The sequence below is a fragment of the Ostrinia nubilalis genome, chromosome 8 (genome assembly GCF_963855985.1).
Source record: "Ostrinia nubilalis chromosome 8, ilOstNubi1.1, whole genome shotgun sequence".
NCBI classification, from domain to species: Eukaryota; Metazoa; Arthropoda; class Insecta; order Lepidoptera; family Crambidae; genus Ostrinia; species Ostrinia nubilalis.
The window spans coordinates 9,174,281-9,318,459 of NC_087095.1; the positions used below are offsets into that span (position 1 = coordinate 9,174,281).

General features: G+C 35.7%; 3 protein-coding genes and 1 long non-coding RNA gene across 4 annotated transcripts; 2 read left to right on the forward strand and 2 right to left on the reverse strand.

Moving 5' to 3' along the window:
• Positions 1-3,151: 3,151 nt before the first annotated feature.
• LOC135073881 (fasciclin-1) lies at positions 3,152-64,338 on the forward strand. The gene is made up of 13 exons (XM_063968109.1): positions 3,152-3,348; positions 55,568-55,706; positions 56,017-56,195; positions 56,484-56,623; positions 57,043-57,139; positions 57,219-57,396; positions 57,510-57,670; positions 59,352-59,509; positions 59,621-59,711; positions 60,363-60,583; positions 60,963-61,125; positions 61,432-61,579; positions 61,674-64,338. The coding sequence occupies exons 1-13, from the start codon at positions 3,244-3,246 to the stop codon at positions 61,877-61,879; spliced, it is 1,986 nt and encodes a 661-aa protein (XP_063824179.1). The 5' UTR covers positions 3,152-3,243; the 3' UTR covers positions 61,880-64,338.
• Positions 64,339-72,212: 7,874 nt separating this feature from the next.
• Positions 72,213-81,379, forward strand: LOC135074186 (venom allergen 5 2-like). The gene is made up of 6 exons (XM_063968487.1): positions 72,213-72,310; positions 76,060-76,178; positions 77,192-77,273; positions 77,960-78,138; positions 78,795-78,892; positions 81,055-81,379. The coding sequence occupies exons 1-6, from the start codon at positions 72,250-72,252 to the stop codon at positions 81,155-81,157; spliced, it is 642 nt and encodes a 213-aa protein (XP_063824557.1). The 5' UTR covers positions 72,213-72,249; the 3' UTR covers positions 81,158-81,379.
• Positions 81,380-130,427: 49,048 nt separating this feature from the next.
• On the reverse strand, positions 130,428-131,832 carry LOC135073871 (aquaporin-like). Its single transcript, XM_063968095.1, has one exon. It carries the CDS (start codon positions 131,644-131,646, stop codon positions 130,891-130,893), a length of 756 nt encoding a protein of 251 aa, XP_063824165.1. The 5' UTR covers positions 131,647-131,832; the 3' UTR covers positions 130,428-130,890.
• An 8,746-nt stretch (positions 131,833-140,578) lies between these two features.
• LOC135074187 (uncharacterized) lies at positions 140,579-141,711 on the reverse strand. Its single transcript, XR_010257768.1, has 2 exons — positions 141,655-141,711; positions 140,579-141,496 (listed from the first exon to the last, which is right to left on the reverse strand). It is a non-coding gene; the product is annotated as an uncharacterized LOC135074187 (long non-coding RNA).
• Between the last annotated feature and the right edge of the window lie 2,468 nt (positions 141,712-144,179).

The window sequence follows — 144,179 nt, forward strand, 5'->3', positions numbered from 1 at the left end:
TAAATTTATCTAGTGACGTTTCTGTCATATAATCAGATATTTCGGAAAAATATGCGACCGTAAGTTTCAAAGTGTTCCGAGCGCATGGGACTTTTGTTGGAATTGGTTCATCTTAAAACACCTCCATATTCGATAGCTGTTTATTTTCAGGATCATTATGCATAGATCCTTAATTCGTCAACTGTCACAATTTTAAAAACGGCTTTTAAAGCTTTTTGAACGTCTTTATCAAACCTTTCCAAGGACTAAACGACACAAGCGTCCTATTGAGCGTTTGAAAAATTGTGTGACATCCAGCGAGAAAAAACGGGTGTCATACTTGCTATCGAACGTTGAAGTATCTATTGTCTAGATATCGACAACTATGCATCAACGGGTCGCTACATCTACGGTACTCCATATTAAAGGTCATGAAATCAACGGGTCGCTACATCTACGGTACTCCATATTAAAAGTCATGAAATCAATCGGTTGTTTAATCAGTGTCATGACATCAAAAGTCGCGGTGGGTAAATAACGAACTTCTCAGGGTGGGTATGTAATATTTTCCTACCAAATTTTGTACTAAAAGGTAAAGTATTAAGAAAAAACAATTTTTTAATCATACATAATTGTGTATTTAAATAATGAAATAAGGAGTCCCAGGAAAGGACATAGGATAGTTTTTATCCCGGTTTTTGAAACAGGGACGTGCGCGATAAAGTTTTTCTGTGACAGACAAGATTCCACGCGGGCGAAGCCGCGGGCGGAAAGCTAGTACAAAAGTAAATAAATGAAAGGACAATGTTCGTTCTCCATACATTGTTTGCCCCAGAGCAACAGTGCTGAAAATATACTTTCTAGGTTCGAAATCATACAACTATGTAAGAACAAGTTATTCCAGGCGAACAAATCCACGTGACTTACTAAACTATCTCCATGGTTACCGTCGTAGTCTATGCAGAACTATATAGGGATTGAACAACTTTTAATTGAATTATTAAATGCCAATTTATTATTAACAGTTCTCGATAATTTATCGATTGAAAAATATTCGGTATTTGAATCGAAAGGTATATTCAATTTTATCAATATCAAAATATTCAATTTTAATGATAAAATAATTATTATTTACTACCACCTATTTAACTTGCATTCTTATTTAAAATTATTCATGGAAAACATTGGTTTTAGGCTTTACTTGCTAACATTATCAAGTAATGAGTGCCATTACTGTGGCAGTACTAAATGTATGGAAGCTAGTAACATTGAATTTTCGGATATTATCCAGTCTGTAACCTATTACTAATATTGTTTGAAAGAGCTCGTGAAGCACTTTCAGGATCAGTAATCAATTTTTCGGTATCTTGTGTAGTTTAGAAATAATCGAGTTAGATCACATATCGTTTCCATCCTGTATAACTTTACATTTCTCTCACTTTAAGCGGCATTGGATTTTTAATCGGATTTTGAAACTGTTACAGATATATTAAAGATGATCCCATATTGCTGTCAACGGAACGGGGCAACAACGACTAGGCGCTGCGGAGACATTTGAGTACATACGCGTGCGTGTGTGTGACGAAGTCCTTGCGAGCAAATCCGTGGGTTGCGGGCGTACGTTAAAAACCCATGCCAAAGCGGGAATACAAAAATAGATACAGCAACATTCATTGTAACGTACCTACTAATTATTATGGAGTACTGTAGATGTAGCGACCCGTTGATGCATAGTTGTCGATATCTAGACAATAAATACATCGACGTTCGATAACAAAACATTCATTGTAACGTACTAATTAATATAGAGTACCGTAGATGTAGCGACCCGTTGATGCATAGTTGTCAATATCTAGACAATAGATACTTCGACGTTCGATAGCAAGTATGACACCCAGAAAAAACGTATTAACCATAATATGGTCATACAATATTTTGTTACTGCTAGTGGAATTAATGCCTATGATTATCTCAATCCTACGATATATCACATGACGAGGTTTCTCTTCCAGTTTTCTGACAACATCAATGTTTTCCGCCACTATTAGTAATTTTGGACGACTTTCGCAAAGTTCACTGGTGAGCCAATGACATACAATATTATACTTCTTAAACTAGCGTTTTACAATGGTAAAGGACAGATCTTTATCACCAAAAGTGAAATTTAGCTGACCGCTTCAGTTTTGTATTGATTAACCACGTCGAAAGTCATAATAAATCTTCGCGCGAAAATTTCCGCAAGTCAATTCCAGGTTTTTGTAGTCAAGATAATTTTCAATTCAATGTTAATAATACAAAACGTGCTCAAATGATAAAAAGTTTTGAATAAGGTTGTAGTCAAAAATGTCAAACTTTTCATTAAAAGTATTAGATGTCGTCTAACAACACGTTATGTTGTCGAGGCTCACAACTTAAATAGTGCCCTAGTAGCAAACAATACAACGTGTTGTCACGGCATAGGTCCCCTGATAACTATTTTCTTGTGCTAAGTGGTAAGTGCTTTAAAATGAGGTGGCTAAATGCCCTCAATTACCTGAAATGAATGAATATGCTCGTCAATCGTTAGCACGCTTACAATGGTTGGGTGTGGGTTGGTTTGCAAATAAATTCCTATAGGTTCCTGTTTGACATGAGTGATTGTGCCTGATTAATACGACTCTACTGTGTATCTACAGTAGTAGCCTTTATTGACCCGTTTGATGCTTGTAAGATTGAAATCTAATCGTTGTTTCGTCATTCCATTTCGAATAAGAAATTCTATTACTCATAGTAGTGTAGTGATATAACTTTTTTATCCTATTTTGAAGTAAGTAGTAATAAGCAATACTTATATGAATGTTGTATATTTCTTGATACTAACTGCAATGCAGTATGCAGAGTATTGTGCATATTAATCAACGTTCTCTGAAGTCCATTATAATGCCTCTCACAATTCGAGAGCGTCCGATTGAAGCGCACGCAATACATTCCTTCCAGATAACATCTCGAATCCTTTTGTGATTATTGTGTTACTAATGCATCGTTATGTCACTTTTGCTTTTTGAACGGCAACGGCGGTTTTTACGGTGGAGTAGGATGACCAGTTTTTGTTAACGGCCGCGGGACGCACGCAGTGGAAGGGTCGGGTGATCGGGTCGGGCGGGCCCGCCATCCGGCATTCGACGCCGCGCGTTCCTCCGTTCCACGCGTGTGATCGCCCTCCGCCGATGAGGCCCGCGAGTGTTGTGAACAACTTGTGACATTCACGGATTACTTGTGCTCATCATGGGTGGACTAGTGTGGTTCTTAGTGATGTGCGCCGGCATAGTCGCCGCCGACAGGAAAATGACCATCGCCGAGAAACTTAGAGAAGACGCAGACTTGTCACAGGTATTTGAAACTTTCGAACGCTCGGAGTTAATTTGTTTACAGTTTCAACGCTCTTGGCACTCTTTGCTCTACTTTTGATTCTGTTGTTTATAGTTGGATTATTTAAAGTAACTGTCAAAACTGCATGATTTTTTCCAAGCAAGTCAAAATAGTAAAGTTAATCAAAGTGCTAATTCACTCCCGGTTTTCGCATACCAAACTAAGTAACAGTTTCACAGTTTTGTATTCAAAGTCTCCGCATAGCTTCGAGTGACTATTTCCAGTACTCATATAAATAAATTACTCATGCAAGACTAACCTATAATCGACTCTACCGGCTCTACGTCTAGTTACGCAAGTTTCTGAGGCTTTTCGCATTATCGCACAAACTTGACCGCGAGTTAAACAACGCTGTTATAATAATATGAGTTACTACTTCATTGTTTAGATTTGCATAACTTAATGAAAGCAGGTGTGTTTAATTATTGCAAAAGAGATTAGTAATCCCTGGCCATCTGGCGCTGGACAGTGAGTCACTTGTTACCGTGCACTTTATAGGCAGGAGGGGCCAAACCTTAGGTACTGCCAAACGGGTCCCTTCTACTTTTCCCCATGATTAATACGCATAATTTTCACTGATTTTGCATTCATATTTGCATGTTACTTAGATTGCCATATTAATGTACAAAAAGTAATGAATGACAAGAAAATAAGATAAAAGGGATTTTCAAACCGGTTTTTCTTATAGGATGATGCCAATTTTCGTAACCCGAAGTGAGTTAGGTAATATATAGATTCCTAGAGGTATTTATGTGAACTGCTTAGTGTTTCGTAGATACAAATTCCAAATCCTTCGCTGTTTAATAATGTGCTTTGATATTCTTATTAGACTTTCCTACGAATTGTATCGAGGAGAGTCTTTTGGGATTTCTTACATTTCTAGTAGGCATTGGTCTTTAAATCCTCGTCAAAAACTGGGTCGATTGATTGGATATCGGTAAGATTCTATGTAAATTTCTCTTCGTCTTTTTAAGTGGAGATCAGTGTTTGAAGAACAATTTTCTGTAGCTATAACGATAAAGTACCCTTAGCACACCGTCTCAAAATTCCATCATCAGTTTTATTCAAATTGACTTTTGAGTTAGTTTCTAACAAGACGGCTAATCATCAGTTCTTGTTACATATTTTTTCATTTTTCTAAAGGCGTATGAGTAAATCTTTTTGGAACGGGTACCAGACTCTATAGGTATAAAGTATAAAGATAATAAGGGGTACTTTCATTCATCGTTAATAAGAGACCGACTACTCTCGACGTTTAAACGAGGCTTATTTCGCTGATTTGCTAACTGCTGAAGTTAATAGAACAGCTGAAGCTGCAGCGAAAGAGATCATAAATCTATCAAAAAACTATTGGCCATTATCGTGCATTTACTAAGGCTGGGATGCACCATCTTACTTTAACTTTAACAAACGTCAAAAATCTGTCAACCTCCATACAAAAACACGTGTTATCGTTAAAATTACGGTTAAAGTTAGATGGTGCAACTCAGCCTTAGTGCAGGTACAGCAAGAATAACTTTATTCAATGGCCAATTGAAATCTCTATAACGGCCATTTTGTTCTCTAAGCTCGATTTAAGCTCGTCAGAAATTCGTAGTCCGAAAGCAGGGCTGTATCTTACTTAGACTAAGTAATTGGCTAGGAAGATTATACGAGGAAGCTAGAGGTCCGGATAATATCATACTATATATAGGTCTATAAACTTATGTGGGCAATGAATTCTTAATAACTACGAGTATATCCTTCTACTGACTAATACATCCTCCAACTGTATCCTCTTAAACTGACTGATAGAGAATATCACATTCAAACTTTACATGAAAAAATTCATGTAAAGTTAGAATACATACACGCGATTTAATAGATAAATAATGAATTCTAAAAATAAATAAATGATTTGTGTATGTATTGTATTGAGTGCTACCATACAAGCTTTAAAGTCTCATAGGAGTGGGATTTTAATAAAAGCTTGTTTAAAAACCAAGCTTTCAATGAATTCACCGTAAAGTAGGCCAAAGCTCAGAGATTTGATATCATAAAATATTAATAAACTTTGTAGGTGTACCTGCTAACTTCTTAATTGAAACTCTAATGCTGGTTTTAAATTATCTTGATTCTTTAATTTACAAATTCAAATTCTTCTTGCAAAAATTATAACTTAAATCTTTTTATTTTTTTGCTATTACGGGGTAAGTTAATTACTTATTTTTAATTTGAGAAAGAAGGTTATTATTTAATTTTATCTTGATTGAGGTGCTGAAATAAAATGAAACAAAATATTTTAAGTATTTTTTTTTATTCTTTTTTTTATCTACAGCGAGGAAGCTCTTGGCCTGTATCTCACTCAAGAAATATATGGTAGGTAATATTGTTCCTTGAGTAATAAATAGTAACTATTTATCTTCCACAAAGATCAATCACAGAGCTATTTTCAGTATATTTTTATTTTATTTTATTTATTTATTTAATACATGATACCAAATAAGTTATATTATTATGATACCAATAAGTGCCACTTGTGGTCTAAACTGAATAAATATTTTTGATTTTTTTTTTATATTTTCAAATACCAATGATACCTTTAAAACCTATGTGAAAAACCTTTGTAACAGGACCTTGTGTACGTACACGAGGTGCATACAGCATACATATAAAATATTGTTTCTGGAGGAGCTTAATAATGAGGAAACACACTTTAGTTTTTCTTATTAAATAAGGAAAGGCTTATGAAGCCTTTTTGCTGCTGTCGCATATCATCTCAGCAGGATTCGTTCCCGACTATTATTTATCTCCTGACGTTCATTAAGACTCAGATTAAGTGCGGACAATTTTCTTAATATAAGAAACCAAGAGATGAAACCTTGTTTATGCCACTCGACTCATTTTTTGCACACTGAATCTTTTCCTAGAGCGATATCTATTTTTTGTGCAATAATAAGAGCGTGCATAAACGGGAATAAATGACCACTATTTTCTTCTGTGCCGTGATTTGATGGGATTTGTGGTACTTTGTCTTGAGGTACCCTATTAACATCAAATGTAGGGCACATAGCATCATGTTTGCTTAGTTACTTAGGCGTTTTGACCTCAACTTGGCTTAACCCACATCGGGATAATGCGGGTCCCAGGACGGACGTGTTTGTACTTGTACTTTGTTTTCTTACAACGGTGTTACATTAATTTTCTCGTTTTATATTTGTATAACGTAATCTTATGGCCTGTGACAAAAAGGAAGGAATAAAAACAAACGGACATGAAAGGTAGAGTTTTATTTGATTTTTTCCTGTGACACTTATTACTTTGTTGGGAATGCTGCAGCACTACTTTGTAGTGACGTTTATTGTTATTTTGTTTTGTATTAAACTGGGATCACTCGTCACCAATGAAATAAATTAATTCGTGGTGAAGTGCTAAAAGAGTGAGGCTCTCTCGACTACATAAAGTTCTAAGCTCAATTCTCTGGTAGGTAGGACAATACACAATATAAATAGATGTTTATGTAGCTACCGTATGACTAAGTCTGTATGCAATGTTTTCTAAATGCTATCATCATTGCACAAGCTTTACGTTTCTTAAATTGTTCGACTAAAATTAAAGGGATCACTGCAGGTGTATTACATAATATTCGTCAGTTGTTTATTTGTAAATGATGGGTAGGTTGGACCCATTTGAATTTAAAAAATGTCGGGGTTCCGTACGATGACTGTTGGCAATAAACGGAACAATTTTAAAAACGGCCTTTGTTTTAAAATGAGATGTTATGAACCCGTGGGTGTGAATCGCGGTCACCAGCGGTCGGGCACGATTAACCTTGATCACTGTAAGTGTGACTGATTGCCTGGGTCCAATCTGAGCCCGAAGCCCGACAAATTATGAATCAAATGTTGGATCGAGAGCAAAATTATTACCTATTACAACGTTAATTGGATAGAGAGTAATGGAAACCTCTAATTTGCAGGCCGTTAGTCATTTTGCTATCGAGGGTCGGAATCGAGTTTGGTACGAGTAGCATTAATCCCACTGGTTCGTTTCTTAGTTTGCGGGACCCTACTAGATATAGGCGGGTCCGGCTTTGAACACCTGCCGTACTAGAGACGCGTCCAGTAGACGAACGCGTAATTAGTGTTAAGTATCGAAAAACTCGAAAAGTTTTTTTACTTTAACATAATAAAATGAAATACGTCATAAATAATGCATAAGATGACACCTCTTCGAACTTGTATAAGTTCGAAGAGGTCATCTTATACTGCTTGGGTGTATACCGAACCAGCCAACTATGTAGTTTAGCTATCTTTTCTAGATACAACCAGATTGTGTATGTGGGCGTCTGTCTTTGAGAGCCCCGAATTGTTTATTATATTCCAATATACCTGAAAATAATGTGGATATCATTGTCACACGGTAGTTTCAAGCTAAAGTTAATCTAGAAACTTTACCGATGCTGTTATACGCTGTCAAATAATCGAACATAGTCAACCATAGAAGGAATCAAAGTTGATTGCGATAAATAAAATATTTACTTACATCTCCTTCATCTCCTACATCTGTGGAACGACTTGTCGCGCAGTGGAAGGCACAAGAGCACGTGGTCGCCATGCGTCGCACTGATCAGGTCAAGGTCAAAAATGGTCTATTCCACGCATAGAGCATGAAATCGCCGTGCCGGAGCTGGCGGCGATTCCATGCTCTGTGATTCCACGAATGTACAAGAAAGGATGCAATACGGGAGGAATGGCGACGGATTGTGAAGCTTGCCATCAAACCAGGTGTGACGACCACTCACTCACTCTATCAAGAGTGTAGCGAAGAAGGAAAACCATCCGTACTCAAGTTCGTGGGCAGTGCCTTATTTCATACATGGACTAGGGGAAACCGAAGAGAGCTGTAACAGAGGAGAGCCAGTTGTGACATTGTCGATATTTCGGAACTTATTTACTCCTAGGGAGCTCGTAACATTGTGCGTTTTAGTTCAAGTCTTGAGCTAACAAATATGCGCTGTTGCGAGCTCGCTGATTGCTAATAGGTTTCCAAAAATTAACAATGTCACAATTCTCCTCGGTGTTCCCTACTGGATATGCCTCCATTGTGCACTCCCCCTGACAGGCCAGAGCGTCGTCTATCCTCCGGACTCGAGTGCCTGTAATTACTCTCTTCTTACTCCTCCGAGCGGAACACAAATTAAAGATTTGCTGTAAGAATAAATAGAAATAAAATAAATAAGGAGATGGCTTGACAAAAAACAATTAGAGGGTGTATAAAAATAGTTGATGGTCTACCTAAAGATACCATTATTATATACCACGGTTAATTCAGAATTGAATCTAGAACATAAGTTTTTTCCTGTAAAATACTATACTTTTTTACAGTATGAATACTGTTTGAGCTAGAAACCTGACTTAAAATTTTACTAATGTCAAAATTATGATTTTTAAGTTCAACGGATTTTCATTTGTTTCATTGCATGAGAAAATAATAAATGTACCTAATGGTTAACAAATCTGTACAGTAAGTAATTAGATTAGAGCATATTTATTTTACGTATCTACAACGTACAAAGATAAATAATTTTATGTTGGCTTTCTTTATTTTAAAAACAAACGGCTTATCTCTACAGTTTACTGTCTTGTCATTGACCATACTTATAACTACGTTATTAGTTTTTTTTATTAATAATATCTACTTAATACAAATATCATGTATCTATATGCATTATTCTTAGTTAAAAAATACCAATTTGATAGCTTTTTGTGGACTTAACTATCTTTCATTTACATAATTTGAGATGTACAAATATTAATTGTAGTTTTAAGAGCAATTTTTATGATTAGTTATTATATTAATCATTATTGATTCCGTTGACCTTCGAGCCGTGATAAGAGAACAATGTATGATTTACTACGGGCCAAAGAATGTCAATAGAAAGAAAGAATAATATCAGATACAGAGGTAGGTACAGACGTACCTTGGGGACATTACTATACAAAAGCCTATTATTCTCCACGTTTGTGTATGTGCATAATAAATATTGCTTTTTGTTTGCGACATACTGACTCGCATTTTGTTCAGACAACAGTAAACCAAGCTTAACACTTGGCATCTTATGTGGAGGTGATAGATGCTATTTTCCAACAAAAATGAGTAGCATGACCTGCAGAGTACCTGACCTGGTTCGTTTTGAAATATTAATCTATATCTGTAACATCCAAAACAGGAAGTTTTGACAATGGAATTGTTTCGTCACTTACTGATACAATAATTCATAATAATACAAATAGATGGTTAACGGCGCAATGAACCAGTTGTTAAAGAGTTAAGCTGAGTTGCACCAATTTACTTTTACCGTAACTATAACGATAACCAGTGTGTTTTGTATGGAATTTGACAGATTTTTGACGTTTGGTATATTTAAAGTAAGATGGTGCAACCCAGCCTTAGACTCTCTCGATAGCACACTTAGTTTAACTTATAGAAAGCAGGCTTAAATGAACCATAAGTCTTACTATTATATTAATATTTTAATGTAAAGTAAAATATTAACGTAAAGTTAGAAAGCACGTTAAGCCATTTCAGACGTAGGTCAGACGTGGCGTGATAGTTCAGAATTAAAAATTAGTTTACAACCCACACGATAGTTGCAAGATGTTAGGTATAGTCAGGTATTTGATTATCCTACATGTTATTAAATGAAGAGGCTGTTACTGTAGATGAATTCGGTAGAGACGTAGGCAAAGTTATTTTCGTATATTTATTTTTAGGCTCACAGGGAAGTACGCATTGCATGCTCCAAGGACCTTTTTGACCCAGTAGATATTTATAACACATAAAAACTCGCAAGCACATAAAAATGGGGTCAGATTGCTACTTTCCCTTTTTATCAATTCATGTTGTCCGTTTGTAGAGGGACCGTGACAAAATAAATTTAATTTGTGATCACATTCGCTGTTCTTTTGTTTTTTTCCATCAATATGATACGGAAATTCTTTGGATATAGTCAGTTATTATTTAGGGCTTGTTGAAGAGAAAAAACTGTAACTTACGCACAATATTTTCAACTAATACTTAATATCTTTTATTTACATAGGTAATAAAACTTTACATTAAAATGTAAAAGGTGATGAGGGTTGAAGTGTGTGATAAACAGTCCAAATTGGTTGCTAGTGTGCCTATCTAAAATAAAGTATTTTTAATGAGTAACGATAATGTCTCATGATTAGCTATCAAAAAAATAATCTTTCCCCGAAAAAAATATTTAGGTATAAGCCTAATGACTTATTCGAAGAATTATCTTATTCTATTTTGTCCAAGCAGCTTTTACTTCTTTGAAGTTTATAGGTCGATACTTTTCGGAAACGTTTAATTTACATTTAAGAATTGTTTTAAGTATCAAAGTGATTTATTAACAAACAAATTATATGTCCCCCCATATAAAATTCTATCAAGAATCCATTTAATTTTATATTTACTCGGGTAGTAGCACACCTAAGTTGTTATAATCCTGTCTCTAACACACTTCACTTCGTTTCTGTCGCATTCTCTATTAGGTTTATCCGCTTTGGAGACTCGAGAAAGTGTCGACTTAGTTTTATATTTTATATCTTAATAAAATAACTAATATAATTTATCAACGTCGTATTTATGGTGAGTGCAATAAAGTTTTCATTTTATAGCAGTTTACCAACCAAGATGGGCTATCAAATTGCAAAATGAAACTGATTAAAAGTAGAGACTGGAACTTTGTAATTTTGCAAATTGGGGTGACTTTAAATCTTAAATGTACAAAGTCACCATCAAATAAGTAAGCAGAAGCATACCATATAAATATTTAAGTAATCTAAGTTAGTTATTATGTAACGAAATATATAACGTTAGTCCAGTCAATAAATGCTTTAACGCGATGTAGAGAGAAATCCCTGGAACACAATTTCTGACCTCGGGACTTTATTTAGACTAGTTAGGAGGAGAACATAGTAAAAGTCCCCGCCCTTAGCCCTTGAGCCGGCGGGTAGAGGGGGGTTTAAAGGTACCACTTTTCGGTTTTTCGCTTAATCCTCGGAAACTATGCGTCCTAGTGACATGGCTACTATGAACCAAAAAAAGCTTATTCAATTTGCTACAGGTGAGACAGTCAAGTTTTTCTATATCTTGTATAGTTTTCGCGGCATCTGCTCTAGAAGGTCTGTAATATTGGAAATTGTAATTTTGTCTTACATGTTCCCATCAGGAGAAAATCGACTAAATCAACATTAAGCAAACATTATAGACATGGGGGAGCATGTTAAGCCTAGTTCCAGGGAGGGGACTGCATCGTGCGTATATTTAGACGAACTAATTAGAGCCACTTTTGACTACTCATCACTCAAAAAGCACTGTGCATTAACACTTCAAATTAGGCTCATGTGTTGAGACTTGCAAGATAAACATTAGCTTCAAATTTCATAAATATACCTCAAACTGTTATTTAGATATTGACGTTCAAAAATCGACATTTAGGACACTAAAATCTATCTATCACCTGTGAAATGTTAAAATTTACTGGTTTTTTATTTGTTCCTTTGTATTTACACAACTACCTATCTGGATGTTAAATTTGAACCTTCAAGGTCATCTGGAAGTGGTTAGAATTTGGTCTTATAGGTCAGCCATGTAGATTTTTAGACGTCAATACCTAAAGAACCGTATGAGGTATATTTATGAAATTTGAAGCTGATGTTAATCTTGCAAGTCTCAACACATGAGCCAAATTTGAAGTGTTAATGCACAGTACTTTATGAGTGATGAGGAGTCAAAAGTGGCTCCAATTAGTTCGTCTAAATGTACGCACGATGCAGTCCCCTCCCTGGAACTAGGCTTAACATGCTCCCGCATGTCTATAATGTTTGCTTAATGTTGATTTAGTCGATTTTCTCTTGATGGGAACATGTAAGACAAAATTAAAATTTCCAATATTACAGACCTTCTAGAGCAGATGCCGCGAAAACTATACAAGATATAGAAAAACTTGACTGTCTCACCTATAACAAATTGAATAAGCTTTTTTTGGTTCATAGTAGCCATGTCACTAGGACGCATAGTTTCCGAGGATTAAGCGAAAAACCGAAAAGTGGTACCTTTAAACCCCCCTCTACCCGCCGGCTCAAGGGCTAAGGGCGGGGACTTTTGCTATGTTCACCTCCTAACTAGTCTAAACAAAGTCCCGAAGTCAAATTTGTGTTCCACGGATTTCTATCTATAATTTTTTATTGACTGGACTACGTGCGGATTAAATGAAACGCAAATCAATGACTTGGGTGGATCATAACTCACGGTCATGTCATGAACGTTAAACTTGAAACCCGGCAAACAAAGTGACCTCTATTGCCAATAACGGCAGACGACTGCAAATTAAAAGGAAAGAAACAAGTCGTTACATAAGAGCAGTCGGTCTTAAATGATTGCATCCGCTTGCCTCCATCATGGCAGTTTTGTGGCCCAATTGCATCTCATGCGTTCTTGAGAACCAGCTATTTTTAGATCAGAAACCAGTTTTGACTCTATGCAAATATTTACCTTACTGATCTAGACTACTATAACAGACTATAGCAAACTCTACGAAGCTTTCAACTACACGGTACCCTATGAATCCCATAAGATGGAGTAAGTGGATCTTTGCACGCTCAGTCTTGATCACTGAACAGATTACTGAGTTTGTTGCGGCGATTATTCTAACTAGTTCAATGATTGTCTTTAGCTCTTTAGGAAATTAAAGGAGCCGCTCTACAATTACTTCATTTGCCGATTTATAACAACTTTATAGATTTTTTCATAAGTACTTTGAATTAATCTTTTGCGTGGATTCCAATTGGATGCATGAAGAAATGAAAGGAAGGCATCCCACGAGAATGCGTCACCCAGCACGCAATTCCAGTTTATTTCTTTCTATGTCTGTCTTCAAAATCCGCTCTTATCTACTCAAGGGGATTACCCCTCGCTTTTTACTGAGCATCTTGTGGTACTTTTCCGATAAGACTACTTTTAAGTCGTAAGTAACTCACAACGATTCTGTTGATAATTTATTAAAACTGATAAAGGAAAAGAATGAAACAAAAAATCTTGTACCATGCATCATGATCATCTTACCCGCTTCCTCCGAGGTAATTATTGTGGACAACGGGTCCCTTCGTCAATCAACGGACAGTTTAATTCCATTTGAGCTTCCTCTCAACGGCAATGATTTGAGCTTGGTGTTGGATTACATGATGTGGGACATCCAATGATTGTTACTACCCATTTGTGACGTAGGTATGTCACTTATGTAGGTATGAAGCGGCCTAAATTGTTATATTTGTCAAGCATCATCATAGTAATCAGTGTTATTTTTTAAGTGGTAGCTTTGTGAAACGCTAAATAAACTTCAAAATATTTTACATCACATAGAAGTTTAAATAAAAAGGGCGCTTTGTAAATATTTGCGTATTTCTTGCTCACTCATGCCTAACATATTTGGGTAAGCTTAAAATAGATTTTGTCCTAAACTAACCAACGGTATATTAACTCTTTCTTAAGTGTCCCAAAAGTACTTACACAAATAATATTACGGTCTTAAAGGAAAAACAGTTGTTATTAAAAACATGTGACGTTTTATTACAACATCAAACAGCGCCGCATAACATGTGAATTCTTGTAATTGGAAGATAAATGTTTAATGAAAATTGTTGCGTGTGTTGTCATGAGGCAGATGGAATCCTGGTGCCGGCGCCGGTTGAACCAGATCTAAAGAATTTCAATAACTCCTGCTGTCGCCTGGGAACAGCAGACAGACCCGCTTCCCTAAAATACGGATTTAAGTGATAAGAACCGAACTTGGAGCGACGACTCGCTGAATACTTTCGCGCATTGTCTAAATTCAACTCTCTGAAGACGGAAACCTTAGTATACCGACTCAATTTAACATCCAATTATTTTAGAAGGATCACAATGATAACTATGCGAGCATTCAAAGCTTTTTGAACAATAAACTCTGTGTTCATTTATCGAGTACCTAGTACAATTACGCCATTGACGCGAATCGCGCGTGATTATTCGCATTCACTGCACCAATATCGGCCACTGTCATACCTCGGATTCCAATCTAACACAGTATTGCTTTATTATAGGACTGGCCTGCCTAATAATAATTCCAGGCTGCATTCATAGGTTTCAATGCGGGCTAGTTATTTATTGGTTCATACGTATGAACCTGAATAGGTACTATCAAAATTATCGATGCGTTATCTTCTGGATCTAATTTAAATTATTTATTAACATTGCAATGTACTCCGACAATTATTTACATGGATGTACATTTTATGCCCAATTTATAGTAGCTATACTGAATCTGTTTTCAAATTAGTTGGTTCAGAATGATTATTTGTACCTAAGTTAAAATTAAATACAGCATAATTATAAGGTTCCGTCGTTTCCTTAATCACCGCAGCAAGATTATTGATGTCGTTATCAAAAGAAAGGGCAATAATGTTACTAACACCTTCGCGTCTATTCGCGCATATCCCTAAAAGCTTGCACCGTACTTTATCCCTTCTCATTATGTTGATTTAGCCCCCGTAATTGGAGTTCCACGTTTGGATTGGGAAGCGATGGTTCAATGTAGTCCTGGCGTTAAAGGCGCAATGAAAATGTTGCGGCTGACCTCCCACTCAATTCCCGAAGCGTTGTTTTATCGCCAAATGAATTCCCTTTTTGCTCGTAGTCTTTCAACGTTTTAGGACTTGCTAAGTAATTCATTTAAACAATTCCCCCTGTTTCTAAAACAATTCCTTCATGTATAAACAATTGTTGTATAACCTAAAATTTGCGATAATTACTAATATTGCTGATTGATTATTTTTGATGATGATGTGATTAAGCTTTAAGCTGTAAAATTAAAGGAAAATGTAATATGCAGCTTTTGAAATAGCATGTCTAAGCAAACCAGTATTAAACTTGTATTCAGATCGTGTAAAATGCCGGCATTGAAGCTGCTGCCGTAACATGATGAAGCAAAGATCCGAGAATTGCAGATTATAAAGCCTTCAACAACCATTTTATAGTCCGATACTTAATATGGACGCTTTTGATAGTTCTTCTTATTTGCATTGTAAAAATGAGCTGCAACCATTTCGCCGTAATTATTCTTTTCCAAGGATCGCAGACGTGATCCATTGTAAATGAGCTTGCTGAGAAGAAATATTTCTTTCGTGATTTGCATTTGATAGAGCGATAGCATGAACAAGTAATTCCGAGTATTTATTTCAATATTTTTCTTACTTAGGGATAAAGCTTGCTTATGGTACATTGATTGATTAAAATATATTATAGGTTATATCTTATATCATAAGGACACAAAATGTTTCTCATGTATTTAAACCCCAAAGCATTGTTTGTGCAAAACGGTTGTATGCCACGTACATGTACACAACATGTATGTACGGTGGGATGCCATTGATATAATCAGGGAATATAATACCTATATCTCATAGAGCTACGAGTGACTCAGAGTTGATATCGTTGCGGGTTTCCTGCAACGGACCACACTATCTTAACGGAACGTCGAAAAAATTCAAATGCCTTATTATAATAGGTGTTTCATCACATCCTGTTCCCATTTCCTGCACTAGAGGTGAGGTATCAATTGTGGGAATTCAATAAGGCCTACATGCGGGCGCCGCGGCGCTGAGACGTGACGCGCGCATTCTTATTCCGATCCCGTCAGCTGCCACCTGATAGTACGTGCATTATGTCCCAAATTGTGTAACGTATTCCACAGTATATTGCCAGTAGATCATCACTTGTTTCAAAGTTGTCAACGGTTGAATCACTGGTAGTAATAAAATTGAGCCCTTCCTGGATTCGAGCTAGAGATTGATATTTCATATTTTATGTTCGTACGTATCGTTACGTATTATGTTTTAATATGGAGTTGGACTGATCATTTGTCATCAGGTAGATTCATCAAGATGTCAATCCAAAAAAAAAAAATACATTTTATACAATATTTTTATTCCAATGAAAATGTTGAGTATACCTTTAATAATGAGTGACAAAATTCTTGATCACATCCAGATTGCGCGAGTTAAGTTTTAAAATATATGACAATCTGTAACATCTGTTTAATTGTGATAAATCTCCCATGGTGGAATATTGATGAAAAATGTAGGTATGTCGTATTTTAAATTACGGTCGGTTTTCAGATTGTTACTTCACCATGTTCCATTTTATATGCCGGGATCTGGTTAAATATGTATTATATGAACCTGTGAAGGGTAGTCTACAAACGGAGCCTTTATTAAATTTACGAATAAACATTTCATAGTTTTATTGACTGTGCGTTAATTACTCTATAAATTTTAAGCCTCTGGCAAAGTTATGGTTATGGGTATCAGGTGTTCATTTTCAGTTCGCAACTTATCAAATATAATTGCTTAATTTGAAGTTTTATCGCTTTTGTATCGATTTATTCTGCTCGAAGAAGACTTGTAACCAAGTTAGGTCAGTTTCAAAAATTGTAAGTACCTACCTATCTAATTCTAATTCATGAATATAAGCACACCCCGACGAATATACCTGAAGGGCAATTAGTCGACGTCATACTTTGATACTCTATCTTTTTTATCAGAAAACTAGAAAAGTACAATCCAAATGCAAATCAATAATTATTTTAACAAATTACTTTTAACTTTTTTTCAATTCTTCACTTTTCATATTTCAAGCACAGTAAGATGTTCCCGAACTTTGAGATGCCTCGGGTCGTCTTTGTGAGTTTATTTACACGATTTTCTTCACTCTACCTATGAATAAATAAACGAGGGTTCTCCCAAGGTTTGTATTAAATATTGTAGACGTAATATTCACTTTTTATTATGTGTCGTCCTTTGGATGGCCTTTAGTTAGGTTTTTAATATAACGTGGGTCCCGGTTTGATGAAAGTTCGTACTTGAATGCAAATAATAGACTGAAGACGGCCCTTGACAGTGATGCGGGTGACACGCACTTTGGCGTCGACTATGAGCGACGATATTTGGCTATATGCATGCGATTGTGTTGTGTAAGCTTGTACAACTTAAGCTATAGTTAGGTTATTGTGCAGTACACGTGTCGTGTAAACGACGTCATTATTGATGGATATGGATTGGAGCGTTCAATCAGATAGAGCTGTTGGGGATGGGACATTTCGTATTCGTAGTAATTTTATACTGTGACTGCCAATTTTCTATGGTTAGTACGTTTGTTATTGGAGGGCGAATTTAGTTTGAACTAGTAAGTAAGTATCTAGGTGTTATAAGTATTAATTGTACTCCGGCAAGTACCTACCTATAACTACCTACCTAGATTTTAAACTTATTTTTGCTAAGGCTGGGTTGCACCATCTTACTTCAACTTTAACAAACGTCAAAGAACTGCCAAACTCCATACAAAAAACACCGGATATGGTTATAGTCACGGTTAAAATAAGATGGTGCAACTCAGCCTAAGAGTTTTTCGTCTGTCAAATCAAAACAACCATCTTCGTCAAATCGTCCGATCATTATGGGAACCAATGTGGAACATTACCGATCCGAGCGTGCCTATACATTTCCTAATTTCATTTTATTGCCCACTCAATCGGCTCCTCCATCATCTTCGCCCCATTATTCACGTCTCGTGAGTTTATCTGTGCATTTTATACTCTGTAAACGTTATCTGAGAGGATGTCAGGTATTCGCGTAAACGACGAACGAATGAATCCAATAATTCTCGGTTTCGGAGGCACATCTCCGTGCTCGTCACGTGTCTGCTGCAGCCGTGAGAGACGCTTTTATATTCCGCCAGCGCGACGAATATTGCTTACATTGTTATTGCCGAATATTTGTACGAGGGATTCTTGATGCGCTGAAATGGGAATGTTAAGCATTTATGCATCGCGCATGTGCTATTCTGGGTTGTGTTAACGGGAATAAATATTTATGATTGCGGAAAATTATATTGGATTATGGACTATTTGTGTTGTGATCCCATTCGTACATTTATGGCATTCATTGTTGCGTGAAGGAGTATTATGGGTTTGGCCTATTTTATTTATAAACATTATCTTGGTAATCTGTTGTCGTAGGTCTTTGATTGCTTGGATATTTCCGTACGAATAGAGATTGTGTTAGGACAATGGGTAAGTAATCCGTAAATTTTACATTCAATGTCGACCATTAAAAATCTGATCAATAACATTTTGTATTAATACCTTATCCTGTACCTATTTATTGAAACCTTTTACGTACTTCTAATTAGTTAAGAAGGTACCTTTCAAGCGTTGATAAGTATCAGTATGTACAAAGTGTTCTGAAATGTACGACGAGGAGAAGACTTCAGATGTTGAACTTGTAAATTAAGTTTTAAATTTTAATGGTCGTTATACACTGAGTGAGTGAGTGGACCGTGAAATCTATTTAGGGCTGCGGACAAAAGGGTTTGAATGTTTGTTTATGGACCACCCCTTAGTTATGGCGCCATTTGTTTATTATATTGTTGTTTGGACGTAGTATTTAATGCGGAAAGTTTGGCTTAGTTTACTGATTCAGACGCAGCAGCCATAAAGATTTTTATGAGGATTGTATTTTAAAAATACGACGAGTACTGCAGCAGGATAGGTGTATGTTTTACCTGTTGGAAGGCGCCATATTGAATACGTGAACAGATTTAGGAAGAACTACTTACTAAAACCATCTCTATAATTACTTTTTAATCGCCTGTAGCCATTGTTTTACAGAATTTAGTTGTAACAATGTTTGTTAGATTAGTTCCAACTTTATTAGACCGTAAACAGTTTCAGTACAATACGAGTGGGAACGAAATGAATTACCTAACTCCAAGTAAATTTACCATTCTCATATTTACAAACTACCTACTTGCTTGCTGAGGTAAAATAAAAAGATGGTTAGGTAACTGTAGGAGGTTAGAATATTATTTAATTTACGTTGAGTTGCACCACCTTATTTTAACCATAACAATAACCGGTGCTTTTTTAATTGAGTTTAACAGATTTTTGACGTTTGTTAAAGTCAAAGTAAGATGGTGGAACTCAGCCTTACTCTTTATTGGATTTTATTTCAGTCAACTAGTGGAAAAATTATCGTGGCTCCACCAGCATCAGAATTATTTAGTAAAAATAAGCGCGAGTCTACCCTATCTCTACCTACGCACGTGACGTATCAAACGACATGTATTCTGCTATCGTTTGTTGGAAATTGTATCCGAGAAAGGGTTGGAAGGAAAGGTGAATCTTCTGTGACCCCGACATCACATAGGTACAAATCCCCGATTTATTTAGCCTTGTCTGTCACATTTGATGCGTCATCGCATCGACCCTAGGAAGATGAAAGGTTTCACGTCATAGACTACGTCGTCCGCAATCGTCTCTAGAAAATACGATGATATAAAATAGTTGATATCTTTTCGGATACCTCTCGGTGTTGGAAACAGAAGGGCGCGTCACATCGCCTAACGTGCTTTGAATGGGACATGAGCTTGAAAGCTCACGACGCAAGGCTTGCTCGGAAACAACACTCGTAGCAACTGTTTAATAATGAATACACATTGGAACCCACCTTTTATGGAGAGGCTTGGGAGTGACCAGTGACATAGTAAGAAACATCGTCATTTGTTTGTTGTAGTGACTGAGGAGATTGTGTACCAACGAGCTTTTGCCCGCAATTTCGTTTGCGTAGATTTCGATTAAAAGTGGCGTTTTTACTTTTTTTTATGCATAACAAGCCAGGTATTTGACCATAATCGCACCCGATGTTAAGTGGGATGCAGTCTAGGAAGGTACATATCTGCCATGTAAGTGCCTATTCACTCTCGCCTTGAAAAAAACTCTTTAAAATTTATTTTGCCTTTGTGCTATTCTGCAGGCTTACTCAATCGTGCCTATTTATACAAAAGTTGCACCAAACCCATTGAGTAGTTTTCAACCACACAAACTTTCACAAATATTAGAGTTATACCTATACCCAGATGAGGTATTCCGTGTGATACGTGTAACGGATTATGCGTCGTTGACCGTACAATACGGTGAACGTGACGTTTCCCGGATCGGGTATCCAGCTTTTGTCTGCCACCGCGTCACTTACCTTCACCCTACCTCTCTACCGCGGCATATTGCGGCATTCGTGCGCATTTTTTTCTCGATCGCCTTAATCGACTTTTTGGGGAGAAATACCTATGTAGAGACATTACTATTAAAGCTTAAAGCTATGGAATCTGTTTAGTGGTTGATGGTTTTTTGCAAAATGAAATGTCTAATATTCTGTCATTTTTACAGTAGGTAACCACTGATGGATACCTAGAGATAATATCAACAAATCGTCATGAATTGAAATTCTAGGTGATCTTAATTAAAAATCTTTACTTCAAATGTCTGAATATCTGTCTGCTTGAAATTAACTAACTTTAAACGGGGCTTTAGTTCATTTTGGCCAGGAGATACGACGATGATAGCGAGGGATATAATTACACGAGTCCCTTGGTAGTCAAAAGCCTTTTCTCAAAGTCGATTACTTAATATTGTTCAATGGTATCGCGAAATATTGGCTAAGTAAATTGTCATTTATTTTAATTTGACCAAAGGATTGGCGTTAGTTTGCAAGGATATTTAAAGTTCGGAACAGAATGAATAATGGACCCTTTAATGGCAGAGGCGGGTAACTTGATCGACAATCAACGAGCGTTAAACTGTCGGCAAAGTCCAACTACCTTGTTCCACGTCCGACCTAATGATGCATCTTTAGTTCTCATTAGACAAGCCAAGACCGAGCTTGTTTCGAACATTGGCCATAAAACTTTTTAATTAGCGGTTTTATAGTAGGTACCTACCTATTTTGTGACGGTCATTCAAACGATGACAATGATTTTTATTTGCTAAGAATAAACATAAATGTTAAAATATATGATTATTTAAAAAAATCACAATTCTAGAATTAGTAGAGCGGGGTACCCGAATAGATAGCAACATACAATGAATGCTTTTCCAATTGGTTTTAATCTCTTTAAAGCACTTATCGGAGTCCAAAAAAATATAGCTACTACGGGCCTCGTAACATTGCAAATAAGACGGCACTCCCAGGAGTTTATGGGATGGAAAAAAATCTCGTCCCAGCTATCAATCTATGGGAAACTGTCCGTGCAGTTTTACGATTTACAAGTAAAAAAATCTGCTCGCGGTAAGTAAGGGCGAAGTGAACGAAATATTGTCAAATGGAACAGAGAAATGGAGATAACGATGTTGCGATATGAGGTTGGTTGAAACTTGCGCTCATTTAGCGGCAAAGAGATGGCATTCATGTGTTCGAATTCCACAGTCGTTATCGACATTAGGGGCCGTCTCGGTACCAACTGATTTTAAAATGCGCGCACGTCCCATTAAATCCGTCATCGTCGTCAATTTACGGCCGTTCCCTTCCCCCCGCCAATAAAAGTTGATGAGCCGTGATCAGTATGCCAAAACTTCCACAATAGCCCAATAAGTTGGTATTATTGCTTGCAACGCTTCCTGCCATCCACGGGGGCTCTGAGTAGATAACGTTAACTGATAAATCAAATTTCGCGATTCGTTGCAGTTGTTAATAAGATTTATTATGAAATTAGTTGAAGTAGTTTGTATTTGTCATCGTCGCAATGCAAGTGCGAGTACCTATAGGTATCTCAAAATTTATCGGGCATGAATCATCTTCCATTATCTAGCATCTCCAAAGATCTTTTATCGTTTTTATGATTTATTTCGTAGAACGTATTTGAATACAGATTACTTCTATTGTAAGGAAGTGTTATTAAGGTGGTAATATTTATTATTAAAATAAATATTCCAACCTTAATAACATAAGGTATAAGCAGTGGGGTACTAGATTAATATATTTTATATCATTTGCTATATTGGATGGAATTTTACTTTCTGAAATTACCTTTTTCGTGGAAACTAAAAAACATGAAATTTCATGTTAAAAGAAATAACAAAACGTTCAACTGAGAGAACGTTTTTAGCTTTTTTATATAGCAATAGCAATATATTTAGTAGACTGACGCATTTACCTAGGCCTCTATACTTTGTTAGCAACGCTTCTCTGACTACATTACATTTTTGACTTTTAACTAGTTAGATCGTACCTAATTGCTATTCAACCAAAGATAAATCCGTCTTACCAAGTAAGAAGATATTATTCAAAATAAAATATCAATGCAAGGTAACCAAAAGGATGACAAAATTTTCCCAAGATATCCTTAGGTGGAAGAATATTTCTTTTTTAAAATTAATAATTAAAAGTTGTGTTTCGAAAAAGTGGTTGAATTTTCAGGGATATAAGGTTCATTTTTCAGCGAGCTTTACGTCTGAAGCTCCTTTTCTATCCGCTGTAAATAGCCGGGCCGATTAGAGTATTTGCAATTTAAATGAAATGCCTTTAACTGGCTCGACTCGCGTAACCAACTTTCGTTTACTTATTCGATTATTTTATGAGTAAACTTGCTTCCGATGCTAGGTTTATAGCTTCCGAAAATAAGTTATCAAGTTTGTGAAGATACGTAGTTTTTAGTTTTTACGCTGTCGCGCGTTGTGTGCGACAATATAATTTTATTATGAAGTGTGTTGTGCCGTGGCTTGCGACATTTATTCGACACGCCAACAAATTAACTTGTTCCTTTTAATTTCAGCATTGCAAAGTTGCTTAACGTATTTTTTGTGAGTTGATAAAACAAACATGAGTAATTTTTGCAAACTTTTTGCCCTTATGCTGCAAGAGCTTTTTGATGTTTGGTTAGAGAACGGAATTTAGTGTAGCTTAGTACTTATATTAAATTATAATTTCACTAATTTACTATAATGTTATTTAGCTGGACTTTTCTGTACCTTTGCAGTCTGTAGCTTTTTCTGTAACGTATTAGCTATAATAAAATGATGAGACTAAATTTGAAGTAAATAGAGATATATATCAATTTTATATCTCTACATACATAATTTGTTAATTAACCTATTACACATTAAAAGCGATTTATGTTATTTTTGTATGTTTTAAAGTGTGGCATTATGATTGTTATCTCCGTTCCAAACGACAGAGATACGACTTTTATAGAGTTAGGAGCCCTAATTGCTTTATGAATGTAGTGTGTACTTGTAGCAGTAAATCAAACAGGACAGGACGAGCCATTGACGGGCGTAGTTCAAACTTAATTACGTACAGGTCACGCACAGTGCAAGCCAATAGGTTTTCAATTTGAGGTTAGTTTCACTTGTTGACCCAATCTTAACAACAAAGGTTATTATTGTATCCCTGCCTGTTGATTACTATTTTCAGTCTCTAATGAAGATACTCGTATCAAATCTCGTTTGTAGACAAGAGTTTCGTATTTCGCCCAATTAAAGTGGTACTGCTTCACTAGTCTAGTAATACATATTCCTAAATACAAGGAGTCGTACTAATCCTAGTCGGTCATTTATATTCAGGCCAGCGAAACACATCTATACAGTATGAGTTGTACTGAAGCTTTCAGGAATTCCAAACCAATTATATCATCGACATTCAGGAACAATATTATCATTAACAATTGTACAAGCCACACGTGTAATCAAGTGCAGTTAAACAGCATTATGCCAAATGATTTCGTGCGCTTTTGGCTTTTGTGCTATGAAATTTAAACTTAAAATCAGTAACGGACCATTGAAGCATCAATGAGCTTCAGCGACCAATATTATACAGGGAATATTCTGTTAAATAATAATTAACATCCCAAACCATGTGGCTCTACGTATTGTAGCGCGCAGTTGGTGACTGGTATTGATGATGGCACGCTTCATGTTTTCGCAGTCTGTCTAAAATGATTTGTTTCATGTTATTTTGGGAGTACTAGAGAACTCTTTGATAAATAATTCTTCGAACAATATAAACCTGAACCTTTTCAAGATAAGAATATAATAAAATGACTGGTGCAATTCTAGACGATATTCGTAACAGGACTAACAGGTGTGTCTTCGGATCTCTACCAACACTTATGTTTAAAATGGCCACGAAATATACAATACGCCAGACTATTCATTCCAAGATGACTCAGCACATAATCCCTTCTAAGCTTTCGGAAGTCGAGACCCAATGGATGAAATGTGCGAAGGGAAATCGTATACGTATGTTTGAACTGAACTTGTTCTTTTCGAGTTGTGAACTCCGGCCCTTAAGACTTAGTAGGTATGACGCCGATTTAGGGAACATTGTTTGAGAGTTGCGATCAAAATTAATGAGGTTCCACGTGAACAAACTTGAGTGTTTTGAAAGAGAAAGTGTATTTTGGCGCGCAGAGCCCATCTTAGCCTATTTGTTACTGGACTTACTTTTTGCGGTTAGGCCTTCTCTCTCTCTCTAATAATATTCTTGGTAGCAAAATTTATTAATGTTTATTGTTTGTTTCAGGTAATTTCACCAAGATTGAAATTCGTTATTCTGGCACTCTTCGAAAACCGTTTATAAGTTGAACTGGTTAGTATTCTTCGCGACGTCCCATATTGTCTTGTCAACAAAAAACTGTACTGTAAGTAACTGCTACTGAAACGAGTTACAAAGCAATCTTTGTTCATAAAATACTTACCAGTTGTTTGCCCATAAATCACCGCAGTCTCGCGCAACGGTTCCAGCCAGCTCTATTGGATGCCATTAAATAAATGCGCACTTCCAACGGGCACACAAATAACCACTAATACTAATCTTTCGGTAGTTAATCCGCTAACTTATTTGTCACAGTTTTTATGTTACATGTCATAATCTCGCATTTTTTGTGCGGTGTTTGGGGTATAAAATATTATGGTTGTTGTATAACATCCATTGTACGCAGGAGCACGCAGCTTCCGACTATACGCCACCCTATTGTGCCTGATGATTGAAAATGCGGGTCCCATAATCGGTGTTTTATATAGCACATTGTTAACTAAGTACCCATAAGATATATTTACGGTGCTGTAATCTGCACATGTTACAGAACTTAATAGTGTTACCGGTATGACTGTACCTAGGTATTGTAGTAGAGGTGTGCCCGTTAAAAAGTAGGTAAATTGTATGAAGCCTTGCAAGAGGTGTTCCGGTTTCGAGCGAATTGGCTGGTGGCACTGATGCGGCTTCCTCTGGCGACCACAGCGTTACCAATAAGCACTACTATACAGCTACACCGTATTATGTATGCAGTGTCCTTCCTGTGACACGACACGAGTACGTACTCAATTCACTCGTTTCGATCATGAGTCACCATTGAAAATCAATAAATGGGACCGGAGGCATTGCAATCTGAAATTAACATTCATATAAAGTAGGTAATGTGCAATTTATAATGATAAAGAAGCAGTTAAAACGTTATCGCCTCTCTATTTGTATTTTTGTAGTTTCAATGGTTTAAAAAGGTAAAATTCTTAAATCACAAAGTAATAACCGCTCACTATTCACTATTTTACATACAACCCATAATCGCGTGTTTAAGCTGGTGATTTTGCGAGATTGCAATCGCTTTCAGTGAATATTTTTATGCAAATACGCTTCAATCTATTACCATAAAACAAAGAGCTTCAATACAATAAATGACAACTCTAGGCATAAAATGAAAAATGGATGAAGATATTTTAAAGACTGGCGGACAAAGCGCGTCTTTATTCTCTGAAAATACCTTTTACATGACACAACGTAGAAATAGAACACATTCTTGCCTTTTAGTTCAGAGTAAGGCTAATTTTTGGTCAAAGAAAGATGCGCAAGTAGAACTGAGACAAAGACCTAAATATGTTAAAGAAAGAAGGCGCGGCGCGCTGTGTCGGTCATTTAGGTCACAGGCCACAGTTAGCTTTATTTGTACTCTCCTACGTACGAATCTAGCTTCGAATAAGGCGCTTACGACTCTCAGAATGTGCAGTTAAACTCCGTCATTACTTTTATCACGAGGTTTTCTGAAACTACTTGGCTCCCGCTAGATTTTTATACACAAACTATGAGAACTTTATGCCACTGCCTTAAGAACAGTTTTCGAACAAAAATATTAGGTTGGGTGCGCTAAGCGATCCAGTCATTCATGGATAATAGAAAAGATTTTGCAGAAACACATAAATGTGGTTTACGTGTGAAATAGCTTTGTGTAAAAGATGGCAATGATCCAATTGGTTGATTTTTTCCTGTAAATTTTTAATTCAACATCTCATAACTCAACGCGATCAGTAGGTAGGTAGTTACTATGTCTGGACAGCAAGCGTACCGGAGCACGTCATAAATAATGTTAGCTACAAATGAATGATATCGGCAACTCGGGAAACGTCTGATTTATACGGGTCCAGCAATAAATAGATGAACGTCCTCCCGTCAAACCATCAATAAATGTTCCCAAACATATCAGTCACCAGAAGTACAAATCCTAGGAGAATTATGTGTTTCACGCGACGAGACAACGTTGTATTTTTGATTTGTTTTCCTTTAGTTAAAGCTTTTACTTACTTATACTAGACAAGCTGTTAGGTTGCAATTTAGAATACTTCAACAAAAAACATAACCCTCCTTCAGGCGCAGTCGATAGTCGGTTGTAATAATATCGGTTAAATTAAACGAAACACTATGCTCTCTCTCTTGCTCATAATCGGCTAAATGAGCTGTAGAGGGTAAGCCTTACGGTACTTAGAGTGTAAATTCTCAGTACCTTTATCACTGAGAATTTGCGTAGCAGCATACAGCGTACTAGACATAGAAGTATTTACATTGAGTAAGTAGTTATTTCCAAATTGTAAACTTCATTGTAGAATTCGATCGGTCTGCAGCTGAAATATGGCGGGACCACAAAACAATACTCGCGGGATGCTTTCGAGCTTATCAAAATCTTGAACAATAGACGTTGTTGTCCTCCAGTAGCCTCATATTGAATGCAACGAGCGCGCCACTTGGATGCAGCGGCGAATCAAAGGTCTGCACGCAGGAAACTCTCGGTCGGTGGTCTGATATTGTATACCGGCTACTTGTAACTGCGCTCTTAGTAACGCGAGGAGGGTACGGTATTAATGACGTATTACTTTTAATACTGTTTCGAGCTCAGACTTTCGAATATATGAAGGAATAAGGGTCTCTTCAATGACTAATTATTATTGAAATTACGGTTTTAACGTTTATTTAAAGTGACAGGTTTACAGACTGTATGCAACGAGATCAAATTGTCGAGTGTTTGAAACGTTCGATTTTAAGTTGACAGGAGGGCGGCGCGGCGCGAAGTTAGCTGCGATCTTCACTCTGGTTCCGCGCCTTTGACGTCATGAGTTGTTTTCTTGCGCCCATAGATGGCGCTAACATACCGCCAGCCTTGAAAGCTCATGATTGACTTTCAAAATGTAGTCCGGTTGTAGGTTCTTCGATCTTCGTTTAGTTTCATTGATTGTTGATTGAAGCGATGCGATCTTCATTTTCATTTGTTGTAGGAAGCGGAAGAGGACAAAGTTTTGAAAACGCCCGCTTCACTATTCCAGTCGATGTTCGAATGTTTGCGACGCGGGCAACTCCATCTTTGCCGGGAAAAATTTCAGCAATTCTTCCCAATCTCCACTTGAGTGGTGGTTGTTGATCGTCCTTGATTAAAACTAGACTATCCAGTTTTATTTCATTTGTGTTTGTCTTCCACTTGGTTCGAATTTGAAGCTCAGTGACGTATTCAGTGGCCCAGCGCTTCCAGAAGTGTTGGCGAAGCTGTTCGATCCTGTCGTAGCGTGTCAGGCGTCTAGTCTGTGCCTCGGTGATGTCAACAGCGGCTGGAGCGGTCAGGGGGCGGCCAATGAGGAAGTGGGATGGAGTTAAGGGAAGGTAGCCGGTGGGATCTGTGGATAAACATGACAAAGGACGGGAATTCAGGACGGCTTCGATTTGTGCTAATACCGTGCTAAACTCCTCGTATGTTAAATTAGCATTGCCTAGTATGCGTCTCAGGTGATGCTTACACGATTTGACCCCTGCTTCCCAAAGTCCCCCAAAATGAGCAGAATAGGGAGGAATAAATTTGAATGTAATACCATCATTTGCAGCTATATCGATTATTTTATTACAATTAATATTAGAATAAAGCGGAAATTCTTTTTCTGCGCCGACAAAGTTTTTTCCATTATCGGAAAATATTTCTTGAGGTTTTCCTCGTCTAGACATAAAACGTTTTAAAGCTAAAATATAATCAGCTGTTGATAAGCTACTTACGAGTTCCAAGTGAATGCATCGTGTTACAAAACAAATAAATAGGCAGATATAACCTTTAATTAATTTTGCACCTCGCCCTTTGCGATTGAGTATAAAAACTGGCCCGGCATAATCTACGCCAGTACGTAAAAAAGGAAAACCTGACTCTAATCGTTCCACGGGTAAATTTCCCATTATAGGTTTGAAAACATTGCCTTTCATACGAACGCACGTTACACACTGATGTACTACCTTTCTGGCAAGATTTCTACCTGCTAGCGGCCACCAACTTTCGCGGATAGTGCTCAACATGAGTTGAGGTCCCGCATGAAGTAACGTTTTATGTTGATATTCAAACAAAAGTATTGTAAATCGACTTTTGCTACACAACAACATCGGATGTTGTTTATCAAACTCAAAGTTGGTCGCATTACAAAGTCGCCCGCCAACACGAATTACTTTAGAACTGTATAAAAATACATTTAAACCGATAACTTTATTAGATTCCTTGCATTTTTCTAAAGGCAATCCTTTGAGTAAGTTGTTATAAAGCGAGGGAAACGATTGCATCTGTGCGAATCGACACAACATTTGCTGCGACTCGCTCAACTCAGCGGCAGATAAGGAACCGGTTCGCCTCAGCTGTTTATTACGCGCGTTATAAATAAATCTAAGTAAGTAGGCCCCCGTACGTTTTAATCTGTTGAAAGATGAGAATCTATCAAAATCGAATATGTTTTCTGAATTGATGCATAAAGTACTTACGCTTGTAGTTTTTGTTTCAGGTAAGTCTTTACTACAATATGTAATTGGTTGTTTGCTAGGTGACCACTCAGAACAATGCAAGTAACTGGGACCATGCCACCATAAATTATTATTTTTCAGTTCGACAGCGTTTAAACCCCTTGACACTAAGTCAGCTGGGTTATTTTGGCTTTCAACATGAAACCACAATGTGTCATTTGTTAGTTCATTAATTTCTGTGACTCGATTTTGGACAAATGTTTTAAGTAAATGCTGTGACATACTTAACCAACCAATGACGATGGTCGAATCTGTCCAGAAATAAACAGAATCGAATGTTAAGCTTAGAGAATCGATAATATTTTTATATAAGCGTGCACCTATCAACGAACCACACAACTCCAATTTAGGAATGCTGATAGTTTTTAGCGGCGCTACTTTACTTTTTGCACATAGTAAATTCATTCGTGTAGTGTTATCATTCAGTATTAATCGTACATAAGCACAAGCGCCATAAGCTTCCTGTGACGCGTCTGAGAAAATATGTAATTCTAAACGTTTAGTATGAATACTCCTTATGAATCGTGGAATTTTTATTTCGTATAAGTATTTTTTAATTGAATCAACAAAATTTGTGAACTTAATTGAGACATCGTTTGGAACGGGATCGTCCCAATCGAGTTTACACAGCCACAACTTTGTTTTTAATTTTCGTTCTAATGCAATAAATCGTTTATAAGCTGTCGTATAGGAGTCACCTAAAGAATCGGCTGAATCTTTTAGTGGTATACGTACTGAAAATCTGCCGTCTAATTCACGTTTAGTTGTATTTATAAATATTTTTTCGCATTCACGTTCGGAATTAGTAAGAGTGTGTTTTTTTGATAACTCTTCTAATTCCCAAAACTTTTTTAATTGTAAATCTATGCCGACATTTTGAATAAAGTTACATCGGACGGTATTATTTTTCGATTGCAATTTATTCGTATAAATAGGTCCTGAAATGACCCAACCTAATTTTGAATCTTGTAAATATAATCCCGATGCTAATCGTATTTTATTTTCGTTTAAAAGATCCCAAAAAACATCCACTCCAATCAATAAATCAACTTCAGAGGGTATATTGTAAGTAGGATCTGCAAGTTGAATATTTTCAGGTATTCGTATTGATTCTACGTTAATATTCATTGTTGGCAAGAATGATGTTATATTACATGGCAAAACATAACACCGAATAAGCGTATAAAAATCGTTTAATTTTGATCGTATATTTAAATCGCATAATTTATTGGATTGTGTGACCGACTGTCCCACTCCAGAAATTTGAACAATGGACTGTATATAATTCGTGTAATTTATTCGTTTACAAAACGCTTCTGATACAAAACAATGCTGACTACCGCTATCTAAAAGCGCGCGGGCTGTGTGTCGCATATTGTTTTCGTCGATCACTTCAACTAGCGCGGTAGGTAACAAAACTTGTTCTGTTCGAGTAGTCAGCTGAGCGGTGTTTAAATTATCGTGACAATGCGAACCTAACGATGAATGCATTACGGTCGACTTTATTTGAGATGTGCTTGACTCAGAGTTCACATTGCCAATTGTATTTTCTTTTAATTCTTTATGTAACAAGCTATTGTGTTTACATTTACAATGTTGGCACGGCCCGAAATAACAGTTAGTTATAGAATGGCCACCGCGCAGACAATTATGGCAAAGTTTCTTTTCATTTACTAATTTGTACCTATCCTCGATTGATAAATTCAAAAACATACTACACATATATAAAGCATGATTTCCGCGACACATCTCACAACAACGGTTACGTTTGGTCGTTTTCCCGTTATTTGTAGCTACATAACTGTGAGTGTGTGTTTGTGCTACCTGCGGTTTCGAATCATGAAATTGTTTACTGAGATATTTATTGTAATGAGAATGAGGGGGCTTGTGAAAACTATGAGCACTATTTACGTTACTACTAACGTTCACCATTTCTAACAAATCAGCTCTATTTCTCAGGAATGTTAACAAGTCGTTTAATATTAATTTACGTTTAATTTCTTGGCCTTGAAAACCAGAAATAAGTGTTCCCTTATAAGTTTCCCATTCGCGTTCGGTTGAAGAATCAAGTTTACAGACAATTAAGTATATAATTAGTGTATCCCATGATTCTGTGGGCTCGCCTAACGATTTCAATGAACGTAAATTTCGCAAAATAGAATCTATGAGTTTTCTAATGAGCAAAGGAGATTCCTTATTTATATTAGGTATCGAAAATAAGGCTTTGACATGGTTGTGCACCAAAAGTCGATCATTTTGAAATCTATTGTGTAACAATTCCCATGCGTGGGTATAATTTTCTGCTGTGAACTCTAATGCACTTATAACCTGTAAAGCACTACCGCTAAGTGATGACCGCAAGTAGTGAAATTTATGAATCGCATTTAAATCTGCCCGTCCGTGTATCATCGTTAAATACGAATTTTTGAATTTGAGCCAGTCATCATACGAACCACTAAAAGAGGGTAATTTGATGTCAGGTAATTTAATTTGTAACGATGCATTTTTGTCACTTGAAACCTGCGTATTTACCGAATTTTGGTTATTACTTTGGTCTTCTATAATTACTTTAGCGACAGAAACACTTCGAAAATATTGTTCTTCGAAGCTTTCGCGGTACTCAATATTTATTGAAAGATCATTTTCATCACAAAACTGTTCGATTTTATCTTGAATTTTGTAAAACTCATCAATAACTGATTCCAACTTCAAAATTCTTAAATTTAGTTCAACTGCTTGACATTTTGTAATAACCAAATTCTGAAATTTTAAAATATAGCTTTCAAAAGAAGTTACACGACCTTTCAGAATTCCTCTTTGTTTTTTGAGGTCCGAAACGGTTAATTTAAGTTCTCTAGAAGGCGAATGACTACCCTCTCTTGACTTTGGTACATTCAGCTTTGATCTATCGCTATCCTCGCTCATTTTGAGAAGAATTTAGGAAACAAAAGGTACTTACAATCGTATAGATCACCCCGACGCTCGTTGCAATAGGCAGACCCGGCACCCACCAACGCGACAACGTAGGTAGGTAGTTGTAACGGTTGAAATATCGACTGAAATCCGCAAACGCGACACAATATTAGCACAAATCGATTAAAATAGGAAGGGAAAGGAGTGGTTTAACCTGACCGTTATTCCAGAGCTGCTTCTTTCACAGGGTTTCTCTCTTGACACGCAACAGGTATCGACTTCTGTGGTATCCTGAATCCCGTCAGCTGGTGCGATGGAACATGTCATCCGGCTCGAAGGAACATGTTTCGAGCTCAGACTTTCGAATATATGAAGGAATAAGGGTCTCTTCAATGACTAATTATTATTGAAATTACGGTTTTAACGTTTATTTAAAGTGACAGGTTTACAGACTGTATGCAACGAGATCAAATTGTCGAGTGTTTGAAACGTTCGATTTTAAGTTGACAGGAGGGCGGCGCGGCGCGAAGTTAGCTGCGATCTTCACTCTGGTTCCGCGCCTTTGACGTCATGAGTTGTTTTCTTGCGCCCATAGATGGCGCTAACAATACGGTTAATTTTATCCTTTACATTTATAGGGCTTACCTTACGTCATGTTATTATTTTCATGACTTCATGATTCTTAAGTTGGTACCTACCTACCTTTTAACAATAGCGAATTTGTTAGTGTAGTACTAGTATTTTTTTTAAAGTTATTTGTGTCTTTCTTTTGCCCTAAATACATTTTTAAACATAGCATGTAGGTAGAGCGATAAAATTGTAAAGCATGCGGTACTAATGTCTCAATTTTTCCGAATCCAGAATATATTGCTGCGCACATTTTGCGGACTTTCCCCGCGTTCACATGTTTGACCTTTCGGCTTCCTCCATAAATTATTACTGAGCACCTGACCTAAGCTGCAAGCTTTCAGTAACTTACATTATACGTAGATTCACATCATGGTATAAATTATGCTTGATAATTGCATAAATGTTTTGTAATTTTGGAAATATCACTTTCTCCAAACATAAATTACAAAGGCGACCTGATAACACGACATGAACACTAATGCTATAGAATTCGACGTGATCGTAAATTCAAGTATTCGCAAGAGTCAACGCGATATTTCACTCAGTCACGCTCAGTCACCCTATTACCCATACCTATTTTTGTAAATATTACTTCTATGTACCTTGCCTCATGTGTTTTCTACGCAACATTAATGTAATTTGACGTCTATCGTCCATGTTCAATGTTACTCTATCAACAAAAAAGTTTTTCTAAATGTAATGTTCAATCCACGTTAAATTGGGATTTGGATATTTTGTAGCGCAAAAATATCGTTTCAAAATGTTAAATTGTAGATTTCAAAAACATGAAATCTGAACTGGCTGCAGACTGCGCCCGATTTATTTGCCCGAATACGGGCTCTATTGTTTTGTGCATTTTCTAGTGGCGAGCGTTTTACCGCTTGACAACCTTTGTCTATCTTTCCACCACTTTGTGAACTTGATACATGATCACTTTTGTCTCACTGAATAAAACGACTACATCTACGACGCTTGACGAATCGCCGTTAAATGCAGATTTAGTACCTGTAATATATCTTAGACTAAACAAGCTCCTGTGTTTAATTTACTTCAGGCATGTTCACAAATTAGTTCAAATTCTGTTTCGAGATAGCAAACAATTATGACAAAACATTTGATTGCCTCGATTAATATCACTTCAAGTCACAAAAGGACAAAGGGCATACAGATGGCATAAGTCAGCCGACTTATATTTCATTCAGCACGAAAGCAGAGGGCAGTTATCTACCAAACAAAGGCCGACGATTGTTCGTGCAAATTTAATCAGTACCTAATATCCTCGCCGGGCGGACGGGCGATTTACACTAGGGGAATTAGCGGCAAATAACGGACTCCCACCATCATTTGGGTGATGTTTACATAGTGTTTGGAACATCTGTCTGTTGGTGGTTTCATAAATATTTTATTATAAGCATAAAAATCTTTCACTATATTATTTGTTTGTGCGGTAAATTATATGTTAACATTCACGTGAGAATGGTTTCAACAATCGAGTGGTGATGGAAGAGATAGATAAAGAAGATAATTATAGGTTATGCTGTTTTATAAAAATGGGCATTAATCACTTTTTACAATTAAAATGTTTCTTTTATTTACAATACAATTACAATATAAAATCCCTTTAAAAACTCATGAACATTTTCAGACAATAATGTTAAAGCCCTTTGGACATAAAACCTTACAGACACGTTAGGTATAATTAACTAATTAACCAGATTAATGAAGATTTATTCGGTATATTAGCTGAGTCAACTTCAATGGACTTTATTGAGCTTTTTACATAGTATTAATATTCATAGCATGACGTATGCCATAACTTATTAGCCAAGTTTGTTTGGCTAATTGCCCAAACATAACTTGACTAAGTTTATTAGTACAGTGGAATACTGCTGATATGTGGAGGTTATGACCAGGATGAGGAAGATGAAAGTTATATTTCTTCGAAAAAAATACTTCGGATGTTGAAGTATCGAGATTTGAACAGAAAAGCGATAGTATGAGAAACTCTCCAAATACAGAGTGTTTAATCTTTACCTACTGATATGTTTATAATGAATTTGCTCATGTATACTCAGATGGACAGATGTGTGTTAGTATGTACTCACTACTTAGGTACATTGTTGTAGAGAATCTCAAATAATCCCTCCTCACATTAATTTGACCGACCGCAGAGAGGGCCATGTGGAGTTTACTCTACTTTACTCTGTGGGTCGCTGAAGGATTTTAGATTTGTGGCGCACCAGTTTTCGGGGATTGTCCTTCGAGAAGCTTTCCTAATTTCAGCCAGAATCAAGTATTTAAAATAAATCTATTGGTAAAAAACGCTTACTAACATACAGGGTGGAAACAATCAGTGATCTTACTCGATTATTTCTAAACTATACCTACCTAAGATTTCGAAAAATTGGTAAAAAATACACTTCTTATATTGTGTGGTTGGCATACATTTAGTATGGAAGCTGCAAAACATTGAATTTTCGAATAGATCCAGTTTATTCTGTAACCTATTATATTGATAACGTTTGATAGAGGTCATGAAGCACTTTCAGGATCAGTAACTAGTTTTTTGATATCTTGTATAGTTTACAAATAATTGAGTGAGATCTCTTTCCACCCTTTATATTAGGTGCCACAGTGTTTAGCATGATGTGCCGTGGTCTGTAAAATATTGTTACTTTTCTGTTAGACTGTAGGCGCTCTACAATGTGTTTAAGAGTTCAGCGACTTAAACTTTCTATAAATGTTTCAATCTTCATCGCTTTACGGTTTTATTCGTATACCCGATGCGATATGTTACTCTTTTACATAATTTATCCATAACACTGACGCAAGTAAACTTACAACAAGGTTTCTTCCCAACAAGATTTATTGTATTTTTCTGAAAGCTTACTTTTTCATACAAGTAATGTGTCGTATGAAGACAAAAATAAACTCGTCTACTTCTGCTTACAAGACACACTTGGGCTGTAATTCTGTGAGTAAATCACACAGCAGGTGATTCCCCCCGACCGAGCCAATCCTACCCGCGTTTTCCACAACCAAGCGATATAAATCCAGTTTCGATGTATGAGAAACAGTGTTTTATGGCCAAATCTTCCACTGAAAAGTAAATGGGAAACGATAAATAAAATCAGAATCACGTAACACAACTCTGGGAAATTCCAGTTCAGGTAATTTATGTTTTCCCTAATTGATATTATTTGCATAAGTGCGATGGGACATTTGCTTTCAGTTTTTGCGAATGCACACTAAAAGCTTTTATTTAGTTTTACCTGTGCAATGTTTGTCATCAAATCTTGCAAATTAATTTCAAACTGTACTTAATAATAGTTTTTATTATTTAATTTAAGCAGACTATTAAACGATTTCAAATTGCTCGTAAAACAATTCAATATGCTAACACATGTGTAAGCAATAGAAAACTCATTAAACAAGTAGTTTAAAGTCTACATAAAGTTAACTAAGTTCTGTGGACGAAGCATTCGAAGCGATTTTTATTACTGAGAAGTACAAATAATAAATTCTTCAAATTAAACCATTAAAAAAACTTAGCTGATCTATTTTTGGTACTCGTATATGTAGAAGGATCTAGTTTATTTTTCTCTCTTCAATTTTGTAATCGTTGGCTCCCAGTTTTGTGAAAGTAATAACAACATAAGTAATGCCATTTATAATGTGGTTTAGATAATTCTTCGTTTAATATTCATCAAATTACATACGCATCGCTCTAGTGATATTAGGCAGGCAGTTTGCAGGCAGTGGCTTACAGTAATTACGAAATGATCCGTAATACATGTGCATATTAACTGCTTTTTGCCTAATCAAAGGATAGTCATGCAAATCTATTAAAGCATTTCCTTTGATGTCAGAAATCACCGAATGCTGGCTTTGATGTCATGTACCTATTGACATGTAATAAAGTGTACCATAGACCTTACCTCTACTTGTATTGTGCTTTGAATTGAATTAATTACCGAATGGGTAATTTGTATTGATCTGCATAATTATTGGACACGGACCGATTAATACCTGTGGTATATAAGTTACTATAATTGTAGGTATTTAAAAATAGAGTCAAAAGATGTCATTATTGTATTTTTAAAAGTATAGTACTGCTGGCTTTGCAGATTAATAGCCACACAAATTATATTTAAAAGTTAAATGCAGTAAAAATGAATTATGTTTAAAACTAAATATATCATTAATCGTATAACTACGACAAATAAAGGGTGTTTGTTAAAGTTTTTTTTTTGTTACACACTAAACTCAATTTTTAATGGTCATTTATCTATTTGTTAACAAACTGTCAACTATTGCCAAAGAATTAATGATTATGATATCTACAGTTAAATAAATAAAGGAAGGAACAGTTACTATCTCACTCGAATAAACTGCGGGTATAGTTGACACTCGTTTGATTTATGTTTACAACTTGTTACAATATTTATGTATGAACTATGAACCCATCTATTTTTTCTCTACAAAAAAGGAACTGTTTATTATTTACAAGAAAGAAAATTGACGATTTTACCACATACCTACCTACAAGAAAGCCTGTTGCCTAAGGTTTTGAATTTTCTATACCATTTGTATTTGACCGCCTCTGTGGTCTAGTGGTAAGACCACCTGCTTCAGACGCAGAGGTCCCGGGTTCGATTCCCAGTGGGTTTTTTTCAAGCGATTTTTTCAAGTCCGTACTTAAATTTTAAAGGTACTTTTTTCGCCCCAGTAGGTCAATCGGTCGTCCCCGTAGAAATGCCCTTACTAAGTCTGTCGCCATAACAACAATGTTAACAGCATTGTTGTGTTCCGGCAGTTAGAGGTAAGATAGCCAGTTGCTCCGTAGTTGAGGTTTCTGGGTGAAGCTTGCTTCCACCTTCGGCCTGATCGTCACTTACCATCAGGTGAGATACAGGCCAAGAGCTTCCTCGTTGTGGATAAAAAAAATTATAAAGAATCATCTAGAGCTCACTAAGATGTTTTATTCCTTTTTTGGTGTTTCTACTCTACGTGCTTTTAGTAACAAATTGTTTAGAATCAACTATTAATTATTATATAACTATCTCCTGTCACATAAAAAAGGTAATAAATCTATGGCATCAGTAAGTTTGCGACTTTTCAGCGACAAAAACCAATCAGATAAGTCGCAAGATAAACGATTGTATCAAGTGAATCGAGGGTAAAATGAGGTCAGCGACCTGTGATGTGCAGATGTTTGTAGGGAGGACTCAGGACACGGCGCCTAGAAGGCTCGGATGACGTCGCGACACTGTGGCGCCACCAGTTACAGCGAACGAGATTCGGGGAGACGGGACAGTGACACCGCCAGCACCCTAATGGACTGCTTGCCTAATATTTCCCATTAAAATGTCAGTCAAGGTCCGCTTAGTGGTGATAAGTTACAAAGTTCTTGGTTTTTGCTTCTACTCTGTTTGGTGTATTTGAGTTCGTTATCAACTCTACATTCACGAGTAGTTAACACAAAACAAAGTAAATGTTTAAGTTAAACAAAATTATTAAACTAATATAATTTGTCTCGTATTTTTAAATAATCGGAGGTGCATAATCATTAAGGGTATTTCCTTTTGTGCCCTTAACTTCATTTTCTTCCAACCTACATACCTACTTACTTTTGTATCTAACAAATGAATCATTCAGATATCAATTAAAGATGACTTGAAATTAATATCTTCAATCAGAAAGAATTATTACTAAAGCGCAAGTATTGGTGGTTTTGTGCCCATTAGTATTCTTAGTCCGACGACATCGAGTCATCCATATTAAAATGTTATCAGAAGTAATTCTGAGGGTCTCACTTTTATGTTCAAGTTCTCCCAATGCTAGCTTTTAGAATTGTAATGATGTGATTACTTCTAAATGAAGGGACTACTTAGTATTGAACTGAACAAAAGTGCTGTTACAGGCCTAAACTTACTTGGTATACGAGAAAAATGACTGCGAAGATAGACTGAGTAGGTATTAGATATTGATGGCTCGATAGAAGCGTCTTCTGTTGGTGTTATAACGTCGCAGTAAAGTGCGTGGAGCGCCATTCTGACACAAATAGTCTTTTTATATCCGATTCGAAACTGATTTTATGCATCGTTTAATACGCCGCGCGCATGTCCTCATCGTAAAAGTTCCCTTTATCGTTCCACTTCTTAAGTTTGGGCGCCAATCCACTCTCCGCAGAATGATCCCATTTTCAGGATTTACCTATTTAAATTTTTATCGATCTCGTGTTTGATGCCCACGGCGACGGCGTTAGGTATCAATTTGAATATTTTTGTTGCTGAATGAGCTCTAGAAGTGATTTAATCTGCATCTATAAAAAGTTTCATTTTCTTTGAGGATCATGAGGATTGAAATTCAAGACTCTTCTGCTTTCGGAAATTATCAATAGCTCCTTATCAGCGCCTGTTTAGAGTGTGTTTGAATACAATTATTAATTTAACCTAACAAAAAAAATTACTTAGGTAACTAAGGGATATGGTAAACCAGTAGGTACACATACTACATAATGCTGGTGATAGATACTTAGTTATAAATATACCGTAAAGGCTGAAGGATCTTGTATTTGGTGTCATCGACCCTTAAATATGCGGGCTGCTGAGATTATGGGTTTAGTTGAATTTGATTAGATCATTATGAGAATAAATATGCGTTGTTTACTTGCTTAAGCAGCCGATTAAATTGGGGCGTCTGCGAAATGTAGAGCGACAGCAATGAGGGTTTACTTATTACAATACGATGTAGACTAAATACCTATATTATATTGGATTGTTTGTTTACATAGGTACACACTGGATTTGCAGATGAAAATGTTTAAGTTATATAATGTATGTATCTTTTAACCCAGTTTATCGGATTATTGTTTTTGTCATTTATCTGACCGAACTATTCGAGCGCTGAACCATTTATTTTATCACAGATTTAAATATTCATACAATGACGATAAATGCGTGCTGCAGCAGCTTTGTCAAAACATTGGGAGGATTAGTTTAACACGTAAACAAAGGAAGTAAAAACCTGCTGCACGGTTTATATTTTAAGCTTGCATATTCATTATTTTATTAAAATGTATTGTTTGTTAAAATATTTTGTAACCATGGGTTAATTTATGTATCATTCAGTACAACACTAGCGACAAAAAAAACGACGTTTCCAATTTCCATTGCTGTCACGCCCAACAAAAACAAATCAGCTAGCAATATGTAACACCTATAAAGCAAAAGTTGGGAACGCACCCACTTCCCCGACAGCGCGATAGTTGAATGATTCCGGGAGTTTCCTTCAAAAAGCATGTTTTATGGGCTGATTCAGCGCAACTTAAACGTTTGGCACGTATCCGTAATAGCCCCATCGATAGCCTGGCCGACCGAGCCCTACATTTTTCTTAGCCTGATCTTTACAAACAAGTTGTAATGCTCCTTTTGGCTATAGGTCACCGAATGAATGGGTATGAGAATCGTTCTCTTGGAATCCCATAGATCGCTATTGTGCGGATAACCATAATTCTTGCTTCAATTGCTACATTTGTTTCTGTGTGCGTGTTGTGTTATTTCTTCTTCCTCTTCTAAATTTCTATTTGATTCTAACGAAAAAGATACCCAAGATAAATCCCCTAATTCGGCCCCAAAATAGTATTCAGCCATCATCATTTTATTAAGCCAATTCAACAAACCGTTACCGTTATGCAATTATTTATTTTATAACGTATACTTCAAATTTATTGTCTTAGTAACAGCTAAAAGGATAAAATACCTAGTATTATTCTTAAAAGCAGGGAAAATGTAACTTTCATATAACTTTGTTGCTTATAATATTAATAATAAACATTATAATGTATTTTAAGAGGGATAAAGGGCCTAGATTCCAAAGAGTATGGATACCGGACGACAGTAACGTTGTTTGTACCTGATCTTTGGGGTATTACCATACAAATGAGACCTTTATAATTAAAACTTACTAGCGGTTGCAAAGGGTTTCATTGTTAATGGAGAACTCGGTTTTGTTTACAGGATTATGATAATAAATAACATCCCATCAAAAACAATACTTGTCAAAAAAACCAAGTCTCGCAACTCAGTTGTTCTACGGTAAAAAGTTGTGAGATCCATGTAATACCAAGTCCAGGCCAGGAAATCTTTAACGTTTTACATAAATTATTGACTTGGCCATCGCACTAAATAATTTAATTTACACGTGTTTTCATGCGATGGCCAAGTCAATATATTTATGTAAAACGTTAAAGATTTCCTGGCCTGGACTTGGTATTACATGGATCTCACAACTTTTTACCGTAGAACAACTGAGTTGCGAGACTTGGTTTTTTTGACAAGTATTGTTTTTGATGGGATCTCATTTCTTTTTGTATTTTGTAGACAGCAGTTATGTATCTAGAAAACTGGACCGAAATTGAAAAATTTTACTCGACTTGGCGGTTGCACTACCGTGCCCCCAAATATCATTTCTTTTTGTATTTTGTAGACAGCAGTAATGTATCTAGAAAACTGGACCGAAATTGAAAAATTTTACTCGACTTGGCGGTTGCACTACCGTGCCCCCAAATATTTTAGTTTTTCCTTGATTCATACACCAAACACTACTTATATTCCAAATTTGAAGCTTCTAGGTCTGCTAGAAGTGCCTTAGAGTTTTGATGATCGGTGAGTCAGTGAGTCAGTGAGTCAGTGAGTGACAAAATTAAGTAACTTTGACCCGTTATAATTCTTAAACTACTGGTTCAAATTGAATGAAATTTTAAATATACCGTGTCTTTACAATGCCTGCATAGCTAATGAAAATTCAGCCTTCTAGTTTTATCCACAACGAAGTTACAGGCGGTCGAAAATGGCCTGAATTGCTTCGAGAAAAGGATGGTACGGCCGTGCCGCTTTTTTGCTCGACTTGGTGGGGGCACTGCCGTGCCCCCAGATTAAATTTTAGCTTTTAATGTTGGATTAGTTATCTCAAAAGATTGGCAGGCTATTCACTACAGGCAACATAGTAAAAATAATTCAAAATACGTACTTATTGTTTATTTTTCGCTTTACTCAATAAGTCAATAACAAAGCGTGGGTAACTTCTGTACATCTATCTATTATCCAAACAGGTGCCGCATAATTTTGTTTTGTGTATGTTTAATTCTGAATAACATTTACCAGGCGGAAGGGAGTTTGGAAACAATATGTTTTTCGCGAACGAGGAAAGGAAAGTAATAATAATACTTAAGTAGGTTCCGTAATCAACCCAACGAAGGGGAGGGACTTAATCAAAAGGGGATCATGCAGTTATGTCAGAAAATATTGAATTTAAATATTAAACGATCGAAGCAAAAAGCTAATTATCGCTGAATAACCAATAAATCTTAAGCATAATACATATTTCTTTTTAGAATCTATAAAGGAGCCACAAAAGCCATTTGTAATAATAACCTACGAATTGATAAAAGAAACGTATTGAAAACCAATTCCATAGCACAAAATCCGTGCTTCCAATACGCACACAATGGCATTTATTATTTCAGGTGCTCTTAAAAAGGAATATTTCTGTTCGCTTTATTTCCTCGTGCGGTCTTATTTCCCGATTGAGCCAATATCTTCCATGTGTTGAGATGGGAGCGCTGCGCTGTGATTTGTTTTACGATTGGCAGAAAGGTTTTATACGTATACTTACCTACACATACACTTAATAAAATACCTTTATCTGGGGACATAATGATTCATAATACTGCACATGCAGGTAAGACTTCTTTAGTGCTACGCTGGGTGAGCAGGTAAGGTGCTAGGTAGTTCACTAGTTGCATAAAGGTGCACAACACAATATTTCATCGTCCATCTTAATTATAAGGTGAAGTTGACAACCATTTGACAAAAACCCGTACCTACCTAGGATTCAATTTTACTATACAAGAAAAAAAAACACCCTAGTTAATAGATTAATATCGTTGAAATATATTCAGATACTCCGTGTCCAATAAACCAAATTAAAATTTCCGAAGAGAAAATGAAAAATTATTATTAAATGAAATAACTACAGCTTTACGAAGCAGGCCACGAAGTATTGCCTGTCACGAGCGTCACGGTGCTTACTCATTATGAATTATATTTTTAATTAAAATTCCAGCAACAAATGTCTCTAAGCCTCGCCTGTAAGCTCTGATTCTGCCACAGTTTATGTGCTGACAAAGGAATCCAACAAACTGGAACGTTTCCCCACTTTTCCTCTCTTTAATTAACCAGGTTCTTACTAAATTCCGATATTTACAATTTTATTTAAGCGATTGCCAGAGTAATTAGTCAAGCCACCTTATCTTTCACAAAAGTTTTTTCGATACGCCACTAACAAGAGTAAAATATTATCTATAGAAAAAGTAATAAAGTCAGCGTCAAATGACCTTTTGCTTATCCGTTGGTCCCTTCCGCAATTTATTTTAATGAGATTAACAGCTTTCATGATAAGAGCGTGCCTGCATTTCTTTCTGCAGAACAGTCAATTCATAGAAAAGATTTGACGGCGCCAATGAAAACAAGAATGTTGATAAAACAACGTCTCCTTGTAACTAAACGTTAACGAGTTGATTATAAAACAAAGTTTTGTTGCCGACGTGATAAATGTTTGTAACGAAATTAATGCTAATGATTTCTCGGAACTCTATGTTATACATATTATACACATGCCAGACACTTTTAATGAAATTAACGGAGAAGTTGTAAAGTTTTGGACTGTGAGTCATTGTGATTCAAACATTAATGAAATGCAAGTTTATAACTAAGGTATAAAGTCTGCCAAGCACGTCTACAAGTCCCCAGAATGTGAGTTATCCTTTAAGAACAGTTTCTCTAAGGAATATTTGCATCGAAGAATGTCGACAGGATCTCGAGGCGGTTGGCGTGCTGTTCGAGACGCGCGGTTTATTATAACATTTATTTCGTGGCTACTCGAATAAAGTTACGGTTACTTTAAGTATCGATTACAACAAGAAAGGACCTTGTGAGCAGTGACATTTACTTGATCCTTAAAACTGTAAAATAAAGTTACTTAGAGATATTGCAAATACAATTTCTTTCCAAAATAGTCTCGACGATTTATACATTAGGTAAATTTTGTGGCACCTATCTAATCAAGTTTTTTATCTTAGTAGTAGAATAAACTTTGACTTTATCTCTTGCTGAATCCCACCGCCTAATTTATTTAATGTTACTTTCTTACCTTGGATTAGTTTGAATTTTTCAGGCTCTGTAAATGAAAGCGAATAGATATTCTTTTAAGCTGGTATTTGCGGCTTTTAAAAATTCACTGTCCTTGGCCGGCAAACATTTGGAGTAAAATTCAGCTTTAACTACCATTTTTCGAGACTTGCTTTACAGAAAAAGTATTTTAGCAAAAGCTATTCGCAATGCCGTATTGTAATTTGCTTGCTTTCAAATGTTTTAACTAAAGTTAATGGTCCAATTATGTAAAAAGTTCATTTTCGTGTGACAACTATTACCGAATATTTTGCTAACTAGGCGGGAAACTTAATGAATTATTTATTTTTATTGGAGTCGTGCCTCAGTTCTCAGTCTCACTAAAATTACTAATTCTAAACACTTTAAGAGATTTTACTAGGAACATTACAAATATTTGGAGTATGAATTTTGATTAAATACTTAAACATTCATGTCACGTCCGTTTTCAAGTCGCTAAATTATCGGCAAAATAATGGAATCTTTTTCAGACATTTTTATTGGATTGTTTTAATTTTTCTATATTTAAACGCCCTCTGACCTAAGATTTATATTTGAACATACCTACCTATTCTGAATGACATCACCAGGGCTGAGGGAATAAATTGGAAGCGGAAATATCAGTGTCGTAATCTTAGCACAAAATAAGAGACACCTACACTTAGGCATCTACTTATAATGCTGCTGTAGATACCTATGCGGGCACAATGAGCCTAAATACCATACTTGAGACACTTTCACATAACTGTTATTAATTTAAATTTTATACCCAATTAGTAACGAAATATTTACGATAAAATCAAATTAGGGTTTTAAAAACAGCTTACATTTTCATCATGAATTTGTTTTCAATGTAACTGCCGTTTGCGCGTTATTGTGATCGACATAGATTTGCCATTAATTTAACAAAGCCCCACTTTCTCTGACAGCATTTCAATTCCCCCAAACGGACCCTTTGATTCCTAAAAATGTCATACACGCCTCCTGCTGGGTAAACACAATGAATTAAATCAGATTAACACTTATTCGCTTTTACTTCGGGAGCTTTGTAAACGCGCTCTAATCAAGATTAGGGTGTCACAATGTAATTCTTTACAATTTGAATCTCCGACAACAAAAGCGTTAAATCCAAATAGGAGTAAACAATTTCACACGTATGTTCCAGTCTCCCCAAGTGCGGACTGATGTTATCGGCTGCCAGTATTTTATATGAACAACGGCTGCAATCTATTTTTTTATTCTTACCCCATAGCGTACATGACATTCGAATGCAAATGTTGCATTTATGCAGACGAGATACTATGATAGATATCTTTTTATGGGCGAGGCGAAATTGACTTTTTTGAATGCTCTTAAATAGCTTTTTGATTTCGCAATTGTAACAAACTCTAAGGCTGAGTTGCACCACCTAACTTTAACCGTAACTATAACGATAACCGGTGTATGAAGAAGGTTTTTGTATGAAGTGTGACAGATTTTTGATGTTAAGTGGTTTGACTGAAATCGAACTAAAAGATCATTTTACTCCTTTATGACATCTTATGAATACTCGTTATATCTGTTCTTTTATTGTAAAATATTATATCCCACGCAAGTCTTGAAAGGTTTCACATACTTTAATAGCTACTTACCTCTAAGCTCCTACGAGTAACAATGTAAATAGTGAAACGAAATTGTAGCTCCTGCGCTAGTGTACAATAAACTAGGCAATAATGCAAGGTAATAGCGCGCTAAGTGCATTGAATGTTATTTCCTCACACACACGGTAAAAGGCATGAAAGCTGCTCCCTGCCGGTTACGCTGACTCAGCCTGGTGTCACCGCCTGGAATCATTTAACGAAATAAGAATAGAAGGTTCCATAATCCAATGTAGTTCGTTACGTTTTCACGCCTAAACTACTAAACCAATTTTGATATGGAGATAGTACTTACCTTAGCTAATTAATTCTTTTTCAAACATATTTTAACTAAAAGAGGGAGAAATAGGGAATTAAAAGTTTGTAATGGTAATTAATCATATGTCATGTTGGTCATATGAGGGGCTTTCTGTGACTTTATACCCAAATGGTAGTGTGGAGCTTAAAGACACTAATCTTAATGTCACTAAAATAAACACTATCACATACACAAGGACCAACGAATAGAATATTTAAAGTAAGTTGTTGCTTAGCAATGTGCGCATGATGGGCATTCTTGTGAAACTAGCTTTTGCCCGCGGCTTCACCCGCGTGAAATTTAGTTTGTCACAGATCGTCATAATTTATAGCCTATATGTTATTCTGGGTTATAAACAATAATACTGTAAAGTTTCATCAAAATCCGTTCAGTAGTTTTTGCGTGAAAGAGTAACAAATATCCAGACATCCACACAACTGTATTAGTAGGATTAGGCACAACCAACGGTGCCCCCTACTCGTAGTTTAATCTATGCTTTTTGCGTGTTCTGACTGAAAGGGTTATCACCGCTTTTTTGCAGTTTTTCATATGCGTACCCACGAGGTTTACTTTGCCGGTAGCCATTACGAACTGTGTTTATTTAAGCAAACATGTAACATAAACATTTCACGATTGTTGTTGTTTTACACAGACAAACATACCTTTTGAACCTAATTCCGGCTGAATAGCAAGGAGGTTTTATTGCAATTTAAACGATGAAAAATTAACCTATGTTTTATGATATTGTACTCGTAATAAGTACTCGTATGTAATGTTTTCAATTGTTTTTATTTAACACAGCCCGGCGCTGTATAAAGTGGATATCGTTCTAATTCATCATCATCATCATCATTTCAGCCATAGGACGTCCACTGCTGAACATTGGCCTCCCCTAATGCTTTCCACGTTGATCGATTGGTAGCGGCCTGCATCCAGCGCTCCCCTGCTACCTTTACGATGTCGTCGGTCCACCTTGTAGGTGGACGTCCCACGCTGCGTTTTCCGGTACGCGGCCTCCATTCCAGAACCTTAATTCGTTCTAATTAATTGATGGTAATATTGGTAATCATCAATGGTGTCAAGAAACTGTTTGATTAACCATGATGATAATCATGATGATTAAAACGTTTAGTCCATTTTTATTTCACTACCATTAAAGTATTTTTAATACGAGACTAGATTTTATGAACAGGCTCAGGCAGACTTATATTAATTAACTACGTGGTAATTTATTGTACTGTATTTCCTGTCATAACATACTCATAGGTAATTGTTTAACTCAAATCTAATTATTGCATGTTGAATGGAATCACAAATAATTAAGCGTTTAAATCGATTCGATTATATTAACAGTGTAATTACATTACAAATGTAATCAGATAGGTATTTGATATCGCAGTATTCGGCCCGTGAAATTAACAGCATTTCTGCATTAGATAAGTAAACCGATGTGCATAATATGTTGCAACGCAAATGAAGGCTTATTTTGACCAACATCGAGTGGATGGACAGACATAATTAAATTCATTTAGATTTAGGAATGTTACACGTACTTTGTGATTTATTATAAAAATTGACTATTTTTTTTCTTTTTACAAAAAATTGTTTCACAAATAGTAGGTACACATGTTGTGAAACGACTTATGTTTACGTTCAAACTGTATAATTTTCTTTCTTACTTTCTTTCAAAAATAAATACTTCTTTAATACTTAATTAATTGCCTTTTTTGCGCATAGAATTACAAATACTTAACTATACAATCATTCTCGAAACCAACGTCGAAGTTTAAATTTAAATATTAGCCAGATATTATGTCTAGACAATCACCAAACATTGCGTAACAGCAAAACTAACAAAAACCTCTTACTATTAGGATTACGATCTGAATGTAAAGTTCCTAAAATAAATATTCAGTGAAATCTATTTATCTATGAATACTGAATAGTATTATAATATCCGAACTAACATTTACACTTCAGCAAGTGTCAATTAGCATGGATGGGTGGCTGGAGTTCACAGAGAAATAATCAATATTTATGCAATCTAGCGTGAACCAGCTCAGCTTGTGGGTGCAATCATCTGATGGCTTGCATTCCGGTGCGAATGCTCCATTCAATCTGGTGAAAGATATCGTACACATTCGCACTGAAGTCCAAAGTGAGCTTTCCTGTAAAGCAGTGAGAGACGTGAAGCATTTAACGGTATTCCAATCAAAAGATCCGAAAATATTTGGTTATATGGTTCCTCCATCAAAAATATTATTTTATAAGCCATAGAGACTCTATAGCTGAACTTAGAATTCGTAGACTTGGAGGGTTTTCATGCGATCGAGTTTCAGTGTGGTTGCAGTCCATCCTGCGGTTCGGTCCTACTACTGAAACAGACTGAGCACTCAGATCGTTCGCTTTGTGTCCTGCACACTGCCAGTTCAGGTTGCTATGATTGCGTTGCTACGGGACTTCACGTTCCATCTCTAACCATAGGCTATTTTATAGGAATATTACAGTAGGTACAACATCGTCATATTTTCAGCGCTGCAGTTCATGTGCCTTTGAAAGCTTTTAATGACGTTGTATGCTGAAGCCATAACATACAGTAAATACTGACTGTTTTCATTTCTGTAAATATTGTCCATGTTCTCATTCAAAAGTTTTGCGGGTACGAACTTATCCTCAGTAAATATTTAAGGGTGAATTAGCCCGATGTAGTCGCACAGAGAGGTCGTGGAAAAGGGGTGCGTGACAGTTTATATAAGTTTATATGATATAAATTCATTTCAATAACGTTCATATTGTATATTAAACGTATGTTATAACAACACTTGATATAATTTTTTAACATATAATGTTTACTTCATATAATAAATCATTTCTAATAATGTCATTTCAGATACCAATCATAACGCATAAAGACATTTGATATAAACCTTACTTAATCTAAGACTCATTTGATGTAATTTTGTTTAATATAAATAATATTTCATATAACCATTACATAAAATAAATATTATTTGTTATATAAATACTATTTGGTATAAGTACTCTTTAATTGATATAATTTCTGATAGATATAACTTTTAGTATGTTCTTCTTTAGCTTGACTTATAAATGACTTTAGTGACAAAAACGAATCGCCGTAAAACCGACTCCACGTAGTCTTGTCTGCCCTACCCCTAGAGTGTAATTTAGAAGCGCGTAGGCACGGAGGGGCGAGACGGCCCGCGGGCTGAGGAGCAGGTGGCTGGAAGCGAGGCGCCGCGGCTGAGGCTGGCCGGCGAAGCCGGCCAGCAAGCCGAAGACGCGGTGTCGAGCGAAAGCCATCTGCGACGATTAGCACGCGAGGGACCGCCAGAGCCCCGCAGTGCCGGAGCCGTGACAGAAGTCTCAAGTTTTTAGTCAAATTTGCATGCTGCATGCCTGCTTGCTTGCTTGCTTGCCTGCTTGCTTGCCTACTTGCTTGCCGGCTTGCTAGCCTGCTTGCTAGCTTGCTTGCTAGCTTGCTTGCCTGCTTGCTTGCCTGCATGCTAGCTTGCTTGCTAGCTTGCTTGCTTGTTCGCTTGCTTGCTTGCTTGTTTGCTTGCTTGCTTGCTGCATGCAATGCTTATTATAACAATTGAACTTTATATAAAATCATTATTGTTATATGATTTAAGTTTTATAGGAAAAGAATTTTATCTCATTTGATTGTTCGACATTTTATTTTTATATGATTTGAATGTTATTTGTTTTAAATAGTATACATTGTAAGTTTTATAGAAAATATTCATTATGTCAAACCATTTTATATCAGTTGTTAGTTATTTGTCTTAAAATTATTCGTTTTAAAATTATATTATTCGTTTATTATAGTAAATAATTATTATATTAAATGATTTTATATAATTTGATGTTATATCCTCTAAGTATTATATGATATGTAGTTATATCATACATTACACACCCGTGGAAAAGTTATGCTGCCAGCGGCACCTTATTAGAGGCTATTGTTCGTAGGCACCATTTGTGGTTTTCCTTGTGCGGTCACATGCTGCGGACCATTATTGCGCTCCTAATTAGAAGGGCGCCATGTTTCAGTTATGTACTGCGCAAAACTATCATTAAATCTCAGCTGTTAGCCCTTTTGAAACTTTGCATCGGCCCTATTGAAGATTTTTATCGCACACGCATTGAGAATTTTAATCTACGCTTTGTTGGCATCTCTTATGCATGAGTACGTGTGTGACCAACAAAGTAAAGGCCTTGATAAGCTTTACGTAATTTAGTTACTTTTAATTTTGTAAATTCATGGTTTAAGCAGTGTTTACAATAAATAATCGATAACTATCTAAAAGAAAACACATTTTTCAATAAAGATAATGTTGTTTTTAATCTTTTCAATTCAATAGATTGTATTTATTATCCTTAATTTCATACACTACATCGAATAACACCATTATGCTAACGAAAATTTTTACTCATGGACAATGAATAAGAGGCTTATTATTTTCTTATCGCTAAAAACCAGCTCTCAGCCTAATGCCGTCAGACTGAAGTAATTATCCAAAGAGCATCTTGGCGTCGCGTCGCCGGAGCACGTACAGGGACGTTAGGGTTCATTCATTTGAAATTTTAGAGCCTTTGAAGGCCATCCATTGTTTCTCGCGTTCACGAGCCATTGACTTTTGGGCTAGTTCGCGAAAAATATTCCTGCGGTGATGTGAGCTTTCGTTGAGCACATAAATAACAAGGTACTTACCAATCCACGCTGCTATCGAGAATATTTGGTAAAACCGTAATCGTATCGGGTTCAGATAAAACAATTGTAAAAACTTCTCAAAAGTTTTCCACTTTGCGATTTTATTTTCCTGCGCGCCATCCTAATTAGCTGGTCTGCGACAAATAAAAGCTCAAACTTCTGATTGCGCAAATTGCGCTGTATAAAAGAGTGTGATCAACCGTGCTGTCCCCAAGGTCGTTAAACCAGCAAATAGGGCAGTGGTTCAGCTCTTGTTGGCAATGCCATGCCCCATGCCCGTCGCCCGTCTGCCCCATCCCGCCTTGTTGGCGCCAAGCGGGGCAACAAACCCTATATTTTCGCCAGCTTACACCCACAACCCATTTTCTGTTGCCAAATGCCAGTAAATGTTTATGACCACTAACTATACAATGACGTAGTGCTATTCTATGTTTACAAAGTAGCTTAATCATATGTTAGCAAAGCTTGAATGCTGACTTGCATGCGCTGATAGAATTGTTACGAGAAACTTGTGCCATTCCAAGTATTTATCGTATTTACTTGTGAATGGAGGTGTCTGTTCCCCTATTGTTAGAAGTGAGCCTGGAATGCAAAGAGATAGCTACAACATAGCTATTAAAAGTATCAAACATCTTCAAATTATATTTTTACATAAACTGTAATAAAGCTTTGTTGTGTAACGTCTGAGTGTTGCTACATCAATTATCTTCACGAATAAATTTTAAAAGGACGCGATGAACACAGAAGAAAAAGCGTGTGTTTTGGGGAGATAACTTTATGCTGCATAAAAATATATTTTGAAATGGGTACGATATTCAGCTGGGTTCATAACTAAAATGAAATACACGAGCCACGCCTGTCTGCTTCAAGCAGCTGATAAGGACTCAGTTCTGACCCTACCTAAATGAAGTGTACCTAAAATGGCGTCTAGACCGCCGATGGCTTCCGTGAGGCTGATTTACGAAAAAAAAATGCTATTTCACCACTTTGTATTCAATATGCAACTGAGTTTTTTGAACGATAGCTGAATGTATTATAATTTAAGCATAATAACTTGACTTCATTCTCTCGCTTAATACGTTTATCATTAAACGAGGTCATAACAAATTATCCAATTCTAGTTAAGCCGCAAATGGGATAAAATCCGTATAAAGGAGCAATTTGGGTTTCATCTCAATCTGTGTGATGGGATGATACGGACCGTCGACAACACGAGTTTACCAAATTAATTCTACACGCTTTTGCTGGAAGTCGTTTTTCTAAGAGTCTCAAATCTTTACTTTGTCACAGAACAAACTCGTTTTACGAGTAGGTATTTTAGAGAATAAATTAGTTTTTGGAAGAAGGATCTTAATTCTGTTAATTTTAATTTTTTCATGAGCTAATTACGAAATTTCCAGTCCCAGTGAGGTATTTTAATCAAAGGAAGGTAAATTAAAGTTTTTCCAAACAGCGATTTTACTTGGTAAACGTAGAATATGTACTTAGGTATACGAGTTAAGTTAAATAAAGCTGTAGTTACGGTTTTATGAAATAATGAAGGTAAAAAGGCCGTCGAGTAAATAAAGAGACTCCATAAAAATAAACACTAGAGAAAGTAAGTTACCTATTTAACGAAGGTAACATTTTATTCATGATTACGCATTTGCTCTTGACATCAATAAGTCTCAAAATGAATTATCTGAGAGTAAATTTAAGGTCCCACTTGTAATGGAATGGAAAATTAAAATTCTCAGGAGGATTCGGGCTCACCTTTGCCCTGATTTTCAATATTCATGGCTAAAATTTGCAAACGATTCCGTGGAATAATGAATGCAATAATCCTTTGCAAGCATTAAATCGTGGTAATTTGTTAACTTCTAATTTCCTCTACGCTAATATAATTAAGCTTTTCAGTGCTTTTCACAAAATTGGCGTTTAAAGACCCTCCTTTACTTAGTTAAGTGAAAAGTTATAACAGTGAAAGAGACTGGCTGTCAATAACTATTTATTAATTAAGCATACTTCTTCGAATTCTAATCCAAACTCAATATTCAGTTTTCTGTAAGAAGCTTCTTTTTTCACCCCTCAACATATTAATGCAGGGTGCTGTATAAATTTTAAATTTCAGCATCTTGTTTTTATGCAAATGGTTTATAATTAAGTTATGTTAATGTATTTCTTTCTCTTACTTGTTTTTACTGACCGCCATCTCAATAAAGAAAGAAAAAAAATTAAAGGTAGAGTCAGTCTCTTTGTCCGTGAAATAGATAGTGAATGTTTTGGGGATTTTGCTTTAGTTTATTATAGAAAACTTTGAGTACACACACCCTAAACCGTTGAACTGTTTGGTTCAAGTTGTGCGAACTTTAGTGAGGGCCCAGCACACCCATCTCAACTCTTCGCAAACTGCCGTGGATGCAAACAAAGGCTTCCTGATTTCACCTTAAGGTAGGTGCTCTATAAAGGCTTTGTATGTTCTGACATTATTTATCGAAGTCCAAGTAGAACAGCCACTACCACAATTTTATTTACACCATAGAATTTGTAGTTAAAGAAACTGGATGAACTCGTTGAAATTTTCAAGTTTTTAAATCGAGAGGCGACTCTTAAAACCAGACAAATTATAATAACTAAACCAATTCATACTTCAAGAAAATTCTGAAATAGGATGTGTTATGAAATAGAATGTAATGTCGACGACTTATACTTTCTACGTTGGTGGGTTTGGTGACTTTGGTTTGTAGACTGCATGCATTTGCTTAACTTTTGAAACTGCATAGGACCGTATGAATTGTGTAAGATACACTTTAAATCATAGAAATATGTTATCGATTAAAATGTCTTGGCTGCTTTCTTTGGACTACACCTCCGTACTACGTATACGCGTGTCTCATGGGAAGCTATTGTTGTTCTAGCTCTATGCATTGAACGTGACTATTATTGACATTTCCTAGTTTTCTAACCATAGCTATAATTAGTTAGTCACTAATCCTGACGGAAAGCTGTTTTGTTTCGCTCGACTGTGATATGAATAGTAAATTGAACAATTAATTACTGCGACACAAAGAGCTATTTGAATTTAAACTGCACGAGTTGTAGATATTATTATGGTTTTAATACCAGACTTCGTAATAGGTGGCGCACGAATTAGTGAATATTTTAGCGAAAGCTCGTTCGTTGTCATGAAAGTTTCAGCCAAGATTGTATCAATTATTCTTTTGTAATTAATTTAGGTACGTGAAATCACAAAAGGTATATTAAAGCTTTTAATTAGGTAGCATTAAGATGGGTCGAGATTAGTATCATAGACTTTATTAATTTAAGGAAGAATTTTGTTGGAAATTAGTTATAAGGTTTATAGACTAAGGTCGTAAAGATTTGGCTGTCATTCTCCGAGGTTTAGCTCTTATGGTCCATTAAGCTCTCCATAATGGATTCACGGAGATGGTTGTTTGTGGAGATATACATAAATAAGTAGGCAGTCTGTTTCAGTGAAGATTTCTAGCTTGGAGTTTTAATGAGCCTGTGTCGGTTTTGTAATGAGTCTATTAATTAAGTAATCTATGTCAAAAGTACAATGTCAAGATAATTTGTTTCAAGTGACTGTTTAAAAACTTTTTAGTAGTGTTATTGAAAGATATGAGATGTTATAGATCAAGTCTTTAGCCGTATTGTAGGTATTTGGACTATATGAAATGTAGCTGATATTAAACTCTTATTGTAGGTACGAGTATAGGTACCGTTCGCGTTAATAATAATTTCGATTATATTTGTAAACGATTAATCCCATTATCGTATTGGACAGCGTTAAGTTAATTGCTTTTTCCACGCGTGTAAAACACGTAACTGTTCTACGAAATCAATACAAAACAAATTATGAAAATCTGACTGCTTGCGAACTCATGAATATTGCGTTAACTGTTCCAACTTTATGAACATCAATTTTATTCATGTTAATATTTACTTTCATTGAAAAACTTACCATGAATTTCAGTTTTCGGTTGGTAAATCTAATTATTGAAAAAGATGAGTAGTAATTGCATTTCATATTCTGGGACAAGAATACAATAAAATTTTCTTAATTAGAAAATTGAGATACTTATTAAGTAAGTCTGGGTTTTGTAACTAAGGTTGCGTAACTATAACGATAACTGGTGTTTTTAAAGTAAAATGGTACAACCCACCCTTTTGTGAATAATTTCTGAGAATGCGTTCACGTTAGTTAAAATTAATTAACAGCTGTCTCTTGTCTTGTGGTTTGTGTTTCGGACTACAAAGCTTGTAGAGGCGGTTTCAAATCCCGTATCGTGTTCAACTTCGTATGATATGCACGAACTTTAGTCGGACTTTAGCCATGGTTGTTTAAATGTATAATTTATCATCCCCATACTGCTTACTTTAGGGCTTACGAGACTATTCTCTCATCGCGTTTTTACCATAGCAACTCCTGTACAGTCTGGATCCGCAACTTGACCGCCAATAAAAACCTAACCAGTTGGTCGTTTGTCCTTTAGAGCTTAATCATAATAATGGCGTGATAAGCACGTTTTAAATATAAATTACATGAAGCTTTTGGTAGTAACAAGGTGAGGCTGCTACCAACCGGTCAAAATTAATATCATTGGGGTGGGCCTTTTATGTTCAGCAGTAGATGTCCTGAGGGTGAAATGATGATGATGATGACGACATGAACTCATAAATGTTTCACTCTAAGTTAATTGAAATACGACTCATTATGTCTCGTTTGTTCGCAGTTCCTGGCCCTGCTGGAACGGAATGCGGTGGCCAATACAAGCCTTCAGTACCGCCAGCTCACCATGTTTGCGCCCACCAACGAGGCCTTCCAGCGGTATAACGGCGAAATGGACGACTCTCTTGTGCTCTATCACATATGTGAGTTTACAATAATGGACCTTATAAATAAGTCAATATGGCATTCTTTAACCAGGTAGTGGTTGAATGGACGCCACATAAATTTGAGCTCTATGCTGTGAAGATTCACTCAAACTACATTGGTAAGGGCTAGCCGCATTTAGTCTTTGAGAAATTCAAGGAGTTGGCAAGAAATCTTAATCGCCCAAACCCCGATCGACTACAGCGGCATGTCATACTTAACCCTGTGTCATCATAATGCAGTTGATTGATGTCTACTCATTTAAGAAATATAGGTACTCACAGAATCTAATGAGGGTTGTCTTTTCAGCGAATCTGGCAACGACTCTATCGAATTTAGACTACGCGATATCCTCGGAGTTCGACGGCAATCCGCCATTGTGGGTGACGCGGAGACGCGACACGATGCACGATGACATTTACGTCAACAACGCCAAGGTCTACGTGTCCCGGTCTTACCAAGCTATGAATAGGAATGGGAAACGACAGGTAAGCGATCCCGTTGTCATAAGAATCTAGCCCCTAAAAACATAGTGCAGATGCTTGATACTAAAATGATCTTAGGAATCAATACAAAAGCGCCAGAACGAAAAAAAGGAATCACTTGCAGATTTTATGTTTTGCGTTTTCGAAAAGAGAACCTTATGCGACTTCAATATTAATGAATTTAAATATTTCATACTTTGAAAATATTGCTCATTCTTTACCTACGAGTATTTCCAAAGAGTACCTAGCAAAAAATTTGTGTGAACGCGAAGCTTTTGTTTCTTTCCTTAGGTTCTTCATGTGATAGACCAAGTTCTGCAGCCTCTCCAGCCCCATGGACCAGGAGCAAGCACCAGTATGGTCTACAACCCCAATGCATATCAGTTCCTCGAGCACTCCGACGAGTTCAATATCGGCCAGCACAGGCTGAGGTAATAACAATTCTCTTCTGTAAAGTAGGTACGGTAATGTGGAAGTGAACAATTCCCACATCTCTCTCCTATTTTATGGTTAAATGGAGATGTCATTTTCATTTCAATGAATATTCGCAAAAAGTATTTAACAGAAATCCTTAAATGCAGGAACTCGAACGCATTACGTAACAATGCACACATTAATTACCACCTCGCGTGTTTCACGGCGGAACATTCACGAGCTAACTTACAATTGCATTCAACTTTTTACAGCTAATTGAATATGGCTTTCAACTTCGTAATGAAACATTACTTCAGATAGGTATTTACAATTTTATTCTGAGAATCATTCGAACGCTTTTGTTACAACTCTTTAAAAACGAGTGAAAGAGGAAAATGATGGACTTAATAGGATATTCAATAATTCCCTTTGACAGGTCATTCCGACAAAAAGTGAATCAACTTCAAAAGAAGGAAGTATTCAATGCTGACGGCAGACATACATTTTTCATTCCTGTCGATGAGGGCTTCAAGGTATGAATTAAAAATACAAAATAATACCTACATTTAATTTTATTTTTTATTCGAGTAATTATGAGGTTTTCTTTTACAGCCGACGACCAGATCTGACTTAATAGATGAAAAAGTCGTCGATGGACACGTCATACCTCATCACGTCCTTTTCACGAAGGCAACTCCTGATACGAAAGAGTTCGAGACGCTAGCTTTCGGTGATAACGTCAAGGTCATAGTTTCATTCAGCACTGCCATGAATGGTAGAGAAGAAATTAGTGAGTACCATCTTAATCAAAAATATCAATATACATTACGAGTATGTAGCGAATACGTAGGTTACAAATTATGTAACTTTATCTGAAGATTAAAATACTCTTTGTTGCTACAGCCTACGTGAAATCAAATACTGTTGCTGGTGACGCCAAGCATAGTAGAGGAGTCGTGTTGGCTGACATCGTGAAAGCCAACATCCCAGTGAAGAATGGAGTAGTTCACCTAATCCAACGACCGCTGATGGTGGTGGACACCACCGTGATCGACTTCCTGAAGGTAAAAACTACTTATATCAATAAGCTAATAACACAAATGATAATCAATATTTGACACCCTTGCCTTGAAATATCTTAAAGCTAATTTATATTTCACTCAATATTTCGAACTTATTCTGATAAATTATTCACGAATGAAAGCTAAACTGAGGCGACAATATTTATTGTTTCGACTGAATGATAAACTTTGAATCCTGTCATTGACTTCTCGCTCCATTTACGTGGAAACCAGGCAATGAAGGTAAAATGAAGGCTCTTTATTTTCATCCCTTTCTATTTTATCAATCTTTTGCGTGTCCTATTACTCCATTTAAGCCTGTTTCCTTTTGAGTGTTTTTTCTGAGAGTCTGTTTGCAACTCAGTTCAAGCACGTTTTTAATTTTGTCTGTTGTGCAGTCGATTGTTATTTGAGATTGTTTTGTTTGTAAGTGGTATTATTAGAACTAGTTAATGCAGATGTCATCTACCTAAATAATTGGAAAAGTAAATAAGATATGTATATCTTTAAAAATAATAACCATAAAAATCAGATCACATTTAATTAGAATACTTTGCAGCATTTAATAGTCATTCAGGATATCAGGTATCTAAAGTATTATGTTTAATTATGTATGGTTTTATGATTATGTATATTTATGTAATTGTAGTGGAGGTGAATCAGTCTTCATGTCATGAGCGTAATACAAATTGTTCATTACTTAGTAGTTAGTTTAGTCTCATGTCACGCACTAAGTAAGCATCTGTAAGATAAAAATGTAGTTAACCAACCCAAGATGATATTTGAAAGCATTCCACTTTATTACTACACAGTTCAGTATATTGGTTTAGTCAACTTTAATATTACACTACTTATGATATATTATTATATTACATTTTCTGCCAAAAGACGCTGAATGAAAGATTCAGCTTTCTTTGAATCTGCTCAGTAAGATTTTCGATATCGGTAATACAACTTTAGCGCCGAATTTCAGAGGGATATTTATTTCATGTTCGGAAATTGAAGTAAAGTATTGCTTATTTAGCGTGGATATGTATCAGACCAACCGAGAATTTGGTAATCAACACAAAGGGTGTATTATTCATCAAAGCATAAATAATGTTAGCAATCAATAGTTTTGTTATTTCGTATCGAATTGAGGAGTATTTGCTGTACTATTTTGTTTGTTTGTGCCCTCTTCCCGATGTGGACCCTGCATGTCATTTGGCAACTGTAGGGGATTGTAAGTATTGCCCTGATTTGCATGTGTTTGTGTCTTGGTATAATATTTTCACTTTGTAATTTGTGACGTCTTTTTCAACCCAAACCTTTGTATGTACCGGAAAGGTTATGTTCCCTTTTAGATTTAAGAAATCCAGGTAAAGTATGGATAAATAAATATAACCATTAGTTATGTAGTTATGTAAAATAATCATAAAATGTTGTTAGCTTTATAAATTTGAGTGAATGAGTTTCAAACTATCGCTATAGCCGCCGGAACAATACAAAGATTGTAAGCAAACTACCGTACTCAATAAAAACAAACTTAGAAAGTAGAGTCGCGCTATATTCCGTGAGAAAATTCTACCTCTAATGAAAAACTTTTAGAAATAAACGTGTTTCTTTACCTACTTCATTTCTGTAAATGTATCTTTAAAAGTTAATGTTTTTTAAATAAAGGTGACTTATTTTAAAATTCTATTAGGAAAAGGATGACGGGCCTCTATGCAAGTTTTACGAAGTGATCATGGATTTGGGCGCCAACAACCAGTTCTTGAAGGAGCTTACCATGGCCAAGGACATCACCCTATTCGCGCCCTCTAACGAAGCATGGAAAGAAAACAGTGTTCAGAACATCATAAGGTCAGTTCAAATGTCAATGTCGTAAAAGAAGTTATGAAACTTCATGGATGTGGACAATGTTCATGAATTCTCAAATAGTATTTTTGTAAATAATTTAATCTTACATTACAGAAACAGTCAAAAGCTCAAGGAAATCCTTAATCTGCATCTCGTTAGAGAAAGATTACCCATGGACGCTATTATTCACAATAACTTGAATCAGGTGAGTCATTTACTTTGTTAGAACATTTAAAAGACTTGGAGACTTAAATTAATATACGCTGTTATTAGATTTGCGATCTTTATGTTAACTAACTACGAAACAAAAATGTAAGGTAATTGTCTTTTTAAAGCATAAAAGGTGTACCTAATTGTTTTATTATACAAATTGAAAGCTACGAGTACAAAATACCACACGATTCCATTAACTATTATGTAGTCAAACGATATGTTACCTAATGAGAAATTTTAAATGAATAATTACTGCAATTAATATGAATTTCGTCCACCGACTACGCTGCTATATGGAATCAGCTTCCTGGAACTGTACGTTAATCAATTAATAATTGATTTTCCATACTTTCAGTATGAATTCATCATTTTGTTCTTTAGTTGTGTACTACTCCGTTTATTGTATTTTCCCATTAAAAACCCATTTGTTTACTGAAAAGTGCATGAAATAAACCCATTGTGGCGATATGATTTTATTTTCATCGGTAATGGTACCTATTTGCCGTAGAAATGTATTTTAATTTATTACGAATTGTATTCCATGTGGTTAAAAGCATGATTGTACGTGTATGAATATTAGACGTATGTATTTTGCGGTAGTGTCTATATGTGGTATTGAATTTAATGTATTATTTTATTTTAGATATATCAAGCACCAACAGCCTTGCCTCGGAAATATTTGTATTTCAACGTGCTGACCAAAGGCAACAACCAAACTCTTACGGTAGAGGGCGGCGGAGTCAACGCTACGGTCATCCAGCCAAATATCGCTGCCACCAATGGCTTTGTCCACATCATCGACAGAGTTCTGGGAGTTCCTTATACCACTGTGTTTGAAAAGCTCAAGACCGATCCGATGCTCAAGTAAGTTCACAGAAATGACATGAAACAAAGATCAAAATGTAAAAACACGTATGTTCTGAAGGGCTGAGGCCCCTTCCCATAACCTCTTTTCATCACACAAATAAGTCCTTTTTTGCATGTCTTTTTATGTAACAGGAAAGTATTTCATAAACCCTTTGATGGGTACTTTGGAATATTTTTTTTATTTTGAAGTTCTGAACATAATCCCTAGTCACTAGGCAAAAATCAAAAACCAGTAACCCAGTATAGACAGTAGTGCCTTCCTGACAATGTCATAGCTGGGACGGTTCATCGTTGGACACCTTTAATCAAACTGCCAATCACTTTGCTGATTTTGTTTTTAATTTGAAATATTTAATAAAACCTTTACATCTTACAGCATTACGTACAATCTCGGGAGACGGCAGATGTTCAATCACCAGTTCAGCGAAATGGAACACCGCTACACGTACTTCGTGCCGCGTGACCACGCCTGGCTCAAGTTTCAGATCAAGCATCCCTCCGCGTTTAAGGCTTTGTTCAAAGAAGATTATGGCTATTTCGTAAGTGGATTGTGTATTTAATGTTGGGTTCAAAATCAAGTCTAAGTATTTGAACGTTTTATGTATAGAAATAATATTCAGTAGGTACGTTTTCATTGATGACTTGATATTTTGCTAACGTAACGTAAGTACTATTTACTTTTGCCGTTCAGCAGTGGACGTCCGGAAGGTGAAATGATGATGATGGCGATGATGATGATTATGACGTGCTCTATGATAGTAATGTTTATTTTGTTATAGTCTTAAGTGTGGCATTCTAATTGGTAGGTAATTGTGTTTAATTCAAACAAAATGAATTTGTTTCAGACTAAGCAAATACTAGAGAGACACGTTATCAGAGCCGGGCGCGCGTACACTGTATCTGATTTGAAACTGCTCGCGAACGAAACACATCCCTTCGTTCTGCCTACATCACGCGATCCACTCCGGCTTCGCGTCAAGGAATCTGATAAAAGTAAGCTTTTAACGGTCCATTTACGTCATTAGCTTGGTTCACGCAGCATTTTTGGAGAACTTAGTCGATTTACTGGAAATTGGATTTGTTTCAGATTACTACGTAGAATGGAACGGACACTGGATTCACGTGTTCAGGCCCGACGTGGAATGCACCAACGGCATCATTCACGTGATTGACGAGCCGTTTGTGCTAGAGAGCGACATTCGAGCCACCGGCAGTGCGGAAAAACTGCGCGTAGCATACACATTCGTCTTGCTTGCCATCTCGACTGTGTTCGCCAGGATTTTAGAAAATTAATATTTACTTGAAACGCCACTAGGTTTTGAATGCTTTGGAAATAACCGTTTTGGTACTGCATTTTGACGATTTTTACCATTTTGTATAAACCAACGGGTCATCTTGATACTTTGCGATACTTTGATGATTTTAGAACTAGTGCAGTGGCATAGTTTTATTGAAGTGGTTACCATTGTCGGTCATAGAATGATTGACGTTGATGTTTGTAACGTCCATCAAAACTAAATATTAGAAATAACGTGACTTGATTTTTGAATTCATAAAGATATTTAAATGCAAACACTGCCAATTTTGGATATACCGTTAAATGTGAAGAATATAATGTGTAATGAAAATGTAGTTGTAGAGTTGGAATAAAAATACCATTACCAATAATAAAATTTTGATTAAAAATACCCAATGATAATAACGACGTTGGTCATTAAAACAAGAGGCAAATACTTTTGAAAAAGTTTCATAATGACGATATATTTGGCGGTAAATCTACGAGACAATATCTATTATTATTATTATTCTATAAATGTTTCTCGTGTATCACCTATTACATAAATAGTTATACAATACTAAAACAATTTATTATTCAAAATTATATTTTGACCCTCTGGGCCCGTTGTGCCTTCTTTTGAAATATGATTAAAAGTATAGTTTATGTATGTGATGTTTGATAAAATAATTATTTACAGTAAAATAAGTTTGACCATTGCTTATCTGATGGAGAAAAAAAATATTTCTTAGAATGATAATTTTTATACATTCCACGTTGTATTTTAGACTTATATTTATAACAAAATATTTATTTGATGTTACCGATCGGAGATATGTTTTTCTCTATATTTATATTTATATTTATATCTATATCTATAACAATAAAGTTTTGAAATGATGTTGACTGAAAAATGTTTGCTATCAAAATTGAGTATTCGGATGAGTGGTAATAATAATCCCTTTGTATAATCGTATACACGTTACGGGTAGAAGCACCCTCTATATACCTATGATTCCGATTGTTAAATATAACAAGTATAATTATTCCAAATATCAGAGTTCGCTGTCGATATAATGAGTTAATTGTATAATAACGGTCAAAATTGTTTGAATATGCTTACTTTGTAAGTCCTTGATTAGTTAAGTGTCTTTTATTTATTATAGGTGAGGTAACACCGAGGATATCAAACGTTTAATTGATATCTGCAATAATTAAGACGTGTCGCTCTTCATCGTGCGAAGTTAATGGTTTTTAATGTATATAGGGATGAATGTGCTGTGCATTTGCAGTCTCTTTCGTTGTATAAGCAGTTGTAAATAATTTGTGTAAGATAATTAAATTATGATACAAGTGTGCTATGGTTATCACAGTTGTGGGGATTTCAGTCTAGAGCTTAGAGAGGGTAATAAACCAGAGAGTATAATAACCATCTCATGTACCTACACACGTTTCATACTATATTTCTCAACACACTGGCGAAAATGAATATTATGATTTTCACTTATTATTTTTCACAGTGATTGTTTTTTGTTTTAATTATTTTTGAAATGTTTTAAGAGTTTTAAGCATACGCTTAATAGTTTCATATTGACACTTTTATTTAAACAAGTGCGAAAATTATAGATAGGCTTAAAACTGCTTAATTGAAAATTGCAATATGAGTCATTTCACAAGCAAGTGTGTTGAAAATAGTTCATTAATATAATTTATAGTAGCTATTAATTACATGTGACTGAAATGTTATTAAAATATAAATATCAGGTAATCATGAGGTAACTTTTGAATGATTTCAGTTTCACCATTCAAAAATTAATAAATATGCTGCTTTTGATTTATTAAAAAATAAGTATTAGACTCGTATATGATAAAGTTTTTCTATAAATGTAAACTGTTTACACAATTTTTGGGTAATTTATGAAGTGAATTTTTATTGATTTTACATAAAATTTAGAAAGTCATGTTGAAAATTTACTGGAAGCAGCCTATCTATTTACATAAATCCATAAAATAAACTATTATTCGTTGGAGTAATATATACCAAGGCTATATCATAGTAATCTATCGCTTTTGCAAGTTTGTAGAAATATAAACACATACAATTCTGAGTGTTAAGCCAAAGCTATCTATTATGCTGTTTCAGCTGATATCATGTAAGGTTATTACAACAATAGAGGGTTAAGCGTAGAACAATAAATATTAGAATTTTCATTGAATTTACCACATAATATGAAAAATGGAATTTTTGAATTAATACTACTACTATGAATGGAATACAGTAGTTAAAGACAATATAATTTTGACCAAATATTAAACCAAATATTTGGTTAAGGAACAATTTCAAAATTCCATAGGTACTTAGTGATAATGTATGAATGTATCTCATGATTTGTCAATTTAGTTTTAAATATGATGAATGTAAACTAAGTGTTTAATGAAAAGAATTTATGTATAAAATATAGATATTCAAATTCCATTTTTGTATTTATTTTTAAAATAAGTACATTTAGGGCTTTATCACACTCGACCGAAGATCTTCAAGCTTTTCATTAACTGATTAATAAATTAACTCAATATTCACAAATTACACAAAAACACAGACATAAATATTATCTTGTTACAAAGAAGCAAAAATCTCAAGTGGACAACGTCTAACAAAACTATGAACCCTTTCAATCCGAGAACTTCCCAACGTTCGGATTTAAACTTGGGTGTTTTAAGCATTTCTCGAAATAACTGAGCGCGACGTAAAAAGGTCGAACTGTCTCCTAATCCCATAAGGCAAGGTCGATGAAGGATCCGGCTTTCACGGGCTTAATTCCCTTGATGGAGCCAACCTCTACATCACCCCCATTACGTAGCGTAAAGTGCGCTTATGACGCGTGGTTTTGTAATGTCCCTATGAAAAACACGACTGTTCCCAGTTACGTCGTAAAGATTTGCGATGCTCCGGCAAAGTTAGCTAAAATTTAGAGTCCTCGCATTCTCATTTGGCATTCTAATTTTATTTTACTTTATCTTTATACTTACTTGTAGATATTGCTTTTCCCAACACTATTTCCAAACTAGGCTACATTTAACCTAAACCAGGTAGTTTACCTACACATTTCAATGATGAATGGAGTTGTACGTGGGAACACTCATTAGAACGCTTTTCCTTTTTATCACTTTCATTTCATTGTGGCGAAGTATTATAAAAATGCACTAACGATAATTGCGGATTGAATTACCAACAAAGCCATTCCTTCTTTTCGCGCTTTACGTGTAGAATTTAAAACTATAGAATTATATAAGTAATTAATAAGAGCGATGAATAATTTTAAAATCGTATCATTAATCCGCGTGATTAACCTTTCAAAGAAACAGTTTTCAATTTAAAATTTAAAGCAACTGAATGCTTTTACAATTTATAATAAGTACGGCGACTTTAGAAAGGAATATTTTACTTCTACTATCTTTGCTGTCACATACAATAACAGTTTTTGATAAAGAAGGAAGGTGAGTTCCCATTGTTGTCCATGGGCACATAAATCCGCAATGAATCGACGCACAATACCGTATTGAGGATGAAACTTCTTATTGATTGGTATATGAGAATTCATACACGAACGAATAGTTGCGTCGGTGATAGTAGTTACATCCCATTGTTAGGTTGAATAACCTCGAAATAGTCTTGATTACATTTGCAGATTGTACGAGGAACTCAAGTGTCAGCGACACGGAAATACGTTTTCCTGCGGGATTACTTTGAAAAACGTTATCCGAAGTTTCGAATGTTGCCATCCCTTTCACGCAAAGCGAGATGCTAGCATTCGCGACGGTGACAGATAGACCCGAAACTACGTAAACAGCGTTTAAAGAGATATTTCATTTATGACCCAAGTACGACTTTCTAGAAAGGCGCGATCCATGAATTTTACAGAGTTTTAGTTTACACTTAATTCAATAAAAAAAATGAAAAAAATACAGTGCTTATTTAGATTACCTATTCATGCTTTCAGGTAACATTTCAACAGCAAGATACATTACCAAGGCTACAAGTATTATAGGCTCTTAAATCTTTTATAAAATAAATGCAAGCTGTTACGGCAGCTTTCTTCCTGCGAAAGAAAATAAAACTTTTACTGAGACAATTTATCTTAACGCCCAAAGTGGAAGTATAGACGCTCCTGGATCGTAATGTAACGCAGTTCATTTATTTCCCCGGCGTTATATACTGTCATACATTTCCTTTGAGCTCGTCGTAGATTGGAAACTTGGAGGAGCGGTGCTGTCAAAGGATCTTAGCCGTTTTCTGAGTTCACTCCATCTAATGCCCTAATTCATAAACCAACGGTTAAAAGCTTCTACTAATTACCTTCATTTGTTTTCATAATGAGGATCAGTACTGTTGTAGAAAATTCAATAAAACTAGTATCTACGGTAATCTTTAAGACATAAGAAAGATATATCTTTTTGAAATATCCAAATCGGACCATTACTTACGAAGATATTAAGTAATAAACATAGGCCGTTTTTGCCGCTAAAAGTCAACGTACGCAGGGCCGCGTGACGTCACTATATCCGAATAGAGCGCAGCCGGCGTACTATTGGGATGGAAAATATTTTTTTCCAGCTAAACTATCAGTTTTAGAAAAAAACTTATAAAAACATTTATTCATCAAAATAAAGTAACCTATCGACCAGTAATTTTTAAAAATAAAAATTGTGAAAAATAAGTATCGCTATGTCCAAAAACCACATTTTCATAGGATTCGATGCAATGCGGAGACGCGGTTGGGGTGAGTGTAACTTAATGATTGTTTGTATTGAACATAATAATACATAATATGATGCTAATACCCAGTTTCTGGCCTGGGGGGGGGGGGGGATAAGTCATACCCAGCTTATAGCCTGGGGGGAGGGGCAAGCCATACCCAGCTTCTGGCCTTGGTGGGAGGGGGGGGGGGGGGGAGGCAAGTCATACCCAGTTTCTGGCCGGGGGGGGGGCGGGGGTGTAAATCGTACCCAGCTTCTGGCCGGGGAGAGTCATACCTAGCTTATATGCTTATGGACTGGGGGAAGGGGCTAGCCTTACCCAGCGTCTGGCCTGGGGGAGGGGGTCGGTCAAGTCATAACCAGTTTCTATGGGCTGGGGGGAGGGGCTAGCCTTACCCAGCTTTTGGCCTGGGGGGAGGGGGGGGGGTATAGTCATACCCAGTTTCTGGCATTTCTGGCCGGAGGGGGGGGGGGGGGGTGTGTAAATCATACCCAACTTCTGGCCGAGGGGAAAGTCATGCCCAGCTTATGACCTGGGCAGAGGAGGGGGAGTCATACCCAGCTTCTAGGCTAAGATTAAATAGATTTCCAGGAGGGAGCAGCTGTCCTTTCCTGCAGCAGCTGGCCCGCCCATGGGAACGGCGAATAGATAGGTAGGTACGTAAGTTTAACTCAGAAAAACTAAATAACAGGTAGGTATTGCGTATACATCGAAATGATCTTCATAGCAATGTCATGTAGCCTAGGCAGAGTGGATCTGCCTCAGCTATACCTTATTGTTAGAAGTAAATAAATTAATACTTATACATTTTTATATTTTACTTGGAAGAAGATGTGACTATAACAACACTTATGAACACTTTATTTGAATAAATCGCTAAATATACCACCGCGGAGACCCCAATCGCGTCTCTGCGTTCCATTAAATCGTATGAGCGTATGGATTTTTTGCGTTATTTTTCACAATTTCTATTTTTAAAAATTACCTATCGATAGCTTACTTTATTCTGATGAATAAATGTCATTACAAGTTTTTCTCTAAAACTGATAGTTTGGCTAGAAAAAAATATTTTCTATCCACGCAGTACGCCGGCAGCGTTCGGATCGGATATAGTGACGTCATAGTCCCCGCGCCGGGCGGTCAGTGAACTTTTTTAGTCATTTGGCCATAACTTCGTCAATTTTTGGACTGTGTATTAAGGATTTCTTAGCCCTATAAATCTGCATTCACAGCTAAAAATCGAAATGATCCTCATTACGAGTAGGTACCTCTTCACAATGTTTATTGCGCTTGCTTTCGAGAGAAATAAAATCTAACGAGTTGTAATTTTAAGGTTGAAATGAAAATAGGAAAACTGAGGATGTAGAAACGTGATTTAATTTGATGAGAGGAAAAGTTTTTAAGTAACTAGGTACGTATTATATCAATGAGAGATCACAAAATATACAAATCAAAAGTCGTTTCTTTACCTATAGAAATAACATGTAAAATCGTTTTATTCTTTGCTTCAGGCAACATTCTCAGAGTTATGTTTTTGTTGGAATTATTTTGCGAGGATTATGTAAACAAAGGATTTTACGACCAAATAAATATTACGACGAAATTGTTAAGCGTTTTGAATGGGAGGCCCATTAGATACTATGGTTTCTTTCTCTACTTTCATTAACATGATACGCAGTAATATTGTAGCTTGCGAGTTAATTACTGAAATTGGTTTAATTATATTGTTTCAATTTATCTTTGACAAACGATTTTTCTAAATCTGAAAAATAAGGCATGTAAACCTTTCCTAACAGACGCCCACGAGGTATTTTTTTGACTCCATTATTATTATCTATATTTATTTCATCAACTTGTTTAAACTAACAAGTAGGTTTCTACTCGAACCATCAACAGAATAATTTTAAAAACCCTTTATGTTCAAAAACAGTGCAAGTTGTTTAAAAAAATATCAAATTCTTCATAAAAATATAGTTTCACACTTTGTAGACAATTATTCAAATGATATTATTAAATAAATTATCATAATGGCTAATTTCAATTAATAACTTATTCAAGAACAAGAAAAATCAGGTCCATTGAATACAAGATTTGAATAGATGTGTAACGAAAGAAAAAGATAGAGTGCCGAAGAAATGAATGGTATTGAAAATTTGCAATTTAAAAGAGTTGTAGCACCGAGTGATCCTGTTTTCTTTTCTTGATTTCAATTTCAGAGTAGGTAGCAACTCATTATTATTGTATTTCCAATATTCACTTGAATATTCAAGCACTTCTCCGGACACAATTTTAAATTTTCAGGCTTCCATTTTCAACAGTACAATATGGCCACAGCCTTTTTATTTACTATGATCTTAGCATTGCATAGCACCTACTTTAACTACTTTCATAAGTTGCCTAATATCAGTTAGTATCAATTTTATGAAAAACGTTTTGGTTTTCAAAGAACTAACTATGAAGAGGAGTTCAATTAGCAATTTTAATCTTCTATTTTTTAAATCAAACGATATAAAATCCGTGAGGCTCTATTTTTACTGGCCGATATTAATCTAAGTCTATAATAAAAAAAAAACGCAATTTAAAATCATTTTTTCCTTTTCTGTGTTTACCCATTTGTTATATAGTTAGTCTAGAACTTGTTTATTTAGGTCTAGTTACTCCTATTTCCGCAGACTCTACCTTTGTCAACTAATTAAAAATAAAATAAAAATAGACGACAATGTTGCTACACTACTTTCTTTGTAAATGATCTCTTTTCGACCAATTTCGCAATATCCGTGGTTTTCTTTGCTTCCTGTTAACCCCTCGATAATTACTCATCAGCGGTCCGTGTGCCGAGCGCGCGGCAAACACAAGCGCGCGTAACGAGCTCCCGCGAGGCGGCCATTGTCGCCGACGATCGCAGAAATAGTCTGCGATTTAGACAGCTTTAGAACCAACGCTTCATTACTTTGTGATGGTATTTTTTTCAAATATATTAATCAGCAGCTACTCGCTGAGAAAAAAAATAATTCCACAGAAGACACATTTTTTAACTAGAGTGGCCCGTAGTGTAATCATCCAACTTTGCCAGAAGAGGCCTCCTTGTCAAAATATAAGGCAACAAGTTGAGGTCGAGTGTTGAGTAAATTAACTGGACGTAGACAAAAATAAGGAACGGGGGTTACAAAGTAACTAGAAACTTTAAGTATTCTATAACAACCGTCATTGCACGTGCAGATCTAAGAATAAAATAATGTAATAAATAATATGATACTAGATGAATTACATAAGATAGAGCTCAATAATTACAATATAATTAGTCAGAAGTATCAACAATACGAGGGTGAAAGTAAATACCTATAGGTACGAAGTAGGTATGTATATTTTTTGTAAGTAATACCTAATTAGTTACTTATCTTATTTTCTATAACAATCGTTGCATACCTCCTAACATAATCCACCCACCCGAAAAATGAGGCAATCATCTTTATTTCACGCTTCAAGGATTCGCCCGTGAAAATAGGATGCTGCTTTTCGGATCATAATAATAAATCCAGCTTTTGTCATTTGTGAAGAAACGCCTACAACATTTAAGCCAACACCGGCCTATTTTAGTGGGTAAGTACCATAATGATCAATGCTTCAGAAAGCTTAGCGCGTAGGTAAGTGTAAGTAACTAGATGAAATGAGAATCATTCCTGGGCTGTTTAGAAAAGGCTCATTTGTTAAAATATTATTTATTAAAAATACATAATTTATAATCAATACGTTACATGACACCAATATAAACAACAATAGATTTGCGGAGCTGTAAAAAATATCATACTTTTTCATTTTTTATTTTCTTGAATTATTTAACATTGCACCGGCCAACTAAAAAATCTGTTTCACCCTCGTAACTTTCAGCATTTACACAGAACTACTAACTAGTCAGATAAAACATTAAACAAACTGCTTTATAACAATGTGGAGTCCCACCGCGAGTTTCCGTGAGATTATTGTCCAAATTAAATTCGCGGTGCAAGAGTGAGTTAGCGGCAATATTGTTAGGGTGGGAGGGTGATGCAGGAAGCTGAAAGCACGCGAGCTCCCTTTGTCGCCACCCGTTGAAACTAATATGCGTGCATCCCAGACAAATATCTTCTTTGCAAGTTACTTGAACTATTCGTAATTAAACAAAGACTTGACACTGTAAAAGAAAAACTATTGTGCACTGCTTTGGAAGTGTGTTAACTTCGATTTATTTGCTTTTAGGAACAGGTAAGTTTCAGCTTTCAGACAGACTGTGCTAACAAACTCAGACCTTTTGTACGGGACACTAATAAGACTAAAGACATAATAAAGGTTCCAGATACATTTTTATTTACTTATAAAATATCCTCCAATCCTCCAATTTTAATAACACAAGTTATTGACTCAGTTTTTTTAATCAAATTTCTATGTAGGTACCTACAGTAAAAGTGGCGTATACATTTTTGAGTTCGTATTAAAAGTTTTTAATACAAACCGTGTTACGTGTGGCAGCTAATATGTTCACATAGCACGTTACCGGGAAGATATTTTCATCAACGAACTAGCGCTATGAAACGCATTGGTATTTAATTTTGTGAGAATTTGATATAGAGTCTTGAGTTATTTGATATTTAAGTTCTCTAAATTCCACCCGCGCACCTATGAATTTTTATAAATTATATTCTTTGTGCCATTACTTATATCAAAATTAAAAGTGTAATACACAAAATTTCGTGATTACAATATGTTAGAATACAAACTAAGCTAAATATAAGAAGTTTTAGAATAATTCATAATGTCTATGTAATCGAATAGGAAATCTGTAATTTAACTCTTTATCCTCTAGTTGGACACTGGATACTCGTCAATTGAAACGAACATAACAATAATTTCATATTCAAATGAGGTGACCGTCGTTTTAATGACTAACATCAGGTCGTTATTCCACCAAAGGGGTTCCAAGCTAAAAATTCATTGGATCGTTTGATTCTTATGTTATTTATTATTCTTATTCTCGGAAGTCGTCCATATAATATGTAGGTAGGTACAATACGGTTAATCGTCAATTAACAAAATTTACATTTCGTGTGACTAGATATAATATCTAGTCATATTATGATTATCTGTGACTCTATCTGCTACCCTTACGAGCATGTCAAGATAAACGCTGAGCGGGGTGCCTATTGCCACTGTAGCCCACAAATTTTCTTTTTTTTCTCTTCGTGTTATGTTGTCATTGTTAATAAATTATGTTCACTGTGTGTGTATTCTATTCTACCCACATCACAAGATTTGGTAGAAGAACAACAAAAGTAAAGTTTCATAGCATTTTATTAATCCGTTTCCTTCCTAACTCCTCACACTATCGGTGGAACCGCATCATTATACTTACTGACGTAGAATTTACTGGAAGACTGGAAGTTCTTGAAAACAGCTATAAATATGTATGTGTTGCGTGAATCAGTATTCTTTTCTTCAATTTTCAAACATTTCCACTAAATAAATTTATTGGAAAAATTAGTCTTGTTTGCACAGATGATCCGAAAACAACAGTCTGCTATATATTATTAAAATGGCATAATAAATAGTCATTAATTAGTTGATTGTCCGACAGCACAGTTGGATATTGTAGCTATGGTTCGCAAAATATTAATTTGTCTTCTATTTATTTACGGAGTGAACTGCACATGCACAAGTAAGTGTTAATCATTAAGTACCTACATTATTTTTCTTTATTTATGTGTATTCTATGGCATATTAGCATTTGTCTTTACTACACGAAATGATCACATTAATTTCTGTAAATTACATATGTGGCTTCATGGATTTTTGTTTCTTCCTGGGTATCAAACTATCTCTTTACGAAACATCAAAATCGATTCTGTGGTGTAATCCTGCCAGGTAACCTAACTGACGGACAGAATTGTTTAGGTACTTTCGCAATTTTGTGATTATAACTAGTAGCTATGAATAACTTCTACAAGTATGTATACAGTGTGTCCGGGCATGTAGTGATCAAACTTTAAGGGCGTAATCTATGGACAATTTTATCGATGAAAATACTTCAAAGTTGGGGCCTGACCCATTTCTCGAAAAATTACATCGATTAAAGTTTTTAATTTTTAGTTTACACCTCTTCTTTAAAAAACAAGTGAAAACGTGGGTAGCTTAACATTAATAGGCAAATATTTTATATCATGCGATAGCCAATAAAATTATCTATTAGTAGAAGAAGAAAGCAGACACAAGTTTCATACATTTTATGGGAGTAAGAATGGATTTAATTAGAAAAATACATTACATTTTTCACTTCTTTTTCAGTTATTTTCCAACACAAGAAAAACCAGGTCGTTAAGGTATGTTTTATTTGCATTGTATTATTAGTATTTGAGCTATTCTACAAAAATAATGTAAATTTATTAGTCTACGTCTATTAGTTTCGCCGTAATTGTTGAATAAAGATACCCCTTCCCAGCGGTTTCCATAGCGCACGCGACATGCGAAAATGCACTGCCTAAAAGAATCACACAACCTATTCCTATTACTATGCAAACCGCTGGGAAGGGGTATTTTTGTTCAACAATTACGTCGAAACTAATAGACGTAGACTAATAAATTTACATTCGTTTTGTAGAATAGCTCAAATACTAAAAATACAATGCAAATAAAACATATCTTAACGACCTGGTTTTTCTTGTGTTGGAAAATAACTGAAAAAGAAGTGAAAAAAGTAATGTATTTTTCTAATTAAATCCATTCTTACTCCCATAAAATGTATGAAACTTGTGTCTGCTTTCTTCTTCTACTAATAGATAATTTTATTGGCTATCGCATGATATAAAATATTTGCCTATTAATGTTAAGCTACCCACGCTTTCACTTGTTTTTTAAAGAAGAGATGTAAACTAAAAATTAAAAACTTAAATCGATCTAATTTTTCGAGAAATGGGTCAGGCCCCAAATTTGAAGTATTTTCATCGATGAAATTGTCCATAGATTACGCCCTTAAAGTTTGATCACTACATGCCCGGACACACTGTATTTAATGCTGTCTCTTAATCTCTTTAAGAGAAATGACTGAATCTATTCTCCAAGAAATTAATAACTAAAAATATGTACCTATATCGGAAAAAGCTAAATGCGATCACCTAAAGAGGACATAAAATATTCAAACGGAAAACTCTTTTAAAATTCATCCATCATCATCCATTCAACCAGTCAAGAACAACTCGAACTGCACTCAATAGTTGCACCCTCGATTGCTAGGTGTCCCGATGCAACGTCCCTATTTTCAAAGAGCCTACTTATATGTATACTATAAAATACTTTTTAACAACACTTTCTAATTTATGTCTGAGCTTTGTTCGTTTTAAGGTTTTGGTCATACGTCCCGTCCCGATTTACCTTAGGTCGGGACACCTATGATAAATTTTACTCTGTACAAAATTTTGTCAGTGATATTTGGTAAGAAAAAGCTTTACAAAAAAGTTGCATATTCTTTTATCAAACTTCATTCCAAGTTTCAACTGAAAAACAAAAAAAAAATACGTTCCAAAAAATTTACACACGAACTGGCTGCCAACACTAGCGGCACTTCATTCCAACGGAACACTTCATCTACTTTTGTCATGCTAAAACAGACTACTCCCGCAAAACGACTGCTAACTGAGCAAATAGTGGTTCTAAAACAATTTTAGTTGTGAAACTTCCCGAGTGCTGCAAAAGAAAATTTTACTTTCAAATACTTACAAGTTGGAAGTGACGGCGTCATCTCGGCACGAAATAAAAGCTTTTTCCTCCCCGTACGTAACAAACCGCTTAGCGCGTCGACTGAAAAATGTACGCTCAAATGCAATCTAAACCTTTTTCAATTTCTATTACTTATTTGGCATTAATTTTAATAAGATTAAAAGGTGATATTGGTCTAAATAATGCATTTTTTTTTATAACAAAGGTTTCAAATAGTTAACTTACTAGATCTAAACAAATTGCACGAATCTCAAAAACTGTATACTGTCATATTTTGAAATACAATTTTTTTTATGTTTTTCCGTGGTGAGTCTTTAAATTAGAGATGAAACGGATATCCGGTAACTATCCGGTAGGCCGGATATCCGGCCTAAATTTACTATCCGGCCGGATACCGGATAGTAACTCACTATCCGGCCGGATACCGGATATTAAAAAACTACGACGATTTCCTATTAATAAAATGAAATACATTAATATTTGAGGTAAATATCAATAACAATGACGGCTTTTATTTAAAGTCCAAAAAATTACAAAAAAGCCATATTAAGGCCTTTCAAAACTTCTTTTTCTGGGCTATTCTTTCTAATGACGAATACATAAATAGTAAATATCTGTTAATGTCGAAATATTGCCAAATAAAAAGGCGATCTTTTTTTCACTGATGGTCTGATGACAAGATGCACATGTAAGTTCAGTCAGATTACGCAGCAAGTAAACTAATTTAATTTTCGTTATTCAATCACACACTCACGATAGCAACCGAAATCACCCGAATTGATCTGTCCCCTAACCTAAATAAGTGGCAAAATCTGACATTCTATTCGGACGGATTCGATTTTCGAAAAGTGTGACTAGTCTAGTCTACTAATAGACCCACTGATCGCGTTCGAAGCACCTGTGCGGCGCTAAACTCGTCACGACATGCAACGAGACAATGGGCCAACTATCCGGCCGCCGGATATCCGGCTATCCGGCCTAGCAGCTGGCCGGATATCCGGTATCCGGTATCCGGCCAAACAACTATGCGTTTCATCTCTACTTTAAATCCTAATAGTGGTTACAACGAAAGTTAGTCGGCCCTTTTCCTACAGTCGGGTATTAAAAACAACCATAATAAAAATGTACACGCATTTTTACTATGTAGCTCGCTGTAAAAAGTGTCAAGCGCCAACTGGTGTCGGTTATAAAGTTTGAACACTGTTAGTACACTTAACGGGAACTTTTTGATTCTCTTGCCGCTTATTAAATATCGCTGTTGTAGCTCATTATCTGGTTAAGTTGTTGTGAAAATCTCTTTGAGATTGAGATGGTAGTCATTTATTACTTAATTATAATGAAAGACACCCGGTCAGTAATTTACTTGGTTAGTATCAGACGTTAAGAGATTTTGATTCTTCTTCATAAATGGGTAATTTATTCCCGAAGAAAATTGTGTTATAACCTTGCAAAACCGGCACCAGTTTTAACTAGGTAAAGATAAAACAATTAGTTTAGCTCGAATTTCATCCATTATCAGGACGCTCGGAACGCCGTCAGCTTTATAATGTTCCATTAAATTGATCGATCGATCACCAATTAAACAAAGCAATTGCATTTGCATTTGTGCTGAAAAATATAGTATTTAAATGAGAAAATGATCGTGCAACTTTATCTTATTTATCCTCTTAAATATGGTATTCTAAATTTTTACAGGAGTAGCGCTGACGTGTCAGCAAATAAAGCATTTCGTGGATGGACACAACCTGCATCGGCAGGACGCGGCGTTTGGACACATTCCCCGTCAGCCCGCTGCTGCAAATATGAACGCTTTGGTAAGTCATCATTATCATCAGGTCATTCGGCTTCCAATAAAGGAGCACGCCTTCTCCAATTTACCAGAGGCAAATGAAGGATTTGCCTGCACTCCCCATCCTGGCCAGATAGGTATGGGACCTAATGTTGCATAGGTATTTGTTCTTCTTACTCAAAATCGAAAAAAAGAGCAAGTAGTAATTATGTACGTTACTTTTGCTATTAATATTGGACTGAATATAGTTCTATCGCCTGTCAATCTTTCAAACGTCCATATGTAACGTGGGTTCGGCCAAATTGGTTATTGACAGAGCAAGGCTGATTAGCACTTATGTTTATTTCGAGCATTTCATTAATTAATAAGTACACGATTAAATAGTACCTAAGTTATATCAAGTATTGTGTAAAACTGTAGATTCGTTTAATTTAAAACTTGATAGTTACCTACTTGACTAAATCTAACAGCTTATCTATTACTAGCTTTCCGCCCGCGGCTTCGCCCGCGTGGAATTTTGTCTGTCACAGAAAAACTTTATCGCGCGCGTCCCTGTTTCAAAAACCGGGATAAAAACTATCCTATGTTCTTTCCCGGGACTCAAACTATCTCTATGCCAAATTTCATCAAAATCGGTTGCGAGGTTTAAGCGGGAAAGCGTAACAGACAGACAGACAGACAGAGTTACTTTCGCATTTATAATATTAGTTGGGATAGAACAACATAATTTTAACATTAATTTGTAAATTATAATTAGTACTCAGAATGGCTTAGAAGTTCAAAACCAGGTAGAACTATCGTACCCCAAATTCCCAACTTGACAAAGTTCAGACGTTGCCTCGAGACTACGATTTTGACTAATACTCGTCGAACTCTGTAATGAACGTTAATAATATTAAATGTTTAATTGTTTTCATATCACAACGGAAAAAAAATTCCCAAAAAACATTTGTGCAAAAATATGAGGAGAATTGAAAAAGTTTTGAAGAAAAAATACATTCAATTAAGCGAATGATAAATGTTCCACATCAATTTCAGGTTTGGGACGAGGAGCTCGCGGAGAAGGCCGCGCGATGGGCCGAGAATGGATTGTTCGCGCACAACCCCGACAGGACAGTGCGTGAGTAATTATACCCATAACTGCCATAACACTTTTCTTTGCGAGGACAAGCGAGGAGTGTTCGAATTTTAAAAAATAACGTTCTAATTGTTGTTCGAATTTTGAAAAATAGTTTTTATTTAAAAAGAGAACAGCTGCTTACTCATGACAGTTTTCTGTTCGATTATCAAAACTTTAACGTAAAAATTCCATTAAAGAAGTCTTGTATATTTGTAACAACTGAGTAAATATGAGGTAAAAAATTGATGATTTATCAATTGAAATCGACCAAATACACATCGGACGTGACTTTAACAAAAGTGACCACTTAAATGGTTACTGATTTTAAAATAGGTTCACTGAACCCTTTAATGTGATAATGACAATGGGAAATTTTCATACGTGCACATTAATTTGTAATATTTGAATTTGATGGATTCTACGTAATAAGATTATTAAATTACATTAACGCAACAAATACTATTATAAAATTGTGAATTATGGTAATTTCTGTTAAGTAAATTAGTATTAATGAATTGAAGTATATGGATGCCTATCTATTCATGAGTTTGAACTACAGGAACATGAACATAAAAATAAGTATTGGCTGCTATTACATGCTGTAAAAATTTATAAAATACCTATACTACATTTATTTAGCTATTTCTGCCCAATAACAATTTATGAATAAGGTATTTCTGTTATAGCTTCCAAAAGGTGGGAACAAATTGGAGAAAATGTTTTCTATTCGACCATCTACTCGCCGGTGGGGTCGGTGGTGCCGAACCTTGCCGAGGCTATGAATGGCTGGTTCAGCGAGTTCATGAACTATAACTTCGAGCCGTATTCGTTGGAAATCGCTCAGGCAGTTGGACACTACACACAGGCAAGTTTCACTCTTAAAACATGTACCAAAACTTTATTTTGACAATGTTGCTGAATCGTCGAATTGATTGATCTCCTTTTTAAGTGAGCTGCCACTGGCGGATTGCAATTTAGTGTGGCAGGGCCATAAGTCAGATAAATTATTTGTATTAACCATCTTCTTCATTCTCTTGAAGATATGCCTTAGCTTACAATATTAGTGACGTAGTGTAGTTTCTCAAGGCATCTCAACACAAGCCCACATGATTTCCCCGAAGCAGTTGCAGTTATCACTAAAAATTAAAAACATAATCTCAGTGCGATCAACACAATACTTAAATAGAAATATTAATCAAAAACAAACATTAGTTTGTTCAGTCTAATAATATATTAATTTTAGGAGAAGTTGAGTAGTTACTTATTGAAAGCGATTTCCAATTTAAAAAAAAAATCCCCTTTTTATACATTACCTACATAGGTACAATTTTCACAAAATTATTCTGACCCTGAAATACCTAACAAGCAAATTCGATAATTTATTCGGAAGTTTTAAAATTCCTTTTCTAAAAGTAGGCGTAATGAAATTTGGTTTTAAGGGTCTATCTTTACGCCGATTGAATTTCAAAGAAAGGCAGATTTTGAATTATGTTAATAAGTTGTACTCGTACTTATTTTCAGATGGTGTGGGCCGAATCAACAAAAATTGGTTGTGGTATTTCTCAAAAAAGAGAAAACGGATTTGTGACCACGCTTTTTGTATGTGATTATGGTCCAACGTAAGTATTTATTTTCGATATCTTTTCTATACGTCGTAGTTGAATTCCCCCTGAAACGCTGGCTGGCGAATTTGATGAATTTTAGTATGTTCTCGTATTGTTGAGGATTTTATATCTACACAATAATTAAACTCAGGTGGCGCTGCGATAGTCAATCAATTAATCAATCAATCAAAAATATTTATTCAGTTTAGACCGCTAGTGGCACTTATGAACGTCAAAATATAGGAAATAATAAAAAAAGAAAATTTAACGGTAGATAGAGTTACCTAAGTGAATATTTTTTTACGTTTTTACTTAAAATAAAATCAAACCATTTATGGCGCGTGGCCCTGGACTAAATTTTTTTCTGTAATAATTTTTAAAAAGAGCAAATTGTTCCCTTTTTTCCGAGAGTTCACTTATTTAAATACACGAAACCAAATACTGACTTTTAGCTTATATTTTTCCTTCATTGCAAAGAACAAAGGACAAAGGCCAGTTCATTAGTTGTCTCTTTATTTTGTTGGATATTTTTGAGTTTTCTTTAGGGTGTCTACACTGGGAAAGTTCTTCTTGAGTAGGAAACTCGCACACGACTTGATGCGAAATCTTTTTAATACAAATCTGTGCATCCTCATTTCATCTTTATCCACTACCTAGCCATTTCGCTGCATTTCATGACATTATGTTTTGGCAATTAAAATTTTTATACTCTACTAATCAATAAACTACGTCGATTGTACGATTAGAGTAGGTAACAGTAGAAAACCTTAAATTTGCTAAAAGTACACTAATTCTCAATATTAGGGCTCATAATCATCTCAAGTTGGATTAGTTCTATGCCAAGTTTGATAACCTAATGATCATTGTGCCACACCTTTATGTCTATAGCGCAGACGACGCAAAGGTTCCCTAGAATATTGCAATCGCTCGAAGTCGTTTAGTTCCACTGGTCGCGACTCCATCGCACTAATTGCTTCGAGAATCCATTCTTATCAGTCCAAAGAAAGGCTTTGCCAAAGAAAGGTGAGGTAATTAGGCTTCCTACTTTGAACTTCTTCTAAAGATTTTAGATTTTCGCTAAGAAAGTTAACTTAAGCACAACTTAAGTATCAAAATAAAATTAAACTATTTCAAATTTGTGAAACAACAATTTCTAATAGCGTATTTAGGTACCTAATTACGATTTGAACATCACTAAAATAATTTCTCGAGATGAACTTTTCCTAGTAGCAGGTAATACTTACCCTTTAATACGCTAACAAGAATTTTCTTTAACTTTAAACGCTTTAACAATAATTTTCGGGTTGTGTAGTGCTATTTTAGCTTTCAATATAAAGCATAAATTAGGGTTGGCATTTGTTCCATAAATAAATGATCGCTCTAAATTAATTTGTGGCGTAAATTGAGAGGCATTACTTCCTTCCTTAATCCACAAAGCTATTTTATAATTGAACCCCAATACAAAGGGACAATAATTCAAAAAGTCCGTCGCCCTTACTCATTGGCTCTCGGCGTCCGGAGTGTCTTTGCTCACTCGCACGGTTTAGTAGTGATGTGCGAGAAATGGCCGATTCTTACTCAAGTACAGTAAGGCTGAGTTGCACCATCTAACTTTACCGGTAACTAATATAACGATAACCAGTGTATTTTGTATGGAGTTTGACAGATTTCTGACGTTTGTTAAAGTCAAAGTAAGATGTTGCAACCCAGCCTAAGCAGCATATCAGAGCATGGTGCACATGTTGCAGCAAAATTGCACCAATTTCTCCTATATGAGCCATGTATTCTCACGTAGAAGAAATAGGTCTTATCTTAGCATGAAAATAGAAAAGACTGGAAAATTGAGGTTATTTAGGATTTGGGGTATGTTTATTTATAGTGTAGTGTAGTGTGTGTCTTCAAAATTAAAAATGTTTTTTTTTTTTATGGAATCAGTAAAGTTTCTTCTGTGTCTGAAACTACATATACCTATATTTTCAGAGACACTTCTAAAGAAGCCATCACAATTTTAAAGGCGGCCAGCCTGTAAGCAATTAAATGTTTAAAATAACCATTTTATCAGACTGGCCCCGTCTCTATCGTGGAGACGTATTTTCCGCCGTAATCCCCACCGGCCGATATAAAGCATCTGCAGTAAATTACAGTTTATCTATCTGATAAATTTCCTTTTTTTCCAGTGGAAACTTTATCGGAGAGACTCCGTATAAAGCAAGCCCGACGAGAGGATATTTGCATTGCGGCAACGAGGACTGTAAAAGGCAATATGGAGCTTACTGTTGATTATTTATTTTTGTTAATTATGTTGCCATAATTAAAAACTTACGGCTTATGAAACCGCCCTAGTTGAGCAATCATTTATACCGTTGTTTACAAGTTTGTCTAGTAATTAACTGCTTCGATGTTCAGTAATTGCGTTGTCTATTTGTTTTGCTGTCAAACTGTTGGCAGTGTTTAATGTGTGAATTGTGAAACTGTATACATAAATTAAAGGTTTATTCAGAACTTGACTTTTTATTTTTCGCCTCCTTTAACATTTACAAGTAAAGATAATTTATTAAAAAGTAAGTTGTTTAATGCTACCTATTTTTTAAAGTGGCTTCGAGATTCGTCTCTGGATTTCATCGTAGCCTTAGCATCATAGTGTAGTGGTGACACGAACAAGCCCAGTCCGATTTAATCTGGCGTTATGTGGGATTGTGCCGAGATGGAGCCGGAATTGTATGCGGCATACATATTATGCGCCATGCCGTATAATCCCCACTTTCGGCTGAAGTTTTCCTGAATATAGGTAATGGAGCCGGCTACGTATTGTTTAATTCTACATACAACTCAGCATTATATCTTTGCATAATAAATAAATCTGATACTCTTTTGTCTATACTTTGTCGAACAGCAAAAAGTGCCGGTTTATGTACCTTACGAAAAATATCAAAAATAGTTACATATCTATGTTTTAAATGGCAATGCCGGATTTTGTATGGAAAGTGGCGTCTTTTTTTTTTCGCGCGGCCATCGACCAAACTTTGTTTTTTGATTACAAAATAGTGTAATAAACCAAACTTACTATGGCATGTATACCTCTAAACTCAGTCTGAACTGAGTTACGAGCAATAGAAGTTTGATGATTTTCATACTAGATTTGCTTTTTGTGCGCAAGTTTTGTAAGAAATTGCAACAAAATATTGCGCTATTTTTTTATTGCGCTGATTCTACTCCATACTGATGTCTGGAGCCTTTAATGGATGATATTGTTTGTTTACACATACAATCTCACTATTTTGTTGCAATTTTTTAGCAAACTTTGCGCGCAAAAAGCAAATCTAGTATGAAAATCATCAAACTTCTAATGCTCGTAACTCAGTTCAGACTGAGTTTAGAGGTATACATGTAATAGTAAGTTTGGTTTATTACACTATTTTGTAATCAAAAAACAAAGTTTGGTCGATGGCCGCGCGAAAAAAAAAAGACGCCAATTTCCGGCATTGTCTTTTTACATTTAACGATTATGTTACCGTGACCAAAGCAGTATTATGACGACTGAGGAGAGTTAACTTCGATGTTCACAGAAAAGACAAGTAGGTATTTTGAAAGCGCTGAATTTTCTAGCTTGGCGTCGCAGTCAGAGGCAGCCTAAAGCGTTGAATTTACCCGTTCAAGCAAGACTTCTATTAGTTTGGATTTTAGTACTAGTGGATCGTATGCTAGGTATCTCTAGCAACTGTAAGAAGGCTCTTGAAGGTTGCCTTATAAAGCAAAAACCTTCCAAGCTGCGTGCTGCATACCTAGTGTATCAACAAAATTTCTTCATATCTTTCACCTGAAAATATTTCAAAGAGTAAAGAGGTAATCGAAACTCAAATATTAGGTAGGTACCTACTTACTCTAAGCGGAATTTCTCGGGTCATTGCGTATAACTTTTTATGAAAACGTATTCCATTATTGTATATTCTTTCATCTAGTAGGCACGAAAGTAGGTAAATATTCCTCTAAGTTCTGATGTGTGTTTTCGCGAAAAAAGTCGTTAATATAAAAAGTGTGACAGGGATAAGTTTGTATTGAATGAGTTAATGTAAAATTATACAGAAAAACAGCTAAGGTATATGAAAAAGTGTATACTTTCGTACTGTAGACTTAGCTGCCAGTAAATTGAAAATTAAAGGGTAATAAAATGGGTAACATTATAAGAACGGAACACCTCGTCAATGTTTGCTAACAATTTAGGACAAAGGCAAAAGAAAAACAAGATTAGCCTTTGGCTCTCTGCTTTCTCATGTAATGAGCGCCCATATTGACGCAGTTGTTCAGGGAAATTGTGTTTGTTTTGGGTCAGATCATGGGCATACTTGTGTACGTCAAGTTGTTGTGGGCATACAAGGCCTTATCTGCCACTGGAAGGTCGATAAAATGAGCAGTAGATGGGCGCCAGCACTTCACTGTGATCCTATTAAGTTGTAATAGGGTTGAGTTTGCAACAATAATTTATCTGATGTGCTGTCGTCGGTGCGTCAAGTTCTTATGGGCATACAAAGTCTTATCTGCCACTGAAAGGTCGAATAAAATGAGCAGTAGATGGGCGACAGCACGTCAAGACACTGTGGGGTCCTAATGAGTTAATATTAGGGTATTTAAGTAATATTATGGTTGAGTTTGCAACAATAATGTACCTGACGTCTGTCGTCGGTACGTCAAGTTCATATAGGCATACAAAACCTTATCTGCTACTCAAGGGTTAAAATGAGCAGTGGCTGGAATGAAGTGAACAGAAGTCTCAAATCATATTGCGCTACAATTCACAGACCACTGAGTCAGTCTTTCTTGTTGACTCTTTGAGGGCCAACCGGACGCTAATCAAGAGAAACAGATATTACAGCAGCAGTCCGCTCGTTTTGCTAGGAAATATTAAGACTGAGTTGCACCTTCTTACTTTAACTATAACAAACGTCAAACTCCATACAAAAACACCGTTTAAGTACTGTTATAGTTACAGTTATAAGTATGTTTGACTAACCTACCTAACTTTGACCGTAACTTTAACGATACCGGTGTTTTTTGTATGGAGTTTGACAGATTTTTGATGATTGTCAAAGTAAGATGTTGTAAGTCGTAAAAGATAGTGCAACCCAGCCTTCTTAGGCTTCTTATTCATTTTAAAATTTAACGCATAAAATTAACGCAAGGGTAGGGTTAAAAATTTTTGAATAAAAATTCTGTAATTTAGAAATACCTACCTATGTGTTGCTTGATTACCTTGACGTAAAATAAAAGCTTTTAGCGGCAAAAATTGTGAAAATATTTGCTTTCGCTCCGAGCCGCGTACATATTAAAAGTTAACAACACATACATTTACGAGAGTGATATAATATACCATACACCTAGCTACTTACTTATGCATTATTTCACGACGTGAAAAGTTGTTTTTTTCCATTATACTTACGCACCTAGTAAACTAAGTATTCGATCAAACTTTAATTTAATATTCAATTTTCTTATTTGGACGGTATTCATACTCAACCAACACTCAATCAGTACTTGTATTACTCAAGATTAGATTGAAGCCTATTATTAGAAATTGGTCCTAGAATTCAACCAATGATTTTTTGCCGTCTGTAAATTGAATTTTGAGCCTGAATTGACAGCAAGTATATACCTATATTAAAATAGATTTTCAATTTACTTACACGAGCATGTTGTTGTCAGAAGAACATTCGAGTAAAAATGTCTACTTATGAATATTCAAATGATCTCTCATTTCGGTTATTATAAAAGAATATAATCTAAGTATTGTCAAATAGATTGAATGGCCCCAATAGTAAGGTAGTATTGTATATTTTATGCTCTTGCTCATTTATGAATTTAAATTAAATTGATATCCGCAACAAATTGGCCGCTACTTTGATGCATTCTGCGCTACACGTTAAGCGCCACAATTTGCATTCAGGTCATTGAGGACCACCAATGTAACAGAATGTAAAATGGTAAATTTAATATTATTCACAATCTCTTCTTGTAATGTTTACAGCTTCATTGAACCCGCAAATATTGCAACGAATTATTATACAGTTTGCTGTGTATTTTCTAGCCTATAAACTTACTTTTTGCGAGCTTTTAATTTTCTTTTCCGAATTGCAATAAAATTTGTCCCTCTACCAATGCTTTTATACGTGTTTTCGTATTCGACACAAAAGTATGTTGAAAGCGATACGTATGAATATGCAAATGGCCCCTAGGACCGGCGCGTGATGTTCCAGCGATAAATTAAATTCAGCGAAAATACCTGAAAAAATCGCCTCGCATATCCAGTACATGCCGTTAGCCCAGCGTTGTAGAAAAAATGCCGTAAAACACTAAATGCATGTCAGGATTTTTTTCAATTGCCACGAGTTCAAATTTTATCGTCGTTTTGGAGTCGTAAGTTTTTATTACCGATGTTAAAAGTAAGGTAGTGCGAGATTATGACCTACATCTATCTACAATGTCTCTATTACACAGCTACGATACAGTGACAAACTTTAGCAATATAATTATGCAATATACCTACATAAAAGGATAAGAAAGTAAGTTATCATAGCAGGTAAGAACGCACACAAAAGAGACCCATAAAATATGTCACTTACAAGTCACACACCCTCATAACAATAATATTAGTATGGCAACTTAACCCAGAAATCCCCGTCGATATGTGTACCTTTTTTGCTCAACTCTCCAGAAAGGCTTCTAATGCTATGGGTAAAGGTCATTTTACATCTACATATTACGTCTGTTAGATGTTCACTTGGTGTAAAGCACAGCTAAACTCAAATTACATATCTTCGCTATATGCCAAATTGAGGAAGTTAAACCCTCCACTGCGTTTAGTTCATTAATAAACCACCGGCTTCACACACCAAAGTACATAGCGTGCACAATTCCAGGTTCAATCTATCACACACGTCTGATCTCATCCACATTCACTGGAATTTAGGCGGAATAATCCACAAAAACGGGGGAATTTATGTTTTGCACATACGCCATTTAGTGAAAATGCACTGATGTGGTCAAACATGGCTTGGCTTTTTAGTAATACTGGATATTTTTGTCACTAATTTACTTTGACTTATTTTGTTACTTGTTTGGAAAATGAAGCAAAGCTTTCAGTTAAACATTATCAAACAATTCATCATTTCAGTTAAACAGTTTCGATTTTTTATTAATTTAATAAATAGAAAACAACACAATAAATAAACAAATCACTATCAGGAGTGAAATATGTAAATCAATCGGAACCGCATCTCTGCGGCAACTCTTCAATTTTAATGGAAACTGTTGGGTGCAACAGTGGAATTTAACCACAAAATACACGCTGGCATAAACATGCTTTTACAGTTACCCTTTAATTTAAATATATTCTTTCTCCTTTTAAAACCGTAGCACAAAAATTTTCCAACATATTTTAATCTTGTGTTGTTTCCACACCATACTTTGTTGTGGTACAATGGCACGAGAGATGGTTTCGAATGCTATTCATTTCATGCTATAAAAATATCATATCAACCTCTCACAAAACTACACATTATTCCTATATTGAACTTATAACTTTAGTTATAACTAGCTGTTCCCGATCACCAATGAGATGGACGGACCAGATCAAGGCCGCAACTAAGTGCTCGGTTAGCGAAAGTACCCGGAAAGCTGCAGTACGCGGGGAATGGCGCCGTATTACGAGGAACATCACTCTGAATAGTGATTCAAAATGATGACCACGACCACTCTGACAAGAGTGTACCGACTGAGAAGAGAGCTGTTCCAACGACTTCGTACACGTGAAAATAAGTAGTTGGAATTTTCCCGTTTTTGTAACATTTTTCTTTACTGATCCGCCCCTATTAGCTGTAGGGTAATTTTCTATAGCCTAAAAAGCCTTCCTCGATAAAATCTAACACAAACATTTTTTTCAATTGGACCAGTAATTCCTGAGATTCAAAATCAGATTGATGTAATGTCGATTATACTATTATCTAATCAAACTAATTTAATCGTGGCCCACATGAGAAGACTGTAATGATGATGATAATTAATAAATTATCGGGTTAAGTAGTGGTCCATGATTGAAATATGTGATAATGAAGATAATCTATACTTATAATAAATCTGTAGAGAGGTCAATTCTGTACATGAAATATATTTTCAAAATAACTATCAGGGGGTGATTAGTGATCGATACTGATGCCAAAAATGCAATCAGTAAAATTTTTGTCTGTCTGTCTGTCTGTCTGTCTGTATGTTCCTTATAGAAACAAAAACTACTCGACGGATTTTAACGAAACTTGGTACAATTATTCTTCATACTCCTGGGCAGGTTATAGGATACTTAGGAATTCCCACGGGAACGGGCATTAGCGGGAAAATCCTTTTGTATGAAAAATCTAAACCGCTTATGTTAGACGCTTGAAATTTGGCAAGCAGGTACCTTAGTAAACTTAAAGCTTAGTTATAACAGGATATTGCAAAATTCCTACGGGAACGGGAATTAGCGAGAAAAAACATTTGTATGAAAAAATCTAAGCCACGTAACATAGACGCTTGAAATTTGGCATGCAGGTACCTTAGTAAATTTAAAGCTTAGTTACAACAGGATATTGCAAAATTCTCTCGGGAACGGGAGTTAGCGGGAAAAAACATTTTTATGAAAATATCTAAACCGCGTAAGTTAGACGCTTAAAATTTGGCATGCAGGTACCTTAGAAAACTTAAAGCTTAGTTACAACAGGATATTGAAAAATTCCCACGGGAACTGGAATTAGCGGGAAATTCCTTTTGTATGACTGACTCACTGACATACCCACGCACAGCCTAAACGGCTAAACGTAGGCACTTGAAATTTATAAGGGACGTAGCTTAGGTACCGTAGAGGTGCACTAAGAAAAGAATTCCCGAAATTCCTACAGGAACAGGAATTACCGGGAAAAAACTTTTGTATGAAAAATCTAAACCGCTTAAGTTAGACGCTTGAAATTTGGCATGAAGGTCTCTTAGTAAACTTAAAGCTTAGTTACAACAGGATATTGCGAAATTCCAACGGGAACGGGAGTTAGCGGGAAAAAACATTTGTATGAAAAAATCTAAACCGCGTAAGATAGATGAAGGGGGTAAAATGGGATCCACGAGTACGAAGTCGCGGGCGGCCGCTAGTGTAAAATATTTTCTTATCTATTCTTTAAACCCCATTGCAAACCCATATTGCACCGCGCCGTATTCCAAACTGGCAAGGTAATAGAACATCAGAAGTCTAAAGCTTTCCCATTGAAGTTAAAATGAAAAGATTTCTGCGAAAGTTTACCGGCAGAATAAAACGGCATTTGCCTTTTCTCGCTTTGCTTTAAGTGATTGCATTTTTCATTCGCCTGGATTCCAACTTCGTCATTGTTTATTGTCTCTTTAAAAGTTTTTAAAATAAACAACGAGTTTACCTTACTCATTAATGTTTCCCTTACATAAAATTCTTGCAATCAATTACACAGCCATATACTTAACACGTACAGTTTCGACTGCTTATCATATTAAGTACTTATTTAAGCACGTAAAAAAGAAAAGAGGCCTTAAGCTCTGCCTTTTTGCAGACGTTCATAGATGCTAATTTACAAGAGGTTTCGTCTCTCTTCTTTCCTATATTAACAAAATCACTCCTAACACAACTAGGATGGGTGCACCAGTCCCACACCAGGAACCACTGGTACATCATTTCTAATTTCACATCAAAATATTAACAATCTGTCGAATTTCCCGCCACTTTTGTTACGTTTGGTAGCACTGCCGTACTTCTACCAAAATTAGTCATAAATAAAAGCGACAAACACGACTTGGTACGATCTGGTCAACCTTAGGCACATTGCGACTTTCCACATTGATTGTTAAATAAAAATAAACCTTACAGCTATTAAGAAAATTGGAATAAGCTACTTGATTCTATGATAGACAAGGAGTAGTTAATTCTTTTTTTTTTGCAATTATTGTTGTAATAATTGAGTCACAATTAGAGATGAAACGGATATCCGGTAACTATCCGGTAGGCCGGATATCCGGCCTAAAGGACAATGTTCGTTCTCCATACATTGTTCGCCTAAGAACCAACAATTTTGACATATTACTACCCGAAAGCGAAATAATACGATTCTGTGTGTAAGAACAATGATTCCTGATGGACACTTGCCATAAAATTAATGATTAAGAATATTAAATCACAGCGATTTTATAATATGTCGTTTATGACAACATGGCGTCTAATGTATTGTGTGAATGTTTGAACACCGATTCGCGAAAAATGTTTTGTATTGTCGTCACGCCGAGTCGCAGCCAAATAGTATAAAATAATAGAAAAAGTTTTAGAAATACAACTCGGCATTCCACTTTTATAATATGCCCACATATTGCACGTAAATAACATGAATCGTAGGTTGTTTCCACCCTTGTCATCTGACACATGAAATAAACTCCTATTGTATTATAGATATCGAAGCCGAATCGTATATAATAATAGAATGGGTTTTGGAGATCACTCGGGGTTCCACTTTTATAAAATACCTACATATTGCATAAAAATAACACGAATCATGAGTTTTCTTTTCACCATTTACATCTGACACGAGATAACAAACTCCTATCTCCATGACTACCGTCGTAGTCTATGCCAAAGACTACAATATTTTAAGCAAGAAGTTTCAAACCTTAGCGGCTACGGTAACCCCTGGGCCACATACATCATGATAACATTCGGTCGTCACCGGAACGAAGTCTTGCGATTATGCAAAAAAGCATCGTATTCTAGTGCGGCTATATCACGTTCAAACGGGGTTTTAATTCGACTAAAGTCCTGACTAAAGACTGGAAGAAAATACGCCGCATTGTATGAGCACTTCGTGTTCGTTAAAGCGCCTTCAGATCTAGAGCCCACATAGTTTTCTTTCCAATAATATCCGCAAGTAGCGCTGCATGATCTTTACAACAAAAACGGCAATAGTTATTAAGGTGCCAAAATTATATGATTACTTTGGCACGGTATTATACACGTTCGAAGATTTGTCATTTTCATTCATTTCATCATTATCATCATCATTTCAGCCACAGGACGTCCACTACTGAACATAGGCCTCCCCCAATGACTTCCACATCGCACGGTTGGTAGCGGCCTGCATCCAGCGCCTTCCCGCTACCTTTATCAGGTCGTCGGTCCACCTTGTGGTGGGTTGACATTGCAGAATATGACTTTTGATAGGTTCATCATAGAATTCGGCGGGGATATCCTCACGGAGGAAGTTCGTAAAAGGGCGGAACAAGATTTTATAATAATGCAAGGCCGAAGCTGTAACTCGCGTGCTCCTACGTGTAATCCGGCGAGTATGCAATAAATAGTAATGTCTGGTAAATAGTGGCAATACGTATCGTTCGTTCGTTCGTTTCAGCCGAAAAGACGTCCACTGCTGGACAAAGGCCTCCCCCAAGGATTTCCACGAAGACCGATCCTGCACCGCTCGCATACAGGCACCTCCCGCGACCTTCACCAGATCGTCGGTCCACCTAGTGGGAGGCCTGCCCATGCTACGTCTTTCGGCTCGTGGTCGCCACTCAAGAACTTTCCTGCCCCAGCGGCCATCAGCTCTACGAGCTATGTGCCCCGCCCCGTCTATGTCTATATGCGCTACGATTACAGGGTATCATTTTGCATAGTCGCAAGACTTCACTCCGCTGCTGTCAAATCAATGTCGCATAATGTTATCGCAATGTGTGTGGCCCTTGGCCAAATCACAGAAGCCTATGCGAAGAAAGAGCACTTGAATGACAATGAAAATCAGGGTTACCATTTTATAAGATCTCCTCACTATTGAGGGTAACAAAGTAACATTAATAATCTAGCCATTAATTACATTTATTACCTATACGAGAAAGTAAAGCAACATGCGGTTTTATTTTAATTTGTAAAATATTTGTAACAGTTTGTTCCAAGTTTAGTTTTACAACAGTATTGCTGTTTCAGCTGTCACTGTGAAGCTTTGGGAAAATAAATAAATAGAAAAAATATTAACATAAATATTTATTTAAGTTTTTATGTTCATTATCATAATATGCCAATTTAAGTTACACTGTGTGACAGTCTTTGACACTAAACAAACTCTTCAGCTTAATAATACCTACCTACAGGGCGTTTTTATAGTTACTCTTGCTGATGAAACAAGAAGGGTTGATTCTACTACTGAAATACAACTACTTTTCTTACAGGACCAATATCAAATTCTCAAAAAAATTCACATCCTCGTGATGGTGATAATTTCTATGGAGAGGTTTTTTTTTATATTCGGTCTCTTGGGATAAGTTATTCCATTTGAGCAGTAGAATTAATCCTTTTTATTTGATCACATATAAAAATAACACAAGTGTTAAGGAAAACTTCTTCTTTGGTATGGTATCACTACGGAGTTATAATGTCGGCAACTCTGTATCACTGACTTGTAACTTTCAAACAGTATGAATAATAAGGGCACCACATTGGTTTTCTTTCTGAAAAAAGGCTTTCACTTTTAGTACTAACCCTTTAGCACTATTTCATTGAAATAAAAATACAATAAACGCACAGAAGACTGAAATTGAGTCAACTGACGTGACATTTATAATTTGTTGACATTATGACAGTTTGACAAGACTAGGGATTGAAAAAGTTTTAATTGAAAAAGTAAAATGACAATTTATTAAAACGATTCACAAGGATATAATCGATTAAAAATATTTATAAAATGTTCTGATACTTGCCTGTAGCGATTATCTAATCCTGGTTTCTACTGAAAAACTACCTCGTGGCAAGATTTTAATAAAATAATAAAATCTTTATCTTCTCTTTCACAATCTATAAAAGTTCATTTGGTCTATTATTATACATGTGCTATGAATGAGGGTTTTCGCGATTGAAAAATCCGCGAGATGGCAATACGTAGACGCGAGGTCCAAATGCTGCATGATTGGTGGATTTTGACATATCTGTCAATGTCATGTAAAAAATAACCAATCATGCAGCATTTAGACCTCACGTCTACGTATTGCCATCTGGCGGATGTTTCAATCGCGAAAACCCTCATTGGCATAGATTATGAGAGACTGGCAACTATACTAGGTTGATATATGTTTCTCTCACTTCAACTGGCATTGGATTCAACATCGGATTCTGACACTTTTACAGTTATGATACCATGAATATCAGTTTATGGTCCTAATTATTTTTATTTTATTTACGACCTTCGACCAGTTGGACACTTTAGATAGCTTCTTGTAATAGTGTCAATATCTTTTTAGCTTTTAACGCAAATCTAGTCTTCAAAGCAGTTTAATCGATTTATTTTATTTTCAAAATCGATATTTTATTGTCTATGATGGCCGCAGGAACATCACTATACATGGACTCCCAGCAATAAAGTACGGTAATGCCTCGTACAGATTTTATCGGCAAAAATTATGGAACTTGATAGGTTTTAGACCATGCCACGCACCAAAACGTCCGGAAGTTGTAATAGTATTATAGAATAAACGTTAAAAGACTTATTTATTTAATTTTTCAATGCTTAAGTGTCCATTAGAATGAAAGGGTGCTTAATGTATTTAAAAAAATAGAAAATAATTATGATGGGTTAATGTTTTTGGGCGGTTTTTAGGCGGTTTCTGACAATGTCCTTTACTATTTAGTGAGTTACTATCCGGTATCCGGCCGGATACCGGATATTAAAAAACTACGATAATTTCCTATTAATAAAATGAAATACAATTAATCTTTGAGGTAAACATCAATAAAATGGCTTATAATAATGACGGCTTTTATTTAAAGTCCAAAAGTTACAAAAAGCCATATTAAGGCCTTTAAAAAAACTAATATCTTTTTCTGGGCTATTCACTCTAATGACGAATACATAAATAGTAAATATCTGTTAAGTCGAAATATCTAAATATATAAAAAGAGAAACTGACTGACTCACTGACATATCAACGCACAGCCTAAACGGCTAAGCGTAGGCACTTGAAATTTGGAAGGGACGTGGCTTAGGTACCGTAGAGGTACACTAAGAAATTAATTCCCGAAATTCCCACGGGAACGGGAATTAGCGGGAAAATCCTTTTGTATGAAAAATCTAAACCGCTTAAGTTAGACGCTTGAAATTTGGCATGCAGGTACCTTAGCAAACTTAAAGCTTAGTTACAATAGAATATTGCAAAATTCCCACGGGAACGGGAGTTAGCGGGAAAAAACGGGTAAAACGGGATCCACTCGTACGAAGTCGCGGGCGGCCGCTAGTTGTCAAATAAAATAGGCGATCTTTTTTCACTGATGGTCTGATGTCATGATGCAGTTCAGTCAGACTACGCAGCAAGTAAACTAATTTAATTTTCGCTATGCAATCACACACTCACGATGGCAACCGAAATCGCCCGAATTGATCTGCCCCCTAGATAAATTGCAAAATCTGACATTCTATTCGGACGGATTCGATTTTCGAAAAGTGTGACTAGTCTAGTCTACTAATAGACCCACTGATCGCGTTCAAAGCACCTGTGCGGCGCTAAACTCGTCACGACATACAACGAGACAATGGGCCAACTATCCGGCCGCCGGATATCCGGCTATCCGGCCTAGCAGCTGGCCGGATATCCGGTATCCGGTATCCGGCCAAACAACTATCCGTTTCATCTTTAGTCACAATATCAAAATTACTTTTAAAATGTCGCTTATTCGGTTTGTTACTGGTACACCCACCCTTTATAAGATGCCATAGTATTTTATCTTGATGTGCCGTGTCGTTCGTGCTTCATAAGTACTACCTAGTATAATAATATTAAATCCTAGCTTTTAGTGTTGTTGGCTAAAAGATAATATTGTTATTAGTATCTTAGTGATCTAATAGTCGAATTTCATGATAGACCAAAGGTAGGAAGTTACTTAGCTTTGAGTGTTTAGTAGTTCTTGGTGGCATCTTCCGTCTAATCACCCTTAATTTCAAACGTCACGAGCCGCTATTGAAGTCTGAATTTAACCGAGACCTCAAAAATGTTATATTGAAATCCAGTAAAATTTTCTAGTTAAATTTCGATACTATAAAAGGACCATTTTGTGAATTCACCAGAATAGGTAGGAACTTGAGAGTCCGATAACTCTTTTGAATGAAAATTAAGAATTGATAGTTAGTTCATAAGACCGCCGATATATTAAAACTGACCAAGTCGCGGGCAAAAGCTAGTTGTAAATACAAAACAGACTTATCTGGCCTACTTATCTGATTGATGAGAATAAGCATTTTTGGTGATATACCCAATCACTTTTTGATCCATAACGTCTATAGTCAGCGCCTTTATTAGATAAGATGATGATAATAAAAACCTGTTGAAACACAAAGATTTAACGGCCCCAGTTATCTCATGTTTAAATAACTACATTCGTTAATCTACATCATTGGATATAGAAGGACTTTTGTTTTATTTACTATCTATCGATATTAGTAGGTAGATAGGTATTTATAGACAAGTAATTGACATTTCCAAGAAGTGGGTTTACAAAGACTGATAAAACTCTTCTTTGAAGAAAATATTACCGTGGATTGTTATCTCTGAGGTGCATCAAAGTAATACGACTTAAACCAAGCTGCAAAGTAAAATCTTGTTGTTCAGTCGTTAGTTCAGCAGACTAGGTATACATACATCTATTTATTGCATATTATCACCTCTTACAACTGCATAAGATTTTTATCTTGATCCATCATACATGCATTTATTTTTGTTGCTATCACAACAAAAATCGGCTAAAAATATCTATACTTATCATTTTCTTATAAGTAATAAGAGGATTATTTATTTATTTATTTATTTATTATAAAATAATATAAGCTACTTATAGCCGATAAGTAATTTACATTTTAAGCCTGAAGTCTTTCGATGACATCGCTTATCACACCGAACAAGTAGAAGTCTCAATGACTAAAACTTGTAGAAACCTAAAATCCGCAGTTAAGTTAGATTTTTTTAATCACGTCTTTGTGGGAAAAAGATGAGGCAGGTTTTCAGAACCATAAAAACTGCCTAAATATTGAATTAAATATTCAAAGCTAGACCGACATATACATCAAATTATACCAATAAAATAATCCGCCTATCCCTTAATGTTCGTAATTCTACTTATGATAGCCTGGTGGCTCTTATACTATACTTACTTATAGTATAACAGACACAAAGTTTGCGTTAGAAATTGACAAGTAGCGGGAACTTAAAGAGGAAAACTTCTGGTATCTGTTTAAAGCTCACTCAAAGTTGGCATACAAAGCACTTAGCGGGCTGGAACAAACTCACGACGCACCTGCAAGCATCGGTTTCATCTAACTTCATGTCCGAGTTCATAGAGCTTTTCTGAAGCTCTAAGTAGGTAAACGGAGTCACCCAAACCTAAGCTTAGAACTGAGATTGTCACTCTCAATACAATAGGTACCTACCATTAATTTGTCCTTTATTGAATTTCTCTTTTGACTTTGAATTGAATAGATCCAATTAATTAAAGTTAACTGAAATGTGATCAAATTGTATTTAATTTTAAGTGAATTTCTCAAGATAGAAATTCCGTGTTGAAGTTATTACCAGTTCGTTCTCGTTTCCTTCATATTAAAAATCATGAAAATACCTCCAGATAGCAAGCAAATATTTAATCTTGGGTATTTCAAAAGACAAGTATTTAATCGTTTTAGTTCTTGGAGGGAAGTTACTTAAATTAGCACATTCCGCGTTGAGCACAACAAGCATCGCAAAAGTTCAGGCTGGTTTAAATGCCGCTTGTGTCTCCGAGTTAAATTCAGTTATGTTAAGAAGTTATGTTTCCAATTCTTAGGACGAATTTGCGGAGAGCTCTCGCACCGTTCGCCACGAATTGTGACAAATTAAATTCAAATTCTCGTGACTCGTTGAACCCGAGTGTTGTTTTTGGTTCAACATTCCAGTGATTGTTTGCACGGAAGATTTTATCATTTCGCTTCACTTTCGGTCTGCAGTTGTTTTCTTGGCAATTTCAAGCAATTTCTTATTCAAAATAGAAGGAGCTCACGTATTCTACAGTTCTATTTGTGTGTTTAGGGACCTATATAAATTAATTATGCACCATATTTAACCGCAATTTGTTATTCCATTCTATTCAATAAAGTCTTTTATAAACATTACCTCAAAGTCCATGATGTGAACACGTGCACTGTAAAAGTTAATTGGACTTCGCGTGATGTAAAAGTAAAATTAATTTAAATCACAGTAATTTCGTCATGTCAGCCTTAACGTTAACGCTAAATAAAACATTACGCAATTTCCCTGGTTCGATATCGAGGTCCTTATTTACTAGCGACTCTACTTATCGATAGAACTGCTCGGAAGCCGGTTGTTTTTCTTTAAGAGGCTGGAAGTGGGTTAGAGTCAACTTCGTTATAGATGAATTTGCGTGCCTCCGGGTAAACAGTTCTGGAGTCTGTTAGCTTTTTATTTTGCCAGTAATTGGATCAGCGACACGGCAAACCGATAGCCGTGGTCGGATAATAGACGGGGAAAATATTTGAAGTACTTCTAACTTCACATTTGTCATTAAATCGTAGGAATTGCATATTTTTTGCAAAGTTTGAAGGTATTGTTATGCGTGGGAAACAGTCATTTAGTTTGATTACATAATTAACTCAATTTACACGACACTTAGTACGGGGATTTCCATCAAACAACCATGCATGTGAGGAAAAAACTAGCAATTGAAACTAATGTTTTAACTATTCAGTTCTCCGAAGATCCTGCAATATAACACCTAATCCTCTTACTGTTCGTAGTTAAATTTCTAGGCTAAGGACTTCGAATATAATTATTATTGTTGGCCTCTCGTAGAAGTTGAAGATGCAGTGCGGAGTTCGTAATTGCCTCGCAAGTTCGAAACCTCCAATGTTTGTGGAACGTTCCTCCCTGTGTTTCCTCCTCCCTTTATTTCAGCTAGCTTTTATATTCGGAAAATTTATCTTACAATCAATGACGCTTTAATGAGATACTGCATGGAACAACTTTGTGAACAACAACTCAATTAAATACAGGAAGTTTACCATTTGAAAGAAACCTACAAAAAATACGCTTTAGTATGCCAATGCAAACGTATAATGTTATCATCATCATCATCTCAGCCATAGGACGTCCACTGCTGGCACATAGTAGGGACGCGAACTGTCGGCCGATGGGGCAGCAAGGTTCTGGAGTGGAGGCCGCGTACCGGAAAACGCAGCGTGGGACGTCCACCTACAAGGTGGACCGACGACATCGTAAAAGTACATTGTTAATGTATCCTCAATTATTATAATAGAAACAAACGCTTTAGTATAATTCTCCATCTATTACCTCTATCACAGGAAATAACGATTAACGTGGAAGATTTAGAAATTATCCTATTATGATGTCGATTAATTTTATGCTAATCGCAGTATTTTATCACCGTCATTAATTACATATTTAATACTTACGGGATTAGGACCTTCTCACTCTTTTTACCAAGGACATGAAAAACCTGAAACGATTCCAGCTATCTCACGCACGGTTGACATCTTATTACCAAAATTTTGTTTTATTCTTAAAGTGATTTCTTCAAATTTTTTCCAATATTTTAGTAAGTATCTATAATACAAATAAGTCAAAGTCAAGTAAGTCAAGTTGTCGTGGTTCAATCGAACTGACATTATGTCTCATTTTATTTGACCAATATTAAAGTTACTGCAACATCTGTACAGGATTAATACTCGTAGTGACTACTACATTTGCATACAAGTTCCGACTTAATGTGCCGCAGTAAGAGCACTGCGTCGCTACGAAGGTAAACGAAAGTAGGCAAGAGTACGGGAAATCATCACGCCGCAGCTAAGTACTACACTGACTATGGTTTCCGACTCTTAAAAATTAAAACAAATTGTAATAAATGTTTAATTTTATAATCAGAATCTTTGCTATAGAAGCTAAAGGCTTTTGGTGAGATTGACGAAGAAAGTCATAAATATCAATTTATTGATCTATGTCATATAATCCTAATTTTTCAAAGGTTTGACAGAATAATAAACAGTTTTACCGAAATCCAAGATCACGTAAAAGCCAGTCATTAATCAGGATATTTCTTAATCCTCGCGCTATAGATTGACTTGTTGGGGTTGATGTACCGAATAAAGCAAATTGGTAAACACAATCGAACTAAAATAGATAAACCTATTTGCTAAAAGAAATATCTGTTGACTGACTTCGCTAATATTGACTAACTTGTTCCAGTAAACAAATAAATATGAAACAGCCTAAGGAAAATAAGTGAGTCTTTTAAAAATGAAAGATTGTTTTTCTTTTTCAAAATAGCTGACGTCGATTTGTGTGATAAGAAATGTGAATTGACTTTTTTGTTTAATATCTTTAAATATTATATCTACAGGATGTTAGGTAAATGGGTATATGAGCCGACACTAGCCCATGTTAACATGGGCATATAAATGGTATGGTGAAGTCAGAAAATTGATATCTTGATTTTAATTATTTCAATTTTCATACAAATCGGATTTTATAAAATTTATTTTGTATGACAATTATAAAAATTAAATGATGATATCAAATTTCTGACTTCACCATACCATTTATATGCCCATGTTAACATGGGCTAGTGTCGGCTCATATACCCATTTACCTAACACCCTGTATATTGTAGGTATTAAAATCCAAAACCATAATCTTTGTTTCGAGCGTGATGAACGCGTGGGCAGCTATCCAATTAAACGTGACCAAAGACGTGACTCTTGGCCCAAGTCTTGATAAAAAAAAATATCGAACGATTTTGAACAGAATTTTCACTTTATTAAGAGCCATTTTACATTTTCGTGCGAATTTCTAAGATTTTGGAAGCATGAATTACTATCTTAAGCAACACCCAGATATTATTTAATAACTGCGAAAGATAGGTCAATCCTTGGTGTTGACCATTAATGAAACGGATTTACTAAAACTCTTTTGCTTAATTCACAGTGCCCCATCTCCCACAACCATTTTACGGAAAAATTGCCGCAGGCTCATTTTCAAAGTCCTGTATTTATTATTTATGCTCATATAATAACCTTAAAAATATATAGTAATCATCGGACATATATTCTTGTAGTCCATTAATGAAATAGATTCTTGAATTTCATTACCATTATTGAGTAAAATCTAAAAATAATTTGGCAAATTTGAAGATTAACGTCACATTTTGATCGTGGTTTTTGGTTTAAAAACACAACAATAACTGAAATAAAAGTATCCCAAAATAAAGAATATTCATTGTAGAATTGATTTCTACAGTTATTGTTAAAATATTAGTAACCACTTTGTCAAAATATTGATGTGAATATCAGTATAAATTACAATGCGAAAGCCGACATCGATTAGTATGGCGCGAGCGCCCGTCAAGGCAGGACCTGTGTCATTTTTCCCGCCGTGACGTTTACGTGCGTTCGTGTCGTAAAGCGGTGATTTGTACGGCGACCAAATACATTTGATACTATGCCGAGAGGCTGTTTCGAGTCGGCCGGCCGAGCAGAAATTGAAATGATGAATTTTAATTTCTTTGACGAATCTGGGTGTAACTATGTATAATATGTAGGTACCATGTATTTAATTTAATAAATAAATTATAAAAAAGCATATCCATTATGCTAGCACCCTTAACACAAGCATATTGGTTGCCTACTTTTGGACTAGATGGCGCTGTGAAATTGTTCAAAGATTTGTTTATTTATTTATCCGCTTTGAGGATTTTGTTTCGTGAAGAAGAAAAAGAAGCGTTTTGTTTCGAGAGGGCGAGTAGGCTTTGTTGTTAAATCTATACTAATAAAAGAGGAAAGATTTAATTGTTTGTTTGTTTGTTTGGAGGCAATAGGCTCCGAAAAAAAATTCTTTCACGATTTAGAATCCTAATTTTTTTCTATGTAGGCTATAAAATATTTTCTAAAACTTTAGTACAAAATCTTTGATAAGATTCGACGTTTAATAAATAAATTAATTTTCAGTACGATTTTAGTACTTGTTTTTCAGAAATTCTACGATTTAACTAAACTTCTAAAGTGTTTATATTTTATGCATAATTTATTAACTTCTAAAATATACATATCCTATTGATAGATGACGTGCTTCGTATTTTATTAAAATTATTACCTGACTATGTTAAAAAGGTGTGGAATTTTATTTTGGAGATAACTTGGTTCCATAGAAATATAGAGAGATGCTAAGTATTGCGCTGAGTTCGAAACTCAGTGTCGTATTAGAAATTCACACACACAAAGAAGTCAAATTATGTGCTCATTATCCACTGCGGTATCAGTATTCAACGTTCGAATAATCTTTAGTACTATGCAAGCAATATAAACTGTTTACATAATGACGTCGCTACTGTCATCATTGCTTTCACAAGCAATATGTTCCAATTTGTCCCTTGTCACATTTCCCTTTAGTTTCTGTGATCTGTGCTTGTTTCTAAGTTGATATCAATGAAAATAACAAGTGAAAACGTAACATTGCATTGCAACTCGCAATTTCGCAATATTGATGAGGAGATTCCATTGGAAAGTCTGTATTCATTCCTAACACCATCAAATTCAAGAGAATTCAAGAGAGTGCAGTTTCCCATCTCATGCTTAGGGACCACGGTTTAAAATAGTGTGGTTGCATAGAGCCTGCAACGGGCAACCGCGTGCGCAGTTGCTCATACTAATTTTCGATAAAAAGCAAGTGTTGGCGCCTTCACGAGTTTTAGCGGAGTTCCTTATGGTAGCGGGAGTAGACTTAATGGAAATCTATGCTTCTCCGACGACCAGTTGTATGTGGAATACTCTAGAGTATACGCACACAATAGCCTGGTGATTTTAGCACCTGAAGGAAAAACAAAAAACATTGTTTACAAAGAAATCTGCGGCAGGTGTAGTGTTTTAATTTTGTTTTAGAAAGATCTCATAATTTTGTAAGTATTCAAATATTTAAACATAATAATTTGTAGATTTTATATCTATACTTATAATAAATCTGTAGAGAGGTCAATTCTGTACATGAAATATATTTTCAAAATAACTATCAGGGGGTGATCAGTGATCGATACTGATGCCAAAAATGCAATCAGTAAAATTTTTGTCTGTCTGTCTGTCTGTCTGTCCGTCTGTATGTTCCGTATAGAAACAAAAACTACTCGACAGATTTTAACGAAACTTGGTACAATTATTCTTCATACTCCTGGGCAGGTTATAGTATACTTAGGAATTCCCACAGGAACAGGAATTAGCGGGAAAATACTTTTGTGTGAAAAATCTAAACCGCTTAAGTTAGACACTTGAAATTTGGCATGTAGGTACCTTAGTAAACTTAAAGCTTAGCGTCAATAGGATATTGCAAAATTCCCACGGGAACGGGAGTTAGCGGAAAAAAACATTTGTATGAAAAAATCTAAACCGCGTAAGATAGATGAAGGGGGTAAAACGGGATCCACGAGTACGAAGTCGCGGGCGGCCGCTAGTCAAAAAATATAATCATTTAACAAAATTAATTTTCTTAGAATATTTTAATTCTATTAGAACCATTTTCCACTTCATCGCAGAAGAAGTGGCGGGCAAAAAGCTAGTATGAAATATGTACTATTGCCCGCGGCTTTACCCGCTTGAAATTTAGTTTGTCACAGATCGTCATAAATTATAGCCTATATACATTGTTATTCTGGTCGACGCCAGGGATGGTTGAGCGTCGCTGTCGCTGGCGACAGGGTCTTCTGGTTCAGGGTTCATGGCGTAGGTCTCAGGCAAAATGAAATCCACTCGTAGAAATTAATAAACTCAGTGTATTCACGAAAATAATTAGACACAGCAGAGTCGTATCGGAACTGAGTGAACCAAAGGTCTTGTGATAGGAACTTCCGACCCGAGTGATAGTTGAACACAGACTGCCTAGTACTGCTGTACTGTACTGTAAAGTTTCATCAAAATCTGTTCAGTAGTTTTTGCGTGAAAGTGTAACAAACATACAGACATCCACACAAACTTTCGTATTTATAATATTAGTAAGACTAGTAAGAAGTAAGATAGTAAGATGAATTATTTTAGTTATTTGTTTACTTATAATAATATTTATTTATTTATTTCTTAGCTCTGTCTGATAATGGATCTGGAGGAGATGCAATGGCCACCTCCGTAACAAAACAATAGAACCCTATGGAGTTTGGGCTTGTGTGATTCGCCTTGACGAATATTTCGTATCCAGGGTCCGATGATGGAGCTGTAAGGGGGCAGATTTTTTTTTCAATATGTGACTGTCTTTATTTTGTACTTAATATATATTTTACATATTATATCTATTTGTGTTTCATTATGAATCGAAATATAAAAGACTTAATAAGCTCTATTAAAAATTTAAATTAATTTATCAAGTTTGAATACCTCATTCTACCTTAAAATTAATAACTTAAATCAAGTCTTAATACGGTCACGGCTCAAGATTTTTTTGTCCATTTCAGCGTTCTTTTTACTCTTTTGACGTTGCTTTGACAGCTTTTACCTAAATTCGCGCGGAATATTTTTGTGAAATGGCTCTTAAGTCTTTGGATGTGGTCCTATCTCACATTTTTTTCCGGAGAATTTTTCTACTCTTATCACTATTTTGACTAGTCTCTGTACCTCTAGTAGGAAAAACTTTCGAGTTCGTTTCGTTGCGTATTCAAAGTGTCATCGAAAAATTTTGTATGAAAAATTAAACAGCGCCCCCTAGGGCGGCTATAATATAGGGGGCGCTGTTTAATTTTTCATACAAAATTTTTCGATGACACTTTGAATACGCAACGAAACGAACTCGAAAGTTTTTCCTACTAGAGGTACTGATCTGATCTGATAGTCGAAAACCAGTCGAAAAATGGTCAAAAAGGCTTTTTTGTATGGAGTTATGACGGATTCGATTTTCGATTCGATTAAAAAGTGCAACTTGTCTAGGGGGGCATAGCATAAACAAATGCTAAAGTACCAAAGTACCAAAATGCCAAAGTTCCAAAGTACCAAAGTACAAAAGTACCAAAATGGTCAAATTCAACAGCCACTCACGCGAAAGAGCAGATGGTCAGGTTAACATTGTTGGCTTGGTTGGGCAAACTCCCATTAAACGTTGCTCGCGGCTATCTCGCTGCACAGCTGCTGTATTAGGCCGTCTAATGGAACCGGCTTACTGCAGCCGTTGCATTCAATACCGATGCCCGTTAACACAAACTGCCGCCTCTAGCGCACTCGTTATTGTCATTTTCTAGGTGAGAATCCAATTGGAGATTTTATTGCTTAGATGTCGAACGCGCTTTAATACACTATTGAAGAAAGTGCTTTCAGGTGCGAGGCTTGTGAAAATAGCATAATACAGTCATTTGTCACTTTAGTTAAGGGATTTATAAAACTACAGTGTTACATTTTGTTGTTAAGTTACATTTTTGTCAGAAAATTATTGCTGTATTAACATTTCGCAAAAAAATATGCATGATACTAGTATTTCTATGTATTTGTCAATAATCCTACAGATGAACTTACCTACTTTAATTTTTCCTTTACTTTAAAAAAATTAAGCTTTTAATATTTACAAAGTTTCGCGGAATCTAAAACCAAAAGTCCATTTTCAAACTGGAAATATATTATCCAAACATTTATGTAGTTGTTTCCCTAAAATGTGGCCAATTCTGACTTTTGATTTCGTGAAACTCATGATTTCTTTTCAGCTCGCGAAGAGTTCTAAATTAGGTTTTCAGATCTTATTTTCTCAGAAGTGATTCTAAGAAACGTCGAATATTAAATTTGAATGCTTTGTATTCCTTTTTAGGGTCCCGTTGGCTAAAGGATGCCAATTTTATTAGGTCTAGATAAAAGTGTACTTTTGTTCTCTCTGTGTTAGTAGGATTTGCTAGTAGCCGCATCTCATAAACCAAAAATATCATTTTTCTCATTGTGTTGTGTGTAATCTATACTAATATTATAAAGCTGAAGAGTTTGTTTGTTTGTTTGTTTGTTTGTTTGGTTGAACGCGCTAATCTCAGGAACTACTGGACCGATTTGAAAAATTCTTTTTGTGTTGGATAGCCCGTTAGTTCCTGAAGGCTTTAGGCTATTTATCATCACGCTAAGACCAATAGGAGCGGAGCACCAATCAAGAATATTTCAAATCAGTGAATTTTTTCCTTTTGAGAGCTGACGCTGCGTAAACGGTTAAAGTTTCGCAAAAATCATGTATGACAGGATTGTTCCCCTTTAAAAGTTCTTTAAAAAAGTCCGCGGTAGCATATGTCTATCTTTTAAGGTTGGCTCATAGTAACCATTTTTATGCAAAAAAAATCTGTTTTAAAATAATGCATTATTTGCGAAGGTGTTTTTATAAACATGATATTAATCCTTATCCAAATAAATAAATTATTCACCACAAGTATTTAATTTTAAACATTCTTGCCCTTTACACCATTCGATTTCAATAAATATCTTAGAAGATATCGCAGTTTTAAAATCACATCGCAGCAAAATAATGATCAAGTACTACGCGCGCTACTGATGGATCAATGCACAGCCTAAACCGCTGATCGTAAAGACCTGAAACTTGGACGGTGTTCACGGTGTGTTCTTTGTATGACGTAAGCATCTGATAAGAAAGGATTTCAAAATTCTACCCCTAAGGAGGTAAAAAGGAGGGGCAAAGTTTGTATGAAATAACGAGATTCCTTCGTCCAATCTACTTAAAATTTTGCATAAGCATTCTATAACAGAATTAATGGAAGACGTGTTTCGTATTTTAGTGAAATGCACCCCCTAACTATGTTAAAAAGGGGTAGAAAGTTATTTTAGTGGTGATTTGCTTCAAAGTTGATATTAATTACTCATTAGTGCATTTTTTTACAATCATGACGTCATGTTAACGACTACCATACTCTAGGGGCCTCCACTTAACCTCGGAGTGGGTGCCCGCTGCGTGCGCTCGCCCAACAATGCATAGTAATGCATGAAAGTCATGCCGCGGGCACCTGCTTGCGCTGTATACATATAAACTCATTTTCGCGCGAGAGTTTTGGCGGAGGCCCTTGAGGAAGTGGGAGTAGTCTTGAGGAAAAGCTCCTTCTCCCACGGCCAGTGGCATGCTGGGAGCTTGGTGATTCTAGCACCCGTAGGAAAATATAAAAAAAAGTTTACCAATAATACTGCGGTAGGTGTAGTTTTCGATTTCGTTGTAAAAAAATAATACCACCGAGTAACTTTCACCGGATCAAAGGCCGATCTGCATATTCATAAAATATAAGAAAAAAATATTTTCATGTTTATTTAACCTGATTTTTATATTTTAAAAGTATTCAAACATTTAGATAATAACGTTAAAACATTTAAAAATAATCGTATGAGAACGTTTTCGACTTCTCCACGGACGAAGTCGCGGGCAAAAGCTATTTGTAAAATAATTAGACTAAATTATTAAAAGTGCCTACCCAAAGTCATTATTCCACGCGGACGAAGTCGCAGGCACAGCTAGTTGTTTATAAAATAGGGGGACGACGGGGACGACATACACAAGAAACATGTTTTTTGTTTCTGTTCAATTTACTAAATTTTTTTCCCGGTATGAAACCTTCATCTTTGAGGACGACTTGCACTTGATCGCTCTTTATTCTTTTTTCGATTATCAAAGGATATCATAAACGTTATTTCAGCTCACAATGTTGTCTGCGTAATGTTCAACAATAATAAGTTCGTGGAATTTCGCACACCACATTTTGTTACAGCTTCATAAGAATTTACAAAGTCAAAGTCAAAATTTCTTTATTTGCTTAAACTAATAAATAGTACTTACAAATCGAAACTTTGATGTACATAACATTACTTTGATGTACTGTCGCCAGTACAAGAATATAATCAGGAAAATATAAGTATGGCACGTGAACAGAACTTCTAGACAACGTAAGGTCTTAGGTCGCTATCTACTTTTAATTAATATAATTATATGTTATTTATTTACTTCATGTACGTACCTCCTAAGGATTTAAACCTTGGCGAAGCATTATGAGTATGACAAACGACACAAGATTAATTAAATCAATTAAAGATGAATGGTTCTCTCTGAGATTAACATGTGATGGCGTGTGACTTTCTTCCTTAGAAATCCTACTGTCTGGATGTCTGGATGGATGTATGTTTGTTACTCTTTCACTCAAAAACTACTGAACGGATTTTGATAAAACTTTACAGTATTATTGTTTGTAACCCAGAATAACATATCGTCACCGTCGTGGCAGAATTAAATAACTGACACTTTTGGCAAAAAACACTTTTTCCACTTTTTGTATAGTAGAAAGTGTTACCTATATTTTGGTCTCACTCTCGTGGCAATATCTATGATATTTCCAAAGATATCTTCAGTTTAGTGAAACTATTGACCATAAATTACAACTCTGTTTGTTGTAGAATTAACGTGGCAAAACTGAATAAGTGACTTTATTTAATTCTGCCACAACTCACTGCGAAACATTGCTTCAAAATACTTGTACCAAGAAAGTCAATAAGTGACTTTATTTAATTCTGCCACAACTCGATCCGAAACATTGCTTCAAAATACTCGTACAATTGTGTTTTTGATTTATTTCATTTTTGTAACATTACTTTAAATGTTACTTTTAATTTCAATGTTCATTACTCAGATGTTGAATCTGGATAGTTACCTTCATCATCATCATCATTTCAGCCATATAGGACGTCCACTGTCGAACATAGGTCTCCCCCAATGATTTCCAATATGACCGGCTGGTAGCGGTCTGCATCCAGTGCTTTCTTGCTACCTTTATGAAGTCCACGTTGTGCTTTTCGGTACGTGCCCTCCACTCCAGAACCTTGCTGCCCCATCGTCTGTCAGTTCTGCGTACTATGTGCCTTGTCTCTTGTACAGAAAAACCGAGCAAAGCCCTCTACAAAGCGCACGCTGTGCAACTTTGAGCTTATTTTTAAGGCCTATAAGTAAGAGGCCGCGTTCCCGAGCCATATATCATCAGTAGTAACACATACAGATTGTAGATTTTCGTCTTTAGGCACTGAGATATTTTGGATGAAAGGATGTTGTGTAGTTTCCCGAACGCTACCCAGCCGAGTTGGATTCGACCTCTTTCTCTACCTAGCTGAAACGTTTGTCCGAGATAGACATACTTGTCAACAATCTCGAGATTCGAGCTCCTAACCGAAACTGGGTAGGACGCAACATAGACATTCGACAAAAGCTTCGTTTTTCCATGTTGTTCACCCGAAGGCCTACCTTTTGGGAGATTAAGGTCTTCGAGCATTATGCCGAGGTCTTCCAATGACTTTGCCATGACCACACAATATCGTCTGCAAACCGAAGGTAAGTGATGTACTCGTCGTTGATGTTTATGCCGAATCCTTTCTATTCAAGGAGTTTGAAAGCGTCTTCCAATGCAGCGGTGAATAGTTTCGGAGATCCGGAGATATAACATCTCCCTCATGCCTCGCTGCAGAGGAATCGCCCTCGTACTCCACTCCTGTACTCGGACCAACATGGTGGCGTGTACAAGCACTTCAGCACCTCGATATGTACCGATACTTTTCAGAAACCGGCTTGTTCGGGAGGCTGGAAGTCATCGACCCTACGCGCGAGATCATTCGTGATAACTTTCGAAAACAGCTTGTAAACATGACTCAGAAGCGAGATTGGTCAGTAATTCTTCAGCAAGGTTTTATCCCCTTTCTTGAAAAAGAGTACCACCACGCTTCTGTTCCATGCCTCTGGCGTTGTTCCCTGGAGTAAGATGAAGTTAAATAGTCTCTGAAGGACTTGACTTTAATATCGATGTTCCACCCGCGTTCAGAAGCTCCGAGGTTATTCCGTTATCCCCCGTTGCCTTGTTGTTTGAGAGCCATCCTAATCTCGTATAGGCTGATAATGCTGATATCCACAATATCTTCGTCGAGGTATATAGCTGTCCATAAAACTTTTCAATCTCACCCAGAACCTCGGCTTTTGTTGACGTTACACTACCTTCCGCAGTCTTCAGCTTTGTCAGCTAGCTTCGTCCAATAGAGTAGTCTCTTGCGAACACTTTAGAGCCTTGGTTCCGCTCTATCGTCTCTTTAATACTATTTGTATTAAAGTTGCGAACATCATGTCGGAAGGACTTACATATCTGTCTATTAAGCTGCCGATGTGCCTTAGCGTCAACGGAGATCTGCAGAGACATTGAACGTCGTTCTGCCATGACGTTGAGGGTAAGGGACCCATAGGGATCCCTATTACAGTTTTATTGTTTTTGGATTATTTTAATTTTGATATTCATTTTGATGTTGGTTCTTTCAATTGTATTTCAATGTTATAGGAATCTGATGTTTATGGTTACCATACCAATTTGTTAAACATTTATAAGTATTAAATAGTATAGTAATAAGTAAGAATATTCTAGTATTATTTAACAATTTTACAGATTTTGACTAAAATTGCATTGACAAAATAAATAAAATAAAATGAATAAATCAACATTTAGGTCAATAAAAGTGTGGCAAAATTAAACAAGTGTACTTATTCAATGGAAATATTTGTTTTAGTAATACCTTGGTTGTGGTAAAACTAAATAAGTGACATACAAAAACTAAATAACTGCAACTTTTTTGTAAAATACGGTTGTGGCAAAACTAAATAATTACATTTTTATTTTTTTATTTAAAATAATACAAAGTAACATCATCGAAGAATATTGAATTAATAAAGGTAAATTTGCTGTATAAAATATCAAAAGACCGACAGTAAAATATTTTTACCCTTAAAAGTTATTGCCATTTTTAACGAAAAAAAATACAAAAACGTGAATATCTCGCAACTTTGGTTTTGTCAGTTATTTAATTCTGCCACGACGGTGACGATATATTATAGGCTATAATTTATGACGATCTGTGACAAAATAAATTTCACGCGGGTGAAACCGCGGGCAAAAGCTAGTAAATAATAATTATAACAACATTCCATAATGAGACTTAGTAAAAATGTACTGTATTTAATACATACTTAGTGTCATTTTTATACAGCTTTAATTGTACCTAGCTTAAAAATAACTTTAATAGGTAGGTAGGTAAGCAAGCATAATATACGTGGCCGATTCGCAATCCGCTAGCAATAATGAATTGTTCCCGGTAGTAAATGCAAACTCTGTTAATTGAATCGCTGCAACATTTGCACCAATTAGGTATTCCAAGTGGGCAATTCACACGGCCCGTCCGGGACCATCTGTTGCGGACCTACTCGTATAAACAGATATAAATGTATATGATGATCAGTTTAATTTGACGGAGAATTTCCATTAATCGGTTAATCGAATGATTATAACACAGGTAATTAGATTGCAGTGGTAGCGAGCTAGTTAAACAAACTGCTGTAAAATGAGGAGATATTTATTTATAGACAATTTATATTAAGTAACGTAGTAGGACGCCACTTCTCTGCTCGATCGGCTGACAACTTAAGAAGATAGATGGGCAGTGGTTGGATAAAAAATGCGGAAGGTCGCGGTTTGTGGAAAGCCTTATTATGTCTAACAGTAGAGTGCTATTGGTTAAATTATGATTATGAGATGTTGAACTTATTACTGTATTTCTGAGAAAAATCTACTGATATAAAAATGACTAGACTCTCCTCTGAATCGCACTTATTTTATCCCTCCGGGACTCAAACCACAACCACAGCTGACGTTGTATAACTAATGATATCGACTTGGGGACAGTTGATCCATAAGTTTCTGCTACTGTCATATAACACACTCTGTATACATAAAATATACTTATTATTATCATATATTGAAGATCCCGATTTAAAAAATCACCCATCATTTTTATGCCACAAGTAAAGCGTAATAAAATAAATTTGAAGTTCACAATTCCATTTTGAAGTAGCCCTTAAGCTAAAGGAATTCCGAGTTAAACTACCTTTGTAATTTTGCACAATATACAAAGACCTCATTATAACAGCAAGATAGTTTTAGGAAACCAGCGAACAATGTTTCTCATTAATTTACACAAAACGTTGCAATGATGTACAAAGTCGAATTTGCACTAACAAAAGATGTTCTTAAATACAATAAAGCTGGCGTGAGTGAGGTGAAACGTTCCTGACTGAGAAAAAGAACTCTTTGCTAGAGACCTAAACATTTAACGAAGTTGATTTTCTTTAGACTCATTCACTAGCCGACTCAGGGTACTTCGTACTACTTATGTTTATCAAAAATAATGCTGGATTCTAATGGTGCAAGAATTTTTCAAAACCGTCCTGTAGTTACAAAGATCAAATACATAGATACTAGTGTAAAACCGCCCTCAGTATGATTATCAAGTAGCATACACAGACGCCAGACTTAAATAAATGATCATTCTTTCAAAATTGTGGCAGCATCACGTATGCGCACTGTATTACACAGTTGGTCAAAGTTGAGCACGCGTGTATTTAACAATTCAGGTGCCGTGATGGGCCCGCGGTCATTCCAAACGCATGAATCTTGAAGATGCCAACGCAACTTGGACTCGACAGTTAGAGGAGGCTTGAAGAGGGTCCCGCACCTACTCCCATCTCATTAAGTTGAAATGAGGGCACCAATGTTTGTTGGTGCTACTGTAAAGTTGTTTGGATGTCATTCATTCGTTTATGTCACTCCTATCATTCTATTTTTTAGTTTTTTTACTACAATATACCTAACTTATTGTAATTAAAAATGCAATTTGAATACAATCCAGCTGCTCAGGCACTAAGGGTAGGTACCTATATCGATGTCGTGTTTCATTTTTATTCCCAGCCAGCTAGAATTTCAAGCTTAGGTTCCTACCGATTTTCAGCAATAAAACATCGAGTACCGTTCCTGAATATTTTTGTCAGCCCCTAACTTATACGGTAATAAAATAGGTAATAGGGTTATAAAATAAAATTCCCTTTTTGATCGACTTCAAATAAAGAGGAGGTCCTCACTTCGGTTCAATGATTTAGAGCAAAAAAGATTTTAAGTTGTAAACTCTGTTTAAGTCAACTTTGTGATTCTATCAAACCCTATAAAACTGAAAATTATTGTGGCTAATGTTGGTACATTTACGCAACGACGGGACGGGTCGTATTAATAAACCGTTATCAATCTTGCGACTCTCGCTGAAACAATCTGTGTGTTCTTCGCATCAACCAACAATTAGATAATATGCATTTAGACTAACATTTCCATTAATATGTGTTAGTCCTGAATAATTAACGCTTAGTAACAACATTTTAACCTCTTTGAAGTTTCTAATTAGTTAATTAAAGTATGTTTATTAAAATAACCATATCAAGCGCTTTTAGTAATATGGAGTTTGCTTGGACACTAGATTTTTATTGCTTTCGTAAACTAGCCGGTGTGTAAAACATTTGGTGCAAAATATCATGAATCTGGGGGCACGGCAGTGCCCCCACCAAGTCGAGCAAAAAAGCGGCACGGCCGTACCATCCTTTTCTCGAAGCAATTCAGGCCATTTTCGACTGCCTGTAACTTCGTTGTGGATAAAACTAGAAGGCTGAATTTTCATTAGCTATGCAGGCATTGTAAAGACACGGTATATTTAAAATTTCATTCAATTTGAACCAGTAGTTTAAGAATTATAACGGGTCAAAGTTACTTAATTTTGTCACTCACTGACTCACTGACTCACTGACTCACTGACTCACCGATCATCAAAACTCTAAGGCACTTCTAGCAGACCTAGAAGCTTCAAATTTGGAATATAAGTAGTGTTTGGTGTATGAATCAAGGAAAAACTAAAATATTTGGGGGCACGGTAGTGCAACCGCCAAGTCGAGTAAAATTTTTCAATTTCGGTCCAGTTTTCTAAATACATAACTGCTGTCTACAAAATACAAAAAAATGAGATTTGGGGGCACGGTAGTGCAACCGCCAAGTCGAGTAAAATTTTTCAATTTCGGTCCAGTTTTCTAGATACATAACTGCTGTCTACAAAATACAAAAAGAAATGAGATCCCATCAAAAACAATACTTGTCAAAAAAACCAAGTCTCGCAACTGTTTGTCGCAACAAGTTGTTCTACGGTAAAAAGTTGTGAGATCCATGTAATACCAAGTCCAGGCCAGGAAATCTTTAACGTTTTACATAAATATATTGACTTGGCCATCGCATGAAAACACGTGTAAATTAAATTATTTAGTGCGATGGCCAAGTCAATATATTTATGTAAAACGTTAAAGATTTCCTGGCCTGGACTTGGTATTACATGGATCTCACAACTTTTTACCGTAGAACAACTTGTTGCGACAAACAGTTGCGAGACTTGGTTTTTTTGACAAGTATTGTTTTTGATGGGATTTGAATTTGTCCATGATGAACGTGAATGTTACATTTTATTTTGCAACAAAATCTTTTGAGATTTTCTTTTTCCTAAGTTGGAATAGTAATATTGGTTTATATTTTGCATAAACATATTTCAATTGGTTTGATCCAAAAGGCTTTATTTCAAGGGTGTGACTAGTGATAAAGTGACAATTTTTAGTTCTATCTTTTCCTACTGACAGCTCAAGGCTAATTCCAATCTAAAAGTTTAATCTTTTCGGCTTGTTTCAAAGGAACAATAGCTTTGGTTCTAAGACAAAAAAATGTGTTATAAATAAGTCCCACGCAGCGTGGACGCCGAGGGTCATCCGCTGTAAATATTTTATCAAACGCGTGGCGCCCTCTACATGTGGATAGTAAACACGATTGAGTTTGTAGATTAACGTTTGCGAACAAATGAGATTACTCTAGTTTATTTTCCGAAAACGACTATTTCATTTGTTTGTTATGTAGCTTATTAACGAAAATAAATTCAAAGTGGACTGTACCTAAATGTACCTAATGCATTTTCTTTAACACGAGATACAGGTTTGGAAATTAATGTTTTGAAGAACTACCTTTATTCTTAATTCGTTCTTAATATTGCACTTAAACTGGCTTTTTTTCTTTCAAATTGAATTCTTAATAAGAGTAAAAATATTTTATTGTTCTGGTTTTACATTTTTTAATAATGTAACATAACTACTCTGCTTTAATGTGAGTTGGGAAACTACAATGGTAATAAATTGCAATTAATCAGTCATGTAAAGCCATTCATTAATTTGCACGGGGAGATCAATCAACTTTCACGCACTGCATCCATGCGAAAGGGATTAATACCATTAATATGAATATTCACTCTTATGGTTTCAGCATGAATTAAAAAGTGTAGTGTAGTGACGGTTAAGTGTAATAACAACCAGTCTGGTCTGGCATGTGCCAGAGCCTTTTTATTAAATTTAAAACATGTGAAATTGTAAGTACTAAACTGTACCAACACAAAGGCATGCGAGTTCTTCAAGTTCAAGGTCTCGTCATTCTCATCCTCATTTAATTAGAGGAAAAACCCAGCGCATACTTAATTAAAACAAATTGCAACCTCATGACAGCGTTCCTTTCATCCAATAGGTACGAGGGTTGTAAATTATACTAAAAGAAAATAAAACGATATAGAGCTTGTCGATTTCGAACATCAAGGGTTAGTTTTCGTACTTCTTCCCTTGTCCTTCCATCATTTTATTAACTGTCTCGGAAAATTTCAAGTCAAATTCATCAAAACACATATAACAGATGAAGCACGTACGTAAGTACGTAGTTACCATACTATTCGTAAGATTAAAGGGTTGGGTAGTTTTACTCTACCACTGTGCCTTATAACTGCCTATAGTTGTTGCCATCGTATGTTCCTTTACTAGACTCCTAATCATAGCAGTAGTAATTTCATATTAGCAGCTTACAGGAACCTCTATAAAAAGGACAATGTTCGTTCTCAATACATTGTTCGCCTAAGAACCAACAATTTTGACATATTACTACCCGAAAGCGAAATAATACGATTCTGTGTGTAAGAACAATGATTCCTGATGGACACTTGCCATAAAATTAATGATTAAGAATATTAAATCACAGCGATTTTATAATATGTCGTTTATGACAACATGGCGTCTAATGTATTATGTGAATGTATGAACACCGATTCGCGAAAAATGTTTTGTATTGTCGTCACGCCGAGTCGCAGCCAAATAGTATAAAATAATAGAACAAGTTTTAGAAATACAACTCGGCATTCCACTTTTATAATATGCCCACATATTGCACGTAAATAAACAACATGAATCGTAGGTTGTTTCCACCCTTGTCATCTGACACATGAAATAAAATAGGAGTTCTATTGTATTATAGATATCGAAGCCGAATCGTATATAATAATAGAATGGGTTTTGGAGATCACTCGGGGTTCCACTTTTATAAAATACCTACATATTGCATAAAAATAACACGAATCATGAGTTTTCTTTTCACCATTTACATCTGACACGAGATAACAAACTCCTATCTCCATGACTACCGTCGTAGTCTATGCCAAAGACTACAATATTTTAAGCAAGAAGTTTCAAACCTTAGCGGCTACGGTAACCCCTGGGCCACATACATCGTGATAACATTCGGTCGACACTGGAACGAAGTCTTGCGATTATGCAAAAAAGCATCGTATTCTAGTGCGGCTATATCACGTTCAACCGGGGTTTTAATTCGACTAAAGTCCTGACTAAAGACTGGAAGAAAATACGCCGCATTGTATGAGCACTTCGTGTTCGCTAAAGCGGCTTCAGATCTAGAGCCCACATAGTTTTCTTTCCAATAATATCCGCAAGTAGCGCTGCATGATCTTTACAACAAAAACGGCAATAGTTATTAAGGTGCCAAAATTATATGATTACTTTGGCACGGTATTATACACGTTCGAAGATTTGTCATTTTCATTCATTTCATCATCATCATCATCATTTCAGCCACAGGACGTCCACTACTGAACATAGGCCTCCCCCAATGACTTCCACATCGCACGGTTGGTAGCGGCCTGCATCCAGCGCCTTCCCGCTACCTTTATCAGGTCGTCGGTCCACCTTGTGGTGGGTTGACATTGCAGAATATGACTTTTGATAGGTTCATCATAGAATTCGGCGGGGATATCCTCACGGAGGAAGTTCGTAAAAGGGCGGAACAAGATCTTATAATAATGCAAGGCCGAAGCTGTTACGCGCGTGCTCCTACGTGTAATCCGGCGAGTATGCAATAAATAGTAATGTCTGGTAAATAGTGGTAATACGTATCGTTCGTTCGTTCGTTTCAGCCGAAAAGACGTCCACTGCTGGACAAAGGCCTCCCCCAAGGATTTCCACGAAGACCGATCCTGCACCGCTCGCATACAGGCACCTCCCGCGACCTTCACCAGATCGTCGGTCCACCTAGTGGGAGGCCTGCCCACGCTACGTCTTTCGGCTCGTGGTCGCCACTCAAGAACTTTCCTGCCCCAGCGGCCATCAGCTCTACGAGCTATGTGCCCCGCCCCGTCTATGTCTATATGCGCTACGATTACAGTGTATCATTTTGCATAGTCGCAAGACTTCACTCCGCTGCCGTCAAATCAATGTCGCATAATGTTATCGCAATGTGTGTGGCCCTTGGCCAAATCACAGAAGCCTATGCGAAGAAAGAGCACTTGAATGACAATGAAAATCAGGGTTACCATTTTATAAGATCTCCTCACTATTGAGGGTAACAAAGTAACATTAATAATCTAGCCATTAATTACATTTATTACCTATACGAGAAAGTAAAGCAACATGCGGTTTTATTTTAATTTGTAAAATATATGTAACAGTTTGTTCCAAGTTTAGTTTTACAACAGTATTGCTGTTTCAGCTGTCACTGTGAAGCTTTGGGAAAATAAATAAATACAAAAAATATTAACATAAATATTTATTTAAGTTTTTATGTTCATTATCATAATATGCCAATTTAAGTTACACTGTGTGACAGTCTTTGACACTAAACAAACTCTTCAGCTTAATAATACCTACCTACAGGGCGTTTTTATAGTTACTCTTGCTGATGAAACAAGAAGGGTTGATTCTACTACTGAAATACAACTACTTTTCTTACAGGACCAATATCAAATTCTCAAAAAAATTCACATCCTCGTGATGGTGATAATTTCTATGGAGAGGTTTTTTTTTATATTCGGTCTCTTGGGATAAGTTATTCCATTTGAGCAGTAGAATTAATCCTTTTTATTTGATCACATATAAAAATAACACAAGTGTGTGTGTTTAGGAAAACTTCTTCTTTGGTATGGTATCACTACGGAGTTATAATGTCGGCAACTCTGTATCACTGACTTGTAACTTTCAAACAGTATGAATAATAAGGGCACCACATTGGTTTTCTTTCTGAAAAAAGGCTTTCACTTTTAGTACTAACCCTTTAGCACTATTTCATTGAAATAAAAATACAATAAACGCACAGAAGACTGAAATTGAGTCAACTGACGTGACATTTATAATTTGTTGACATTATGACAGTTTGACAAGACTAGGGATTGAAAAAGTTTTAATTGAAAAAGTAAAATGACAATTTATTAAATCGATTCACAAGGATATAATCGATTAAAAATATTTATAAAATGTTCTGATACTTGCCTGTAGCGATTATCCAATCCTGGTTTCTACTGAAAAACTACTTCGTGGCAAGATTTTAATAAAATAATAAAATCTTTATCTTCTCTTTCACAATCTATAAAAGTTCATTTGGTCTATTATTAATGTGCTATGAATGAGGGTTTTCGCGATTGAAAAATCCGCGAGATGGCAATACGTAGACGCGAGGTCCAAATGCTGCATGATTGGTGGATTTTGACATATCTGTCAATGTCATGTCAAAAATAACCAATCATGCAGCATTTGGATCTCACGTCTACGTATTGCCATCTGGCGGATTTTTCAATCGCGAAAACCCTCATTGGCATAGATTATGAGAGACTGGCAACTATACTAGGTTGATGTATGTTTCTCACACTTCAACTGGCATTGGATTCAACATCGGATTCTGACACTTTTACAGTTATGATACCATGAATATCAGTTTATGGTCCTAATTATTTTTATTTTATTTACGACCTTCGACCAGTTGGACACTTTAGATAGCTTCTTGTAATAGTGTCAATATCTTTTTAGCTTTTAACGCAAATCTAGTCTTCAAAGCAGTTTAATCGATTTATTTTATTTTCAAAATCGATATTTTATTGTCTATGATGGCCGCAGGAACATCACTATACATGGACTCCCAGCAATAAAGTACGGTAATGCCTCGTACAGATTTTATCGGCAAAAATTATGGAACTTGATAGGTTTTAGACCATGCCACGCACCAAAACGTCCGGAAGTTGTAATAGTATTATAGAATAAACGTTAAAAGACTTATTTATTTAATTTTTCAATGCTTAAGTGTCCATTAGAACGAAAGGGTGCTTAATGTATTAAAAAAAATAGAAAATAATTATGATGGGTTAATGTTTTTTGGCGGTTTTTTAGGCGGTTTCTGACAATGTCCTTTATAGGATGTTTACTTCGCTTTCGACGCGTTTAATGGCAGACGCAGTAGTAAAACCAAACAAAATTGCTCCAAACTCGCACAAAAGTCTGGGATAAAGATAAAAGATGTAAATGGCGCTGCAGTGCCGTAAGGTCGTGACCTCCAAGAGGAAATGTCACCGGTCACGTGACAGCATGACCATAGGTGCTGTGGGACCACATATACTAGTTATTACTGTATAAGTCTGTATATGAGATTCACGACGCAATATCGCCCGCATTCGCAAAAAGATCATTATCAACTTGTTATGTATGGTGACGAATTGATGCTTAGCATTCATCGCAGATTTTTCCATTAAACAATTACATGAATTTTTCCATTATATTTGTATGAGCAATTTATATTTAGAACGTAAATAATTACACAGTGTGAGTATTGTTTTTTATCGCTGAAGTATTATAACATGCGGGCCCAGAAATCAAGGTCGACATGAATGTCATGTAAGAACGAGAAGTATAGTAGAAGAAAGCTTCAGGTGCAGTTAAAAGCTATCCAGTTTTCTCATGAACTAATACATTTGTAGGTGAGCTACTTGTAGCTACTTTATCACTTTGTTACAATATTTACTGTGATCTTATCAAAATAAATATAAGAAGAAAATATCTCATCCAAAGGGTAGGATATAAGTAATGGATGAGTTTCTACATTCACCAAAGTATGTGTTTCAGGCTTAACGACTAAAAGTATTTTTGACCACTTATGAATATTTGATTGACCGCGAAAATGCATGGTTTTGATACGTGGCCGTGTAAAATTTGAGTTTATGAATAGCATCAGGAATATACCATTCATAGTTCTACGAATACCATCAATATTTAGCACATATTGTATTCATCATTAACATTACAATTTACTTACAACTATGTAGTTTTATGCTGGGAGCTATGCTCTAAAACTGCTTTTACCTAACGTGAATATTCTCACAAGACAGAAAATCAATGCTTTTACTGTTCAGAGAAACGACTACTGGTGCTAATTATAAGGAAAATTAGTATTTACTTACGTAAGTATTTCATTGTTTTTATCCTCTGGCAAGTTATTGCTAAAGTCAAACAAAATCATTGTTTCGATTACACGATCAACTACGTATTCAGAAGTGGCGCTCCTGCTATCGGCCGATAAGAAAAACTAATATCGAAGTAGTAAATAGTTACTGCTTCTTAATGAATGAGGTTTAGATTTAGGCAAGAACAGATGGTGTGGCTTTTCAAAAATGTAACTACATACAAAAACCCCGCTTAAAGTTATAGGTACAGTTAAAGTTTTGTATTAGGCAAATAGTCTTTTGAACAGTTAAAAATTAATCTGACAAAATTTTACGTACTTAACTACTTTTGCATACTCTATTTACTTACTCACGGATAGTTAATATTGTTATTGAAAATAACATCGCGGCATCGTGAAGCCAATGTTTGTTGTCAAACCTGATTTACTAATAGTGTTTGCATTCATATCTGTCACGAGATTGATAAAATATTTTTTAGTTTTTTATTAAATGATAAATCAATTAACTATCGTTTATAAATAGGGTTGCATGTTCCATGCCATGTTTTATTTCTTTAAAGAATTGAAAAGAAATAATTTTTAGAAATATTTTAAGAAATTTAAGAAATCAGTAAGATGATCATGACAGCTGGCCGGCAAAACTTGAAAGTACTAAAGTAAGTAAGTAGGTAAGTGTACCTGATTATACAGTGTGAGTCACGTTAAAGTGTACATATGAAAATATGTGAAACTAGACCTGTTTTTATCGACAAAAAAGAGGTCAAAAAATTTTTGAGATTTTTTTTAAATTTTTTATAGAATTTTATTTCTTCCAATTACTTCTCGTAAAGAAAACGTACTAACTTTTGAACTAAGCGGTATATCCTGATAAAATAAAAACAGTAATAATGCTAAATAACAGGCGATACTAAAAAAATACATAAAATACCCAGAAAATGCCAACAAATAATAAAAAATGATACTTTTTGAAAAAAATCTGCTTAAAAATTCGTATTTTTATGGTTATTTGATAAATTTCTCAAAAAATGCCCCTATAATAGGTGGTTTTTATTACTTTGTATTATTCTCTATCGTATTATCTTTGTAAAACCAAAAATCGCATGTCTCCATCCCTATCACAACATTTGCTATGATCGTTTGAACTAAGCCTCTCCGGGCGCGCCATTTAAGGCCGGGTAGCAGAGAAAATGGCGAAAATGAGGTTTTCATTTTTAATTTTTGAGGCACTAAACAGTAAAATTAAAGGCTAAGATTTTTTTTGGGCATAGTTGAGGATATTTTCTAGGGCTATTAACGGATGGAAACACGATTTGATGAAGTTGACTCGATAGAATAAATTCCCAAAGTTACCTCTATTCGTTTTCTATTTATGGTTTTATTTTTAAAATAAGCGATTTGAGATTCTAAATCTTTTACTAAACTAAAGTTCAGAAATAACTTGAGGGCTTTTAACGGATGAAATTTTTATATTGCGTCTTATTTAGTTACTATGTTAAAAAATGTGGAAAAAATCGTCCATGACGGCTTGGACAATCTCAATCAGTCGCGCGGTGGCGCTTACGGAGGACGGACGCGTGTCAGTTTTTTGGCCGTGACAGTTCGCGATTTGTCAATATTTTTGACAATGATGACTTTGATGAGTCACAGTATAATAATATCAGTGTTACTCGAGAAAGCGTAAATTTTTGATAATTAAAAATTATCAATTTTGTCTACCTATTGAAATTTAAATCGTTCGCATCCTTTTAAACTAAGACTCTACTCATGATACATAGTACATTCCTCAAATATGAGACAAAACCAATGAGTTAAAATTACATTTTAATAGTACCTACATACAATCGTCTTACCAGGCCTGTTCATCTCCGCAAGTTTGCATCGAAAACAAAACACGTACGATGGCCCACCTACAGGATACTCTTCGACAAGGCCTCACATACGAGCGAACATTGACTCACGCACGCGTATTCTTGTGTATGATGGAAGAAAATGGTGTACTAAATACTGTGCAGTATTTAACTGCCTAAATAATAATAAAAACACAAAATGTACTTTTTTAAGTTGCCTCAAGACACTGAGAGGTAAATAAGTAGTTAATAGTATTCATAATAATTCATGCTAAATCATGTATTTCCTCCGCCATTTTCCACAGTTTGGCACCTCACGTTACATCATTTTACCGAAGTCAGCCCTATAGATTCGGCGCAGTGCCGATCACTGACATTTGTCAACAAAATGGTGCTTGACTCTTGAGACAGGCTAGATTACACCATATTGTTAATGATATTGAGCATACATTTTATTAATACCTTCGCGAAGTAAAACTTCTGTGCGTAGTACTTATTTATATTCTGTGGTCTTACACTCTTTAGAAGAGCACACTGACACAAATAAATAATAAAAAATACTGTCTAAGGTCTGTAGCTAAAGGTCTAAGCTGTAAGATAGAAGAATCGTCTAGCCAAAAAGATGGCAGATGCAGCAGATATCAACGGATTTAAAACTGGAGTTCATATGACTCCTTGTAGACTTGAGTCTCTAGAGCGTCCCTTCCTCCACCATGCGTAAGAATTTTCACAAAAATACTGTCTAAGGTCTGTAGCTAAAGGTCTAAGCTGCAAGATAGAAGAATCTTCTAGCCAAAAAGATGGCAGATGCAGCAGATGTCAACGGATTTAAAACTTGGAGTTCATGTGACTCCTTATAGACTTGAGTCTCTAGAGCGTCCCTTCCTCCACCATGCGTAAGAATTTTCACAAAAATACTGTCTAAGGTCTGTAGCTAAAGGTCTAAGCTGCAAAATAGAAGAATCTTCTAGCCAAAAAGATGGCAGATGCAGCAGATGTCAACGGATTTAAAACTTGGAGTTCATGTGACTCCTTCTAGACTTGAGTCTCTAGAGCGTCCCTTCCTCCACCATGCGTAAAAGTTTTCCAAAAATACTGTCTAAGGTCTGTAATAAAAGTCTAAGCTGCAAGATAGAAGAATCTTTTAGCCAAAAACATGGCAGATGCAGCATATATCAACGGATTTAAGACTGGACTGGCACCACCTTGCAATGTCATCCTCTCATTGTTATCTGTAATGTAAATTATTTTTAAAATGTATTTAAAAAATAAAATGTTCGTTTTATTATTTCAATAATCTGACCTTTCAACTCAACTACACTACACAAACACCTTTGTTCGCAACTGTACTGACGAAACCTCGATATTATACCGTTCATTTAAGATGGCAAGCTTTTTGCTGCGGTAATGCACTCCAGGTAACCGTGTGTGATGCTTATTGCTCATAGTGATTTTCGATACAGAGCCCCGTACATACGTTATACTAAATTATGGAAAGAAAACACCCAGACCAATACAAACAAATATGTATGCAATTTTAGTATGATATTTTTATTTATTAATAAACAAAAAGACTGAACAAAATTGATGCGTGTACTGATTAATGTAATTAACCACATGCAAAGCTTTGTGAATTGCAACAACTATAATTTATTATCCAAGCTCTAAATAATCGCTACTACGAGTAACTGATCATAAAATGTTTTTCCAATCGCTCAAGCTCCCGAGGATCTACCGATAGGTCGGGTGACGTAATCTTGAAATTCTTTTAGCCGGCGCGGAACTTCCGGAAGGTCGGGTGACGCCACGCCTCTTTGAACCGTGTTTACTTTGGCAGTTATATTCTATATTTATTCGATTCTAAAATATATTCCCAAAAATTTTGAAAGTTGTTTTAATTTGTATCACTTGGATATGATTTGTATTAGAAAGTGCTGTAAGTGTGACGCTTGAATGGAAGGAAGTCAACCTAACCTAACCAACTGCGTATTTCTAAACTGCGTATTTCTATACTGTGTAGCCGCGAGAGCTCTTTGGCGCGCTGTCTTCGGCGAAGTATTGCGCGCGCAGATTTTGACAGCGCGAAATACCTACTTTAGCAGAAATACCAAGCCTTAACGCTTCGCTAACAACAAAACTGAAAATGGCTCTAGATTTGTAATTTTGATAAAGACAAGTTAGATTTCAAATAAAAACCAAAGATTTCGAAGTAAAATAAAATTTTAGTTAAAATTAAAATTGTCTCTACCTATAGCGGAGAATAATGTTGTGGCAGGCCTTTGTTCAAACGATCATAGCAAATGTTGTGATAGGGATAGAGACATGCGATTTTTGGTTTTACGAAGGTAATACGATAGAGAATAATACAAAGTAATAAAAACTACCAGTTATAGGGGCATTTTTTGAAGAAATTTATCAAATAACCAAAAAAACACGAATTTAAAAGCAGATTTTTTTCAAAAAGTATCATTTTTTATTATTTGTTGGCCTTTTTTGTGTATTTTGTGTATTTTTTTAGTATCGCCTGTTATTTAGCATTATTACTGTTTTCATTTTATCAGGATATACCGCTTGGTTTAAAAGTTATTACGTTTTCTTTACAATAAGTAATTGGAAGAAAAAAAATTCTATAAAAAATTAAAAAAAATCTCAAAATTTTTTTGACCTCTTTTTTGTCGATAAAAATAGGTCTAGTTTCATCTATTTTCATATGTACACTTTAACGTGACTCACACTGTATATACGTGTCATTATTACACAAAGAAAAACTAATTAACAAGGAAGGAAGGAAGGAAGTATCCTATTCCCTAATTTACCTTCCATTTATTTAGAAATTAATGAGTACTACTTCCTATTCCCTGCTACCAAGACTTGGTGTCTATTTTAAATACAATGGAGAAAAGAAGCCTGTTTAATAAAGATGATACCAACCATAAAATGAACCATGGAAAATGGGTTTTTTCATCTTAATGTATGTAGTATTTCTTGCATATAAGTGTTTATAATATTATTATAATATGCAGAAAATATATTATGAAGTAAATTAGCCAAGGTTTTTTGTACAATATATTATTATAAGCTACTTAGGCACCGCAATAGTTAACAACTAGTCAGCCAGTTGTCAAAGTTAGTATGATGTACTCCCATTTATCAATTTATGCTCTAACTTGTATTTATCAATTTAGTATGCCAACCAGTCAATTCAAACTTTTCTAGGGCAACAATACAAATCGGGGCGACTTGGCTGGCATTATAAAGATGACCCAACAAAATACTGGGGCCTTTCCGTTCGATTTCGTAAATCGCGTTGTGTTGACGGCCGACGGTGTATCGCGCCTCGAATTTGCTTGGGTGATGGCAAATTGGATTTTTTCTATAAGCCCCTAGCAATATATCTGGAAGCAACAAGCACTTTGCCGGACTGAAATGGTTTTGAATACTCGATAGATTCGCCTTACGAACTTTTTACAACAGCAAGTTTTTTGGATTGTTTATCCAAAGACAATCACAGTTCACATGTAGGTAGAGCAGGAAACAATGGTTTAAGATGACTCGTTAGATTCGAAGAAGTAACAATGGGCTGCACTCAGACTATACATTTTTGTCTCAAAATAGTATCTATTAGTCCAGTCAATAAAGCATTATAGATGGAAAACTGTAGAACACAATTTCTGACATCAGGACTTTATTTAGACTAGTTAGGAGGTGAACATAGCAAAAGTCCCCGCCCTTAGCCCTTGAGCCGGCGGGGAGAGGGGGGTTTAAAGGTGCCACTTTTCGGTTTTTCGCTTAATCCTCGGAAACTATGCGTCCTAGTGACATGACTACTTTGAACCAAAAAAAGCATATTCAATTTGCTACAGGTGAGATAGACAAGTTTTTCTATAAATTGTATAGTTTTCGCGGCATCTGCTCTAGAAGGACTGTAATATTGGAAATTTTATTTTTGTCTTACATGTTTCCATCAGGAGAAAATCGACTAAATCAACATTGAGCAATCATTCTAGACATGCGGGAGCATGTTAAGCCTAGTTCCAGGGAGGGGACTGCACCGTGCGTATATTTAGACGAACCACTTTGAGCCACTTTTGACTCCTCATCACTCAAAAACTACTGTGCATTAACACTTCAAATTTGGCTCATGTGTTGAGACTTGCAAGATATACATCAGTTTTAAATTTCATAAATATGCCTCAAACGGTTCTTTAGATATTGACGTCCAAAAATCTACATGTCTGACCTACAGACCAAATTCTAACCACTTCCAGATGACCTCGAAGGTTCAAATTTGGCATCCAGAAAGGTAGTTATGTAAATACATAGGAACAAATAAAAAACCAGTTAATTTTAACATTTCACATGTGATAGATAGATTTGAGTGCTCTAAATATCGATTTTTGAACGTCAATACCTAAATAACCGTTTGAGGCTCAGATCATAGAAGGGAATAGATGTGAAACGGGGGCGTGGCGCGTGTCTCCGCGATATGCCCAGAAACGAACATCACCCGCGACGCCAGGTTAGTCGCGATTCAGTCGTACTGAGGAAATGTTCTCCGATATTGTTGGATAATGCGTCGTAACGTGCAATAACATAAGTGAAACGAAGAACTACAGAAACAATGAAGTCATTTACCACATGTAAGTATTGCAAATCCATTGGTATTTTGCTTATAAATAAAAAAAACTAAACATTTTTACGAACGAATTCAGTGCCGTGACATTTACTGCGATATCGAAATTAGTGGTGATAAAAATTCAAACACGTTGTACATTGACGATTTAGTTAGCAACCACTTTATGTCATGCGTAACTACTGCGCAATGTATTTTATTTCTTCCGATATCCACTGACGCGTGAAAATACACAGTACGGCCGCATGTGCCGGTCGTAACATAGTGCAGGGCTCGTGTTCTAATACGGTTTCCTATTATCGATAAATAGAAGTAAATTATTATTTTTTAATTTTGAATGAAAAAATCATGAGTTGCTTGCGATTTTTAAGTTTTTACAAAAACAATAACAATAGTAGAAGGGATTAGTAACTGTCAACTATGTAATTACTATAAGAGCTAGTTGAAAGCCTAATATAGGCATTATTTTTGATAAACATAGGCGGTACGAATTTCGCCATAATTAAAAAGTTAATGCGCGATAGTAGTTAATAATAATTACAGTGATCCTGTTATTATTATTAAAGTAAATAATAATATATTACCAATATTGTAAATACTGGTAAAAATCGCAAGTACCTACTTAAGGCTTGGTATTTCTGCTAAAGTAGGTATTTCACGCTGTCAAAATCTGCGCGCGCAATACTTCGCCGAAGACAGCGCGCCAAAGAGCTCTCCCAGCTACACAGTATAAAAATACCAGTTGGTTAGGTTAGGTTGACTTCCTTCCGTTCAAGCGTCACACTCACAACACTTTCTAATACAAATCATATCCAAGTGATACAAATTAAAACACCTTTCAGAATTTTTGGGAATATATTTAAGAATCGAATAAGTATAAAATATAACTGCCAAAGTAAACATGGTTCAAAGAGGCGTGGCATCACCCGACCTTCCGGAAGTTCAAAAGAATTTCAAGATTACGTCACTCGACCTATCGGTAGGTCATTTAATGATCAGTTCATCAGAAAAACATTTTATGATCAGTTACTCGTAGTAGCGATTATTTAGAGCTTGGATAATAAATTATAGTTGTTGCAATTCACGAAACTTTGCATGTGGTTAATTACATTAATCAGTACACGCATCAATTTTGTTCAGTCTTTTTGTTTATTAATAAATAAAAATATCATACTAAAATTGCATACATATTATTTTGTTTGTATTGGTCTGGGTGTTTTCTTTCCATAATTTATGTACAACGTATTACGGGGCTCTGTATCGAAAATCACTATGAGCATCACACGCGGTTACCTGGCGCAGGCACCCGCTCTGAGCACTCATGGGAGTTTATGCAGAGGTTGCTAACTATCAGGTCTCTACGATATCCGTCAGTCATTTAGGACAAAGCATTTTTACTAGTTGTCCAATACTCTAACGTTCCAGGTATGTCATTGACAGGAGGGCGTTACTATCTTAATGGGTTATTTATTAGTCCCAACTTTATGCCACTTGACATTTCAGAATCGTTTGACTTTAGATACCTAAGCGATTTGATATTCAGAGTCTTTTAATGAAATCAAGTTCTAAAATAACTTGAGGTGTTGTACCCGATCAAGCTTTTCATTGCAGGACAGTTAAATAGTTTTATTATTAGTTTCTTCTTTAAGTCTTGATTTGTCAGAGTAGGTAAAGGCTCCATGAGAGCAAAATTTAGCTTTATAATAGTTTTTAATATTTTTCTTGAAATATTTGACGCCTTGTAATCTCTCGTTAATATAGGTCCACACAAATAAAGAATGTTTGACTTAGACTTTAATAAATTATTATGCTCGTACATAATTATAAATAAACTAGCTTTCCGCCCGCCGCTTCGCCCGCGTAGTATTTTTCGGTTTTTATATAACCTATTACACTCAGATATAATGTGGCTTTCTATTGCTGAAAGATTTTTTAAAATCGGTTCAGCAGATCCCGAGATTACCCCTTACAATTTAACAAATATACAAACACACAAACTTTACCTCTTTATAAATTAGATAAAGATAGGTTATTTGAAACCCTATTTTGTTTTATTTTTTATTTTATTTTAAACATTTCACAATACAAACTAATATTTACTGTAGGTAAGTAAATGCTAAACTAAATAGTAAAATATTAGTTTGGATTGTGAAATATCCTACTTCCTACTAATATTATAAAGGCGAAAGTTTGGATGTCTGGATGTTTGTTACTCTTTCACGCAAAAACTACTGAACGGATTTTGTTGAAACTTTACAGTATTATTGTTTATAACCCAGATTAACATATAGGCTAACACTTATGACGATATGTGACAAATAAATTTCAATAAATAAATAAGACGTGTCTAAAAAGCGTCATTTACCTATCGTCATTGGTTAAAATCTACAGCGCTGGACAAACTACTGTATGACGTTTGTAAATATTCATTTGGGGGAAGCCGTGAAACGCCATCTATCAACATGATATCTAACGGGGGTAAAACGAGGTCTACGCGAACGAAGTCGCGGGCGGCCGCTAGTTTATATAGGTAGCTTTCCCTCCGCAACCTTATTGGTATTCCATGTATGTGTCTTTTAACTGATTTCTGTTACACATTTCATCTAAAATTTGTCCAGTTATAACTCCATTTACATCTGCATCTGTAAACAAGGGTTCATGTTCTCCAGCCCAGATGCCGAGTAAACAGAATCGTCTTTCAGTGACGTGCAGCTGCCCCTATATTTGACCCAATGACCTAATTTTTTATTATTTAATTTGTATCAGTGTCAGTGTCTTCTAAAGAGTGTAAAGACGATTGTATGTAGGTACTATTAAAATGTAATTTTAACTCATTGGTTATGTCTCATATTTGAGGAATGTACTATGTATCATGAGTAGAGTCTTCGTTTAAAAGGATGCGAACGATTTAAATTTCAATAGGTAGACAAAATTGATAATTCTTAATTATCAAAAATTTTAGCTTTCTCCAGTAGCACTGATATTATTATACTGTGACTCATCAAAGTCATCATTGTCAAAAATATTGACAAATCGCGAACTGTCACGGCCATAAAACTGACACGCGTCCGTCCTCCGTAAGCGCCACCGCGCGACTGATTGAGATTGTCCAAGCCGTCATGGACGATTTTTTCCACATTTTTTAACATAGTAACTAAATAAGACGCAATATAAAAATTTTATCCGTTAAAAGCCCTCGAGTTATTTCTGAACTTTAGTTTAGTAAAAGATTTAGAATCTCAAATCGCTTATTTTAAAAATAAAACCATAAATAGAAAACGAATAGAGGTAACTTTGGGAATTTATTCTATCGAGTCAACTTCATCAAATCGTGTTTCCATCCGTTAATTGCCCTAGAAAATATCCTCAACTATGCCCAATAAAAATCTTAGCCTTTAATTTTACTGTTTAGTACCTCAAAAATGATAAATGAAAACCTCATTTTCGCCATTTTCTCTGCTACCCGGCCTTAACCCATGACTTTTCATACAAACTTTGTCAGTCTATAACGTCTTTACTCCATCGATAACGACATTGAGCTTTGGTTGGGGTAAATTAATATAAGGTAACTTCATTTTAGTCCCAATAATTGATTCTGAGTTTTTCGTCCATACAAAATGGAACTGACTCCTTTATGCAAAAATCGTTAAAGAACATAATAATAACGTATAATAATAAAAAGGTTTTCATACAAGCATTTTTTAAACCAATTTCGAGCCTTGCCCCCAGGATTTAAAGTATCGATATCTTATCGACTCCATCTTATCTTTCTTCTCTCTAATTGCTTTTTTCAAAGTGTGCGTCACGTCACGCGGCCATTGATTGGCCATAAGGCACGCCTTCTGGCCAATCACAGCACTTTTAAGCCGGTTGCACATGTTGTCGTAGACTCTCAGTCGCTTTGTTTTTACACAGTTGAATGTGTTTGTGGGAGCTGTGGTGGGGGAAATGTGGGGACACTGGTTCTCGTTGTAGTTACGCGCGACTTCATATCTATTCTCTTTCTATGATCTGAGGTTTGAGGTATATTTATGAAATTTGAAGCTGATGTATATCTTGCAAGTCTCAATACATGAGCCAAATTTGAAGTGTTAATGCACAGCAGTTTTTGAATGATGAGGTGTCAAAAGTGGCTCTAATTGGTTCCTCTAAATATACCCACGATGCAGTCCCCTCCCTGGAACTAGGCTTAACATGCTCCCGCATGTCTATGGTGTATGCTCAATGTTGATTTAGTCGATTTTCTCCTGAAAGGAACATGTAAGACACCAATAAAATTTCCAATTTTACAGACCTTCTAGAGCAGATGCCGTAAAAACTATACAAGATATAGAAAAACTTGACGGTCTCACCTGTAGCAAATTGAATAAGCTTTTTTTGGTTCATAGTAGTCATGTCACTAGGACGCATAGTTTCCGAGGATTAAGCGAAAAACCGAAAAGTGGTACCTTTAAACCCTCCTCTCCCCGCCGGCTCAAGGGCTAAGGGCGTAAGGGCGGGGACTTTTGCTATGTTCACCACCTAACTAGGCTAAATAAAGTCCCGAGGTCAGAAATTGTGTTCCACGGATTTCTCTCTACACCGTCGTTAAGGCATTCATTGACTGGACTATATTACAAGTACAAAAGATGCCAGTGTTCTCATATTGATTAGATTGATATGCAGTCGTATGTTATTTAAGCAAAAGGAGCGTCAATTGTTATTCGGCACTGGCACGGACATCATTTAATGTCATGATTCATTTTTTTACTCGGGTCGGTTGTACTTACCGGAATGTGACCCTGGTAATCATTTGCTGTTTACATTCTGGATCATTGTGTGTCATCACAATCATTTCAATAGTTCAGAGATAAACGGATTTATGTAATTTTCCTACAATATGTTATTCAATTTGAATGTCTCTGGAAAAATACTGTTATGGTCATGGTTACGTCCCTAACAATAATGCATTTATTAAAAGAAAACTGTTTTTACATTATCCACATTCATCCATCTTACTCATTACAAATATCCTGTTAATCAGGTACACAATCTAAATGTAAATCTAAAGAACGTCACACTGTTTTTCTGCTAAGATAACAATAAAAATAACTAACTTTTATGGAAATCACGACCATAAAAATTATATGATATTGCAAACTTATTCAATATGATGGAAGACCTAAATATCTAGTGCCAATATCTACATTGTTAATGCCATAATCCATTTGTTGTGGCGATAAAAATGCATATTTTGCAGGTGCCTTGCGTCGATACTGTACATGTCGCACCCTATCACATAAACAGCTGGGAAAGCTGAATAATGATAAAATAAGCCTTGTTTCGGCTTATTTTATCATTATCACGTTGATAATATACCTATCCGAGTTAAGACCAAAGTTATTATAACATGCCCACGAACTTTTTACTAATTTATGACACCTAATATTATTTTGTAGAGCCAGATGTTCATTTTACCTAAGAAACTCAGTGTTTTTGTTAAAATCATAAACTTCGTTTCATATTTTTACAAATTTATTTCTGTATTTCACACCTTTCAAGCCTACACTCATTACAAATTAATTGCGTTACTATCAGTTCATAAAATCGTTTGATTAAAGCTATTGAAAGTAGTAATTGAAACAAAGGCGCCTAATTGAATAGTCACGGTGCTGATAACTTGATAATCTGCTTATCCTCCTCTTTATTTTTGACATTGCTTCGAATTACATTATTATCATAGCGTTATCATTATCTATGCCTTGACAGTAAGCCCTTACCTATATTGCGATTAAATACTAATTCTTGAGTATTACCAAATAAAAACCTTAAATTACAACAACATCTATGATAAATAGTTTGTGTATGTTATTAAAACAAAGAACAGATCAGTGACTATTTCATCAGAGCAGTCGCAATAGTATTTTGATGCTTAAATTTATTCCGTTTCACTCCAACACTAGTTAACATTGACCTGAGATCAGTCTTGTAACTTAGGATCTGGTTTCCGCAGCCAAACGTATTTGTAGAAGATTGCTGGCAAAACGCCGCCGACCAGTGGGCCGACCCAGTACACCCAGTGGATGTCCCATCGGTTGGCCCAAATTGCCGGGCCCAGCGACCTCGCGGGATTCATGCTAGCGCCGGTCAAGTGTGCTCCAGCGTACGACAATCCAACAATAGTAAACGCAAACTTCAACGGCACTGAATCAGAGTTATGCGCGTTCACAGGATCCCACACACCACAGTTTATGAGCGAGAGTGCTGCTGATAACACCATTTCCACACCCAAAGCTTGAAATTCATTTATACCAGAACGAGGTAACGTCACACAAACAGCTTCTGCTGCTATATCAATATGTGCCAAAGTTGTCAAAAGGCCGTAGCCCAATGTAGCTCCTGCACATTCCGCTAGAATATACGCAACTCCCGTTGCAATTGATATTTTTCCCCATATCACAGCTGCTATTGTTACGAAGGGATTCATAAATGCACCGGATATGTGTCCAAATATTTGAATATTAAACATGACCGTAAATCCAAATCCGAGAGGCCCAAATATCGAGTCACTGGCCGGAATATCGTCCATAGGTATGCAGGCCATGCAGCCAAATGTCAAAAGCAACGCCGTCGCTACGAATTCGGCAAGAATTCCTCTCCATTCTGAAGAAACCCAGTGAAGGGCTGGTTTGCTGCTCTTTTCACCAAAGATGACTGGGGTAGGGGTTATCGTCATTTTTGAAAATATCACTAGAGCACCTCTTGAATTCACCTAGCCGCTTAACACCAATGAATTGTTTTTTCACACACTTATGCGGCCATTGTCTAACAGTTCCGGGTACACAACAGGTCAGATGTTATTTTATTTATTGGCGAGGCCCGCACGTCTGCCTCGGAGCGAGCACTTCATGAAAGTATTTATACCTGCCAGTCAACTTACGTAGCGTGCAGAATAATAGTAATATCGTAGATAGCGCAGAAACCGGCCCTCATTCATCTGTTTATTTGTGATTACTATTGTGATATGATTACAACCGCGGCTAACGGTAGTCTTCAATAATGAATTAGTAAATAATAAGTGCTTCGCGACAACACGCATATCGTAACATTTGTAAAACTAATCTCAATTGTTTTAAACACATACCTATGTTTGCCTTGTTTTACACTACTGTAGTGTAGGTATTGTAGACCGGACAAATTATAGGATTTTCTACCGCAGTGCTTGTGAAAATTGCATCCGGGACAAATTCAGAGCGAGCGGCCAATAGCATGTTCAGGATCCCTAATGCCGGGATACGAACTAAACAGGGGCTTTCGGATCCCTGGGGATTGAAATACATGTTTGTTTTTTGTTTACTTGTAGTAAAATTCGAGAAAAAGAATTGGGAAGCTTGAAAGGTATGGGAACTTTTACAAATTACATGTTAAATAGTGAAATTTTACATTACCCACACAAAATTTTGTTTTGTGAAGTAGGTAGCATTTATACATAGGGGAGAGTTCGGTATATTGTACCGCCGGGTAAATTGTACCACCCTCATATTTCGTAAAGTATTTATTGAATGTCTGTAATTGCAACACTCAGCGATACACAACTAAAATCAATTAATATCGGCCATGTGGTTTTTGCCGTGACAACAAACACGTGTGTTTTATTTTGAAAAGTATTTTTTCATTGTTTTCAAGTAACTTTTGACAATACATGTTTAGTTTGTAATTTTGTTAAATTTAATCACAGGGTGTTTCTAATATATTATTTAGAAGCGTAAATTAGTGTGGATTACAATTATTTGAAACATTTTTCGGTATTTATCCCAACTATATATTATATATTATATATATTATATATTATTATATTATATATTATATTATCCCAACTAATATTATAAATGCGAAAGTAACTCTGTCTGTCTGTCTGTCTGTTACGCTTTCCCGCTTAAACCTCGCAACCGATTTTGATGAAATTTGGCATAGAGATAGTTTGAGTCCCGGGAAAGAACATAGGATAGTTTTTATCCCGGTTTTTGAAACAGGGACGCGCGCGATAAAGTTTTTCTGTGACAGACAAAATTCCACGCGGGCGAAGCCGCGGGCGGAAAGCTAGTAAGCTATATTTTTTACCCATTTTTTAAAAGCACTATCACCTAGTCGGGTAAATTGTACCACATCAAGTTGTATGGAACTTTACCAAAGGATTTTAAAATTTTTTTTTAGTAAATCATATTTTGAAGTTATAATAGCGTAGTTATGTTTGACTAACAATAAATGAAAGCAAAAGACTGGCAAAGTAGATTAGGTACAAGTGTGCGTTACGATAATTGGAATTACAAAACTTGTACTCAAAATCGTGATAACGTGTAAAACAATATCGATTGTCTATGTTATTAACTACTGTTCCTTTTCGTTTCCTAATTTGTTAAGAATGTATCGTATAATATTTTGTCATAGTTTTTTTAATAGGCTTGAAATTTATTGAAATCCAATTTAGTAACCCTGTGGTACAAATTATCGAACCGGTTGGCTAAATTGGACCGAAGCTCTGAACTCTTACTTTGTTGATTTGTGCTAAATATACAACAATCATGTTAATTAATACTTATAAAAGTTGTTAATGTAGTTGAATAATGTATCTTTTATTATATACCATGGACATTAGCAAAAACAAAAGAAAACTATGTGTAAAATGAGATTAAAAAAAACTGGTCCAAATTAGCGGACTCTCCCTTATAACTTGTTGATAAAATCAGTTCATATGACACATAATTACAGTTGATATTGAAGATAATGTACCTACTTACCTACCTAAACTTCAATCATAATCGTCATTTTAATCTTCACTGCATGAGCATGACTTCGATTTGCGTATAAGACAGAATCAGAAGGTTTAGCCTACGGACCCCATGCTGCCCTGATGAATAAAATTATGGATCTTGTCCTATATATTTTTTCTCAAAAGCAATATTCAAACTGTTTTTATCCTATTCTATTTATTTTATTTTATTAAGAAACCAACGGCGTTACAATTTGAACAAAATTCTTGACAATTGTCTCTATTGTTAAATCATGTTTCCGATTGTTCATTGGTAATGCGCGGCTAGCTCCGGCCCGGCAAGCTCGATGTTTCTCCCGAAGGACTGAAATCGCTACACGTTAGCGCTGGGCACCTTCACAAAACAACTCTTAGGCCGAGTTGCACCACCTAACTTTGACCGTAACTATGACGATAACCGGTGTTTTGTATGGAGTTTGACAGATTTTTGACGTTTGTAGATAATTTTAAAATAGCTTAATTGCAAATATTATTCGTAAATAGTTTTTTTTTAAATATGCATATCAAACTCTTTAACATTGCCAACTTTATCGTATTTGGATTATCTCCGATAATAATCAGCGCCAGTACTAAGCCTGTAGATATTGTAATTTGATTAATTACTCGATTCTGAAAAAATAATGATACCTACTTACTTTTATCAAAAAAGAAAATATTTATCTATCGAATGGTTTGTAACAATTTAGATTGCAGCCTTTACGTTAAATGAGTCGCATCCATGTATCCAATATAGCCATGCATCGGCTTCTGCATAGCTCATTCGGACCGACAGCTTAAAGTGCCCTACTGAATTCAGTAGGGCACTTGAAGATAGCAGATTTTAATCAGCAATATAATTATATTGCTGATTAAAAATCTGCTATGTCCTAAAAGAAAATAATAATTACACAATGTGATCGAACCCGGATTCTAGAGCGTCCGTTCATACTGCAACCATTGTCACCAAAGGTGATGTAAAAACAATTCAATTTCCTTAGTAATGCTTAATCTTTATTTTCGGCCCATTAACGACTCCTATTGTTACATAAGACACAAATAAGATACAATGAGTTTAACAAAACAATGCTACTGTCAAGTTGTCAACGTATCGACGCCCTTGCCATACATACAGCGCTCACGCATTCGCGCCACGTCCGCGACTGTGCAATGAAGCGGGCTAGACGCGACTTAAGGCGCTCGTGAGCGGCCTAACTCAAAACCATATTACGGGCTTATCCTTTGTTTACTCCGAACTAATACTGTGAGCCTCCCGAAATTGTGTAGCCCTTTCAGCATGTGTGTAATGCTCCTAAATTAGAACCATGTTACTTGGAACTAAAGTTTTGTTGTCTATTAGGTAATTTGTGGTTTTGAACTTTTGACTCAAAAAGGATTGTTCACGAAGTAAGCTGATTACTACGACTCGAAGTTGATAGTAACAATATAGGAGTTCGTTTTTCATGGTTCGTAATTCGTATAAAAACCACCCTAATGATAGGAGAAGAAGAATTTCGCATTATTTATATTGACACAAATATATATTTTTTTAAGTAAATACACAAATAGAAAAGTTATTTTGTGGTCTACGTTTTCTATGTTACAGCTCTACCATTGCGCAATACCACACGAAACCACCAACACTATAACGAGCGCTAGGAAACGAGCTCTTAACTAAATCACTTTAATGCAATTTTAAACCCTTACACATTCCATTACGTAATAAAATTGCTACAAGCAATTGCGTTTGTTCATTGCCCATGATTGACCGGCAGGCGACACGGCGTTAACGGGCGGGTGGCGCCGGCGATTAATCAGCCCGACACTTTTCCCGAACACGGATTATAGTTAACGGCCGGATTAGACTCACATAACTTACCGCGATAGCGCCGGCCGCGGCGCGAGGATATCCCGCCGCAATAAAGAATTATCGGGAAGATACTTCAATCACAAAAGGGAACTTACCTAACAAACTTTAGAACTACTTTTACCAAAATCAACAGCAATTTATTTGTTATCTGGTGTTATTAGTGTCTCTTCGTCTCATTGGCCTCTTAAGCTGGATAAAACCAGCTTCTGCTAGGGATCTTCTGTAAGCCATTCCTTCGAGTCGTAAAATATCCTACACCATGTTTGCCGAGACGTGGTAGCCATTCGAGAACCCAATTTCTCATAATAATATTCATACCGATTTCTCAAAAATGTTCATATTCTTTATGTCTGAAAGCTCTACCAAAGTCATTAAACATAAGTAACTATTCCAGGACATGACGGTAAATGGAAAATAATGTCACCCTCCGACTATTTATTTCGCGAAATGAATACGTAAACCTAAGTCTGCATAAATTATAATTTGCTTTGCAAGCATACGCGGCAAGATGCCAAGCGAACTTACACAGAACTGGGAAACTAAGTTAGACTCCCAAAGGTTTGAATTAATATGTGTCTATTTCTATATTATTTCAAAGCACATTGGGTTTGATGACAAGCTCGCTCATTTGGCAGGCGCTGCATTCAAATGACATGCAACTAGATTACTACAGAATGCTTCTTTCAGTAGAACTGAGTGTTGTACTTGTGTGCATTTACGATAAGTTGTACCACCTTACTTTAACTGTAACTATAACCATAACCGGTATTTTTGTACGGAGTTTGACAGACTTTTGACGTTTGTTATAGTTAAAGTAAGATGGTGCCTTAGTCTTTTGCTTTACTTTATGTGTTCTTTTATCGACCTCAGTTGTTACAACCCTGGTGTCTGTCATTATGTCCGCCAAAGGCGTCTGGCATGACTAATTAGAGCTTCCAAAGCACGGCATCGTATTTCTTATCGGACAATCAGACTGATTCAAGCCTGCAATAGTGCAATGTCCTAACCAAACTGGGAATAATTTGAACGAAGTTATTTTTAATCTCGGAAACGAACTCAACTCCCTTAAAAAAACTTTTCTTTATAAAATATACTGCTTTTTAAATCATACTTCATTTGAGTATGTCGCTGAAAGCTTAAGGTTTTCGTTCTTGCATCATCCACTTCACTGCATATAAATTAATGGGAAAATAGTAACATTCGCGAGCGCGCGCCGCTCCAATGTTAACACTCCGCGCTCTTTGTCACGAGCGTGTAAAATTTTAATTGCACCAGTCAGCACGGCGAGCGCTTCAGCTATGTTTTTATTAAATAGATTGTATCTCACTCACCACCCGAAATATAGCGCCAAAATTCAATACAACCACATTAAAAAAACATAGGTAGGTACATCTATAAAATTATTTCATCGAATTCATAAAACCAAACAGGTGGAATTGTGTAAAGCAATCGTTATCATTTGACAGTTCATAACGTACGATTATTCTGTCAAACGCTTTGTTTAACACTAGTATTATATTATCTGTGGTTTAACTGACTTTATTGTACATTATGAACTGTCAATAGATTACGATTGCTTTACACAATTCCACCTCAGGTTATATCAGAATACCTATTATTTTAGTTTTTAGGAACACAAGGCAATACATTAATTGAATCTCGTTCTTAAACCTTTTAAATAATTAGAACCGTGTGCCGTCGGAGCTAAAGAATTCATTTCTTTTCTTTTTTGCCCTCAACAGGGAAGAGCAAGAAGAAAAATTGCACAGACGGTTGTTAATTGAAAAGAGCAACTTACTCAGCTGGATTAGTGGTTCGCAGTTACGTATCTGGCGATAAAATACAGAAAATACGCTTTTGTGCGTGCGGCCGTTGTCTGTGCTCAGTCTTTTCTTAATCCGCTCGAACAGAATCCGCAATAAAAGATTTTCCTGAAAGAACTTCATTTAAACCTGAAAAACATTTTTTCCTTTCCAAACAAAAGTTCCCTGATGGAATGAAACTAGAAATGTTAGGTACGACAATAACGCTACACGAATGTGTAATCCGTGACATTTCAGCTACTAAAACTGGAAGTTATTTCAAAAGTTCAACAGCGACAGTAATGGCTCCCGAGCCTCGAAGCGAAGACCGGTATCAAGAAAAAGATTTCCCAATAGTATGTTAGGAGTGCTATTCCGAGAATCCCTTATGTGTGCTCCGGGCTAAGTAATACGGGAGCATTACCGACATATTTCCTGACACTCGTTTATACTCGCGCTCCACTAAGCACGAATCATCCCGCATTTAGTAAACTCTCCTGTGCATGTTCCCCGCTAAATACCTATTATGTGAACGCGGCTCACGTGTGCTTATGTCGGAAAGCCACGTACTTATGACATGCAATATTAAAGTTCATTTTTGACTTGGGTTCTTTCTCACAAACATTTACAAAGATTTTTCACGCACAAATCATCCATGTTGTTGAAGCCGAAGGCAATTTTCTCTGAACGTTTTCATAAGAGCAATTTTAATCTAGGATTACGTTTGTACGAATTAATGTTATGATGATAAATTTCGCCTTAATTTCACAACAAAATAAATGATTAGAAAGCAACTTATTAAATTAGCAGCCAGTAATGTTATTTATAGCTTATAATCTGATAAATTTTAATCCATGTCGTCTAGTGATAGGTAAAAGGATTACCAGATAAATTGACTTTAATAAATTAACAAACTGTAAAGACATATAACGTAATTCAACAATAAATTAAATGGTCTGTTTTTTAATGTGTCATTAAAATCTATAAACTTCTTTGCTTAGTACAATAAGTGGTACTGAAACGGAATATTTCTAAAGGTGCGGACACAATAGCTCTTACACTGCACGTAGCTGCATGTTCGCAAACTCTACCTCTAAATTCGCGACTCCCATTGTCCCACTTTGAACTGCTCGACAATCAATTTATGGGACTCGAACATGTTGGACGTATCGGAGTAATTTGACCTACATATTAATCAAATATGCTTTTTAACAAGTATGTAACTAGTTTGAACTAGTTTAATTTACCCTTTATGCTAAACTAGCGGCCGCTCGCGACTTCGTACGCGTGGATCCCGTTTTACCCCCTTAGGGGTGGAGTTTCGTAATATCTTTTCTTATCGGATGCCTACGTCATAACATCTACCTGCATGCCAAATTTCAGCCCGATCCGTCCAGTGGTTTGGGCTGTGCGTTGATATTATGTATACGTTTAATATCGTTTCACATTTAAGGCTTACCTAAACTAAAACGACTTTTGCATGTAACAATAATATCAACATGATTTAGTCAGCATCAGCTGATATACATAGATTTTAGTACGATGAAAAATTTAAGTAAAAGAGAAAACTCGCTCTGATTAGCCGTTTATTAATTACTGAAATGAATACAAGCTTTTAACCATTATGATGTTTCAATTAAGTTACAACTTCTTGTACTTTTTTTTGTACAGCGAAGGTATTAGCAAAATTGAATCTGTGACGATTTTTACTTACCTCTTATAGGATTTTATGTAGGACGCAACTGCGTAGGTTTTATAGTATAATATTAATCTTTTTACGTGTTCTTGTACGGTGCGATTTTTGCAAGAGAAATATTATGCTGTTATCTGAACATCAACTCATAAACAACACAAAGCTAACAATAATAAATTATAACATTATTTTCTCCAGAGCAGGTTCACAATAACATACACCACACAAAATTGAATTCAAAGGAAGACAATTCCGCTAGTTTCAGCGAACTTAACCTGCAATGTGGTTCCATTGTCTTACACACAAGTGGGTGTATTAACTCTGCCGGCGATTTGAATTTCAAGCTAAATATTATTTAGGGGATGTCGTAAATCTCTAACAGGAGTTGCATAACTCCCGCTGCAACATGTGCTGGCAAAAGATCCAACAAAAAGCTAGACTGAACCTAAAATCTAAACATTATGCATGGATGGAATACATTGCTGAACGAGACTGCTACTTTATAGCTACGAATAAGGCTTTAATTCAGGTACTGACATTTTCTTTAAGCTGTTTTTAACATTATGTTACATAATGTCTGACAAAAATCACATTAGTTATGATAAATCCTAAGTGAACAAAGCATATACCTACATAAGAGTACGAATAAACAATACTTACAGTATCCAAGATTCCAACAATACAAATAAAAAATATGTGTAAGTATAGGCGACAAATAATTAGTCTCAATTTTGCCAGTGTCGAAATGTTGATTCGTGAGCTGGTAACCGGCGTTATTAAACCACCTAAGTAGTTTAATCTATTCCAGCAAATCCGTCCCACACTAGTCTAGTGTTTCCACTGCGCCGACGATCAATTTGAATTTCAAGAGTTGAATGCCGGAACAAACAAATGACTATCGAAATCGTTATCCGTAAAGCGACTCGCTCTCCTGCAGTCTCCATTGTACCTAAATCAATTTGTTTTAAAACCTAGGTTATGAATTGTTTGGCCTTAAGAGACAGATTGCCAATTTAAATATGGAATTTCAGACTAAGATTTTTTGTTTTAGACTCTGAAACTAGATAGCATTAATATTTTTTTTTAAATAATAGATTACTGAATTTATTGTACACATCTTTTAAATTTTTTCTTAAATATTCTTTACTCATTCTGTTGTCTCCAAGTAACTACAGTTCGTAGTGAAAAAGTCATTCCAAAGGAATCATGTTCAAAACATACTTTCAATTAAGTTTTATCGGATCATCTCTCATACAAATTTTATTAAGCCTTTTACAGTTTGAATATTTGGATTTGTAGTCAAATAATTCGCTCTACGCTATTTATTGATAATGTTTATTTACATTTAACTAGGTACACACGATGAATATTAAATTGATCAAACGATGTTACAGTCAACAGGGAACATGAATACCTATTGGGGAAAATCGTAACGAGCAATATTCAATTGCAATTAAGTAGTATTGCAAAATGATTCAGCGTAATTAAAACGACTGGTCAGCTTGTAGAACAGTTAGCAGCTATATTTATTACTATAACACGTGTTTACTTAATAAAACTTAATATAACATAACAGTTATTTAAAAATAAATAACTGTTGAAGGTATTATGAGCCAATGGGATTTCACAATATTTAGCACATATTACATTTAATTATTGACTTAATGAATTTGAACAATAATTACATAAGATTAGATATTTTAATTACAATTGAAAATATTTCATATTATAAAAATTACATTACTAATACTAACATTGTACGTCTTGATATAATATTTTGTGCCAGTGCTCTAATAACTTTAATCATCATTCACAAGGAATCTGTTTAACCTATTTACAAACTGCACAACCAGAATCCATATCACACCGACACACTATGAAAGGCACACTCCCGTCGAGCACCTTATTCTGTTCCCACAGCAGCGTCACACTGCCTGCTGCTTCAGGCTTATCTGATTTATTACTCAGTACTACAGAGTCACAATACACCTCGTCAGCAAGCAGCACTGCGTTCACATCAATTTCTTCGTCGTTCAAACTGATTCTGCATTTCCAAGTAGTAAAAGCCATGTATAAATAGATCTGTGTGATTTTAACGCTTAAGATTTGCTTTTTTCCGCTCTCGAATGCGAGCTCTTTCTCCGGGCGGACAATTCTCGGGCAGAATTGGGGTCCGGACATTAAAGCCTTAACGCTTTTGGGGTAGATAACGTTGTCGTTGCCGCAAGACTGTTTCGTACATTTGCTCTTGGTAACGCACCAGGAACAATAACTTTTACTGAGGCAAGTGGCACACGACGACAATTTGGCGCAAGCGTCGCTCTGTGGGTCGCTACTGCTCTCTAATGCTGCACTAGGCGTTGCTAATACTGCCGTTACTGCTAATAATGAAATTAAAGTCGCCATTGTTGTTACCTGAAAGTTAAAAGACTTTTTAGCATTTAAGGTAAAACTTGCGACTGCTAAAAATAGTTCTGCAAGCAGAAATCACAAACAAGCCCTTAAATCTTTTGCACTCGTAATCTAATGTCAATCTGTCAACGCTGTAACTGCAAATTGCAATGTATACTCACCTAATGCAGTGTTGATGTGCACTGTGTATCAAACAAACAGTCGGGCTCCTAATATAGATGCGCTCTAGCACTTCTACTCGTAGTTATTCCAATATAAATGAATGCGGTAGCTCCAATAACCAAAAAATATTGCAGTCTCTAAGAATACGATCACAGTTAGTGCATCGACATTGCAGATACTTACATTTCATGACTGTTTGCAAACCTTGTTTGCCTGCCCTTTAAGCAAGAGAGTACTTTGCTGAAACATGACTACGCTGTCCTGACAAGTAGGTTCTTCTGGTTTTTTGCAGACAGAGCTTGTTCTTGCCCATTTCATTACCACCGGAGGGAAGTAAGCCCACTGAATTTACCCTCATTGTTATCATTCTAGTGCACTAGCACCGAGCGATGTAACTAAGTTCATCATTTAGGTCAAATGTCAATGAAGATGATACTGTTTGGTTAGCGATATTTTACAATAGGTACTAGTGCTGTACATATTGAAGCTACAGTAGGTAGGAAGTGGATATTATTAATATGTTGAGATTATAGGTACATGCTGATATTTAAATTAAAAGATTATGTAGTTGTACGAACCTGTACAATACCCACAAAAAGAAAAATAATGTGATCCCTCGCATCAAAAAAGTCCTTAACTGGACACCCAGTGTTGTGCTGAAAGTCAACTAAGAACCAAAAACTACATGACGTCATGGTATCTTTTTAAGTAGATATGGATCAAACAAAATGATTGATTGCTAAACTTTCTGAAAGAGAAGGAAGTTAACATCTTAATACCATCTATGGACATCAGTAATTAATCCAGTAGTATCCAATTAGTAAAAACATGTATTTTTTTCTAATTTGGATTCTTTTTGTACCGATTCTGTATGAAAGTGGTTGCATTTAAGCAGTATCGGTGCTTTTTGTTTGATTCAAACTTAAAGCGACATACTGTATAATCGCCTACTACCACAGTATGCTATTAAAATTAAATACCTTGATGTTTGATAGCAATAGATATTGTGGTAGTAGAATATTTTTACACAGCCTGTATTAATCTTGATCACGAGATCATGTGGGTCCATGTGAGTCAGTCACATGTGGATTGTGGCTTTATCTGCTTGACCTTTCACAAGGTTTCCATCACACCACACGCGATTATATTATCCATATGATCTTTGTAAAATTATATATAAACGCAAGTAAGCAATGTAGAAATTTCTTTGGCAATACTTACCCAAGAGATTTAGATGGCACTACAGGCAAGCAAGTTTTAGATTTAGGAATTTTAATCTTTCTGTCTTCATTACTTTCAGTCCAGAATCCAACCAACAAAGTCATTCTAAGTATTTAAACTCGAATTACTTACTTATTTGTTTAGTTGGCCATACATGGTACTATCAAAACCCATTCTCACATTCAAGGAAAATAAAAAATATCGCAAAGAAAGAGAAAACTTTTTAATGCAAGACGGTCTATTTCAGTCAGTGCAGTTCAGAAAAAAAAATTACAATTATGTAGGTAATTGGATTACTTACAAGTTTGCTATTAAAGTTATTTATTACACCGTTCAATATTTTTTTTTTTGCGCATGGATTTTACTTATTATATTCTGTTTATATAAGCAAATTTATATAAAAAAAGTGCGATTACAAATGGAAAATATTTGCTTTTTAAGAAGTTATAGTTATTTGAATTTTCCATCTTCATAGCTGAATGTCTCTAAAGATGCACGTCACGTTCTTATTGGGATACATTTATAGATAATTATGGGATTTATGGGGGCTTATTCGCAAGAACAAGGGGCACGCTTCCATCAAAATATATATACATAGTGGGATTTGAGAGACGACGTTACCAAGGCTAGTATACTGAAGGCATGATAGAGTTAATTTATGTGAAAAATATTCTATGGAAAGTAGAACTTTACATTTTTTATAAATATTTGGATTTTATTTTAAAACTTCTCTTGTAAGAATGAATCTTAAATTGATGTTTGGTATTTTTTAATAATTAGAAAGAAAAAAGAAAGAAAGAAAGAAAAAAAAAATTTGGCATCTCTATGTCCATGTTTCATACATTCATTCATATGAATTTTTCTATTTTTTACGCTTATAAGCAAATTAGAACAATTTTTTGTTGTTATTCTTATTTCTACCTTTTAAAGCAATAAAAATAAGCTATGCATAACCCGTGCGCAAAAATACTGTAGACAGTTCTTATCGATAAAACTGATAGATTGCGATAATAGATAAGATACCGTCGTTAGGCGGTCTCTTCCATACGCAGATGGGATCAGTTCAGCAGCATTATCTATTACTGATATCTTGAACATTTTGACTAATATAGTGATAACAATAACACTTGAAAACTACTGGGGATAATCATACATTATTAATTAAATTAATAATATCGTCAGTTACTACTAATATTATTAGTAAAAATATCAAATAATAATTATTTCCTTTTTTTTTTAAATATGAACAGGGTCTGAAATACTGACCCAGATTCACACTCTGAATCGGCCTCTGGTAATCTCG

Excerpts from the sequence above, each read along its gene's own strand:
- LOC135073881 (XM_063968109.1), top strand. The coding sequence starts at position 3,244 with ATGGGTGGACTAGTGTGGTTCTTAGTGATGTGCGCCGGCATAGTCGCC. Across the intron at positions 57,671-59,351 it reads CCGTGATCGACTTCCTGAAG|GAAAAGGATGACGGGCCTCT; the intron begins GTAAAAACTACT and ends AAATTCTATTAG. Across the intron at positions 60,584-60,962 it reads AAGACCGATCCGATGCTCAA|CATTACGTACAATCTCGGGA; the intron begins GTAAGTTCACAG and ends TACATCTTACAG.
- LOC135074186 (XM_063968487.1), top strand. The coding sequence starts at position 72,250 with ATGGTTCGCAAAATATTAATTTGTCTTCTATTTATTTACGGAGTGAAC. Across the intron at positions 77,274-77,959 it reads CAACCCCGACAGGACAGTGC|CTTCCAAAAGGTGGGAACAA; the intron begins GTGAGTAATTAT and ends TTTCTGTTATAG. Across the intron at positions 78,139-78,794 it reads CAGTTGGACACTACACACAG|ATGGTGTGGGCCGAATCAAC; the intron begins GCAAGTTTCACT and ends ACTTATTTTCAG.
- LOC135073871 (XM_063968095.1), bottom strand. The coding sequence starts at position 131,646 with ATGACGATAACCCCTACCCCAGTCATCTTTGGTGAAAAGAGCAGCAAA.